This window comes from Abrus precatorius, unplaced genomic scaffold, assembly GCF_003935025.1.
Source record: "Abrus precatorius isolate BTA unplaced genomic scaffold, Abrus_2018 Scaffold8, whole genome shotgun sequence".
Lineage (NCBI taxonomy): Eukaryota > Viridiplantae > Streptophyta > Magnoliopsida > Fabales > Fabaceae > Abrus > Abrus precatorius.
The window spans coordinates 37,374,745-37,512,997 of record NW_020874428.1 but is presented as its reverse complement, the minus strand read 5'-3'; the positions used below and the strand labels follow the sequence as shown (position 1 = coordinate 37,512,997).

At 31.2% G+C, this 138,253-nt stretch overlaps 13 protein-coding genes across 18 annotated transcripts; 6 read left to right on the top strand and 7 right to left on the bottom strand.

Moving 5' to 3' along the window:
• Nucleotides 1-2,356: 2,356 nt before the first annotated feature.
• Nucleotides 2,357-5,540, bottom strand: LOC113847915 (putative DNA glycosylase At3g47830). The gene is made up of 4 exons (XM_027477245.1): nt 5,153-5,540; nt 4,857-5,057; nt 2,677-2,733; nt 2,357-2,602 (listed from the first exon to the last, which is right to left on the bottom strand). The coding sequence occupies exons 1-4, from the start codon at nt 5,498-5,500 to the stop codon at nt 2,366-2,368; spliced, it is 843 nt and encodes a 280-aa protein (XP_027333046.1). The 5' UTR covers nt 5,501-5,540; the 3' UTR covers nt 2,357-2,365.
• An 11,069-nt stretch (nt 5,541-16,609) lies between these two features.
• LOC113847496 (ribosomal RNA small subunit methyltransferase G) lies at nt 16,610-26,078 on the top strand. 3 transcript variants are annotated; one of them, XM_027476647.1, is made up of 8 exons: nt 16,610-16,889; nt 16,971-17,163; nt 17,249-17,358; nt 17,675-17,753; nt 17,847-17,914; nt 22,464-22,530; nt 25,426-25,541; nt 25,944-26,078. In XM_027476647.1, the coding sequence occupies exons 1-7, from the start codon at nt 16,707-16,709 to the stop codon at nt 25,536-25,538; spliced, it is 813 nt and encodes a 270-aa protein (XP_027332448.1). In that variant the 5' UTR covers nt 16,610-16,706; the 3' UTR covers nt 25,539-25,541; nt 25,944-26,078. The 3 variants fall into 3 exon arrangements, with proteins under 3 accessions (XP_027332448.1, XP_027332449.1, XP_027332447.1); XM_027476648.1 differs by having other exon boundaries at nt 25,375-26,078; XM_027476646.1 differs by lacking the exon at nt 25,944-26,078 and having other exon boundaries at nt 25,426-25,855.
• Nucleotides 26,079-29,066: 2,988 nt separating this feature from the next.
• Nucleotides 29,067-30,440, bottom strand: LOC113847624 (protein JINGUBANG-like). Its single transcript, XM_027476844.1, has one exon. It carries the CDS (start codon nt 30,355-30,357, stop codon nt 29,185-29,187), a length of 1,173 nt encoding a protein of 390 aa, XP_027332645.1. The 5' UTR covers nt 30,358-30,440; the 3' UTR covers nt 29,067-29,184.
• A 10,976-nt stretch (nt 30,441-41,416) lies between these two features.
• LOC113848147 lies at nt 41,417-41,842 on the top strand. Its single transcript, XM_027477540.1, has one exon. The coding sequence runs from the start codon at nt 41,481-41,483 to the stop codon at nt 41,736-41,738; it is 258 nt and encodes an 85-aa protein (XP_027333341.1). The 5' UTR covers nt 41,417-41,480; the 3' UTR covers nt 41,739-41,842.
• Nucleotides 41,843-50,418: 8,576 nt separating this feature from the next.
• On the top strand, nt 50,419-54,824 carry LOC113874962 (betaine aldehyde dehydrogenase 1, chloroplastic). Of its 2 annotated transcripts, none has more exons than XM_027513303.1 (14): nt 50,419-50,626; nt 50,720-50,943; nt 51,023-51,171; nt 51,253-51,345; nt 51,423-51,546; nt 51,675-51,740; nt 51,922-51,988; nt 52,146-52,222; nt 52,418-52,531; nt 52,924-53,001; nt 53,095-53,246; nt 53,349-53,409; nt 53,496-53,602; nt 54,128-54,824. In XM_027513303.1, exons 1-14 carry the CDS (start codon nt 50,518-50,520, stop codon nt 54,216-54,218), a joined length of 1,512 nt encoding a protein of 503 aa, XP_027369104.1. In that variant the 5' UTR covers nt 50,419-50,517; the 3' UTR covers nt 54,219-54,824. The 2 variants fall into 2 exon arrangements, with proteins under 2 accessions (XP_027369104.1, XP_027369105.1); XM_027513304.1 differs by having other exon boundaries at nt 50,473-50,626; nt 50,732-50,943.
• A 4,883-nt stretch (nt 54,825-59,707) lies between these two features.
• Nucleotides 59,708-63,146, bottom strand: LOC113874823 (E2F transcription factor-like E2FE). The gene is made up of 10 exons (XM_027513032.1): nt 63,055-63,146; nt 62,861-62,981; nt 62,691-62,768; nt 62,533-62,589; nt 62,306-62,411; nt 60,749-60,816; nt 60,587-60,659; nt 60,431-60,492; nt 59,915-60,323; nt 59,708-59,778 (listed from the first exon to the last, which is right to left on the bottom strand). The coding sequence occupies exons 1-10, from the start codon at nt 63,144-63,146 to the stop codon at nt 59,708-59,710; spliced, it is 1,137 nt and encodes a 378-aa protein (XP_027368833.1).
• Nucleotides 63,147-72,452: 9,306 nt separating this feature from the next.
• On the bottom strand, nt 72,453-74,134 carry LOC113848151. The gene is made up of 3 exons (XM_027477545.1): nt 74,108-74,134; nt 73,891-73,979; nt 72,453-72,606 (listed from the first exon to the last, which is right to left on the bottom strand). The coding sequence occupies exons 1-3, from the start codon at nt 74,132-74,134 to the stop codon at nt 72,453-72,455; spliced, it is 270 nt and encodes an 89-aa protein (XP_027333346.1).
• Nucleotides 74,135-75,635: 1,501 nt separating this feature from the next.
• LOC113847045 (probable ATP-dependent RNA helicase DDX46) lies at nt 75,636-78,882 on the bottom strand. Its single transcript, XM_027475887.1, has 6 exons — nt 78,151-78,882; nt 77,445-77,496; nt 76,919-77,005; nt 76,393-76,457; nt 76,139-76,291; nt 75,636-76,059 (listed from the first exon to the last, which is right to left on the bottom strand). Exons 1-6 carry the CDS (start codon nt 78,757-78,759, stop codon nt 76,009-76,011), a joined length of 1,017 nt encoding a protein of 338 aa, XP_027331688.1. The 5' UTR covers nt 78,760-78,882; the 3' UTR covers nt 75,636-76,008.
• Nucleotides 78,883-87,140: 8,258 nt separating this feature from the next.
• On the bottom strand, nt 87,141-89,349 carry LOC113874822. The gene is made up of 2 exons (XM_027513031.1): nt 88,869-89,349; nt 87,141-88,540 (listed from the first exon to the last, which is right to left on the bottom strand). Exons 1-2 carry the CDS (start codon nt 89,347-89,349, stop codon nt 87,141-87,143), a joined length of 1,881 nt encoding a protein of 626 aa, XP_027368832.1.
• A 16,276-nt stretch (nt 89,350-105,625) lies between these two features.
• LOC113845932 (two-component response regulator ARR5-like) lies at nt 105,626-107,908 on the top strand. Of its 2 annotated transcripts, none has more exons than XM_027473658.1 (5): nt 105,626-105,861; nt 105,950-106,026; nt 106,138-106,215; nt 106,395-106,468; nt 107,438-107,908. In XM_027473658.1, exons 1-5 carry the CDS (start codon nt 105,717-105,719, stop codon nt 107,688-107,690), a joined length of 627 nt encoding a protein of 208 aa, XP_027329459.1. In that variant the 5' UTR covers nt 105,626-105,716; the 3' UTR covers nt 107,691-107,908. The 2 variants fall into 2 exon arrangements, with proteins under 2 accessions (XP_027329459.1, XP_027329460.1); XM_027473659.1 differs by having other exon boundaries at nt 105,717-105,861; nt 106,398-106,468; nt 107,438-107,690.
• Nucleotides 107,909-109,250: 1,342 nt separating this feature from the next.
• Nucleotides 109,251-111,533, top strand: LOC113874821 (formin-like protein 4). Its single transcript, XM_027513030.1, has 2 exons — nt 109,251-110,104; nt 110,216-111,533. Exons 1-2 carry the CDS (start codon nt 109,251-109,253, stop codon nt 111,531-111,533), a joined length of 2,172 nt encoding a protein of 723 aa, XP_027368831.1.
• Nucleotides 111,534-116,218: 4,685 nt separating this feature from the next.
• LOC113847115 (lisH domain-containing protein C1711.05-like) lies at nt 116,219-117,996 on the bottom strand. 2 transcript variants are annotated; one of them, XM_027475995.1, is made up of 3 exons: nt 117,756-117,996; nt 117,583-117,649; nt 116,219-117,496 (listed from the first exon to the last, which is right to left on the bottom strand). In XM_027475995.1, exons 1-3 carry the CDS (start codon nt 117,828-117,830, stop codon nt 116,589-116,591), a joined length of 1,050 nt encoding a protein of 349 aa, XP_027331796.1. In that variant the 5' UTR covers nt 117,831-117,996; the 3' UTR covers nt 116,219-116,588. The 2 variants fall into 2 exon arrangements, with proteins under 2 accessions (XP_027331796.1, XP_027331797.1); XM_027475996.1 differs by having other exon boundaries at nt 116,360-117,490; nt 117,756-117,978.
• Nucleotides 117,997-134,448: 16,452 nt separating this feature from the next.
• On the top strand, nt 134,449-137,848 carry LOC113846597 (TORTIFOLIA1-like protein 3). The gene is made up of 5 exons (XM_027475049.1): nt 134,449-135,432; nt 135,525-135,633; nt 135,958-136,529; nt 136,733-137,134; nt 137,268-137,848. Exons 1-4 carry the CDS (start codon nt 134,653-134,655, stop codon nt 137,126-137,128), a joined length of 1,857 nt encoding a protein of 618 aa, XP_027330850.1. The 5' UTR covers nt 134,449-134,652; the 3' UTR covers nt 137,129-137,134; nt 137,268-137,848.
• The last annotated feature ends 405 nt before the right edge of the window (nt 137,849-138,253 follow it).

Here is a 138,253-nt window from a genome sequence, read left to right as displayed (position 1 = left end):
AAAATTAATAAATATTCATAATTTATACTTAATAAATTATCTATAAATTTATAATTTATAACTTATATTTAATTAATTGAATTATAACTGTTAATTAAATAAATTAAAAAATTAACCGAAATGTCTTAACAGACTTAAAAATAATGTGTAATATTATATTATTATAGTATTAAAATTCAATTAAATATCACTAAACTTATTGTTTATTATTAACTATTTATGTTAATATTTTAATATAAATTAAGATATCCATTTAGTTCGTACACTTATTCATAATTTATTTTTTATATTGTTTCTTAGCTACATTGACAATTTTTTTAACGAGACACGAATGTACTGAACATTTAATTATTTAAATAAATTAATTCATAAATCAATATTAATTTTTTAACCTATTTTTTAGTTATTATCAATTAATTAGTTAAATATTTGTTATTTTTATTTAATACAAACTAATTATTTAAATAAAAATGAAATAGTGTGGACAAGATCAATAGTTTTATGTGAAATATATAATTAGCTTTGTATGAATATAAATTATTAGAAAGATTACATATAAAAATAAAAATATTAATAACTAGCTTTCAATAAATTAAAAATCATTTTAAATAATTTTTTATAACTTAACTTTCAAAAGTTATAATTCTTTCTTTCTATTTGCTAAATAATTTTACTAACTTGTTAATACACACAAATTTTTTTTTCCCTAAAAATCATAAATTTATTTTACCAAACATTGAAATCCAGTAACTCTCGAAACACACAGCTGTAGTAGCCTAAGCTGATTCACACACATGTATATAAACCTGGGTTCTGGAGATAACTGTCTTTAGGCTCAGCACTCGGTTAAACTAATTCACACATACACAAATACATATAAATATTACATGTGTTCAAAAATTGATTTAAACTATTAAACTTAACAAAACGAAAAAAAAAATTGAACAGTTTATTAACTAAAAAAGAAAAATTAAAGAATTATATTTATTCAATCTTTTTTTAAAAATTCTCATGCTCAAATAAACTATAAAGCATACTTAAATTTATGTTAACCTTAAATGCATCCTAACCTAAAATGTATTGTATATTGTGCCAATAGACTATCTCAAACAATCTCAACAGCATTTTAAAATAATACTTTTACGATGTTGATATCAACCACAATATTTTAAATGTGTTATTATCTTATAATATCATATCATAAACAATCTCTTATAGTATTTTGTATTAATACAGTATATCTACTCTACCGAAATTTTATTTGTTTGTCAACATAAAGATAGTGTTATTTCTTAAAAAAAAAACAACAACAAAACCTATAAAAGTGATACAATTCAAATTATAAAAGATCTATTTAAATTAGTTTTATATTTAATTTTAACCGAGTTACAAGTTTTTCTATACGAACTAACCTCAAATTGAACCACGAATACTCCTGTTATATTAAAATTTAATTTTAGTTTTGCCTTGACTAAATTCTTATGTAATTAAGTAAACAAAATTAATATTATTAAATTAGAAATTCAAATTTAATTCATTTGTTCTAAAATGAATAAATTAATATAACATTTAATATTAATTCTGTAAACTTAAGCTACACTTTGAAATAAATAAAGCTGGAACGAAAAAATAGGTTTAGATTCTTTTTCAATAAATGTAGCTTGAATTATTTATCCTCTGCACTTTTAGTTTTTTAACTAAAAAACAGACAGCCAATTGGGCCCAATAATATTGAAATACAAAAAGTTTATAATAATAATAGTATTTTTACATCCCATTTTTTGTGATCCAATTTTATCATTTCTCTCTTTTTCACGTTACTTATCACATATTTTACTTTCTTTTTCTTTTCCTTTCTTTCTATATCTCTCTTTTTTACACCCAATCACCCCCTGTAAATATAATTCCTCAATCCTCACTTTGCATTAAATTAGTCATAGAATTTTGGACTATGCTATCAGATATGTAATATCAAATCATTCATGGGTTAACTTAAGCTTTGGGTTGTTGACGCATAACATAGGATCAGATTCAGAACCTCTATGACTTATTGGTCAAGAGTTTTGATCTTTGTTGAGCCCATTCTTCTAATAAAAAGTTGAATTCACTATTAAGTTAGGTGAGACATTACTCAAGCATGAAGTGTAAAAAGCTCTTCCATTAGGGGACATATTAGAGATGTAATATATAATCATTCAGATATGTTCACCTAACTGAATCAAACTATCCCACAAGCTTAAAATGTTAGATGATGACCGCTGAATGGTTTTATATTACATGTGTAATCTATACCATTAGCATTTTATGAAGTTATACAATCAGAAAATCAAGTGATTGAAAGTAATTTGTTCGCAAAATTCAAAGTTCAAACCGACTCTTCATAATAATTCAATAAAGGACACGAGTTATCATTACATTTCTTTCGTTGCTGATTAGCACCCCTTTTACTGGAGCATTTATTACAGAGCTTCCCGTGCGTAAACAGAAGGCAATTCAGGTCAAACTTAAGTTCATTTGGGATCCTTTGGTTTAGATGAAGATACGTCTTGTTTCTGTCTGCAACAGCGGGAACCCAACCGATGGTTTTTGCAATCTCAAATATCTGCATAAATATTCTGTGTTAGAAACAACTAAATGGAGTAAACTGAAATAAAAGAAAGATAGAATCAAGCTTACGTGAGTGTCCACAGGAAAATCATCTCGCTCTAGGTTGAACATCAACACACAAGCCACCTATTATCAATCTTGTAATTTAGCAAAAACCAACACGAAGGGGAAAAGAACATACATATTTATGTTCAATTGATTAATTATATTTAGTGTTTTACAAATTTTTACATGATGTTATTACGAATGCAATGAAATACAATCATCTTTGATACACTATCAACAAAATCTGAATATATAGATTCCATGATGTCCGAAAACAGAGTGTAAAAGTCTTTCCATAATCCAATCTGAAAATGATCCTACTTCTCATCAAAAAGATTTTAAGAGGCTCACAAAACACTCTTCCCATCACACTTTTTACTATTATTTGAAATTCATGGTCTTAACTAAATGAGATGGATCTCCATTCCCTATGTAGTGGGTGCTACACCCTATTTAGTAGGACCCATATTTATTAAAACAGTGTGTCAAAGAATGAATTGCTAGCTTTTCTCAAAAAATTAGAGAATAATGTCTTAAGAAATATTTTTAATATTTCAATAAAATAAGCAATATGGTGACAGAAACGCTTATTATTTTACTCCCTAGGACAAGACAGGTACTGTAAAAGGGAATTCACTATAGGTTACAAGAGTTGAAACCCTATAAGCCCTTGCCCCGGTCACTAATGGCAATCATATAATGTCCAAATTAAGCATATTGTTCATTTGTCCCCTAAAAAACCTATCTGCTAGAAGCATCTCAAAGCACTTGAATTCAGAGGTGTTTGGAGGTGTGTGGGACATATTGCCTTCTCTGTACCACACTGCATTGTGGTAACATATTGTCCGTGTCTCAAACTCTTTTACCCCTGATTTCAAATATACTACATATTTCTAAAACATCGACACGGCGCAGCAACAAAATCTTACTGTGACATACTTGAACTCCACTAGGTATATCCTCTTAACTAAATTAAAAAAATAAAAATAGAAAATCAACATAGTTGATGAAAGCAAATCACCACAATGAATATTAACAATATTCTCACAGTTGCCAACGTGCCACTTTTGTAGATAAATGAATACCGAATCAATTTAAAATCTGGCATAACGGTTGCTTCTGAATGGGAAACAATGTACTAAAGTAGGTATTAAAATTAACAAGAGATCAGGTACATAAAATTGAATGGGAGAGGAACAACATCATGTAGTAGAGTTCACATTTTTATCAAATTCTAACAGATGTATCTCATTTTTCACAATGTTAGCTTGTCAGCCACATTTGAGCGTTGTTGTTTACAAAGAAAAAAGGGAGTCATTTAGAAACTCAGGATAATAAGATCCATACTCTGTGGCATGTTGCAACTACATATTGCAATTTATGAAATAATACAAGCAAAAATAATACATATAGCCACGTAGGAAATATTCTGTGATACTATGATATTAAATGCGGTTCAATCTACAAAAAAAAGGAAAAAAATCACGTATTTTACTTAATCCAATTTTCTAACGACACTATCAAAAGCAATTTGAATTCGTTACAAATAACATCGACAAAGGGTACAGATGACCAAAATGGTAAGTGATAAATTTAGTACAGAACATGAGACATTGAGATCAAATCCCAAATGACATGAGGAAAAATCCTAATGCAGAACTAATCATCAATTGCCATACATCTGGCTATTTGACAAGGCTACAAAGTGGGAGCAGCTGAGATATTTTGCGCTTAAATGTTACTTGGTGAATTGTGGCGATGTGAATAGCAAATAGAACCGTTCAAGAAGGTATACATAAATTTCTCAATGAATTCATATTTGAAAGCTGTAATCAACACCTCAAAATGTTACAAGAATGGAAAGCAAATGATGATCTTTTAGGTGCAAATGGGACAAAGAGGAGTGCTAGGAACACAATCTCTAATCTAATGAAAATCAATAAATTATGAGTGAGACTCGTTTAGCTTTTATGATTTTCAATAAATTTTAACTAAGAGTGTCAAAAAGCAACCAACACAAGACAATACAATAGCAGAGTTTATCATTAATTACCCAAATGATGCTTAGCAAATTTGGATACCAGAAAGTCATGGACACTAAGAAACTTACAATGCCACAAAGAACAGAACAAGTTCTTCTAAATTTCGTCAATTTCCCCAATCAATACGCTAAAAAAAAGAGAGACGAGGAAAGGAAGATTTACTGTTTTGGGACCAATTCCTTTGAAAAGAGACAGCTCAGCCTTAATTTCATCGACGGACAAGTCTCGTAAATACTCCAAGCACAATTTACCTCTTCTCTCGAGCAAACAACGAAGCACATTCTTAATACAAGAAGCCTTAGTAGGGGCTAGACCTCCACATCGAATAGCATTCTCCACGTCCTTGGACTCGGCACCAAGAACCTTCAACACACAATGCAAAAACGGCACCGTTTCAAACCCAACAGCATAATAAGACAAAGATAGTGATTAAAAACGTAGCTGTTAGTGTTGCGTACGTGTTCCCAAGTGGGAAAGGAGGATTTGAGGGAAGCGAAAGCCCTTTGGGAATTGGCGTCAGTGGTGTTCTGGGAGAGGACGGTTCGGACCAAACCGTCGAGAACGGTTTCGGGTGTGTCGGTGTGATTGGTTAGTTGTGCTTTGCGGTACTTGGCAAGTTCCGGGGGAATAGCGTGTAGGGCTAAGAGAGTGTCTCGCACGCCTTGGCATTCTTGTGGGGTGGGTCGAGTGTGAGATGGGAATGGGGCTTTGACGTTCTCGGTTTCGGTTGGACCCACGCGAACGGACTTGGACTTTCGCTCTGCTTCAGGGTCCACCTTCTGCTTCCTTTTGCGCCTCTTTTCCATTCTATTCTTCTCCTTCGCTCATCGACATCGATCTCCTTTGTTTGTTTGCGTATTTTTCAGGTGATATTTTATTCATATTTTAAGTATTTACTGTCGTCTGCTGCCACTGCGAGGTTGTTGCAACTTGCAAAGGATTATTGATTGGATTACAAATGTAAGCTTTGGAGATTAATATTAGGATAGGAATAGGATGCTCACATTTTTCATTTTAACATGTTAATCATTTTTTATTATTTAATTTAATAATTTTTTTAAAAGATAATCAATTATTACAAAATTATTTTTTAAATTAAATTATATATTTAATCTTTATGTTTTTACAAATACTTTTAAATTAATTTTAATATTTTAAATAAATCATATTTTAATCCTTCTTTTTGTGAGAAATTACAAAATAGTGAATATCTTACTTATGTCATCTTGTCATTTGAAAAATGACACATTGAATGATATGCTTATTTTAGAAATTTGAGTCTTATATGTAGATTATATCTCATATTACATGTTAGTAGTAGAAGTTATAGATCTCTTTTTCAAACCTAAAGTGCTAGATCTTATAACATTGGTATAGTAGCAAAAGATTGTTAATAAGAAACTTATAGTGTAATATAATTGTTAGGTTGAGAAGGGGAAGATGAAATTACTTATGCTACTTCTTTCCCTTATTAAGTTTTTTTTTTTGAGCTAGCGGATGTAGTGGCTGTATCAAAATTTGACAAACATTTTTGTTATGGTTGTAGATTATACACTTGTTACATGTGATGGAGATATTTATCATCTTTAATTTATATGTTTTAAGTGTTTCATCTTTCTTTTTTAGAAATTTTTTAGATCTTTTAATCGAAATTTTGTTATGTGGAGGCAAGTGTTAGTGAAGGTAATTACATTTGTTCTTCACTTATAAGATGAATGATTGTAAAATAACATCTATTATATATAGGGGTGTGCAAAAAATTCAGATTTAATAATCTAATTCATAACTAAAATAAATTAAATTTAAAAATTTAGTTTTTTTTAATAAGACATTTAATTCTTTTTTTTTTTGGGTTAAGATAAATTTTAAATTTCATATAATAAAATCGGTTTTCATGCTTAGCAGTTAATTCCTACAAGCTCCCCTATACAAGCTTTGGTACACTCTAAACTCTAAACTCTAAAGCCTTACTATGTTCAAATATATGCTTTTCATTTTTACATGTGATAGAAATATTTATCACTTTTAATTTGTATGTTTTAGGTGTTTCATTTTTCTTTTTTTATAAAATTTTTAGATCTTTTAATCAAAATTTTATTGTGTGGAAACAAGTGACAGTGAAGGTAAATACATTTGATCTTCACTTATAAGATGAATGGTTGTAAAATAACATATATTATATAAGTCTTGTTGAGATAATATGGATGAACAAATTCTACTTGATATAACTTATTAAAATGTATAATTGCTACAAGATATTTCCACGAAAAGAAAGTTATTATTGTTAAATAACACGTAAATAAGTAGCAAAACATTGAGGTTATACACGTAGAGAATGGGTGTTAATTCTTATGATCTCCATAAGCAAATAATTTCACCCAGATAAACTACAAATACATTAGGCAAATTTGCACTTCATAATTTGTCCACTAGACTATATACATGATTATTTAGTAGATAACATTATTTCCTTACTTGAAAAGCAAAGTATAAAAAACACATAAAAAATACTTATGTAGCCAACTAAGAACCTTAATACAAACCCATAATAACAACAGACAATCCTAAATCAAAATTTAACGATCAACATTTCCATTACATTCAAAACAGGAAACACGCAATGATTCAATATTTTTGTTTTAGTACAATATTTTCTTCTATAAATAAATATGTTCACCACGTACACCCAAATCACTTTAACAAATTATGATACCAACGTTTTATGCTACCAATACTTCCAAACAATGACAAAGGAAGTATAAAAGACTCCTAACTATGGTAATTTCCTGTATAAGTGTACATCAAGAATAAATGAAAAAAATCAACTTTTTCTCTTTTAACAGGTTGTGAACTATCTTTATCACGTACTACTAGAGACACTTTCATTCTACTACTCTCCATAGTATACTTCTCCGAACAACATTAATATGGAAAAGATAGTTAGAGACTAATTTGTAATGAAATGTAAAATTTAACTTTTTTACATTGCAAATCAAATTTATATCTTTCTAAAATAAGTTTGTTGTTGGTTAACATAAAATTTTTATTATTGAATTTTTCAAACCATTCAAAATTTTATTTGAAGTGTTATTTTATTTATTTATTTTTAAAAAGTAGCATATTGGATGAAAATATTAAGCTTGGAATGTTATTTTGATTGTTGACTTGAATGTCTATGAATATGATAGCTTCTATGAAAATATAAAGAATATTTTATAACCAACGTTAAACCATTTAATTATATGATACCCCTTTTTACTTTGAAGGAATTTGAAAGATATTTAAAGATATACCAGTATAATTTAGAAGATGAAAAAAAAAAAAGGAAAAAAAAGTAAAAAAATATTATTTTTTATTTTTATCTATTGATTAATTTTTAATTAAATTGAATCGTTCAGATTTATTAATAATGACATGTCATGTTAAAATAATAAAAAAAGACCCCATCCCATCAAAACTTAAGCTTAAATTAAATTAACTTTATTGTTTCTGCCTAATTAATCTAGCTTAGATTAACTTATCATTTTTCTTTAAATTATTCTAAGAGCTAAATTCATTCAAAAGTTTATTTTGAAATCGTTGATCATTTTGTTCACAAAACTAATATTTATTAATTTCTTAAACAGTAAATCGTGGCGAATTAAACAACGCTTGATTGTGATCACTCGAGATGGAAAGGGTGCGTCAAGGTCGTAATAATTGAAAGCTAATGTAGAAAATAAAATATTGATGGCATGGATTAAAATGGACTATTCGATGACAATTTTTTCTTTTTTCGTATTTAGGTACATTTTATTTTTCCAAAGATTGAAAGTAATTAACTATACACATGTAAGTGCAGTAAAATTTTACATTATTGTATCAATACTTGGATTAGGTACATGCATTTATATTTGAATTATAATTTAGAATACGTATATGAAAAATGTAAAAACAAAAATATATAATACATATAATATGAATTTTTAGTAATTAAGATAAGATAACTAATTTGATAAAACGCGAGATAAGATACCACAAAAATGTTAAATGCACACAAGCGAGGCTTAAACATAGACACTATTTTACATAGGAAAAAAATTGACACCAATTTTAAAACTTCTGTACTCGCTGTTCATAGTAGTTCCTGTGACAATCCCGGTCTCATCTACTCCTGCTTCTCAATCTCAATGACATCTCCCCTTGGCTTTTTCTATGATGTAGCCATTGCCACTCATATACTTACTACCGCAGAGATGGTAACGATTTTCTTCACTGTTATTGATTTATTTTTTCTGTCTCTTTATGGTTAGTGTAAATTAATAAAGCTTCTGGAATCTTACGTCAATTTGTACGAATACCAGTTGCGCGTGTTGAACAATGAACAACGCCAGGTCCGCTGATTGTGCTGCCTTACTTCCGACTTTGATATGTATTTGTAAGGTTGATTACTATAGTTTCATTATCTGAAACGTTTTCCTACTTACAAGAGCATTTATATTATAATTTTTTTTATCAAGAAATAAAACAAATATTTTCAAAATAAAGAAAGCTAAACCATCCATTTTCGATTCACCATGTTCTTTGCTGTTGCTCGTTCGCTTTCTCTCTCTCTCTCTCTCTCCTGTGCATATAATTAGGCATATTCAGTTCTCCATTTCTTATGGCTTGATATAGCACAATGCCTTTTTTTTTTCCCCTTCTCTTTTTGGGATGTACGGTAAAAGAACCGACATTCTTTAATCAAACCACGACGTTTTATTTGATTGGGAACTAAAACCAATGAAATACAATGAAGATCGATGCAGCACTGATTCAGCCTTGACAAATTAAGAACAATACTATATCGACGAGGAAAATTATATTTCAGGAACAAGGAACATGAATTAGGTTGCTTACAACCGGGTTTGGCCTGCGAAAGTTTGTTTCGTGCAATTGGATTCAGCTTATTTAAAATGAAAAAGTAATCAAGATGCATTTATCATATAATGAGTGAATTCAATTTACAATTACTCTACTTTCAATCAAGGGTGAACATATATTTTTTTTATATACCTTTTTTAGAAGAAGAACATGATCATTGTACTCTACTTGTTTAGCTGGTATAGAAGAGGATGTGGTTCACCGTTGTGCTTCATCTAAGTTTTTCCATTGAATTGAGATAGAAGAATTCTTACAGTCATAACACTTGTAAACTAGTGAGATATTCACTACATTCAGCTTCTTCTATAATTTGTATCAATGGTAATTAAATAAATATTGAACGAAATAAGAATTTAATGAAAATATATTAAAAGTGTAAATATTTTTTATATTATTATTTAATTATTAATTGCTACATCAATAAAAATTATTGATATTTTATAATAATTATTTTGAAAGACGTATTTATATTATATTCTATTAATTAACAGTATAAAATTTTATACTAACGTTACACAAAAATTAAACTCATGATATAAAATAAAAATCCTTTATTGCTTTTCAGCATATAGGAATTTCTCAAAATTAGTGTATGTCGTCGCGGCTCGACTTTTTTCGCTGGGAATGGAAATCTTTTTTATTTTACCCAAAGTTTGATGAAAAAAAAAAGTGAATTAAATAATATAACATTTAAAAGATACAATATTTTAATAAGTTATCTCTATTTAATTCGTATAATAGAACAGGTTTTGAATCATTTTCGTTTCATATTTTCGAACGTTTCTTATTTAAGGATGAGAATAAATTAAGCTGGTCATAAAGTTTGTAAACCTATTTTATAATCATATATAAATAATAAAAATAAAAATTTAATAAATACTTGTATATTGAATTATAATTAATAAAATATATTAACATATATTTATTATTGTCATTCTTACTTTTTTATAATAATAAATATTTTTATTTAAGTAACTTTCTCTATACAGAACAAAGTCCCTTGGATGTATCTGGCTGTTTCATGTAGTTTCTCTTTCTTGCTTCTGTAAGGTGGCCAACATTACTGGAAAGTAAAGAAAGGGATCGAATTGAAATGGAGCTTGAAGCTCCTCTAAGTAGGATTGTCTGTCCAGATTGTCGTTGTCTTTCGACTGTAAGCAATCCTCGTGGATGTCAACCTGTTGCGTCCAATCCATTCTTTGTTGTTGTTGTTTTTTTATTTTTTTTATTTTTTAAGTCTAACACTTGTGAAGTTAATGTGATGCTTTTAAATAAACATAATTAATGTCTCATGCTTATATATATGTTAATTATATCATTTATGATTAATTTCTAATTCGCTGTTCCATATGTCGTATTGAATAAAAAACATCGATAGAAGGAAAATACCTATAGTATCATTAATTTAGGATATTTCAATTGTCTTTTTTATATTTAGAGTAAAGCTAATAAAATAGCTATCTAACTCATCTGAATTAGGCCATCACAAATAGCGAACTTTATTACGTTAACAAAATTTATATTTAATTTGAATTTATAAAACAATATTTAAGTTAAATAATTTTTTTACAAACTTTTGCAAGCTAAATTCATCAAATTTAATTGAATTGAGTTAAAAATTTCAAATTTTATTCAAACTCAAAATTTAAAGATCAAATTCTAAATTTATCAAATGGGTTCGAATTAACTTCTTATTATCAAATTTGAGAATGTGTGTATTAAAAAAAATTGAAAAATTAATGATGTATCTCGAACAATGTCGATTTTTAGTGGTTGAAATAAGAGATTTGTTATTTATATACATATTATTTTCAGAAACTATTATTTTTAACTTATGAAATAACACTAAAATTATATAGTATTGGAAAGGCTTATCTAATTATCATAAATGTCAAGTTTATTTCACATACAACAGATATTTGTCAAGCTTTCTTCTCACAGATGACTCTTAAATGATCGCATAAAGTTTGTTTGCACCACAAACCAAATTAAGAAAAAAAGTTTTTGTTTTGTAAAGGAGAGAGAGAAGACAAGGACACAACACAACACAAGCAATAATTGCAAGCCTTGCTTAAGGTTTGACATTTAATTTGCCGCGCCGGTAACCGTACTTCGAGCTTTTTATACACAGCGCTGGATTTCTAATTAGTCTTGATACAATGACACTGATATCTGAGAGTATATTAGGAACCATGAAATGAAGTTAATAATCAGATCTACCACATTTTCTTATTTACCAGATATATATTGAAAAAATTTCTTGCTGGTAAATAATAAAAAAATGAAAGAAACGTTTATTTAGTTTCTGATGCTTTTTCTTTCTTTCTTAATGATGATGTATATAGACCGGTGACCAAAATCATGGGCGGAACATCATTACCGATGACACATAGAACTTTACCTGCTACCAATTATTCATTTCTTCATTGACGAATTGCTTCTTATTCTATTTTTCGCATGCGTGTATATATCCAAGGTTAGATAAGTTATATATGAATTATGGAGTCACGAAAAAGAACATTCAAAGCAACGAGTGAAAAGTTCAAAGGGAGATGAGTTCTAGTCAAGAAGTTAAGTTATTTCGATGACTTTATGCTCTTGATTAGGTGTCAAGCAACAATGATTTCAATTATGCTACAACAAACGTCTCTCTCGCTCATCTTAATTTCTTCCGTGAATTCTGAGACACACTCTTGCATCTGTGTATCCGCATATTTTCTTTGCCATCTTTCACAGTCTACACTTATAAGTACAAAGTACAAACTAGTGTAAAAAAAATGTTGCTGGGAAACCCTAGCTAGACCCAGCAAATAGGTGCATCATTAATATTTTACCGAGAATATGGATACAGTGACAAAGTGATCAAATGATATTACTTAATAACAATATCATAGAATAATTAGAAAACCACTCATTACTACTTCCAATAATCATTAAATGATATTACTTAATAACAATATCCCGTTCTCCTTAATTTCTACACCAACGTTTTTTAGCAATGAAAAAAAGTTGAAAGCTAACATAACCCTTTCGATCTGGACAAAGTTTATCAATCAAAATTAAGAAGTAATAACACTTCCACACTGAGAAAGAGAGTAGGAGGAAGGAAGACAGAGATAGAGCAAGCTAACATAAATAATCCTTCTGCAAATCTAACTAAAAATTGGTATAAAATTGGAAGAAAAAAGGCTACTTAGTAACATGGAATTGATATACTTATAGTAAAAACAGAAAATGGATCGGACCGAGACGCTTGATTCCCCTAGAGTTTGAGTTGTTGGATCCTTGAAGCAAAAGCTAGACCCTTCTCTCACTCAATATATATAAGTTGCTGAAGCTAGCTAGCTAGATATATGTGAAGTAGTAGGGTTTTCTCATAAGCATAAGCGAAGCAGCAACTTTTGTTCCTTCTTGGTTGTGTTCGTCGTCTTCTTCTTGGGCTTGTTTTGAGTGGTGCTTGTGATGGTGAAGGCGGTGATCATGATGAGGAAAAGGTTGGTGGATGATGATGATGTTTCTGATAAAGGAAAGGGTGGGAGCCTTGAGGGGGTAATGATGATGATTATGGATGGTAAGAGAGGAGGGGAAGGAGGGTGAGGGCATGATGATTGCTGTTGGCTGAGGCCGTTGAAAGATTGAAGAAAAATCCAAGGTAGTTCGTGCCATCCCTCTGAGAAAGAGAAAGAGACCACTTGATAGCTCTCTATCTCTATTCTCTCTCCTTTTTCTATTGTGGGAAGAAAGAAAGAAAGAAAGAAAAGAATTATCACGAAAACCGTGGTGCCAACTTTTTTATGCCCTCCAGCTCTTGTTCGTGAGGAAAAGGAAAGATGACCCCATTTCATTTTCCATGAGAAATTATCACCTGCCACTGTTCTTCTTGTCCACAGTGTAACATCCAATCACATTTAAGTGCATGTGGGATGTGATCAATATTTTGTTGACAAACAATTACAACTCTAATTGAAAATATTAAGGAGTTCAGAAAAAGTGCAGAATGATTGAGTTGTTTGTTGTAATATTCCTATGGATATAGTAGTGTAGACTGGTAGCTGAATTCTATTTTTTTTTTTAATATTCTTTATATTATTATAGGTTATTATTATATTCAAAAACAGTAAAAGGCTGTTTGTGACTGTATATGAAGTGGATGAAATGCTTATGAGCTTTATAGGGTTTAGTTAAAGATGTAACTTGGCAGAACAGCGAGACAAATATACCCATGAGAATAAAGAATGACAAAGTCATCAAAAGAACTGATTGTGACAGTGCTTGAGAGAATATAAAATGCGAAAAATTAAAAATGTTAAGAGAAGGAGGACACATAGGAAGAACAAGATAGAAATAGAATATGTGGCCTCTTGAATGTAATGGCTGTCCTACTGCAAAAGCAATTGCTTATGGGACAAAAATGTTAGTTACTGTTCACATAACGCAATAATGTTCCCGGCATTCTGAAACTTGAAAGCAATAATTCATTGTTTACAGAGATAGAGAAAAAGATTCCCAGATAAGCATATTTTGAATGTTTGTCCAGTACCATATACCTGGTCTGATGATACTTCTTGATTCTCGCACTACTCAACAGTCTGATATATGTGTGTAAAACATCTTTTACTTAATTCTTTTTGTTTTTATATTGCCTTTCCTTTCTTGCTTTTCAACATTATTTTTGCCGCACGCCCCCCACCCTTGCTTTTTTATTTTTTTTTAGCCTCACTTTATTTTATTTTATAACACAAATTCCTCCTATGTTTTTACCTCAAAACCTATCCTATTTATCTTCCCTTTTTAGACTTCTCTTTTCACAAAATTGGCCAAGTAAGAAAAATCAAGTTAATTTATCTTCATTGGCCCAATTTAGATTGTGAATTGGCTTGATCATCGAAGAGGCCCTTGAAGTTCCAAGAACTCTTGTATGATTGTTTTGTTTGGTTGTGGTTTTGAGCATATATAGAGGACAAAAGTAGTTTTTGGAAAATAACCTATCTAAACCTGCGCTTATGACTTTATGTTTGACCCTGATAAAGTCACGCATTAGCCAGCCTTTTCTTCCACTTTCTCCTCTCATGAATGGAGGAAAATGTGGCAAACCAAATTTGTTTGATGGAAAAGTGAAACTCTTGAACAAAAGTGGAATTCTTTTCCAGAGATTCAAATCTTTTTGGCACAAAACATAGTCTAAACCCAAACATATAAAGTGCACAGTATGCTATGTTCCCTCTGTCCTTGATTTCTTACGGAGAGGTTAATTCGGCTTGTTTGTTTAAAAAACCCATACTCTATAATGAATATTCTATATCTAAATAAAAATATGAAATTCGTACTAATTTAGATAGACATATTTCCAATCAATTTTATTCAGTTTAAACCAAACGCAAATATAGTTAGATCCTTCACCGCATATAGCAACCATCCAATATTTTACCCAACAAGTTAATTTGTATCATTTTATCGATATAAGGGTAATAGAAATATCAACTTTAATTTCTACAATTTTTAAGTATTCAAAGTATGAGGGTCAGTAGTCATTATTGGTGAACTTAGTACCTAAAATCTAAAAATTATTTTAATTAAAGTATATAGTATTTCAGATTATATTTATTTTTAATATATAGGTATATATATATAGTAAATTAACATTATGACACATTTTAAATTATATGTTTGAAAAAAATTCCCTATTTTTAGAAAAAAGGTATTTATTAACAAATTTCAATTTTTAAAAATAAATTAATCCAAGCATATACTAAATCAATGGTACATTAGTACGCACAAAAATTAATGTTAGATATAATCTTGCTCATTTTAATGATAAATTCACTTTAAAAAAGTCTTATCCAGTATATAAAATATATTCAAAACCATTTTTTCTTTCGCGCTTTCAAAATAAAATGTTTTTATTTTCAGCTTAATGATACATTACTATTCAATTTGATCTTGAATACATTTGAAACATTTCAAATGTGGAATTATGGAGGCACTTGAAAAGAGCATTGAAGCGTGGGAGGAGTAGCTTAATACGATTTGCCTTTTTATTAAAATTATGACACATTTCAAATTTACTTACGGTTGCATTGAAAAATAGGATTTGCCTTTTTTTTAAAAGGTGATAGAAGATGTAAAGTAAAAAAGTGTTAATCTATTCACAACATGATTTTAAATAGGTTATGTTTATATTTCGATCAACGGTTTGCTTTTTTTACTTTACACCTTTCTTCCTCTTTAGAGGAGAGCTCGATCCTTAAAAATATCGTACTATTCAATTGAAAATTACTATTCTTAGGGACTAAAATATTCATAGGTAATAATAATTCATTAAAACGAATTTTGTAATAGTTTGATATTTCAGTCTATTTTCACGATGGCTGCACTAAGTTACTGTCGGGATTAGACATCGGTTATGTTTGACATGAATAGTGATAGCTGAAATTATAAAATTAAGTTTTGGTTAAAAGCTAAATTAACTTATTAAATTAGATGTATTTCGTAAAATTATATTATTAAACTTGCTGATAAAAATGAAACAACATAAAAAGGCAAGCTTATATTTATTTTTTTATTTTTTTGTAGGCATTATATTTTTATAACTATAGGCTTTTAATTTAGTTTTAAACTCTTATTTTTTTAAAAGATAAAATATTTTATTGAAAATAAAAAATAAATAGTGTAACCATGTATTAATAAAAATAAACAGGGAAATATTACTGCAAACAATGTTTGCATGAGCTATATATATATATATATATATATATTAAAATAAGTTGAAAAAAGTTATAAACTAATTAAAATATGTTATTAAATACACCCATTAACTATTTTCGTTGACTACCAATGGGTTGGACCTAAACTAATTTTAATTAGGGTATGTAAGTCCTAAGTAGTATGAAAAATATGAATTACATTAGGATTGTAAATTTCATGGTCCATGATATTAACTGGGTTAACGTGGCCTATAATTATGTTAGTTTACAATAAAGTCACCTTCTGGGCCAATTAGTCCAAGACGGAGAAAAATGTTCGGCATGGCTGTAGGGACCTTACTTGATAAGAACTTGTGTTTGGGCCTTTCTTTAGGCTTCGTTGTGTAGTGTGCTGGGGGAACGGGAAATGCTGCTCAGTAGTAACTCGCAGTTTTCTCGGTGGACTTTCTTCAAGCACCTTACGACGCGCAAATTAACGACTTTCTGTCAGCACAAATCCCTAGTCACTCTCTCCCAATTTGGAACCCTAACCTCTCGCCAGAAAGACCAAATTCATCTCTACGTTGACGCTCTTCTTCAATGGAACAAGGTATTCAAATTCTCTCTCTCATCGCATACAGCCCCACGCGCATTCCCCCTTAACACTTGCATGTTGCAATTGCAATTGCAGCGCATGAATCTGACCGCAGTTAAAGAGGTGAATGACGTGATGGAACGGCACGTGGAGGATTCCCTTTCGATTTTGCCTCCTTTGAGCGATTTTTATCGCATGCACTGCGGAACTTCGTGTGACAAGCTTAACCTTGTGGACGTTGGAACTGGCGCGGGCCTTCCCGGAGTAGTTTTAGCCATAGCTCGCCCAGGTGAAGTCTTATGTAATGTATTAGCAATCAAAATTTGTGTTGTTGCTTGATGGAGTGCGTTGTGACTTGTGATTCGGTGGAATAGAGTGGGATGTAACGCTGCTGGAATCTATGAACAAACGATGTGTCTTTTTGGAGCATGTTATCAGTGTTATTGGTTCCTCAAACATTCAAATTGTAAGAGGAAGAGCAGAGGTAACATACACTCCAATTCTTTTAACAGTTATTTCCATTTGAGTATTTCTTGTTTTTGTCAAGATCTCTTATGCTATTTTGAATTGTTTTCCTTAGTGTATTGCATAACAGCTTTCTTATTTAATCCGTTTGAAAGGAGAAAGAAACGGGAGAGAATAACTTGACATGGTTTTCCAAGGAATATTAACCTGGAATAACAAACTGAAACACTCCTAAAAACCTTCACCTTGTTGTTATGTTTTATGTTTCTTCTGACACCATCTTCTGCCATGTCCCTTCTCTTGTGTTAAAATGTTTTATTCTGTGCATAGGGCAGAGTTTAGGTCAGAATCCTTGTTTCAGAGAGCAATTTGACGTAGCAGTGGCCAGGGCAGTTGCTGAAATGAGAATATTAGGTAATAATATTGAGGACTTCCTGATTTGATTCTTCATTTCTTTGACACTCAGTGATTTGTTACTGCTTCAGTGTTTTGTTATTGCATTTCCAGCTGAATATTGTCTTCCCTTGGTTCGTGTCGGTGGATTGTTTATTGCTGCCAAGGGTCATGATCCTGAGGTATGTAACAGCTACTGGAAATTTATTTTGCTGACTCGTATTATATATCTAATATTGCTTGCTTGATAGCTTTCGTACAAGAAATGTCTACAAATCTTAAATAAATTTTGATCGTTTGTCTTTTTTTTTTTACCTCCTGAAATGTGCCTAATTTGTATCTGCCATAAGTCTTACATCTGTCTCTGATTCATATTTCATTGGCATTGATCATATGATCTATGAACTGGGGAGGTTGTGCCTTCTCAGGAGATTACAATTGAATACATTGGAGGATAACTTATGGGCCTTGTGCTGAACCATAGGAAGGGTTCACAAGTCGAACAATTATTATGTCCAGTCGTCCTCAGGTTTGAGTTCATTTACAGGGTGTAGTTCTGATTTGATAATGCCCTAGGAGGATATTTTAGCCTACGAGTAACAGTGAGTTTTCAATTATTAAGATTTCAGCAAATATTATTAAGTTCTTGTAAATAGTTTACTTAGGATATATTATTGAAAAAAGAGACAATGGAGGTGGATTTTAGGATCTTTGTTGTATATTGGATTTTGGGGAGAATTATAGGAATATGGAAAATAAGTAAAAATCATCTATGTTTGCAAGTTAATTAGAATTCAAAAATTGTCAATGGTAATTTTTAGTTCTTCATTTTTTTTAATAATTTTTAACTGCTATACTAGTACAACAAATATGGCTTGTCTATTGAAAAATTGTCAATGGCGATTTTTTATAGTAAAATATTGATATTGGCAGTTTTTGAATCTTTAGCTAAGTAAACTCACTTCCTCCTCATTTTAATCCGTAGAGTTAAATATTCTTTATACATAAATATGGAAAATGATTAAACAACAATAATTTTATAATAAATTAAATGCTAAACTTTTATCTAATTATATTAAAGAATATTGTCTTCTTTTTTCTTCTTGATTTTTGAGGGCCTGTATCTAATAGAAATATGAGTAAAAGGACACAACATGCGTGAAAGAAGTTTCCTTTGTCTTTTTCTTCTTCTACCACCACCATCCTTTTGCGGAGACTAATATAACTTCTCATTCGACTGTGCTAAAAGTGATGACTTCATGGGGAATTGCTAGTGCTAGGCCTGTGGTAGTTATATGGAAAACTACTGCTGCTTGGAGAGTAGTGGCTCCATGAGAAACTACTGCTACTTGAAGAGTCGTGGTTCTATAGGAAACTATTACTGGTAAGTTGGTGGAACTGCAACTGCATACAAAAAAACCTGACTTAAATGATCCTGTATTAAGAGTTAAATTGGCTAAAAGAATGAGTCATAATTATTATGGAGAACTTGCATGGCCTAATGATCTTTTATATATTTGATATATTTTTATTAATGTAGTTTTTATGACAACTATACAGAGATAATACCCACATTTCAAATGATATACAAGAGGTGAACAACTATGGTCCACTATTTAGCTCTTTGATATGCTTTGAGTTATTAAAATAACATGCAGCTAGCCGTATAATATTTTAATTTAGATTTGTTTAACTTGTTATCTCTTGACTCAAAAGTCTTGAGGGATTTTATATTAGAGTTATTAGAATTATGTGAACTAAGTAATTTGAGCACTATATATGATGAGTGGACGATAATGCAAAATTATTGATATCAGAATATTTTACACAAAATTGACAATTATTATCCTTTCGTAAGCATTAGGCATGGTACACATAGTATGAAATATAATAGCTATGGTTCTCCTAACAGGGTTATAGGCCCAACAATAGCCATTTCCCATGGAGTTACCCTCTCCTCAACAGCAGTGGCTTCCTATGGAGCCACTACTCTCCAAGCAGTAACCTCCTTTATACTTGTTAATAGCACGCTCTAGCAGTGCGACAGACACGTTGCGGGGCATTTGTCCTGTTGTGGTGGTTGCAAGAGTTCGTGACCAAAACCTCGAGCAGTTTGCATGCCTTTATGAAACCTATATATCAAATAATTTCATCTTCTCCGCATGCTTCTTCTCTGCATTGCAGCAAAAGTTGAGGCCTCAACAAAGAGATTTCTCCCCGCCTCACCGGCTCACCCATTCGATTTTGCCGGCAAAATTAGCTTTTGCTGGTGGCTTTTTGCCAGAGAAATCAGCTTTTCTTGACACCCCACTTTTTCTACACTGTTTTTCTTCTTCCCCTTCTCTGTTCGGCACTCTCTCCTCCCATCTCTATCTTGTTTCTGCTTTGCGACAATCTCCAATCCAGCAGAGTCACTCATTTAGGATGACTTCTTTGGCAAAAGCCACTTCCTTTCTTCTTCTCTCTATTCTATGATTCTACAGTCCTACCTCTATTCTGTTATACTATTTATGCATATTTGTTTAATATTATTATATACATAATTATTTGCATATTTATATACTTTATATTCATATGAAAAACTTTAAAATAGCGGCAATCCCGCTATATGCTATCCTGCAATAGCGTTTGGAGGGTTGTTCGCTACACCCAACTATCCGAGATTAATAACTATGATCTTCCCTGTTTTTCCGTTCACTGATCACTCATGCTTTAGGCTTTATTTTTCTGTTTATCCTTTGCTTTTTTGTTCAAGGTCTATTCTTTTGTTCATACTTTGTTTTTTATTCCCACTCTCCTTTGTTCTTCATGCTTTCATGCCCTGTTTTGCTGAAAGAGATAAAACTTGGTTTTTTTATTTAATAACATTCATACTGTAGTGTTTTGCACTTTTACTTGAAATAATAATTAAGTGATTAATTTTGAGAATTTTTACTAAAATTTTATGTACATAACATATTATGTATGCATACTACAAATTTTAAATAGCGGTCATCCTGCTGAAGTGTTTTAGGGGTCAGCCGTTATTTGCCACTATCTGATCTGAGATTAACAACTATGGTTTCCCATGAAGTTACCAGTATTAGCAATTTCCTATAAATCTTCGGCGCAACCGAACCAAAAATTATATTGGTTTCCACTAAGAGAACAACGATAGCCATTTTAGTAGGGTGAACAATCCCCATAACAACAACTAACATGAATGACCATAAATGGAAATGATATTTGTTGTGATTCAAGAAGTTGGAAATCATGGGGGAAAAGGTTTTTTGATTTTGCAACAGTGACAATGACATATATTGTGGATTATTGTGCACTTATGATTTTGCCATTAATGATGCTTAATCTACCCAACGAATTCTCCATTGTGATTTTGATTGGAATGAGGAAGCATCTACGGAAGAAACCTGTACATTAGGTGTCTGAATAGTATGTTTCTACACATCAAGCATCCATATAGGAGGATGTGTACCAACCACACTAATGATGACACCAGATTATGAAATTACACCTCTGCCAATATTCTAACGGGGTGATCAATGGTCGTTGTCAATGATGCAATGAGAGATAATGCAACAAAATATGGAAGTCACATCTACATCTATGCATATGGTGAAGTCAAAAGCTGCAGGAGATGGGTCTTCAGAAGCCCAGGGTGCAGGAGATGATGGTGGTAGAGGAGGAAGATCAAGGGGATTTCTTTGACATGTTACGATTATTTACTCATGCTCCTATTAGATACAACTTGTTAAAAATTAAAAAGAAAAAGGGGAAAAGAGGATAACCTTCTTCAATATAATTAGATAAAAATTCATTCTTGAATTTATTGTAATATCAATGTTGTTCAATACAACTTCTTAAAAATCAAAAAGAAAAAGGGGAAAAGAGGATAACGTTCTTCAATATAATTAGATAAAAATTTAGACTTGAATTTATTGTAATATCAATGTTGTTCAATGTTTTTTGATGTTTATGTATAAAAAATATCTAACTCTATAGATTAAGAAGTGAATTTATATAGGTTGCAATTCAAAAACTGCCTGTGGCGTAAAAAATTGTTAATAAGAATTTTTTAGTAGTCAAGTCACATTTTATACTAACATAGGAAATAATTATTAAAAAAAATCTAAAATTGAAATTGACAATTTTTGCATTCTAACTGTCCAACAAACATAAAAAATTGTTTTACTTATTTTTCATAATCTCATTTTTCTTCTCAAAATTCCATATTTTGGTATTAAACAATAATTTTTCCCATATAAAAAAAGAGCCACGGCGTACACATTCAACTTAATCATATATTCAAACTTACTGACTTATCTGTCTATTCACTTAAAAGTTAACAAAATAAAAATTTACTGCCTATAAAATAAATTATTTCTCAATTGTGTTATATTCTTTGATTTTCCATATAATTTACTCTCAGTAAAATGTTTTTTCATTGTCATTTAATATTGTGTTGGCAGTCGTCTCATGATTAAAGAACTTTGACTTCCTAGTTCCTACATAGTGGTTGGGACTTGGGATGGTCAAACCCTTGTGGTAATTTGTCAATGGATTGATTGGATGTAATATAAGAAGTTTTACATTTAAAGTAGACCAAAATTGAACCCATATTATTTTTTATTTGTTTAAATTTACAAGTACATCTCAAATCAAGTGAAAATATTCTGTGGCTTTTCTATACATGTCCCATGGATTTGAAGTTGTTAACAGTATGAATTTTGATAGGATGAAATTAAGAATGCTGGAAGTGCCATCCAGAAGATGGGTGCATCTCTACTGCAAGTGTGCTCAGGTACTGAGCTTTAAGTCTTTAAACTTTGCTCTTGTGATATAGACTTTTGTACTGCGTTAAAAATTTTCAAATTTGTTATGATTTTCCTAGCTGAAACTTTCATTTGTGTTCCTGAGAAAACAAGTTTTTAACGTTTAATATTCTGAATGAAGTGGAGACATTGATAGTTTCCTTGTCAGATGGCTCTTAGCTGGTGTAAATTGATTAGTCTTGTGTCAAGATTAAGCTGTAACACCAATTTTTAAGGATTTAATTCCCCCTTCTCACTTTCTCTTTTGTTGAGTGTTCTGGAGCCTAGCAAGTGATGATTCTTTTTTACTGGGAAAATAGTTGAGAGTTTAAAGTCAATATTAGTGGCCATGGTTGGTGATGCTCCTACGGCTTGTGGAGGCACGTCAGTAAAATGTAAAGGTTGGGCAAGAAGTGTCTGTGTATCAAGGTGCATGTGTGTTTTTACTAGTCGAACTTAGCAGAAAGGTAGAGAAGAAATTTGATAGGAAGATTGGAGTGAATATAAATTTGATAACATAGTGATGTTTAATCGAAATTCTGAAACACATATTTTGTTGTAGTATTTTAAAATAATAGAAGTCCCAGATTGCCTACAATAGGAGTCCGTTGAGCATATATCAGTGTTTTTAAAATAGGACTCACCGTTGAATCGGTGAAGGTACTAATTCATGATTTATTATTTCAAAGAGATTAAATTGTGCTCAAACTGATAATATATGAAAATATTTTTTTAATATTAGATAATATATTAAATAATTAATTAAAATAAAATTATTAAAAATTATGTTAATTGAAATTTTAAATTAACATAAAATGATCATATTGCATATAAGATAAAAGATTATAATAAATAGCTAAATTACAATAATTCATACGTAAATATCATTTATAGGTCTTATTTAATTAAATATTATATTACAATTTTTTAAAAATAATTTTTTTTAACTACCTGGTTTAAACTAATTATTTGCACCAGTTCTTACCTGGCTTTGGCTAATTTTTTTAACCGATTACTTAACTAATTTTTTATTCAACCGCCCAATTGAGTCTGGTTTTGATAATTATGGTGTATATGTATCAATGTTGAAGAGAGTTTGTAAAAGATATAAAAAGAGAGATGGGCGCCTATTCGAGACAACATGGGACTTCTCATTATTTTTAAATAAAACAAAATTAATGGAAGATATATATTGTGCTACCATTTGATTTGAGAGCTTGAAGATAAGGATGTCAAGTACTTGATCTTTTGTCCTTAAACAAAATCCTGACAACCACAAACCTACACAAATTTTACCCTACTCTTACGCCCAAAAGGCCAGAAAATATTTCACAATCTACTGTTCCACCTAGATTAGAGCATCAATCTTTGTTCCTTCCCTTGGTCCTTTTAGGGCTTATTTGACACCTTGTATTAGGCATGATAGGATAAGCTTGTACAATGCTTTATGACTTTATTGGTTATTTGGTGCAAGTACTGTATTGCACAGGCTTATCTATCGAACTCCTCTTATACCTTCAAATGATAGATAGTAGGGGTGGGCATAAAACTTTCCCACAAACATGAAGACAATCTATTTTAGGTAACAATTAATTTTAAAATTTTAAATGTTATGCAGGTTAATTATATCTTCAAAAGTTAGACTAATTGAATAATTATGTTAAGGAAATTTAAGCCAGCTCGAATGGCTCACAACTTGTATTGAATTGGGCCAATAATTTGTTAATTTAAACTATCCTGAACCTAGGCACAAACAACCCACATCAAAGTCTGAATTATCCGGGCCTTATTGACAACCTTGAGTGGTGTTGAGTTGGTAGTAAGAAATGATAGAACAGAAAGATAAATAAAGTTAGAATATAATAAAAAATATAAGTTATTATTATTTTTATGTATCAGGATATTAAAATAGATAATATTATGTCATTTTTTTTAATGTTTGAGATAAACAAAAAATAATAGAGCACATATAAATTATATTTAAAACAAAATTACTCTTTTATCAAAATTAATATAATTTAAATTTAAATTTAAATTTTTTACATTTCAATATATATATATATATATTAAAAATATTTTTGTGTACATACAGTATTAAAATTCGACATTCAATTTTCTTACAATTAAAATTTATTTTTAGCAAGAAATTATAATTGGAAAATTATTAAAGAATAAAATATATTTTATAAAATGATTAAAATATTTTTTTACAAATTTTTTTAAATATATTTTTCTTAAAAAATTATTTATTTTTTAAAACAAATGTGTACTTTTAAAAAAATACTTTTAATACTTTTTTGAAACACTATTAAAAAACGCTAATATATATATTTTTTTGTAAAAAATATAAAAATATATTTTTTAAATAAATTATTTCTTTATAAAATATTAAAAAGGTATAAAGTATGAATGAGAATATAATAGAAAAAAAAATTATCATGATGTTTTTAACCCACTAGTTCATTTGACAACTTCAAAAACATATTCAACACATAATATAAGTTTGACATAATTATTTAGATAAATTTAATTCTATAAATATATTTTAAGTGAAAGATATTTTTTTCCAAGAACTGTTTTATCCTATCTAAATGTTACACTCTCTGTCCCTAAGATAATATTATCTTATCCAGCAATATCTTATACGATGTGAGGCCAAACACTGTATAATGTTAAATTTTTGTTAGGCTTATTAGTATGTTCTTTCCGATATTTCAGAAACAGTTAATTTTGGCAATGTCCTTGTATTCTTAATTTTTGTTTTGTTTGGGTACATGTATTTTTTTTTTTTTTCGGAAGAGACTGTATCTCATTTCAATTTACTGTTTCGTCAGTGGATTAGCTAGCTTATAGGAGTAAATTTACATTGCTGTTGTTATGTCTAGTGGAATCGCAAAGCCCGCATGGTCAGCGAACTGCTGTCATATGTTCAAAGGATCGTCCTACACCATTGAAATATCCCCGTGATCCAGGTACACCAGCTAAAGAGCCATTGTAACTAAGGTAAGGTAGATGCTCATTCTGTGGGCTGTGTTGTGTTAATTTTTCTAGCCAATATTCTGTCACTCATCTTGAACCAACGTGGAGCATTTTGTTCCCAAGAGTGGCCTGTTGTTTACAACATAATGTGCACCAGTGGCTAGTTTTTTAGTTCATATAGAGTAAGCTTTTATAATTATTGCTGTTACCGACGTCGTTCGGAATAGATCTACCTGTGGTGCGACTTTACTTGCATATGTGGATTATATGCAAAGCCTTACAATATTTTTGCCTTTATGTCGATAACGACATGGAAATTGCAATCTGTCTTTATCTCTCTCCTCGCCTGTCTTGTATTCATTGCACATTTACTCTGATCGGAATCAGGAGGCAAATGGCTTTAGGCGACTAACCCCCATGACTATGACTATGATGGTTTGTAGATGGTGTGTGCATAATATCTACATCTGAGCGAAAACATTTTTCAGTTTAGAAATGTCGAACATTTTTAGTTTGTAGCATTCCTACTTCCAGGATCCAAGTTTGTCTATTGATGTTTTATCACGACACAAGAGTGAGTGTTCAGAAATGACTCAGGTTTGAAATACTGGCATTGAAAAAATGTCTGCCATGTTACCTAATACCTAATCCTCTTATGCGTACTTAAATTGGGAAAATCCTTAAAAATCTCATAAAGCAGGAATTAATAAGATTCTGGACTGGGACCGGCGTTGTATAAAACTGGTTTTTGAAAGATAAACACACACTGACGAGAGACTAATCCTTTTAAATGATAATGAAGCGGTTAAATTATATTTTTCATCTTCTAAATTTAAGTAAAATTTTAATTGATCTTCCAATTTTATTTTTATGCAATTCAGTCTTCTATATTTAATTTAAGTTTTACTTCACTCTTGTAGTTTTTTTTATTCAATTTAGTCCTAATTTTTTTTAATGTTAAATTGATTTAAGAGATGTATTGGTATTTGATATAGATACGAGTTTGTAATGAAAATAATTAATAATAAAATTCATTGATATTTATGATTTGATTGATAATTATGGATTGACATTAAGTTTCATGTATTTACAATGGAAAAAAAAGTTGAATATGTACTTAGTCAGAAATAATTTGCAAAAAATTTAAGGTTTTAATAGTGATTAATTTTTTTATATGATGATTTAACAGTAAAATGCATATAAAATATAAAATAAGAAATTTTTTTATTTAAAGTGTTATTTTTAAAACTTTGGTTAAGTTAAAAATAGAACAAAGTTAAATGATTTAAGTAAAATTTAAAATGCTAAATTAAATAAAAAAATAAAATCAGATCTATATTTTATTTAAACAAGTATTTTTTAGCCTAACGAAGCAATAAAGTAACTTCTTTAACCATCCAGTTCAAGTTCACATGCTACTTTTTAAGCCATGTGTTAAATGCATCAAATCAATTCTTATGGTTTACAATTTAGTAAGAAAAATGCTTCTTAGATTCTTAAACGTATGGAACAAGGATGAGATTCCTTGGCAGCTCTATGAGATCCCAATCCTTGAAAACTTGATTCTATGATGAAACATTCGTTCATATAAAAGAAAATCCATCCCTCAACCTACAGCATATGCAGCGTGATCATTGTAAGTGCATATAAAGTACTCCATCATTTCAAAATTGTTATTTTAATAAAAATTATATTTTTTCATATTAAATGTTGTTTTAAGTTTTTAATGAAACATTAATTTTTCTATTTCAATTTTACTTCAAATTAATAATAAAAGTGATAGTTTTTCAGTTATGTGAGTCTATTTTTTTTCAGTAAACAAGAAAAATAAATTATAAAGATAATTTAATAAAATTATTTTACTGATAAAAATATTTATTGTTTTCTTATTTTTGTACAAAAAAAATTAAAAATAAAATTATATAAATTATCCTAAACTTTTCACTAGTTTAGATTATTTGCACTCAATCTCACGCCAACAAATAAATATTTCACTGGCTCCTGCCTGGCTTTAATATATACTTTTTCTCCGGTAACTTGAAGAATAGCAATTAGCTTTCCCAATACAAATAAATGTCTTTTTATTACATAAATGGTCAATTTATAGAAATTAGAATGTATTTATATACTTGCATTTTTAAAAGAAAAATATTACACTTACACTCTTTAAGTTTAATGAAATTATACTTAATTGATAATTTTTTTTTAACATAAATCTCTCTGTATACTCATTTTATGATGCCAATCTCCTTGATTTGTTATAGTTATATAAATTGAGGGAAATTAAAATAATATAAAAATAGAAAATATTTGGTGAAATTTTTGTTAAACTTTAGGTGTGTAAATATAATTTATCTTTAATAGTTTTTTTTTTTTTGGTGGGGGAGGGGGCGGTGTTTTGGAAAAATATATATTTTTTAAAAATTAAAAGAAAATGAACATGCTACTAATATTACTAAAATTTGAGAAATTAGTTTCATTTGAAAACACTAGTCAATATAACTTGTAATCTAAAGAAACTTAATCTTGACGTGAAGAATGTTTTGACGTGATAGTGTTCTTCAAGATATAAAATATAGCAACTTGAATATAATCTTAAAAAATAGATTATCATGCCACTTGTAGACCACACACAATAGTAAACAATAGTTCACGAGTATATTTTGCTGTTGGTGCGCTTTTCTCCTCCATCCCAGCTCCCTTTTTAACCATCGATGATTTAAGAATATTTTTATCTCTACAATTAGAGAAGAGTTAATCATATTTTTTATTTTAAATTTATATAATTGTTCGCATAAGTTTTATTTTTAATATGTAATATTTACTTCTAAAAATAAATTTTTCCCTTTTAATGTAACCTATTACTCAATTTTAATTTTATAATTCATAACTAACAGTAACTTATTTTTAAGCAAGTCCCATTGAAGTTGCTTCAGAGCAACTTTATTCGTGCACTCTGTTAGTATCAGGATAGGTAAAAGAAAAACAATCTTAAAACATTAAAATCTCTTCTTTCTAATTCAGGAAACGTTACTAATATAAGTAACTATTCTTATACATTGACAAACTTAATTTATTTAAGGAACTGTGGCATGTAACTGTTGATATTCTTACTCTTAGTTTGTGTACTACAAATTTGGATCAAGTAACACATAAATAACTTTTCTTTTAGTTTGAGATTCTAATTTAAAAAATGAAAAAAAAAAAAAAGGTCTCGATCTAGCCTTGATCCTCTCTTCCCTCCCTGTGGACTAAGCCTAATAATAGATTTCTTTCTCTCCTTAGGAAAAGGAAAATAGTTCTTTGAAATAAAAAAAGATATAAAGAAGAAGATAATGAAACATGGATATAAAAATAAATTTTTAAAAAAATCATCACCACTTTTTTCATAAAAAAAGGTGATATGAAACAGAGAAAGACATAAACAACATGCTAACCTTTATACAAATTAATATTAATGTATTCACCAAACAAACAAAAATTACAAATAATATAAATGAAGTATTTCTTAATGAAATTTGTATCTTTCTTTTGACAGTTCTCCGCGAAGAATCCTGGCCTAGGTTTCAAGATTACTTACATAAAGAGGTAGGAGGGGTAGGTTCTTTCCTTTTACGTTCTAAAATGAGAAAAAAGTATAATAAAATTACAAAAAAAGCACGAGTTTAAAGAACAGTAATAAAAACCTGCCAAACCTTAATGTCACAGTCCAAACTACCACTATAGACAAGAAAAGATGCTTCGGAGGTGTCATCACTATGATCAACTATTGCAGTTAAGCTCTTAATTGGACTTCTATGCCCTTCTAAAACACCCAAACAACAATAATCCTTCTCAACACCTCTCCAAATTCGAATGGTTTTATCCTCAGACCCACTGAACACCAAATCCGCGACCACAGCCAAGCATAGAATTGACCTAGTGTGTCCCCTAAGCGCACCCACCACAACCAATTTACCATTTTCACTCTTCTCCGAAACCAATATAGATCTATCACATGCACCCGAATATAGCAAAGACCCATCACCACGTAGAGCCAACGCATTAATCCCAGAGTTATGTTTCTCCAACGTATCCACCAAAGAGTGTTTCTTTTCCCCTTCCCTTTTGTTCCAAACCTTAATTCTCTTATCCGCTGATCCAGTGTAAACAAACCCATCGTAAGAAACTGCAACCGCGTTTATAGCATCGTCGTGTGCGTTACGCACTGATTCCAAACAAGCGAAATCTTTGGTTCTCCAAATCTTAATTGTTCTATCCCATGAAACCGAATACAAGAAGGTACCGTCTTTGGACAAAGCCAAGGAAGAAACTGTGTCAACGTGGTGAACCCAGGTGCACTTTTTGTGCCTTCGAATCTGAACGTGGTTTTTGGGGATCAACATCTTTGAGACACGGTCACCAAGGGTTGGGAGCGTGGCCACACGTGTGTACTTGTGTTGGCCATGTTCGTGGTTGGTGATCTTCCAAACGCGGATTTTGTGATCTTGATGAGCGCTGAAGAGTTTGTCTGAGTGAACTACGATGGATTTCACAGCACCCTTTCCAGCAATAACAGTGTTAGTGGGTGGTGGTGGTTGTTGAGAGTGAAAAAGTGCATGGTTCCAGGACTTGATTTCTCTGTCTGATGAAGCTGTGTAGAGGAATTTCCCTGCGAGGGTGAGCGAGGATGTGTAGGATGCGTGGGGTTTGAGGGTTGTGAGACACGTGTGAGAGATGGTTGAAGGGTTGAAGAGATGAGAGTGTGAATTAAGGGAAGGCACTGATGCGAGGCTTGGTTGTGAGGTTAACCTTGTTTGGAGGTGAATAGGGTCGTTGAATGATGTTGTGCGTTCCATGTTTCACGTGAACACAAATGGTATAGCTGAAGAAAGTGAAGTGAAGTGAAGTGATGTTACATATAAATGGAGAAGAAAAATGATTTGGCTGTATTTGGTATCGTATATAGTATGTGAGGAGTAAGTTGCCTTCAATTATGTCAGAGCTCGTTAAGTGGGGCCTTAAGGTTATGCTTCGTCATTGGCTACATTCAAATATCTGTATCTTCCTTTTCTCTTCTCTTTTTCGTCTTTTTAATTCAATCATATATATGATGATTTAGTAAGATGGTTTCTCTTCTTAAAGTGTAAGCGTTTTCTGTATTATTATTGACTTCACCATTTTCTTTCTATGGCGGCTCAAGGTTTATGTAAGTTTATTTTAACATTATTGCTTTTAAATTATTGTAATTTAAAAAAAAATTATTTATTAATAAATTGATTTAATTAAAAGTGTTTAAAAGAGTGTGTAGAAAATTATAAAGATAATTATATTTTTTTACCATTTATTTTAATAATTTTTTATGTAATTTATTAAAAAAAATTAATTGATTGTAATTATTTTTATAATCAAATTTATGTCGTATACTCTCGTATGATAATAATTTATTGAATAAATATTTAATTAAATGATTTAATATTTATTCAAAGTATATTTAGTTTTTAAAATATTGTTAAGTTTTAATAAATGTTGTTAATTTATCTTTAAAAAAATTTAACTAATAGTATATAATATAAATATTTAATCATCATTTAATATATTTTATTTCAACAAAAATTTTGATACAAAATATTTTCTAATTACTAAAGATATTATATTTAATACACAATAAATATATATTATTAATTTCTATATTTAAACATAATTACACATAAATCTAGATTCTAAATTAATACGAAAATAATAAGAAAAGTCAACAAAAGAAAACAAGGAGTTTCGAAAAGATTTCTAATAAAAATATTTACTTTTTTTAGTTAATATTATGACAAAACTAATGAAAAGAAAGAAAACTAGTTTCACATAAAATTAATTAAGCTCGACCACATAAATTAAACAAAAAAATTAATTATATTTTAATAACTTTATGTTATAAACTTATAACATGAAATAAATCTTCTTTACTTTTTTTCACTATAGAAAAATTTTAAAAAAATTATACGTTTTTGAAAGTTATATTTTAAAAATAAAATAAAAAGTTAGTGTCTTTAACTAAAAATTTAATTGTTAAAAGTTATATAATTATATAGTTTATTATATGTTTGCATGCCATTGATTATAATTTTAATTATTGATTGTATTCAATGATTAAAAATTTTCGGTTTAGAGAAATTAAATCATAAAATAAAATATTTTAGTAAAAATATGTAATACTTTTAATATATTAATATTATTTTTTAAATATTTATTTTTATTTTTAAAATTTATTTTAAATGAGTTAAATTACTTTTTAAAAGCTTTGCCTTAACTTGGCCTATACATTATTCAAACGAAGACAATAAATTTATCCTATATGTGCATGGATTTAAGTTAAAACATGTAAAGTCGATAAATGTCGCTTATTTAAGTTAAACGCATAAACTCAATAAACTGTTGAAAAATGTATACAAATTAATTAATATATTTGACGGATGAATAACTATTGTGATTAGTTATGTGTTAATTATATTTTGAGTACATATTCTTCTTTGTTGTCGGTAACATATTAGCATACCTAATTTGAGTAAGCAAAGTTAAAGCTGGAATTTTCATGATTAACAATCTTTGGCTGTGTTAAATGAGAACCTATGATTCACAAATATGTTATGGGTATTAGATACAACAAACTTTGACATTTCTTAGAAAGTATGGATAGAGTATATGAAAGACACAACGTGCAAATTTTTTAGGTAATAAAATAAGTTTTTAATTAATTAAAATATCTCGGAGGATATCCAATATAAATTTGTATGTATGATAATAATACTGTAAAATACTTTGAAGTTCGTAAATGAGAAATCACAACAACGTATTGAAAAACAGGAAAGGAACTCTCAAGTTATTGAGGGACCTCATATTGGTAGGGAAGTAAGCCATATCTTTCGTAATTAAAGCTGGGGTCACTCCTAAATAGGCTTTTCTGTTCAACCACAGTCTAAAATTGGCTTTGTCTGTGATTAGAAAATGCGCAAAATATGATAAATCAAGGAATTTTCAAATATATATTAAGATAAATATTTTTAAAAATCACATGATTTTTTAAGTTTTAAATTTTATAATCATAATTATTCATCGACTTTTATTCCTTATATATAAAAATGCTCCTCTCATTCGTGTGTAGCTAAGATGTGTGAAGTTGGGGAAGGATATGTGATTTGTAACTGGCTGCCAAAAATCGCATAAAACAATGTGTGTGCAGATGCGTCAGTGACGATGTGGATAGATAAAGAGATTGTGCACCACCTTCAGGTGCTCATTACTATCATCTCTTTTACCATTGCCCCAATCAATTGTGCGGATCAATTTTAGCTTTAAAGTTTCAAAGTTTTTGTGGTTAAATTTAAGTAGTTAATAATAATAATTTTGTATTGAAAATAAAGTAGTTTTATATTTTTGTATTTTAAAAAATAAATAAAATAAAAAATTATTATTTTTATATGTTTAAACTTAATTCTAAAAATTAAAGTTAACAAGTAGTTATAAAATTAGCCTTGCACGGATTAGCGAGTGTGAATGAAAGAAACCTGTAACAGAGGCATTAAATAAATTTGTCGATTGTCACAGACAGAGACTGATCAATATGTTTGAGGATAACTTGGCTAACGACTATAGAGGCCCAGCCAACATGATAAAGAATTAAAAAATTACAAAGAATGCTATGAAAGCCCCTCTTAATTGTTTCATGATGCCCAAAGTTAAGTAGGCATTAGTTTGGAAAAACCCAACTTTATTAAGCATTTTTATCTTAAAAGACTTAGCATAAAAATTGATGTCAACGTAAAAATTGATGGACCACGTTACAAGGGAATAAAGCATATCTGCAGCGGAAAAGATGGGGGAAAGAACAGCATAGACCTCTGGTTTTAAGGGCTGCACCAATAGTGGAGACTTTCCAGACTACTTGTCTTTGTGTCTCTTCCAGTGTTACATAATTTATTTTACTCATGGTCCAGGTTCTGGTCCCCTATATTTTTGCACCGCGGATTTCAGCAAGATATGGATACCGTTTTCAAATCAAATTTTCACACATAAAAAGTGACTCAAAAAAGAAAAGCTCTTTTTGTTATTTTCTTTCTTGTTTTTTTTTGTTGATTTTGGGGTGGGATGTACGGTTAACTCTCTGCTAAATACTTTCTCTGCTATTACTTATCCATATCCAGCACACCGCAAAGGAAAGGTGTAGGCATGTTTATAACGATATGTTTCATATAGAAAAGGAGTGAGTATGGTCCAAAATAGTTCACAATTCGTAGAAATAAGAAAGTTAAGACATATATAAGTGATAAAATCTTATAATTTAATAGCTTTAAATTTTTAGATTATATATTTGATAATTATATCTAACTTGTTTAATTTGTATGTGATCCATTGATATATGTTTTATATTTCGCTAGTGTGAGAAGTTGATACTATTTCGGTGAAGATATCTTTCAGTATATTGGAATGAATAGGTGAAATTCCTCTAGGAAAATACTCCAAGTTCGTGTTCGAAAAAAGTTTTAAGACAGTGTAACGTGTGTAATTCAAGAATTATGTAAGATACTTGAGGCTTCAATTCCATTTCTTATAAGTGTTGTTTTACCTTATAGTTTGGATTTTTATCATTGTACTAACATGAGCTACTAATTAAGTAGAAGTTGCGTAGCAGATTTTTATGGTAAGTTTCGAATAATTTTGACCATTTTTCAATGGCATCTATGCCTTTTTATTTGCTAAAAAATTTAATATATAAATTATGCATTGATGGAACAGGTATCGTAAATCTTCATCCGTGGTTTAAGATACTTGTTTGATCATAATAAACAAAGGAATAAATAGATATATCAGCTTTAGTAATGATTTGACTGTAACTATCTTCTAGCCCAATATTAATTGGCATTACCCCATATTAGTAGTATAAATCTTTCTAATACTTAAGTTCTTGCCTAACCTAATAAAGAGATTATAAAATATAAGTAGAGGGGAAAATGCAATTAAAAAAATCAGAAACCTAACCCTGGATAAGTCAACTTGAACCATTTGGCTTGGCTATGACTATTTAGCATTTGGTCCCATTTGCATCAATGCATGCGCTGCTTGTCTACTTGTCTTCATTTATGTCTCACTCAGTTGTTCACAAGTGCCTTTTCTTTGTGAAAGAAGAAGAAATCGCACGTTCTAGTTTCTTACAAACTAGTGATATCTTAATAATAATAGCAGGGGCCACCGATGTGAACCTATATGGACCCCGTTGATCAGTGCTAGTTCCTGTTTGAGCCTTTCATTGAATTTTTCTTGCCCCATATTATCTGTAGTTGATGACTTGATGGTTAGCTTCTTCATAACCACTCGACACTCGTTTAATTTGAACAATCCTACGGGTTTCCGCTTTCCACGCCCTTTGCTTCCATTGGAACAGTTCCAATATTGATTTGGATTGTCCATATTTTTTGTTGATAGCGTAGGTTCAATCAATTTGCATGTCCCACTATTTATAAGCAAAGGTCAATTTTTCGACTGACACGTTAAATCTTCCTTTTAACTTCTGTAAAACTTATGAGTGATTTGTCCTAATTACAGTACTGCACAACATACTATACGGATCAATAAATTTGAGACAAAACGGGGAAGAGATGTGTGTCGGTGTGTTCCTATTTGATTTTATTCTGTATGCGTTATTTTGCTTCTATTCTCATGTAATTGTATGTATATTCTTGTAGTAATATTTTTGGATAATTAAAAATTCGCATCATTGAAAACTCTATCGAGTTGGAACATAAATAAATCATTAACCCACCCCTTCTCGCACACACACGGGGGCCAGCCCGATAAATATTTAAACTTAAAGAAAGTTTTTAAATACCTTTTTATAAATTAATATAATTTATTAAAGTTATGTTATTTTTAAATTTATCTATAAAATATAAAAATTATTTATCATATTATCACAATAAGCATATAATAACTATAATTTTTAACATTTTGCTAAATTTGATCTATTTAAGTATTAAATTATAATATATATATATATATATTAATTAGGATTATATGATACAAAAATATTATTAAAAATTATAATTAAAAATTACATAATAACATTGCATTTATTATTTAAAAAATATTTTTAATATTATTCATTGATAAATTAATCATTGTACTCCATATTCATTTTAAAATTTATAATATTAACAGTTTTTTTAAATAATTATTAATCATTCATTTAATAATTCTTAATCTTTTTTTTAAAAAAAAAGTACTGATTGTTAGTAATATTTTACACTTAAAAAAATATTAGAGCTAAGCACAAACTTTTAGGCTCAAATTCAAATCAAAATAACAATTTCTATGTTACCTTATAAACTAAGGTATTATCCTGTTTCGTATGTAAAATAATTATTATTGTTAATTTTATAATAATAATAAAATTAATAATTTTTAAAAATATATAAATATTTTTTCATTTTAAAATATTAAAATAATTACTACTGTTAGTTTAAAGAATAAAACTTTTCAAGTTTGTGAATATGGTACCAAACCAACAAAAATATCAAAGGAAGAAATGAAGTGAATGAGTGGGTTTACGCCAGTAGACGGGTTAGAAAATTGTTGATGAACGATTCGATGCAGTCGATACTGGGTGGAGAAATTCGATGTTCTCGGTGGTCGAACTGACCAAGGGAACCTCAACACTCGTCTTTCACTCCTAGCAGCATGGAACATGTCCTTCACCAGATACTCTTTTTTCTCATCGATCTCGGTTGAAGAAAAAATCCAGCACCACATCGACTCTTCTGTACACCACGCTGACTTCGCTATTCATTACTTTCAACATCTTTCTCTCCCCTTCAATTCCTTCATATTTATCCCTCATTCTTTATTTTCGATGATAGTTCTCACACTAGGCTAGGGTTGTGCTTTTTAGAGATTAGATGAGGATTGAGGAGTGATAACCCACATGCAATCGTCTTGTGCTTCTTATGAAGACAATGGACTCACTCTGCGATAATGTGCTTGACAGGTAGAGCTGTGATGGTGGAAGATGGGAGTGAATGACACAGTGATTGAGAGAAAATCGCACCTAGTCGACCAAACCGCAATCTCAATCGGGAATGAATCACAATACTGAAAAAAGAGAAAAATATAAATGAAAAATAGATGTAGTGATTATGTAAAACAAAATAAAGATACAAATGGATTAAAAATTATAATGGAAAAGATTAGAATTAATGACAATAGTAAGTTAACTTTTATTGACGCTTTTGGGGACCAGTTGTCATTCAAAGATATTAACGAAAATATTATTTGTTTATGCACAAACAAACAGAAATAAATCCTCTTTTTGCCACTTTTTGATACTGTGTAATCCCATCGAGAGTAATGAGGTATAGCAGTCACTGAAAAAGCAACTAGATAGAAAAGAAGCTTACACTTTTTACCACTTGCAATAATCTAGCTACCCTTTTTTCGTTTTTCTTTGTCGGTGGTCCCCTGGATGACGATTGTCGATAGGTCAGCAGACTCATGGATGATTTTGATGCCAATCCTTCATTTTAACAGGGATGGTTTTTTCACACTAATTTTCACTATAATTTTTACTATTCTTACATTTCTATTTTACAAACAAAACAAATACTATTGATGAAGGGCACAAGTACACTCATGTCCACCAGTAGAGTTCAATACAACATGCAGCCTAAAACATAAGCAAAAGCATGCCTTCTCACACGAGTACTATTCTTCTTAATTGCTAATATTCAACCCAAATTAATGCAATAATCTTATTTGGATGTTCTTTTCTAGAATCAATGAAAAGGCTTTCTATCTCAGTTTTCTGAATCAAATATATACTAATAATAAGTTTAGTCCTTTTATGTACATCATGAGTGTATCTCTGACCTACATGAATTCAACCACGTTCTTTGTGTAAGTTAATCATATGATCTAACGGGTTATAGAATAGTTTTTATCTCTCTCTATATACTCTCTCTTTTTATCAAATAATTTGACACGTTACTATTTATCTATTTGATAATTATTTTAGTAAAAACATGTAGTTATTGTGAAAAATAAAATAATAAATGTAAACCATTACTCATGTGACAAAATTTATCAACATGTGGTGCAAAGGCTTGACTCACCCTTAGTGCTTTATTTAATTTTAAGATAAGGGGACATTAAAAAAAATACAAGAAACTCGTAAAAATAATATGACTTTTCATAGTTTTATTAATTTATTTTTAAAAAATGTATAATTTATTAAAAAATTAAATTATTATAATAAATTTTATGATCAAGTTTATATTATTAGTCTTTGTATGATAAAAGTTTATTGAAAGTGTTTAATTAAATTTTTTATCCAAATATATCTTAAATTGATTATTGAAATATTGTGGTCTTCTTATTTAATATTTTAATTTTTTTCTTATTACATTAAATTTTAAAAAATTAAAATGTTGATTATTTTACTATTTGAGGAAGATTAAAATAACCATACGAAAAAATAAATTTAACTCATAAACAATGAAAAATATTTTTTATAAAAATGATATAGTATAGATATTAGTAATCCTTATGAGATGAAACTGGCGTTATATAAATTGATGTAAATTATGATATATTCCACAAATTAAAAAAAAAAGTGATTTTTCTGAAAACACTTGTGCCTGTTATGTTAGACCACCCAAAAGGAAACGCAAGTGATTTTTTGTTGTTGTAAGTAAACAAATGAAAAGGCCGGAAACAAAACCCCAAGAGCAGCAAGCAAAATAATAATCCACTGGAGTAGATTAGTTCTACATTTGACAAAAATAAATAAAAAATTAGTGCTGCCTTAAGGTGAGTTGAGGGGGAAAAAAAAGGGCAAAATTTAGATTAAATTTGTTATTATTTTGCTATTCCTTTATCTAATCAAATGATGATATACGAATTATATTTAAAATTTTGTAAAACATATTTAATAAATTATTTTTTCATAAATAAATATTTACATATCATTATTTGATTGAAAAACTTGATTGTAAAGATATAAGAATATTGATTTAAACTTTTATACAACATGTAAATTATAAATAAAATGAGCAAAATAAAAGTGATTACATTTGCTGTTAGGGACGAGTTTGATCTGTATTCTATATTTATTTCCTTACTCCCAATTGTCTCACTTGACAAAAATAAAAATAAAAAATAGATTTGACAAGTTTTATAAGTTTACGTTTGTGAATATTACCAAATTCATCTATCTCCAGCTACAAGGACAGTAAGGAATTAAATAAAATAAACTCAAATAAGTTTTAAATTTCTATAATTATTTTAAAAGTTATCTTAGTTTCTACCTTTTTTTTCTTTTACGTTTTAGTCTCTAACTTTTTTAAGTGAATATTTTTAGTCCTTACCCGTAAATAATTTAGGTTATGTTTTGAGTTAGCTAAAAAAAATATATCATAGCACTATCATGTGTATTATGATCAGTGCCTAAATTATTTTTAGTCCTCAAATATGTCTCCAAATTATATTTTAGTTTCTAAAAATATTTTTGTTTAATTTTGATCTATATTTTTAAAAAGTGATTAATTTTGTCCCTTTTCCGTTGAGTAACTTTTGTAAATGTTGATCTGACAAACTACAATCCAAATCATCTTGATTTGTGTATTTTAGTCATTACGGCATCAATTTACTGTGATGAGATCACGTATGAGAAACATTAAAATGAAGTAAATGTAGAAGTTAGTTCATCATGATCATGAATAGAAATTTATTAACAATAGAAATCATCTTACTTAAGGCGGGGACTGGAGTTCACGTACGAGGGTGATTAGAGCCGCAAACGGCGGCGGCGGCGGAAGGTGACGGTGTTGTTGTTGTTTGGGTTTTGGGGGCAAGATTTGGCAATGCATGGTGGTCTCAATGGATTCGTGGCGATTCCGATTTGAATGGCGATTTGCATGTGGCGATGAAGTTGGTGGCAGCTGTCAATTCTAGTTTTGTGGGATAGTGGAGGTGCTGGCTTCGTGGAGGAGACTCGCGATGGTAGAGAAGACGTAGTGGAAAGTGACAATGAAGACACATGACACACATCGACAATGGAAGTACACTGACAATACTACACAATCAATTTAGATCCCTTTGCAAATGTTAAACTGAGAACTGGAATCGATGGAGGCACACGACAATATCCATGTTCTTCTACAGTTGGGTGGATTCTTGAACTTCTTGTGAGATTTTTTGTAATTTAAAAAAAAAAAAAAAAAACACGACACCATTAAAAGAAACTTTCAGCTCATTTATAATATGATTATATTTTATACACGTTATTAATACAATAGACCAGACTAAGGAGTAGTTATTCTAACCTCCTAAATTATGAGGGTATCAGAGTAATGGCCTCGTATAAATTAAAAATATATTTGCATTTAAAAATTAAAACTTTGCAATCACTCAAACAAGAACTAATTTTGCCAAGTCTGAAATCAAAAGTAATTGACCAAACACCTGCCTAATGAGTTGGCCTGGCCCTTTTATAAGAGGTTGAATTCGATTATTAACTGGATTCAATTAATCAACTTAGCTCGAAATTATACCTCATGCCACGTCACTGGTGAATTGTAAAACATGTCGCAGATTTTTTTTTCATTAAACAGCACCAAATGAATAGTATCAAATCGTTAATTTTTTTTTGTAAAGTCTGCGCAGGTGAATTTGCATAAATAATTTAACTGAATATTTTTTAATATTTTTTTACGGATAAAAAATTAATCATTAAAATTATTAAACTAAATTTATTTTTAAAGAAACTTATAAAGTTAATGTTTGGCTCATTAGTCTATGTGGATTGTTAATGTTTGGCACATTTCGATAGTCGAGACTTTATGCGGAAGCAATATGATTCATAATGGAGAGGGTGAGATATAAATCTATCACATCTTACAAACTCTAAAAGCCCCTCAACTAGTGTTCAATCTTAATTAAATTCAGAGCTCGCTAATTCTTCACAATGGACGTGTTTCTGACACACTTTCTTTCCCTTTCTCACAATCCATAAGGCACCATATGATAAGCATTTCTAGCTACCACCAAATTCAACTCAGCTAATCCATTCTGGTGGGAACAGTTGAGGAATTAAACTAATTAAATCATTACAAACCCGTAAGATTTGGGAGTTTTCTCTGATTTGGGTGTTGCATTTTGACTTCTTTTCTTGAATTTGACCATGGAAATTAATTCAATCCCGAAATGAGCCATGGAAGCTTCTGGGAGAGACCGTGGAATTTTCTACACAGAATTTGGAGCGTAAGCGCAACCGTGGACGGATTGGCCTATGTTGGTCAATACTTCCAGAAAACAAAATTGTATTAACAAAGTCAAATAAATTTCTGTAGGAATAGAAGGTTCCACCCAGACGTCTTTGTTGAACATGGTCGCGTGATATTATCCTGTTGCCCTTGTTATGGATTATAAACTATTTAGTTTTGAAACTTTATTGCCCTCCCTTTAATTTTATAAGATCTTTTAATTAAATTACATAAATTAAAAAAAACTGAAAGTAGTTAATGTATTAATTTTTTAAAACTTAATTACAGTATTCGAAGTTTATTTTTAATTAAAATCAAGCGTTAATATCTATTAATTGTAAGAATAATAATAAATGTTCTTAAAAATATTTTAAAAAATCATATTAAGGACTAAGAATTTTTCTAAGCAAGCCTTTTTAAAAAGAATAAAAACGAGTAACCAATTAATATAATAAATGAAGGCTGTTCCACGAATCCACGCCCTAAAGTCCTTAACTTAACCCATGCATTTGGATATGGTTGATTGCTTGATCAACTACTAGTAAAAGCGCCTATTGCTATAAAAGGCATTGAATTGGTCCCGTGCTTGAAACACCCATACATCATATCCCTCAATTTCAATAATCAATTCCATATTCTAAAGCGATTATTCTGGTGGAGCTCGTTGAACCTCAGAAGAAATGGATGGAAACAACTACTCCTATGGAACATCTTGGGCTGATCAGTGGGATGATGGGCCTGACCCTGTGATGGTTGGGTCCAATTCCTCTAACAAAAAGAGCAATGGCACAACGGCAAAATACAAGCAAAAACTTGGGGAGGGTTTTGGGAAGACCAAAGCAGTGGCCTCCACCGGCGTGAAGAAGTTGAAGGATGGTACCTCCGTTGGCATCCACTGGATCAAGACCAAGTATTCCAAAACCACCCAGAAGCATTAATTATATCTGTTCAAACGTCTTTTTGTAGATTATTGAAATCTGCTATGTACAATTTTTTATTTTCTTTTTGTTTTTACTTTGTTGGAATCTATGTCTAGCTTCTTTTTGCCTTCGTATGTTTATTCTTGGTACTATGTAAGTATGATTCATGCGGTTGCTTCTGTATTAGTTTCCATGTTAATTTGTTATGTTAATATTTTCACGTAGACATTTTCTACGCGTGTTATATTATGCATACATCCATCCTTCAGTACCAGAGATCGCGATTTGCTTGAGTTTTACCCAGCATCGTGCTTGAAAATCATAAAAGATTTATGAACCAAACTATACATAGCAAAAACGACTGGTTTGAAATTTTCAAAGTTAACTTCACCCTGATTAGTCTGTCGTAGTCGTTTAACATTAAATTAATAACCTACGCGATTGAACCAATGCAAGTTTTTAAACGATCAAGACAAGAAATGCCCTAGTAAATTTGTCCTGGTCAATGTTAAGGAGGTGTTAGCTAGATAAGAATTTTTTAGAAGTTTTTCAAGAGTTTTTAAGTTGAATCTTAAGTTGATAATGATGGTTTTTCATATTTGATATGAAATTTAAACAAAAATTATGAATAATTTTTAAATATATTTTTAACAGAAAAAAATTATTGAGAAGGGTGATAGTCTAAGATTCTTAAAGTGAAAATGTTAGTCATATTTATGAAATGTGGGTGGGAGAAGGGTAAAGAAGTTGTGAGAGACTAGGGAGAAAGGGAAATTCCATTCTTACTTCAAGAGTTAAACAAAAATAAATTTCCACCGTTTAGTTCTCAAAACTGAAATAGATCCGTATTTATTGAATATGTTGAATTTGATGCATAATGTGATTAAACTTATTCGTAGTTTATTTAACAACTAATTGATCCATAATCAACAATGTTTCAGAATAAAAAATGTTAAGATATTTATTAAGTGTAAATGAGGTATTAATTAAGTTAATTTACAATATGATTTGTTATATTACACGCACTGAATTAAGACCTGTTTAACCAATTAAAATACCAAAAGTTTGGTTTATTTCTCCTCCTCAGCTGTTTTCTTATTATTTTGGTTTTCCCCTGCAGCATATTTGGAACTGCAGGATTACTCTCACGGCAGCTCTTGCTGTTATCACTCACTTATTTATTTTCTTGGGAGTTAGAGGGATACAGAAATATACTTTAAGAGGATCCCGATATAATCTCTAAGTTGCAATATAGTTTATATTAGCATATGTGAAACAATGTGTTTAATCGTCAATAAACTTTGGGCAAAGAACATAATTTTCTTTCAATATTATTTTTTTCAAAATGTATAGTATAGTTGTTTTTCTTTTATTATTTATTATATTATAAAAATATGTCTTTATAGTTGAGACTTATTTATTATTAACTAGTCCTAATAAAATATAAGAAAATACTTGTATAATGACTAAAGTATAAAAATTTTAAATATAAAAGTTAAGTTATAAATAAGTGTCACTTATAGGATTATAATATATATATATATATATATATATATATATATATATATATAAATTAATTATGATTTTTAAAAGATGCAAAACAGTATACTGTATTTAAAAAAATACTATATCTCAATATTATCTTTAAAATATATTTAATTATTGATTGATAAAAAAATAATTAATTATTAATATTAATATTATCATTATAATTTTTTAATATATAATATATTTTGTGTATATTAATATGTTATTTTTTACAAAATATTTTTAAAAAATGTTATCTTAAGCTATACCTTTAACTAATTAAAATTTAAAATAATTAAATTTATTAGATGAGTAAATATATATATAGTATCTTTTCATCGTAAGTAGTTTTTAGCGTATCGATTTGAAACATTATTGATAGATCATGTTTTTTCTGTCAAATATTTTTTTATTAATTAAAGAATATTTAAATATATTTAATATTTAAAACTACATATCAAAATATAATAAAATATTTATATATAATTTTTTAATGATTCGTAAATCGTAAACGATTGTCAACGGTAAGAAATATATGTATATTTTAATTTTAATATAAAAGATACTACTGTAAAACAATAAATAAACGAAGTAATGGTTTTTCCTTTAGTTAACCTTCCAACCTGGAACAGCGCGAGCAACTTTGTGATTTTGCGAATAAAGTAAGTCTAAATATCCTGAGTAGACCTTGAATTTAGACTTTTAAAATTTTAAAATGAGTTTATTAATTTTTATTTTGTCAAAAGTTAGACCCTCCAATTATAAATTTCTATCATAATGCTATTAATATTTGTCGTCCGTAAAGTGTTACTTAAAATATGATGTCATTTTATGCAATCTCAAAACTGATTTATGGTATACTTTTGTTATGGTCGTCCGAAACTCTCTTTCTTCTTCACTCGTAAATCTTAGATTAACTTGTTTGTCACTCTATACGATCTCTTATATACTTTCATCTACCACTCTCTACTTCAAGAACCTTTTTTCCTTCTCCTTCACCGGTGTTCTCTTTCCTCCATTAAAGTCTTAACTTGCTGTAAAAATCACTGAATGTGCTTGCATTGTCAACATTGCTCAAACTTAAAATCTCCCTTTACAATTATAACAACCACCAGCTTCGTAGTAACGATAATAATTATAGTTAAATTGAAAAGTTTGTGAACGAAATGAAGAATGTATTAAAGGAGGATAGAAAATTAAGTGGAAGAGAAAAATAATGTAACGACAGTAATGTATATTATATAAAATAGTCTTTGAAATTGTATAAAATGATATTATTTTAATATTTATAAATCATCTAACGATAAAAATTAATATTGTTACGAAAAATGTTAAATTAAAATATTTAATGTTTATGAAAATTAAAAGCTAATGAAATCATTGACCAAATTACCTTGTGCTTAAATATGAGAGAATAAAATAGTTTATTCATAAAGTTAGCCTATTAGCATGTGTAGGTTGGATTCAAGGTAGATGGATCATGGATGATAGACACGTGCCGTCCACCATTAAAGAACTTATAATATATATATATATATATATATATATATATATATATATATAAAAGGTTAGTACTATTCTATAGCTCAACAAATTTTTAAAAATATCTACAAAAATTCTAATAAAAAGTTGAATATTGTTATCCTGTAACAAGATTTAAAATTATATGACAGAAAAAATACAATAACTCAACATAACCAACTCTTTCTAGAAAACATGAGTTGTACACAAAAATAAGAAAGGAAGTATATCATAAATTCATCAAATAAGACCCTAATGGTATGCAACACATATTGGGTTTCAAGGTGGTCTGGTCATTCATCCTTGCTATTGGTTTCATTTGTGTTGGGTTGCTTTTTTAATATCCCTCCACAAGTTGGAGGTGGTTGAAAAATGTCAATTAACCCCAGCTTGGAAAGAATATCACCAAAAGGCTTTGGTAAGAGGGCCTTTGTAAACACATCAGCAAATTTCCCTTTAGAAGAGATTGGTAGCAGTTTCATAACTCATGCTTGAACCTTCTCCCGAACCAAATAGTAATCAATATCAAGATGCTTTGTATGCTCATGAAAAACTGGATTCGCTGCTATGTGTAAAGCACTCCGGTTGTCGCAATACAAAGCAGCAGGCTTAGAACAAGAAATCTTCAAGTCTTGCAGCAGATAGGTGAGCCACTGTAGTTCAAATGCAGTTGAGGCAAGGACCCTATATTCGACCTCAGAAGAAGATCAAGAAATTGTAGTTTGTTTCTTTGTTTTTCAAGAAATAAGAGATTTTTCAAGAAAAAAGCAATATCCTGTGACTGATTTTCTAGAATTAAGGTAGCCCCTTAAGTCAGCATCACTAAAGTCAAGGAGCTGAATGGGAGAATTTTTGGGAAAATGTAATTCCTTACCAGATCAGTCTTTGAGATATTTCAAAACACGTGTTATTGCTTTGAAGTGAACCTGGGTTGGAGTATCTATGAATTGACTTAATTGTTAGGTTGCAAATGCAATGTTAGGCCTAGTATTCATAAGATACAGTAAATGTCCAATTAATCACTGATAAGCCAAAGTCTTAGGATAAACAGCACACGAGTCATGATGGAGTCGGAGAACATAGTCCATAGGTGTGGAAACTGGTTTACAACCCAACAAGCCAAAATCTTGCAACAAGTCAAGGCAATACTTTATGTTTACATAGAGAAATGCCTTGCTTAGAGTATGCTACTTCGATACCTAGAAAATATTTAAGAATCCCAAGATCCTTAATTCAAAAATTAGAATGAAGAATGCCTTTAATGATGTTCATCTTCGCGGGAGAATTTCCAGTGAGGACAATATCATCAACATAAATAATCAGAACAATAAAATTTCACCAACAAATTTGATAAAAAGATTATGATCATAGTGAGCTTGTTGATACCCACATGACAAGAGTAAGATAGATAACTTCTCATACCACTTACGACTAGCCTGTTTGAGGCCATACAACATTGGTTAGGATGTGAAGTAGACATACTGAGAGGGAGCGTCATATAAACATCTTCATCTAAATTATCATGTAGGAAAGCATTGTTGACATCAAGTTGTTGCATTGGCCATCGCTTGATTGAGGCCAGAGTAAGAACCACTCTGATTGTAGTCATCTTGATCACCAAGAAAAATGTGTCAAAATAGTCAATGCCTTCAGTTTGTACATATCCCCTGGCAACGAGGTGTGCTTTGTAACACTCAATTGTTCCATCAAGAAATCTCTTGATCTTGTAAACTCATTTACATCCAATGGATTTGATGTGTTGAGGAATATCAATGATAGCCCAGGCTTGATTTAATTATAGAGCCTCTACCTCAGCCTTCATGACTTGTTGCCAGTAGGGGATGGTGATGGCCTCCTCATACCCACACAGATCAACTTCAGTGGAGGGAGACAAGACGAAACAATGATGAGAAGGTGACAAATGTAAAAAATCAACAAACGTAGAGAACGGATATAAGCATGTCAATGATGATGGTGTTGACAAATTAGAAGAGGTGTTACAATAATAATTAGTAAGTTTGGGTGAAGAGTGGGAAACATAAGGTTGAACGACGAGGTTTAGGTGAATTGGGCACAATTAGGGATTCGAGAGGAGGGGTAATCGAAGTTGTAGGGATAAAGTAGGGTGAGAACGTGGGTGGAGTAACCTAAGGAGGGTGTATGGTTAGACTGAGGAGTTTGGGGTGGACAATGCATCCTGATCAAGGTCATTGGTTGACTCATGGAAAATGGGCTGAAGATGTGTTGGTGGTCCAATAGGACGAGAAAAGGGAGAGGTAATCGGTTGTTTTTGTTTATGAAAGAGAAATTGCATTTCATTAAATAGGACATTTCTAGATGTAAAAATTTCTTTGTTATTAAGATCTAATATTATATTTTCTTTTACCATGGATTAAACTTATTTCTATGAGTAATGGAAGATGGTGCATAGCATAAACATCCAAAAACTTTGATTATTGAAAAATTTGGTGGTTTGTTAAACAAAAGTTGAAAAGGGGATTTATTATTTATAATGGGAGATGGAACTCTATTTATTAAATAAACAGCATGACGTATGGCATAAAATCAAAAATTGCTTGGAATATTAGGTTGAAACATTAGAGCTCTAGCCACATTCAATATGTGTTGATGCTTTCTTTCTACTCTCCTCTTTTGTTGGAGAGTTTTCACGCAACTTCGTTGATGTAAAATTCCTTTAGATTCATAAAACTTGTCATAAAAAATTCAGGACCATTATTTGATCGAATGATTTTAATTCTTGTATCAAATTGGTTTTCAACAAAATTGACAAAATTTTGAACACTATTTTGGACACTAGTTTTTAGTAATATAACCCAAATATAGTGACTATAGTCATCAATAATAGTTAGAAAGTATATATGACCATGTATAAAAAATTTTGAAAAAGGACCCCAAATGTCCAAATGCAATAACTCAAAAATTTTGGATACTTTGCTCGTACTTGTGGAATAAGATAATTTCTTTTCTTTGGCCAAATGGCAAACATCACACGGTTCCATGGTGTGTTTAGAGATGAAAGAAAAATCTTGATTTAATATATTTAAATATTTTCGAGACAAATGTCCTAAACGAAGATGTTAAATATTGGTCAAGACCCTCTTCTAACTTAGTTAAACCATTCATCTTTAACAAGCTTAGATCCTAAATTTCACAAAGATCATGTAAAAGATTAGTTCACAAGAAAGAGTGGAAATTAATTTGGAAAAGGAAATTAAATTAAAGCTGAAATTAGGAACATAAAATGAGAGAAGATGAAAGTCTAATTGTACCTAAAAATTTAGACATGCTGATGACCTATTTGGAAATTTAATAGTGATAGGATAAATTTGAGAATATTTTTCAAATTGATTAAAAGATGAAGTGATATGATCAGTTGCCCAGAATTTGATATCCAAGAGCTACTGCATGGAATGGAAGACGTTGTGTGTGTTGTGTGGTGATTATGATGGGATAAGGATGCATGCTTACTTTGGGTCATGTAGAAAGCAAAATGGTTACCTAACATTGGGTCACCAGAAACGGTGTTATATGGCTCAATAGCTTGAGTGACATTGGCGAGACTGGGCTGAGGGACATCCACTGAGCCTGAACCCGTAATTGGTTAGAGGAGAGCCAATAGACTTTGATATTGGTCTGGGGAGGAGATGAAACCTGACCCGTTCTGAATCATCCTTGAGAGCTCCTTCTGTAGAAGATTGCCCTGCATCAGACACAGTGTTATTGATGGCAACACTACCAGAGCTATGGAAGCGGGAACGCCTTGGGTAACGTGGGTGGCCTGGTGGATAACTGTGCTTAGCGTAACAAATCTCAATTGTGTGGCCGCTTCATCCATAATAGGTGCATATCTTTTGTGATGTTCCGCGTTCTCCATTAGCTAACCCTTGCCCGCGGCTAGCTAATGGCAATACTTCTCAGTGGAGTTGAAGAGAACCTGGTGGTCAATAAGGACACTTACAAGGTTGAGGAGTTGACGTTCGTGCTGGATAACCATAGAGAAAGTTTAATTAACTGAGGGCAATGGGTCCATGAGAAGAATTTGGGAATGAGTAACAGAGAAACGCTCATCAAGCCCTTTTAAAAATCGAATGATAAAGTCTTGATGATGGTAGGTTTTTTCTGGGCAATTACATGGAATGAAAGATCGATAATTATCAAACTCTTCCCATAAGGATTTTAGGCTGGTGAAATAATCAGTGACAGATTGATGCCCTTGTTTTAAAGCATAAACTTCTTCTTGGAGTTCAGCAATGCGGAGTAAATCACTTTGGGAGAAACGCAACTTTAAATCTTTCCATATCTCAAAGGCATGATCAAGGTAAATCACACTCTGAACTATGGACTGAAAGATAGAATTAAGAATCCAAGACATGATCAATGTGTTGCAGCGCTCCTAAGCTGAATATAGGAGATCTGTAGTAGCATGAACAACAATGGAGCCATCTAAGAAACCTATTTTGTTTTTAGAGACGAGCCATTTGGATTTTGGGTTGAAGAATGAGAGGTAATAACGGTATAAATTGAGAGAATTGATAGATGAGGAGATAGGATTACACAAAATTTGAATTTTTTATTTAATTTATATATATATATATAGGCTAGTATTTTTTATAGTTCAGTAAATTTTTACAAAAATTTATAAAAATTCTAACAGAAAAATAGATATTACTATCCTAAACAAGCTCGAAAATTATATGAAAGAAAGAACACAATGATTCAACATAACTGACTCTTTCTAAAAAACATGAACTATATGCAAAAATAAGAAAAAAAATATATCATAAATTCTTCATATAAGATGTAAGGATATACAACACATATTAAACTTTAACGTGGCCATTCATCTTTGCTGTTAGTTTCATTTGTGTTGAGTTGCCTTTCCAATACACCATGTGCCTTTGCCAGACAAAACTGCCACGTTGCTGTATCTTATTTCACTCGAATCAAGTGGCATATATCAAATATTAGCTATTTAATTAAAATTTACACTAATGGTAAGTATTAAACTGCAATAAAAGCATTAGCTTTATTGATGATTATATCACATATCCCGGACCATGTGCTCAGAATAATAAATAATTTTGAATCGTAGAAATGTCAGAATCGTCATCGCAAGAGGTTCCCCGGTTAAAGCCCCATCACAGTCGGTTCATATGATTTTCCGGTAGAGAATTAAGTGAAGTGATTTCCCGGTTAATTTTCATTTATTATGTCAATTTTAACGTCTTTAAAAATTTATTAAAGTGATTGACCAATTATTAATTTTAAAAACTAAAATTTTAATTTTAAAAAATTAACTTTAGCCAACTTATATATCTTTTACTGACTAAAGTAGAGTTTACTTGAAAAAAAAAATTGCAACCAGGAATTATTACAAAGAGATAATTGATATTCTAGATAGAAATACTTTTACATTTCAGTTGATTTCTCCACTTAAAATATATATAAATTTAAAAACAGAGTTATTATTATCATTCATATTAAATATATATATATATACAACAATCAACAAGTGTGATAACATTAAATACAGGTAAAATTATATTTTCAATTAATAAACAAGGGAAGAGAATGAAAGAGACTACTGAAGTAGGAGAAAATAAAAGAAGAAAAGACAAAGAAGATAGGTAACGTAAGTAGTTGCTGAGCTGAGTGACTCACCTCCGTAGCGTAGCATTTGGCACCGTCGTCTCTCCTAAAGAAAAAAGCAGCGAGAAGAGAAGAGAAGATGAGCATCCCAATTCCCAATCGACAATTATTCATAAACGGAGAATGGAAAGCTCCCGCACTCAACAAACGGATTCCCATCATCAACCCCTCCACCCAACAAATCATCGGTTTCTTCTCTTTCTCTTTCTCTCTCTCTCTCTCTCTTTTTACCATCTCACGAGATCTCAATTTCTCAATCTCAAACTATTTTGTGAATGCAGGGGATATCCCAGCGGCTACGAAGGAAGATGTGGACCTCGCTGTGGTTGCTGCCAGAGCAGCCCTCTCTCATAACAAGGGCGCTGATTGGGCCTCAGCTTCGGGCTCGGTTCGGGCCCGCTATCTCCGCGCCATCGCTGCCAAGATTACCGAGAAAAAGTCTGAGCTGGCAAAACTGGAAGCCATCGATTGTGGAAAACCCCTCGATGAAGCCGCATGGGACATGGTACTGACCTTTCACATCCCTAAATAAACAAAAACAGTAACACTTAATGATCCATTGTGGTATGGACTATGGTGTGTAGGATGATGTTGCTGGTTGCTTTGAATTCTATGCTGATCTTGCTGAGAAACTGGATGCAAAGCAAAAAGCTCCAGTGTCTCTTCCCATGGACACATTCAAGAGTTATGTCCTTAAGGAGCCCATTGGGGTTGTTGGCTTAATAACTCCCTGGTACCTCTTCCTTCTTCTTCCTCTTTAGTCATTGTGTGTCATCAATGCTGATCTGATTCGATGTTGTTGGTCATATTTTAGGAATTATCCTCTGTTGATGGCTACGTGGAAGGTTGCTCCCTCTCTCGCTGCTGGTTGTGCTGCAATATTGAAGCCTTCTGAACTGGCCTCTGTGTATGTTCTCGTCGAATTTTGCAATGTTGCTTCTTTGTTTTCAATGTTTCTCATGGTGTGTGTTGTGTTATTTTTAGGACCTGTTTGGAGTTGGGTGAAATATGCAGAGAAGTGGGTCTTCCACCCGGTGTATTGAACATCCTCACTGGATTAGGTCCTGAAGCTGGTGCTCCTTTAGCAGCCCATCCTGATGTTGACAAGGTTCAATTTCCTTTGGTTTTTAATAAGAATTCAAGTTACGTGGGGTTATATCTTGTTTTTTGTGGTCGGTGTCTTTAAGTTTGCAAAGCTAGTATAGCGTCATGCCCAACTATTAACTTTTTCTACAGATTGCCTTTACGGGAAGCTCTGCAACTGGGAGCAAGATTATGACGGCTGCAGCTCAGCTGGTCAAGGTATTTTTAAGCAATTATCCATAAGTTATGTGCAGTTCATATTTCCATGTTTTGATAGGATGAAAAACGTGGACGCGGGCACATTTAGAAAGAGATTGGAACCCCTTTTTTCTACTAACATGGTTTAATTGAATGTTCTTCGTGAATTCGTGTAATCTCAAATTTGTGGTTTTTTGGGCAGCCTGTTTCGCTAGAGCTTGGTGGAAAAAGCCCAATCATTGTTTTTGAGGATGTTGACCTTGATAAAGGTCAGTACGTTCTCGGTTATAGCTACTTAGTAATGAGCAGCGCTTCTCTTCTCGTGTAGTGAAATCATATTTTCTCAAATACTGATTGAGGATGAGTATTTTCTTTTTATCTCTTACCTGTTGCATGATTTAGATCCATTTTCCATGATTTAAACAGCTGCTGAATGGACCATCTTTGGCTGCTTCTGGACAAATGGTCAGATATGCAGTGCAACTTCCCGACTTATTGTACATGTAAGTTTAAAATATATCCCACTCCCTCTATAACACATGTGCATGCTCAAAAACAAGCATTTGTCTTATTATATGGGAAATGGGAATGATCATATTAACTTCAGTTGTGGTAGAATCCTTTTAGACAAATGGATAGAAAATCTGTTGGCATTTATATTTGAAAATTGGTAAAGTAAGATACACTTGTTGTTTCAGGAAAGTATAGCAACAGAATTTTTGAATAGGATGGTGAAATGGATAAAAAACATCAAAATTTCTGATCCCTTCGAAGAAGGCTGCAGGCTGGGCCCTATTGTTAGTGAAGGACAGGTATACTTGTCATTTCTCATTTCTGTGTAAGTTATATATTTAATTACCTCCTACTCTCTTTCTAATGTAAAAGACAGGTGTGCTTTGGTATGTTCAAACACTTTATTCAATATTCAAAATTAGAATGCACAGATAATATGATATCATCATTAATTATGAATTGTGATCTAGCTGCATGTAGTATGGAATAATACAGAAGTTTCCTTGGATGAATTATTGGTTGGCTATTTATACTATGATGCAGTGTCAGGGAAGAATCAACCTTCTCTTGATTATTATATATGTGCCCCATTTTAGCATTCTTGCTGGTCTTGTAACTTAAAACGGCTTACTCATATATCTGTCTTGAACAAAGGTTATGTGATATCTAATATTTATATTTTATGGTTCAGTATGAAAAAGTAATGAAATTTATCGCAAATGCTAAGAGTGAGGGTGCAACCATTTTGACTGGTGGGTCTCGCCCAGAGGTATGTTTATACTTGATTTGAAAATGTGTTTGATTATGTATTTCTGCAATTGTCAAGAGAATTTTTATTTTTATTTTTCAAATTCAATGCCAGCATCTAAAGAAGGGATTCTTTGTTGAACCAACTCTCATAACTGATGTGACTACCTCCATGCAAATTTGGAGAGAAGAAGTATTTGGACCTGTTCTCTGTGTCAAAACATTTAGCACTGAGGAAGAAGCTATTGATCTTGCAAATGACACCATGTGAGTTGATGGTTTTCTGTAGACTGACATCATCATTTTTTAAACTGTTTTTTTCTTTATTTGTGGATTGATATCTAAGTTATGTACTTTGATCTTCCACAGATATGGCTTAGGTTCTGCTGTAATATCAAATGATCTAGAAAGATGTGAACGCATTACCAAGGTGAAACTGAACCTACCTTACCACAGAAAATAATAAAATAATTTGATTGTTTATGCAACTAAATAGTTTATCTTGCTTCAATCCAGGCTTTTAAGGCTGGAATTGTATGGATTAATTGCTCTCAACCGTGCTTCACTCAAGCCCCATGGGGAGGCATTAAACGTAGCGGTTTTGGTCGTGAATTAGGAGAATGGTATGGCCCTTATTTCACCTTGAATACCTTTCTTCTTTTTCCTGGATAAGTGATTCACCTCTGAATATGCAAAAGAAACTCTCGATTATATGGTGAAGTCCGTGGATTGTTGAATGTTTTAGTACCTTGCAATGTTGACAGTTTATTGACCATCAATTTTGTACAGCCAAATTCAATCTAACAGTCTATAAAGCTACGAATAGATCATGGCACTCGAGGGACCATTGCAATGTCTTGAAACATTTAATATTAATAATAAATACACGCCTTGTATATGATAAACAAGAATAAAATGCAATGCTATTTCCTATTTTCCGCTAGCAGCTTGCTGGTTTGAGCAAGTTAATCCCAATTTGGCATGTTCCTTTGGTTTGAAGCTAGCATAAAGAGAATAGGGCTGTGGAGACAATTCACTAAACTCTTGCACGATTGCAACATAGAAAATATACATTCATCTCCATCAGATCTGAATTGGAAAATAAAAACATTTGTTAAGTCTTATTTCTTTTCTATTACTTTTTTCAGGGGACTTGATAATTACTTAAGCGTGAAGCAAGTGACTCAGTATATCTCTGATGAACCATGGGGCTGGTACCAGTCTCCTTCAAAGCTGTGATAGGTATCTAAACACTGACAATGAATAAGGTGTGGGAATATCAAATATATCATCACGATCCCAAAGTCGAGAAGACATACAATGTCTATGTATAACACCAGAACTGGTTTGCGGTCAAGTTTATGCTGGTAGTGTTTTTATTTGATTTGGTTATGGTTGGTCCCACCATCATGCTTACAATATTTGAACTTCATCATGCCACATTTTCTCTGAGCTCTGGTTCACTCATACTGAAATACCATTCCCACACTTAGGGGTTGGACAGTGCAACCTTATTCACATACAGACTATGGTGTGACATTTCTGAAGAGAAGCTTAAAGTAATAATAATACGTGAATATATTAATATTCTCACATTCTTCACTTCTTCATGGAAGTCATTAGATATCACTTTGGAACATCAAACATTTTTTCTGGATGGCCCTGATAGGTTCAGCGTTCAGAGCTGTGAATATGCCCCTTTGTGTGCGTTTCATTTTCAGCTTCTTACTTCTTGACATGCGCACAAAAATATGAAGTGTTGAGCAGTGTAATCATATTCATACATTGTAGCGACATATTCATACACGAGCAAATGCATATGCAAGTCATTAGGTTTTACTTTGGTTCTACTGAAATTTTGCTCAATGTCCCACACAAGTCCATCGTTGGGGTCGAGGGTTAGAGGTGTGGGGGTGAGAAACTATTCATGTGGGACCCATGAGAATTTTCTCTGCCACCACATGGAAACAAAACAACTATACGACTGACTTTTTTCTTCCAAAATTACTCTAAAATTGATGCATCTAATCAAAGCGCAAGTATGCTTGTCAAATAGTCACGCTGAAGTATCAAACGTGAGCATTATGTATCATACAGAAAATTTATTATGGTAGTTTAGTTAACAAAAGTCACTGTATTTTTTAGTATAATACAAGTGTTTGAGCAATCATAATACACAAATTGTTGCAAAAGTTTATAGTTCTTGTTAATACGGTAATTCATAACTAATTTTTTTAATAAAATCAATGCATTTAAAACTAGTTACTCCTGTTATGATAATTTGTGATTAAAAATATAAAATATATACTATTAATATATTTTAATAAAAATCTTGCTTTAATTTGTAACAATTTTGAAAAATGTCAACTGATTTTTTTTTAGATACTGTTTGGGGGGATATTCCAAACCGGGGGAAATTATTTTCCAACCTTTAAGACCTCAAATGAATCAATTCCTAGGGAATTCCAAAATTCTAAATTGACATCCCTAATCGTGACAGCTTCTTAAATTTCCCTAAACTTATCGTGAAACCCGTCTGGCAGCAAACCATCTCTACCAGGCAGCAGCTGCTATTTTTTACCGTTAAAAATAAGAAAGAAAGAAAAAGGGCATCTAAGAATATTGACTAGAATCCATGTGGTTTTACTTCCTTTACAATCTTATCTAATAAAGAACTGAAAATGCCATCTTGAAAGAATATTTGAAATACTGTTGCCTATGCTTTTATCATTAACTCGCTTCGTCGATGATAATAAAGCTTCAACGAAGTGCGCCCTTTAACCTTCTGATGATCAATCGAAACCTTGCTCAAAAGAATATAATTTCACAAATGTTCTTTTACTAATTTGACGCAATTAATATCTACTAATTCTTCTATTTTTGGATTGTTACTGTCCCCTTCAAACCTTTTGGTCCAACTTTACCACTCGTCACTCTCGGGGACTAGTTAATGATCCGAGTTATCATGTTCTTGCCACTTAATTCTGTCCATTAGTCACTTGCGTTTTATGAAATCTATGGTTTTGATTGGACAGTATATTTATCCTATTCTCGAGTCACAAATATAAAACTAGCCAAAAACAATTTCTGACTAGGTATTGAGATATGGTACACTGGTGATACTACCTAAATATATTCAAATTGGGAATGTCAAATGCACACTAAATACCCATTCAAGATTTAATTACTAAAGTAAGAATTTGGAATTGCAAAAATATTAAAATATATATGTTACTATCCCCTTATGCCCTAACTTAAACATATACAGTATAAGAATAAAGTTTGCATAATAATTTTCTTTTAAAAAAATTGCATGGATACATACGCATGAACATTTATTTGTACGAAACATCAAGCCGATATACAAGGAGTTATTTACCTGTTAACTTCACTTCTGCCTGGCCTCAGCATCATTGGATGTTTTCTCAAGTTCATTTTCTTGTCTGCAGCTCATGTCATTATGATTTCACTTCTGATTTGTCTTCGTGAAGTGTTTGTAGCTGTAAAATTTTCTCGGTGTCACCTTTGACAATTGCAGAAGTGGGCAATGTTGACTGGAATTCTGTAAGAATAAATTGAGTTGAATCTAATTATATGAATTTAGAATATCAATTGTGAAACAGTGATAAAGTTACTTACTTGTTGTATACATTATAAAATATATCATAAATGATCTATGTGACGTGCCAATTCTTTCGTGAGTAAAAAGTCAAGATCTTCTTTTGTCTAATCGCTCTTCTAATCTTAAGTTCTCAATGGGGCAAACTTAGAGAGCAGTGGAATGTGTTTCTGTGACGGTAAAGGGGACTTAGCTATCGTATTTATTAACTCTAGGTACTTCCCATCATGGACTTAAAGGTTAGGCCCACACTTTATTCTATATAGATCAGTATTAAGGTCCAAAGCTCATAAATAATTGATCACATTATTAATGGGCTTAAACATTATCAAATGGATCACAATATTAGCCCATTTTTAACAAAATAAAAATAACAATTGATTGTAGCCCATAAATAAATTTTAATGAAAAATTCTAACATTCTCCCACTTGGGTAAAATCAATTGTGTAGTTCATGGGTTTTGAAAACTTGAAAAAAATAAAAATAAAAATTCTTAAGCAAATAACATGTTGTAGCCACAAACATATGATCCCAAGATACAACACTTAACTAAGACTTCATCCAATAAAATCATACAAATATCGAATCATGACAGCAATTACATCTCTTATTGACGTAACATCTTCCATGGTTACAAATACTATCAACTTTATCAACTAGTCATCAATGAGGAGTGCAACGAGAAAATGACATGCCAATATAATCAAACAGTTATACTATCATTTTTCACATCAGTCCTTAATTTCTCTCGAGTGCTTAAAAGTCAAAGAAATTACATAGTTCATTACGAAAGCAATGCAAATAAGGATTTTAGAATAAGAGGCTTTGCTATATTTCTTTCGTTAGTACACACATAAAATACTTAATAATTTAATCACAAACTTACTAAATATTTCAAATAAAGCAACCAAATAGCACTGCAGATGCACAACTTTTTATCTTATAATTGTACAGCTCACATTTCAATCCATGTAATTTTATATTCATCTCAATGCACAAAGTCATACTCAAACATATAGAATCATATAGGTCAAATAATTACAACACAGATTAAAATGAATTAAAAGTATTAACATTGACAAATTCTGCCACTTCCAAATCCTTAATAATAAGATGAGAATGAAAAAGGAAAAAAAGAAGGAAAATAAAAAAAGAAAATAAGGAAGACAAAGAAAGAGGAGGAACATGAACATATACATGAAATTATTAATGTATCATTTTATAAATTTAACTTATAACATTGATTTCATGTTTTTCATTTTTAACTATTTGATAGGACATTTTTACCTTCCTTCTTTCAACAAATGAAAGGATATTAGAATCACTCATTACAAAGATTATTTAGTTTTAAAACTCAATAAGAGTTTAAGAATAATTTATAAAAATAGTTTATCACTTTCAACTTATTTTTAATAAAAATTTTTATATGATTTACTAAATAAGTTTTTTCAACTTATTCACGTAAGTTTATTATTAAATTATAATATAAATCATCACTTAAAAATAGATTATTAAATAAATGTTTAAGAAAATCATATATTTAAATGTGCTCTTAGAAATGAGAACTCTAAATTCTTTAAAGATTAATATTTTATAATCTTTTGTAAAATAAGTTATTATAATTTTTTTAAGTTGGGGATGCTTTCCTTGCAAGGAATAGTAAGTTTAATTGTTCTTAGGTTTTTTTATAAAACGCTAATTGTAATTTTGACCATTATATTTTAATTTATATGTATTTTTGTTTATTTTTTTAATTTAAATTATTTACATTTATTTTTTTTATTTTTGAAATTTTATTCTTCATTCTAAAGTTTTATTTAGTAATTCACAAAAATATAATAAAGACGTAACATATTTATTTAAAATGATATATAATATTTAAATAAAAATACTATATAAAATATAAATTCCATTTTCATTTTATTTGACTTATTTTATAAACATTTTTAAAATATAAATAAACTAATATATTACGTGTTTATTATGTTTTTGTCAATTGTTAAATAAAATTTTTAAGTTAAAAATATTTAAATAATTAAAAATTTAGAAAATATAAATATTAATAATTATAATTAAAAAACTAAAATATAAAGATTAAAAGTGCATTATTGGCAAACTTCAGGCATGATGCCTAGCTTACTTTTCATCTGCTAAACTGAGTCGAAAATTTTTTCCTATTTTCTTATCTTCGCAGACCTACCTGACTTTCTTCCTACCCAGCTTGCATCATAATACCATTGCATTTCCTTGAGTGGAAAGACATAAACGCAAATAAAAGTGTTGTCTGGCTAGTAAATCCAGACCCAGTTGCCACTGTGAAACCACGAGTGCTGTGTTGGGTTCCCTCAGCGTTGTGTTTTCTAAAAGGCGAATTCAAAAATGGTGGGAAGGATCATATCTTCGTTGTTTCTGTCCCTGAATTTCAAAAACTAGATATGCATCGATCTCTGGGGCATTCTTTACGAAGTTAATGGGACAGAAAACTTATCATATTTCAGAATGGCATAGATTGCCTTTTCTCCTCTAGTAATTGGCCTCTCCAGTAGAGCGCCTTTTAACGGTGGCAACGGGAAGGAAATGAGGACCGCACAAGACGCGCTCTGTCGATGATCTAAGTGGATGCATCCAAAGTCGAGAGATGTCAGCCAATGCCAACAATGAACATGAACTTGAAACTCCCGCCCCTTAGTGCTATTTTTCAGGATGTTTTTCCCACCTTGTTTGTAAAACGATTTTGCAGGTGCTTTTATAATCAAGAAGAAAAAAAAACACAATATTGAAATTTCGGGGGGAGAAAAAAAGTAAATTTGCTCAAGGCCAATGTTAAATGCAATAAAGAATTTGCTCTCACACCTCTGCTAATACTTCATTAAAATTGAAAATTACAAATTTTGAAACATTGTTTAAAATTTACTTTTCTTAAATTAACAGCTGTAGAACAGCAGCGCACAATGATAAATGCAATAAAGAATTTGCAAGAACCGCCTCAGCTGTTCATAGGGAAGCATCACGGTTAAAAAATCCGTAAATGACATCCCTTTGCAAGCGCATCGAGAAAATACATCCGAAAAGAATTCTTTTTAGCCGAAGGACTTTCGTGGGCACAAGTTACTTCCCAGCAATCTCAGAGTACCACGATTTCCATGCTTCCATGTAATGGGAGAAGAGCTCTTTTAAAGCTGCATCAAAACCAATCAACCCACTATAAATAAGGTTAAATGAGGCTCGTAATTAATCTACCTACCACATGAAGCTGTATGAATAAACTACCAGACAATCATTTTAGACAAATTGCTTATTTGACAGTGTTATTACCTTTGTTTTGATACTGAGGACAATGTGCAGTTGCGAGACTCTCCCAGTCACGCGCCTGTTTCATATTATTATTCTCAGAGGTCCCAACTTTTGGCACAGAAGATGGAGCAAAAGGTCCAAATTGATAGTTCCTTAAAGTCTGTTTTGAGCCTTGCTTTAAATTGCTTTTGTCTGCCTGACCGAAGCCACTATCATTTTCCAAGTTTTTTTGCTTCTTAGGATTGCGATTTAAGTCTCCATTTATTAATAAATCCGATTTGTTCCTCTCAAAACTGATGTTTGTTATATCATTTCCAAAAGCCCTTTTCCTAGACTCGTTCAAAATTGAATTGTTAAGTGACTCATTCCATGTCTTCCCTTTCAAGCCCAGCCATTTGAATGCTGGTTTTCTTGAATCTGCTGTGTGAGTCTGCACAATTTATAGAATAATGGTAAGCCTATGGCGAGAATACGCCAAGTTACACACCTGTACTAAACAAATCTACACAAAGACGAGAATATCAGAACACATATCACCTTCTCAATAAGATTCATGGAGGATAACACATTTGCAATATCATATAGGCGCCTGACTTTTGCTGAAAAGGCCAAATGGGAGTACAACGTAAAGTTACAAGCTTTTTCTTCGTTAAAAGACAACTAAAAATTTACGTAAATCATCGTACAACTTACTTCTCATTATTGATGAATTATGGGCATCCCCAAGCAATAATTTTGCGGCCTCATCCAGAGAGATCATTTCCAACTGTCGAGTGGAGTGATCATGGTTAATTTTAATCATATCAGCTTGTTACATTGCTAACGAAAATATACACCAACATATGATAACCTTACATTAGAGCACACAAAGAGCTTGACAAAATTTTGAGTAAGCAACGCCAGAGATTTTTCCCTTCTATTATCTGCAAAACATGTAAACCACATGCTAAACGAGGTAAACCAGCAACGAAACTTCGTAGTATCAGAGGAGACATGCCTCCCGCCACTAATTTTTTAAAAAATATATCTTAATAAGCATCTATTTCTCTTATTACACAACAGTTTATATTATACATTGAAATAAATAATAATTTTAATAAGCTATAATAAACAATTTATTAAAATAAACTAAAAAACTTATAAATGACAAGCTATTTATAAAAAAGCTTCTAAACAACAACCATATCCAGAGATTAATTTTTTCGGTCCAAACCAATTTTACCTTACATCGTGTGCAACCAACAAGTCATGAAACCTAATCATCAAAACATAATTATTCTTGCTTACAAGAGAAGGATAGGATGCCTCTACCTCCACTTTTACAGTGTTGGTCACCCATTTTTACCAATAATTAATATGTGAGTACTTTTATGTTAATGATATTATGCTAGTAAATTTTAATATATGCATACATATATTCATAAATGTATATATTTACAAGCATACATATATGTAATATATACAGTAATCTATCCATCAACAGATATACCAATCAACTAGTGATAATGGCATTAGAAAAATAGTATTTTATGTATTTATTAACTGTCTGAGACTAACTTTATGTTATATCACTTAATTACTTAGGCCCAACAAAAGAATCAATGAAGTACCCCCACCGTTAACTACCATAATTACACATTCCGAAGTCCTTGTATTTATATAAGGTCACAAGCACGAATTATTATCACCCACGCTTGATTCCTAATTTATATTTTCACCGAGTGCCGAAGTTTCTAAAAAAAATTGTATAAGAAACCAAAATTAACATAAAAATTATTATAAAATAACTTACACTTTATTGAAAAACTTTTCAAGAATGAGCCTTAATAATTTTCTTAAATTTTTTTCAAAAAATTATTCAAATATAGAAAAAATATAGATCACCTTAATTAAATCAAAGATAACATCATAACTTTTAATATCAATTTTCTATTTGATTATGTCTAAATTTTTTATGCCATGTTGTTGCGGGGTGTATGAATATATGTAGCATTCCGTTGTTTCTTAATTTCCCAACCCAAAAAAACGAAACTACTCAAATCTAAAAACAAACCGATAATTTTTGTTTAATTTACCTTCAACTGCATAAATTAAGTATTTTAGTTTCTGAAGCTTTTAAACCATCCCATTATCACCAACATTGCAAAAGTTATACATTTCAATCTTTATCTTATTTTTCAAGATCATTTTACAATGGAAAAAAAAATAAAATAGATATTCTGAAGTTGGGAAGAATAAGCGAAGAAATTTTACTGTTTCATAAATGAAAACGTTCAATATATACAATCTCCGTTATTAACTTAGGATTTATTTTTTCAAAACTAAAATCTTAACTGGCTCAGCGAGCGGTATACAAGACATCATCACGATAAAAGGCTTAACGTTCTTTTAGAAGAAAGACAACCAATTTACCGTTTTTCAGAGGTTTGGGAAGAGCAGGATCAGAGTTCAACTTGTCATTTTGGCTTCCAGTAGCGAGATTGGACGATGTTTCATCTTCGTCCTCGTCATCGGACACCTAAAACAGAGTCAACAACAAATCGATTTAGCGCACTTAATTAATCTATCAATTATCCAGAATTTTCGAGAAAGGAATAAAAAAACGAGGCAGTTTGAGGAATTGCGTCATCATAACTCACTTTTCCATTGTCACTGCCGCCGTCCAAGACATTAGGGTTCTCCTTCAACCCCTCTTCCTACCGAGAAAAAAAAAATCACAAAACAGTAATTACGGTCAAACTAAACAAAAATCGCGCAAAATTACAACGAAAAAAGACTGAACAAAAAATAAAATTACCTTGAGCTCCTGAAGTGCGACGGGAATTGCGTCAAACCCCTTCCACGTATACTGATTTTTAGCTTTTCTGGAAAGCACCTGAAACGCACGGGAATGAGAATGAATAAACTGAAGGCAAAAGTGAAACGAATAGAAAATAAGTGGAAGGTAAAAGAAAACGAGATGCCAACCCCGATGCTCTCTAAAACGTTGACTATGTCGTAGATCCGTCTTCTCTCAACACCTAACCGGGATGCGGCATCGTCGAGGCCAATCAAGTGAACAGAGTCTCGATTGTACAGAGCCAAGAAACTGCGAAGAAGAGAAAAGAGTGTTAGTGAAAAGAATAGAGAAGGGAAAGGGAAGAAATAGGAGAGATAGATACTTAGTGCACAAGAGGCCTAGGGATTTTTGTTTTCGGTTGTAAGTGTGGTGTCTGGAAGGAGGAGGATCTGAGAACGCGGAAGAGGAAGCCATGGTGTGAGCGGCGAAGAAAGTGCGAAGAGCGTTTTTAAGGAATGTGTTATGGCGGGTTGAGTATTTTGAAAATTGGAGTTGAGGATTGGATCTGTTTTGGAGAGGGAGAAGGAGAAGGAGAGGGAGAGAGAGAGAAAGGGAGGGCTTTTCCCTTCTTTTTTTTCAAAAAACAACCAATTAAGCGGGAATCTGTCTTCTACCCAACAAGATTCGTTCCTTTTCGATTTACCGCTCACCACGCGCTCCACTCCTTTTGTTTTCATTTCATGTTTAATATTTCCTTCAAATTTTATTTTACAGTCAAGTTATAGATATTATTTGTATACTGTTTCAATTTAAAAAATCATTTTATTGTTGATATTCATTTTGTCAAGTTAATATTATTTTTTGTAATATATTTTTCAAAATCTTATTATACTTTTCATCTTATTTTAAAATTTAAAAATTTTAACCAATTATTATATGACTGTAGAGAGAGACACACAATAATAAAATGAAACTTAAAATTTTTTAACCAAAACACCATTTTAAATATTTTATTATCAATTTATGTAAATAATAATAATAATTGTTATCGTATAGTTATATTTTATTATGTTTTCATTCTTTGTAATAATAATTAAGTTTATATATTGAATTATCACATGTTTTAGTATTATTGTTATTTGTTTTTAATTAACAGCATATTTTATTTTTTAACACTAGAAAATTGTTTGTAATGTTTATTATTTTGTTGGTGGTTTTGTATATATAATTATAATATTTAAATTTTTTATGATATAATTGATATTTTTCATTTTTTAAATATATTATATATCTAATATCATTTGTATCTTATTTCCAATTTATGTTGTTAATATTTAATACGGGAGATGTTGTCTTTTTTACTATTATGAATTTATATAAACATTACGTAAACAACTAAAACATATATCTACTTTGAGTTTTTTAAAGTTTAAATTGTATTTTGAGTTTGAATTAATATATTATTCAAATGTATATTTTTAATTTACTTTAATTTGGATATTTTAGTTATTTTTTTATAATTATTTATCTTTTATAAAATATAAAAATGTTACTGACTTGAAATTTTTTACAATAATACATTGTCTACAATTTCTAGTAATTATTTTCATTCTTTGTATAATTTAGCAATTATATCTTTATATCATGCCCTAAATTTATAATAATTTTACATTAGAGACGGTAGAATATAAAATAAGAAGTTTAGAGAAAAAGATGAATAAAACTTTGTGTATATCATTGATTATATATGATGTCCTTTTATACAACATAATGAATAGTAAAAATTAAAAATGTTCTCAAGAACTTAATAAAAAATAATAGAATCAGCTCCTTTCTACCTTTCTACCTGCTAATTCTAATTGTCACATCAACAAACTTTTAAAAATATAATTTTCAAGAACTATATTTATAAGCATACACCAATATTCCTCCTCAAATCTAGTTCTTTATCTTTACAACTCCAAGCTTTTATCTTTGTTGGTAAAATCTTTCTCCTCAAAGTGACTTTGTCAACATGTCAGCTTCTTGTACTTCTGTTATACGATAAACCAGATTCAACTTTCTTTTATTGACTTCATCTTTCAGATAATGATACCTTGTCTCAATATACTTTGTCCTCCCATGTATTATCGAGTTATTGGCAAGACAAATTGTAGATTTGTTATCAACATTAAGCAACACTACAGCATCAAGCTTTATCTTCAATTATTTCAGCAATGACTTCAACCATGCTGCTTGACATGCTGCTGAAGTAGTAGCAATATATTTAGACTCACACGTTGATAGCCCAATTGATTCCTACTTCTTTGATATCCAACAAATTGTTAATCCAAACAATTTGAAGATGTAACCAGTAGTACTTTTACTATGTTCAATGTCTCTACTCCAATCTACATCTGAAAAACCAATTAGCTTCACATTTTGATTAGGTTCTGGTCTTAGTGATACAAAAGCCCATAATCTAGTGTTCCTTTTAACATATCAGAATTCTCTTTGCTGCAGTCATGTGAAATACTCTAGGATTACTCATGTATCTGTTTATAATGCCAACTCCATATGCTATGTCAGGCCTGCTATGACATAGATATCTCAAACTTCCAACTATCTACTGGTAAATAGTTAAATTCACTAACCTTTCCCCTAAGCAAGCATCTAACTTTAGTCCAAATTTAAAAGGACATTTTGCTGGATTGCATTCTTTCATTTTGAACCTTTCTAACATATTAGAAGCATATTTCCTCTTATGCAAGATTAGATCTCCATTACTATGACAAAACTCTATCCCTAGGAAGTATGACATGATACTAAGATTAGTCATGTCAAACTTCTTCTTCAACTGCTCTTTGAAGTGATTAATTTTAGACTCATCATACCATGTGATCAAGAGATCATCCATATACAAACACATCATGATGATACTTTTCACTTCTTCTTTAACATACACACCATATTCAACTTTGCATTTTACAAATCTTAGCTACTGAAAGAATACTTCTTTTCTTTTATTTCAAACCCTTGGTGTCTGCTTTAGTCCATATAATGCTATATTCAGCTTGTAGACCAGATTCCTCCCATCTTCCTTTTCAAAACTAAGAGGTTGAGTGACATATACTTCCTCTTCAAGCAAGCCATTAAGAAAAGTTGATTTTACATATAATTACCATATTTTCCAGCTTGTAAAATGTGCCAATGCAACAACAACTCTCACTATTTCAATCCTACAATAGGTGCAAATACTTCAGTGTAATCCAGGCCTTTCTTTTGCAAGAAACCTCTTACTACCAGTCTTGCTTTATGCTTTGCTATAGATCCATCTAGCCTTCTTTTCAACTTAAAAATCCATCTGACACCTATAGGTTGCTTTCCTCTAGGCAACTGGACAAGTTTCTAGGTTTGATTCCTCTTTATAAATGCTAATTCTTCTTTCATTGCATCTCTCTATACATTTTCCTTCAAAGATTGCATATGATTCACAAATTTTGTATCAACAAATAGTACATAATGGACAAGTTCACTTTCTTCATTAACAGTATCATTAGAATACACTTCATAACCACTTAGCTGTACTGAAGCTTGAATTACTTTTTGTGGTTGTCCAGTCATGCTACTGTTTCCTCCTGCCTTAATGACATTATTATCAATATTATCTTCTATAAATACTGGAATTTCTCTATGTTGGTGCTTTTCAATCTTGTTCATCTCAAACTTGCTTTGCTTATCTATCATTAAATCCCTACCGAACACAATTTTCTTTGTAACTAGATCATACAACTTGTAGGCACTTGTGGGATGGCAACCAACAAGTATCACCTATGTGCTTTTGTCATCCATCTTCTTTCTCCTTTCGTCAGGGATATGTTTTCAGCACACAGAACCAAACACCCTCAAGTGTCAAACCTAAAGTTTTCTTCCTGTCCAAGCTTCCTCAGGTGTCATTTTATGCAGTTTCTTTGTTGGAGATCTATTTAGAATGTAAGTTGATGTAGTGATAACTTCACCCCATAACTCCTTTGGAAGGTCTTTTCCTTTCAACATGCCTCTCAGTATATTCATGATAGTTCTATTTCTTCTCTCAGCTAAGCCATTATGTTGTGGTGTGTATAGTGCAGTAACTTCATGTACTATGTCATTCCTTTCATAGAGGCTTCAAATTCACTTGAGGTGTATTCTCCACCACCATCTCTTCTCAAGATTTTAATGCATTTGCTGCTTTGTTTCTACACAAAAGCCTTAAACTTCAGAAACACAACAAACACATTACTTTTTCTCTTAATCAAGTAAACCCACAACTTCCTTGTAAATTCATCCATAAACAATACAAAATAACTATTTCCTCCAAGAGTGCTAGACTTTACTGGTCCACACACATCTGAAAGCATAACTTCAATTAGATTTGTAGCTCTACATGGTGTTGATTGCTTGAAAGAGTTTTTTGGGTTATTTACCAACTATACTCCTTTTCAAGCAGTTATCCCAAACTCAACAAGTTACTTTTCATGTTTGGAACATAAAGGACATCACTAATTATGACATTCCTCTCATCCTTCATATTGATCACAACATTTCTAATTCTTTCACACTTTATGCTTATGCCTATGTTATCTACAAATATAACCATATTACTCTTTAAGGTGTCTAGATCTACAAGCCAGTGCTTGTTCCCTGTCATGTGGATTGAACAACCCGTGTCAAGATACAATGTCTCACATCCTCTTGTGTTTGATTTTTCTGTCACCATCAACAATATTTGTTCTAAGTCTAAATCAACATCATCTTCTGCTAGATTAGCTTCATCAACTTTCTTTACTTTTCCATTTTTTCTGTTTGTCACGATACTCACTTGCAAAGTGTCTATATCTACTATAATTATAGCATTGCACCCCTTTCTCTTCCATTCCTTCTATTTATAACTACCTGAAGATTCTGCATGTTCTTTTTTATTGTCTTTAATATTCTTATTATATTGCTTTTGTTGTTCCTTTTCTTTCATGAAATTCCATTTTTCTTTTCACTTTGGCTTTGTAGAATGTGCTTACAAAGCTTGAATTGAGGCTCTCTTAAAGTTTTGTTCATTCAATCTTTGCTCAGGAGCCTCGAAAGATCCTTGAAGCTCTTCTACTTTCAAAGTTTCAAGATTCTTGGACTCCTCAATTACAACTACTATGTAGTCAAACTGAGAAGAAAGGGATCTCAAGATTTTCTCAACTATCATTTGATCTGTAAAGTTCTCTCCACAACCTTAATTGAATTTGTAATTGTAAGAACACGAGTAAAATAGTCTATTACTTTTTTTGAATTTTTCATCTGGAGCAATTCATATTGCCACCTCAATATCTGCAACTTTATTTTCTTTAGCTTGACATCACCAAAATAAGGTTTCTCTAAAATGCATCAGGCTTCCATGGCTGTTTTGGCAGTGACAATCTTCTCAAAGTGGGCTTCATCTTACTTTGATGAATAAAAAATAATGCCTTACAATTTTTCTTTCTACATTCCTTATACAAAAGTTTCTAAGATTTAAAAGTTGTTTTCTCCAATTAAACATATCTTTACTCGATATTTTTAGCTACTTCTTAAAACTCAAAGAGAGTCTTCATTTAAACCCTCCATCTTGCCTAGTTTTTTCCATCAAGAATTAGAAGATTTCCCTGAAGTTATCGTTTGAACCCGTCATAATCGTTGCTGATGATCAAGAACAATTTTCTTTGAACAAACATCTCTCACTCACTTGTGTTTTTAATCAAAACTCACAATGAAAATAATGGTGGATCATGAACCTAAGGCTTTGATACCAGATGTTGGAATATAAGAATCAGAAGGTTAGAGAGAAAGACGAATAAAACTCTCTGTGTATATCATTAATTATGTATGATATGCTTTTATACAACACAATGAATAGCAAAAACTAAAAATGATTGTTACTAGGGACCTAACTGAAAATAATAGAATCAATTCCTTCTTATCCACCAATTCTAATAGCCACATTAATAAAGTTTTAAAAACATAATTTCCTAGAACTAGATTTACAAGCATACACCAATAGAAACAATTAATACTAGAATACACATTTTAATATAATATATTAAAATAAATCTTTTAAAATTAGATTGAAATAGATTAATAATGTACAAACATTTTAATAAAATAAAAAAATTACTTTATAACATATACATTGGTTATTTCCTATTTGCATTAACAGTATAAAAAATATATAATTTTTAATAAAACAAAACACACATATGCTAATGTAAATTTATATTTGAGATTATACACACTTCAATTATGTTTATTGATTCAAAATTAATTTTACTAAAATTGATTTTACTTAATTTGAAACCATATATTAAAAAAATTACATTATTATCTAATTCTAAATTGACATATAATTAAAAATTGTTGACTTTTATACTATTAATAAATTAAAAAATAAGTGTGTATACTAACAATTCATTCTAGGCAATATCATAAACATCATTAAAAAAAAAAAAGCTTAAGAGGAGAAGCAAAAAAGTATTGCATCTATTATTTTTCAGATATATCATATTTATAGAAATACTATCATATTTATTTACTTTTTAAAATACATGATAAACACATATAAAACTACAAAAAAATGAAAATTATAAATAACTTTTTAAGAATTTACTGACATTTAAATGTTATAAACAGATTTAGAGTTGTCTATAATTTTATTGTCAGTAAATGAATACAAACAAATTTTTGAATCCATCTGTAACTTATAAATAAAATTTTTCATTTATAGTTTATAAATGAATATTTCTGTATCTCATTGGTCAAATGAGCTTTGACTTTGATTGCATTATGACTTAATGCTAAATATTTTCACTATTAACGATAACTTTGAATGTACATGCCCATCCTAAAAAAAGTTTATTTGTTGCCTTTAAAAAATATGAAACCTTACAATTTCTCCATTAAGTTTTTGTTCAGCTTCAAAATCATGAAAAGTTATAAATTTGGGACTAATACCATAATAAACCATTTATTGATAACGATCATTATTTTCTTCCAACTCACGTCACCTACATCCTCGTTTAATTGCCATATCCTTGAATTGCTTTTAACATACCCCAGTCTTAACTGATTTTTCAAATTAACTACTTTCTCATGTTTGGTTCATATCCAATATTCAAGTTTAAATCAAAATTTATATAGATCATACCTAATTGAATCAATATCCAAAAACTGTATACAATTACACTTATAACATAGATACCTAACTTTGGTATCAGTAATGAATTGCTAAGAATTACGATAAAAATGTATGAATTCTTCAATACCTTCATAGAATTTAGGTTTTACTTTCCTGAGTCTGAGTAGAACATATCATACATCCATGAATGGTTTTCAAGGTACATCTCGATCATGGACTATATAAATATAACACAAGTACACAATAATGTATTAAAATGTTTTATTTTACATTACATGAGATTCTATTGTAAATTTCAGTAGAATCTTCTCCTAATTATTATAATTTCCTTATGTGTGTTAATACTAATACAAAATATACATTTCCTTCACACATAATCTATATATTATATAAAAATATATTAATAAATAAACTATAAACATACACATCACAATCCTAAGTTGTTCGAGAGTGCATATTCTTGTAACTCCACAATATGCATATTTTACAATCTTTACGAGCACAGACAATCTCACAACAAATAGTAATTAGGTTCGGAGAAGAACCTTTACGCCTATCCCCCAATCATATAATTTCTAGTCCTACAACTCTATCTTAAAAATCATAAGTCTCTATTATGCATCAAAAATTAAAAAATTAAACCAATTAAAGTTAGAGTATTGTACCACTAGGTACACAACGATACAAATTATTTTTCAAATTAATGTTCTAACCACTCACAATGGCCAAAGAATTGAAGATATTAGAGAGAGGGAGAGATGAGAGAAAGACAATAAAATATGAAAAGTGAAAAAGAAGAAGAAGAAGAAAGAGGAGATACAGTTTTCATTTGTTTCACACATTATAGACAGAATTTCATCTGTAATTAATAACGTTTTGCACATTCATACAGAGTTATCTGTCTATAAATTCATTAAATGTAGCTATAAAAATTCTCATCTATACTGTTATGCGTCAAATAGTTGTTTCACATATTATAGACAAAATTTCATTTGTAACTAATAACATTTTGCTCATTCAATTACAAATGAATTTATATGTTTATAAATTCATTAAATATAGTTATAGAAATTCTCATCTACACTATTATGGGTTTAATGACAAACTGTTTATAGATGAATTTTTTATGTTTGTTTTACAAATAAATTTATTCAAAAATAACTTTTTTTATTTATTATCTATAAATTCGTCTATAGTATAAATAGATTTTTTATATTATAAAATTCGTTTATATTTTGCGTTTTTACTTATTTGAATGTATAAGTTATTTAAATTCTATAACTAAAGGAAATAGATGGTGACAATTCTATAAATTATAATAGATAAGTTGAATTTTCCTTTCAGAGAACATGCGAAGAGAACTATAGTCCTACTTAAAAAAGCTTCAAACATAGATGGAGACTATTTTAGCATCATTAGCTTTGTTACGGAAGATAAGATTATTTACATCATTTCATAACATCTACATTGTAGTTCCAAATAGAATATTCAGTCATTTATCCCGTTATCATTTTTGTTTTCCAACTTATATAACAGTCAATTATTTAAATTTAATTTAAAGGAAAAACTCAAGTTTATATTATGAATAACGGAATTTCCAGAATTCAGTAGGAGGAAGATAATATCTTAAAATATACATTATAGGCTCAAAACATATTACAAATATAGCAAGCAGGAAATACTCCTTTTCTATCTTTCTTCATTTGTCATTAATTAGGCAACCTTCCAAAAAATTCATTTTTATTTTTTGAGAGATTGGACAAGATCATATTTCTTATAAGTGGGGTTATCAGCATTATTAACTTTCTTCATCTTTGTTATCATGTTATAAGTTATTTTAAACATATTATTAAATATCTTCGTATTTATATTAATTATCATAGAGACGTGTCTAACAAATTTGTTATATACATATTTATTCTATAAAAAATTTGATTATCAAAAAATAAAATAAAATTGAGACGTGTCTAACGAATTCAAATTTTGCACGATCTCGACCACCTTTTTCTTTTGGCAAAATAAAACAAGTGAGAAACAAAATAGATGTTTGTTGCTGCAAGAGCGTGTTCAAAGTCTGAACTTAATTTGTCATTTAAATTATCACAACCTTAACGACACATGTAATTGTCATTTCTTCTTAGGGTTTAGACAAGCATGTGTGCAACAACTATAAATCATTATTATTACTACTGAAAATAAAAAGTTCCATGGAAAGAGAATATAAGAAGAAAAAAAAAATTTAACTACCTAAAGTATTTTGGACATAGCTATAATTTCAAATATAAATATTTAACAAGATAAACTACCCTCTCCCTATAGTATAAAGAATGAACTTAGCTTTCATAAAAGTCATTATTTATACATGTTATCATCATTCTGCCCTCAACAAGATTTAGCCTTATAGATCATGACATTTTATTTAAGACAAATACTAATTAATGTTTTACCAAAGCATCAATAATATGTTAAAATTTACAGCAAGAGTACGTTAATAACATTAATATAGCAATATCACTTAATCAAAATCACATAAAACTTTTTTTAACAAAACAATGCATTATATGTCGTTTTCAAATTGCCGCGTGCTAATTTAGAGTAACTGAACTTTAGTTGCGACTTTGGTCAGTGAAGAAGCTATTGATGGAGGGCATAATCTCTGGTTCTTTGTTTCGTACAAACTTCCTCAAAGCATGTTCCGCGTACCTTTCTCCCTCAGCAGAGTTATCCAAAACCCCTGCGGCTCTGTTTTCCTTGCTCACCCTATTTCATTTTTGGGGACCAATTAATAATACATCGAAACAAAAATCAAATGTCTCTGTCAGTGACCCTTTAATATCCAAAAGCAAATACAAACATACTTATATTGAATGAAAATATATCAATGTTTTTATATTAACTTATTAATTTACCTGATATCTCTTGATGCTATGAGGATATCTAGGATACACCTAATAGGCTTTGCTTAGAAAATGTTAATATAAAACTTTTAATAAATGCATATTTATATTTACACGTGTTTAGCTAAATATTACAAAAGCAAAATGTATAATTTGGATCAAAATTTGATCCTTGTACATTAAAATTCTGTGAATCCCACGAATATAAATCTTATCGAAAAAAGACATACACGAGACTAAGAGTATGTTTGTTTTCTATCTTGAAAAGAGTTTTTAGTTTTTAAAAATATAATATAATACAATATACTAACTTTTATTTTTAAAAACTAAAAACTCTTTAACATACTCTAAGTTTCTTCTCTGAGAGTGTGACTATTCACTTTTCACATTCATTATGTCGTATAATACTAAAAATTTAATTTAACGACATATGCTCGTGTGAATACCATGTTATTGTTTTCATGAATTATATTATTCATATAACATTACTTTTTTCCCCTTTAACTCTTTATATCAAATTACTCATTTTATTATATACCTTTTTCTCTTATTTTTTTATTCTAATGTAAAATTGCATGAATTTATTGGACAAATACAATTTTATTTTTTGAATTACTCTCGTAATAACAGATAACTAAACAAACATTAATCTAGTGTTTGTAACCCTTCCCGTGCATAACCATCTGCCACATCTCTGAAGTACTTGAGTAGATAGAAGCTAATAATTTCTTCTCCTCTTCCCTACTAGCGTCAATGACCAGGGTCGAAGTAACTAGTCAGATTTTCCCTAAAATCAGTAAAATCATGGTTTTAGAGCTGCTTATAACTTAATGCTAATTATATTTATGTTTGACTGGTCATGAATTTACATATTGTTTAAAGTTATTAGTTACATCTTCTATATTCGACACATATTTGTATAATTTTTAACATGTTTCTAAACAAAGCTACCTTCCATACACCGAATCACCATTGGAGTGTTGTAGTCATGTAAGCGACTGGTTCTTATGCTAAAAAAAGGAACCCATATTGTACTAATTTAGTTAATTTGTATTAAAAGCACACCTAAAATGCATCGACATACAAAATAAAGACCGAGAATCAAGATTAGCGAGAGAGAGATAGAGAGAGAGAGAGAGAGAGAGACCTGACATCAGGATTGATGCAGATATTACGAACCAACTGCAAACCACATATTCCGACGGCAACTCCAACAGCCGCGAACAATGGGTATACCTACAATGCAATGAATTCACACATAATTGAAGAGCGAGAATCAATATCAGTGAAAGTGAAACCCAAGAAAGGATAGCTGAAGTAACAAGGGAATGTGCAAAATCATGAAATATCAACTGGGAACGTACCTCAGGCCTAAGCCATCGATTGGCCATATCTACAGCAACGTTACAAATGGAAGAGAGAGAGAGAGAAGACGGGTTACAGTTAAACAGAGCTTGCAAACATGCAATGGAAGGAGACAGTGGGTTGGTAAGAGTAGACTCACAGCACCAATTACTTTATGTGAATCTGTGATACCATGGGAAATTTTATTTATTATTATTATTTATATGCTTTGCTTTAAATGAAAGAAAAGATGCACAAGCACAACTGTGAGTAGACATGGTATTCCACCCAATCGCCCATGGTAATAGACTATATAGACTTATGGTACGTATGATTCAATTTTGTTTCGGAACCAATATAATTTATTCAACGATTTTTATTTCACCTTTATTTTGGAACAAAGACATTAATATGTTTAATTATTTATTTTCATTTTTTCTAATAATTTATGAGACTAGTATTAACAATTACTTTAAAAGTACTAGATAACGAATTATAACTTTTTTTTTTATTATTAAAAACAATTCTTAATACTATCACACCATGATCGTTAATGTATTCTTAACATAATTTTTAATAAAAAATTTATTATTTTTAAATTAGTGTCAATAGTTAACAAGTATTTATGTACTCATTATCATTCATCTTTATCTGCTCATATTCCAGAATGCTCATATTAACCTTTATATCAAAGTCAATAGTTAATAAGTATATTAACCTTTATCTACTCATATCCAGAATGTGAGTTATATAATTTTTATTTTTGTACTCCAACCCATTGGTTAATCTTTATTAGTTAAGTCGTAGCAATACGTGCTACCAAAACAGTAACAGGATAAGGTTTTTAAACCAATAAATTAATTTTCCAATAATATGAGACATATCATGATAATACTACAGTGATGTTTTACAAAGTATAAATTATTGTGAAACAAATTTTGAGGAATAAAAGATCATTTCTTAAACGTCATTTTTTATCTAATTTAACTCTTCATTGATTTCGCTCATTCATTATTCTCTCTCTATATCTATGTTTCTCTATTATTGAAAATTTACCCTTTTTTCACACACACAAAAAAAAACCTTCTGTTACACTCTAGATTTAAAGCGGGAGAGAGAGAGAGAGAGAGAGCCAATTTCAATGTTGTACATTCACCTGCGATCCTTTCCATATACAGTAGCACGACGTATGAAAACTCTACTCTTGATTTGTTTAAGAAAGGGTTGAGTGTCTATAAATTTCCAACAATATTATAATTAACTTACTTTATCTTCGAAACTTCCCGCGAGCTTGTTATTATCTAAATATGTGCGCAATGACAGTAGCGCATAATTTTGTTGTTTTCTTTGCCTTTCAATACCATGTTCAATAAAATTTGTATCGCTTGCTGTGATCTAAACGCACTTTGAATGAAAGCAAATAATTCTTACTTGCCTAAACGTGCTTAACGCGATAGCTATAGCATCCCATCACAGGATTAACCGCAGCATTATTAGACCAAAAAAGACAAATTTTGATACTAATTTCTTCCAAGATTTTTTTTTTCAGTCACGGATAATGCTTGATGCACATGCACTGAAGTCACAGCACCTCACATCTACGTAAGGTGACGTAACTAGAATGTGAAATGTACAAAAAATGAGACAGACCAACGGTCATCAGGTGGTGAAAACTGTGCCGACGTGACGCGTGTTGCGTATTAACATTATTCTATGAGCAAGCTTTCCCTGTAAAATTTAACTCTGAATACAAAGACATTGCATAGGAACTATATATATATATATAAAGCCCACCTCATACCAGGTATAAACCAAGCAAATTTGCACTGTAATTCCAGCAGCAAAATTGAAAAGTTATGCTTTAAACTCCATGTGTCATTTGGCCAACTTTCCTACTAGCTTTAAACTCCACGTGCAAATTCTAAGCCTGACGAACCCGATCACGCCAAGACCCTTTTTGCTTGGCCAGCACCTGAAATCAAATACAAGGGAGTTAATTGAATTATTTGTTATGCTTATTCATGCGTACTGTGGCATAGAAAACCGCTTACTGTTTCACTTAAGAGGCTTGTAACCACTTGTTTTTTATCAACCTCCTCATTCTCCCTTTCAGGCTCACTGTCTGTACTGATAGGAGGCGGATGTGTTGTAGCACCAAACATAGCTTCCTCATGAGCAGCTTGGATTTGTTCCTCCCTTCTGGCCTATGTAACAAAATGAGAGATTCACTCTTCCAAACATAGATCAGGCAGGTATTCAAAAAGAAACTAAGTTGCCTATTGAGCATAAGGGATGAGGAAGATACCTCAACTGCAGAAAACCGGAAACTCTGGCCAACGTGCTTCACTAAGGATGCATCATCTTCAGCAGCTGAATATAGGAAGCATGTAAACGAATCAGTTATATTATGTTCAACCGAAATCCACCACTACAAACTGTGTCAATTACAAGCAAATATAGCTGGAAAGACTATCGTTCAATGATGCAAAAAACTATGAACTATTAATAAACGTTCAAATAAATAATTTAAAAAAAGTATAATGATTGGCAACCATATAATTAAAGTACTCAATATTGATAATGGCATTACTTTAATGTACACTCAACAAAATGCACGAAACATTTACACTAACATGAGAAATATGTTAATTACATTAACAGGAAAACCACAGGGAGACAAAAAAAATGTCTAGATAGAAATGACAAATGCAAGAAAGACATAAGAGTATTTTAAAAACTTTCGCCAAGAATGGAGAACAATGAGCAATCAAAGCAAGGAATGAAATCCCAGGAATTTATTTAGAATAACAATATTGAAAATCAAGTCTGACCTTCAATTTCTTCGTCGTCATCAAGAGGGGCATCTTTGTTAAACTCAAATCTCTCCCAGCCCACACCTTTTTCTGAATCCTGTGCAGCTGCATTAAAAGTATCCGAGAAAATAAATTAATACAATATGGATCAACCTTCACAGTTGGCAAGCTATGGGTATAATATGTCTATCCACACTTCAAGAATGAAATATTAAAATTTTGATTCATAATACCTAGCCTCATGTATATCACTAGATAGAAGCAGCCTAAACCAGCTTCTAATACCAATGAATATTATACTACAAGAAGATCAGAGAACACAACCATTAAAGACAATAATCAAGTTTTCCATGTAGATTAACATGTTAATTTCTTGGAAATCATTCTTAAACTAGTTCACTGCGGAAAAGATGTTCAGAACATTGAATATCAGTGCTACTGAATTCAGTGTTACATAGAGCAGAAAAAGTTATTTATTACAAAACATGGCATAAATGGTATGTATGAAGTATGAACAAGCACTGCCCCTAAACTATTGACTTACCAGTTTTAGAAAGCTGAAGCTTCATCTTGGCTTTGACTCTTTCAGCAGATGACTGTAGATAATAACAAAGATAAATGCCCATGAATTAACTTAGGATATTTGCGGATAGGGCATTGGATGGAAAGGGAAAGGAAAGGAAATTTTTATTTTTAAAATTACGAGAGCTATATAATACTTGTTGAACAAAAGATTAGGATATTCCGTTTATGGTAAAATATCACTTTTTTATTTTGAAAAAATGAAAAAATAGAGAATATTTATTAGAGAATAGAGTTTATCCTTGCTTTCCGTTGCCTTCAAAATCCTTCTCCCAAACATACCCTTAAGTGTAACATCTCAAGGTGAGAAATCTTACAGAATTGACATCCTCCAGGGGGTTATGATAATCATAGTGGGGTTTCAACTTTAAGACACTACTTTCATTGCATGGTTCAGACAATTACTTGGATGACATTATCATTCGAATTAAAATATACTAATAAAATGTATCAGGTATACCAATTCCTATATTCAGTAACAAGTATTATCTTGAAGGAATGCAGCTTCAACAGAATTTCCTCTAATCACCTAAACCCAACGTAAATCATGCACCAACTAGCCATATGCCATTAAGCAAAAACACATTAATTTTATCTGTCCAAAGAACTAATTCCACACACACAAAAAAATAAAAGAAAGAAATTAAAAGGCTTGAACTAGAACACACCATATCTTGATAACCTTGAATTAGCTTGGAATAATCGACCTCGGCATTTTTCCCCTTTCTCATTTCACTCACTTTCCCTCTTTTCCGAACATCACTGGCATCATTCTCCGACCTCCGTTGTTTGCGAGGAGAAACGCTTCTACTCCTCCGTCTCCCTCTCTCTCTTTCCCTTTGACGCTTATCCCTATCCCTATCTCCATCCGAATCTCTATGCCTGTATCTATCTCTACTCCTGCTACGCCTCCTCGATTCCTTTTCCCTGTACCTCTCTCTGCTTCTGCTTCTACTTCTGCTTCGTCTTCTACTCGAAGAAGAACCGTGATTAGGTTTGTCCGAAACCCTAGACTCGGAAGAGGGATTTTTCCTGAGCTTGTTCTGAATGGATTGGAGCTGCGCTTGCTTCTCCGATTCGGAGGTGTTGGAAGGGGTTGAGGCTTTTACGAATTTGGAGAGGAAGGAAGAGGAAGAGGTGAGAAGAGCCGAGCCGGGTTTGGGAACGTCGTCATTTGGCGCGGAAGCCGAAAATCCAAGGCCTTGCTTGAATCTGGCGGCTCCCTCGCCCTTTCGAGTGAGCTCGTCGTAGTATGCTGCGGCCTTTTCTTCTTCCATCGCTACTATTCACTGTTCATTCTTCGCCGATCTGAATATGGCCACTGCACACTTCTACACTACCTTCGCCAAAACTATATAACTTGAAAGGAAGCAAAATGAAAAAAACCAAACCTTTTTCTTGATTAAAGAAAGCATGCCGCCTTACTTTTTAATGTTATTTGCATAGAGTGAAATAGTAAAAGATTTTTTAAATCTAAAAGTGAAAGGTATAAATATTATTTTTTATATTTTATTGTGAATGTTCAAAATAAACAGTTTCTAATCTTAACATTTATATAGAATTATTTAATAAAAAATCATTTCTCTTACTTTTTCTTCTAAACGATCCTTTCACTAAATTCTTCTCTTGTATATAAAAGAGATGGAGTGTAAGTGTATAAAATATTTATCTGGTGGTTTTTTTTATACGAAAACAAAATTAAAATATGAGTTTAAAAAAAGTAACGAAAATATGAAAATTTTTAAAACTTACCTAAAAAATTATTATTGGTGATTTTTTGTAGTTTAACTTTTTTTAAAAATTATTACCGAGGATTTTTTAATTTTTTTACTTTTTTTATTTTTAAATATCATTGATATTTTTTTATATTTTATAATATTTAGTTGTTACATATCTTAACTTTTGTAGCTATATCAAAAATCATTATTAATAAAATTTAATTTATATTTTTGTATTTAAAAAAAAATATTTTAAATACCATAGTATATTTACAAAATCTTATATAAAATAAATTTTGTATCAATTTGTATAATTAATTATAATTATTTATTATGGAAATTGTTTGTGTCAAAACTTATAAAAAATAAATAAATATAATTAAATTATTTTTGTTTTTATATATGTCAAGTATATAAATAACATTAATTTTAGAATATGTTAAGAACAAAAATAAATGATTTTATTGTTTAAAAGTGTGTGCGTGAGAGAAAGAAATGACTATATCATTTGAATTGTTTGAAGAAAATATATATTTTCTTTCTTGTTTGTTTCAATAAGCACACCCTTTACATATTCACTTTAAAATGAGCGTATGATAGAGTTATTAACTTAACTGTGGTCAACTGTAGTCAAGTAGAAAATAATAAATGTATTCTAAATTTTATACAATGATAAGAAGAAGAAAGCGACTTGTTTATTCAAAAAATAATAATAAAGTACAAAGCATCTTATATTTTAACTCCATAACAGGCCCTCACAATAGAAAGGCCACACAAACCCGACAAATCACAAACTGTATTGATTACAAGTTTTTTTTAACTGAAACTTGTTAAGACTTTAACGGAATTAATGGCCCGTGGGCTATAAAAAAACCCAGTTCAGTATGCGAAGTACGATGGGCAAGTTCAGTATTGATAATATTAACTATTGTGATTTTTTATAAAATAAATTATTTAGTAATTTATCACTGTATGTCTCTAAACAACATAAAAATATTAAATACTTAGAGTAAATGCACATTAGTTCTAAAATATAAAGTGAATTGTAAAAGATACAGTGTGAAATAATTATTGATAAAAAAACTGATAATTAATAATTTTATACTTTTATATTTTTGTATGTGTATATATATTTTATCACAAGATAATTTCGTTGATGTTTTATTGTTTACGGTGAAAAATGACAGTTGTAAACAAATAATCTAAAGATCAATCTGGGGACTGAATTTAGGTTCTCTTTGGGTTCTTTTAAGTGTGTCGTTAACGTGATGCTCAGATTAACGGCGTAAAAGAGTATTAAGCAGGAATAGTGAATACTAAATGTGCACAATTAAATCAAACGTAGATGCTTTTACAAAAATGTAGCAAGCCGGAACTAAACAACGTACGAAGACATAAGTAACAAGAACTGAAATTAAAATGCAGAAAGGTAAATGTAGGAATGTAAAGGTACTGGAATGTAAACGTACAACTCCTCACAATGGCGAACAACGGCCACCGTAGGTCTCCTTGTAGCTGGTGTCTGGCGCGGTGCAGAGTTTCAGCGTCTCAGAGTGTTTAGGTGTGGTGTCTGGGTGCAAAAAGTCGTCCTTTGTGAAATGGTGCTTTGGAGTATTTATAGACATGAAGATCATCACCGTTTTCCTCCTTTTGCGGGCACTTCTTAGTAACTGCCTTCAACTGTTGATGTTCACTATCCACGATTGCTTGTGATCGTGCTGTTCGTTGGGGCTTCTTTTGTAACCGCTATCGCCCATGATCTCCTTTTGCGTAGTGGTGAATATTGATAACTATTGGTAACCGCTTTTGAATTTTCCAAGACTCCTATCTTTCGAGTATTTCTGAGAGAAATCTAGGAGACTCCTTAAATGTTATGGCCTTAGAATAGTTTCTTTTTTACTTCTCTTTTCGAGCCATTATTGAGTTTTGAGAACCTGTCTTGGTCTTGTGAACTTGGAACATTTTCTTTGCTCATTTCTGTTTTTCGAGCAATTCTGGAGGGATTCTGGAGCTCGACCAGGTTTGTGGACTTAGAATATTTTTTGACCACTTCTTATTTTTCGAGCAATTCTGGAGGAAATCTGGAGCTCAGCTAGGTTTTTGGACTTAGAATATTTTCTGACCACTTCTTGTTTTTCAAGCAGTTTTGGATGTCGGGGACTTGAAAACTCCTCAAAAACTTCTCGAAAAGTCATCAGTTTTTGTGGACTTAGAATATCTTCTTGTCAGTCCTGTTTTTTGAGCAGTTTTAGATGTAAGTGACTTGGAAACCCCTCAAAACTCCTCGAAAAAGCCATCAGTTTTGTGGACTTAGAATATCTTCTTGTCAGTCTTATTTTTCGAGCATTTTTAGAGAAAAATCAACAAGATGACAAAAACCTCTAAAATAGCTTGAAATGTATCTTTTTTTATATGAAACTAAAAAGTCTTGGACAACTTTCTGATACTTCTCAAGTTTGGACCTATTTTTAGGCTCCTTCCTGACCCTTAAAATTTTGTCGAAATGTAGCTTCCTTCAACATGATTTTTAACTTAGAAAATTTTCCTTATCCCAAACAGATGCCCCCCAAAATATTAATATCTCAGGTTGATGAGATTTTAATATTTTTTATTTTGATATTTAATTGGAAAATTTTCATTTTCTACTTTTCCCGCCATTTCTTATGGCGTCTCTGCCACTTACCTGCTTTATGTCAGGCACATCGTCCAAAGTCGGCGCAATAAATGCAGGTATTGCTTGGCAGTTACCGAAAATGTCCCATTATTGAGACGTGCTCCGTTCTATTGGGGATTTAAGGCCATTTTTGATCAAAAAGACACCCCACTATCTCTTCATCTTCCCACTAAGTGCCAAAATACTCTGGACTTGGGCTCTTGTATGGGCCTTGCACGAGGTTGGGGACTAGTATAAAAAGCGAAGTTACCTTCTCATTTTTAACGCTTTCATTTTTACTCTCCTTCTTAAGAGCTCTGTTCTCTCTCTTCTGCTTCTTTTGTATCGAAATTTCTTCTGGTTAGTCCTTAACTTCTCTATTTCTCGTCGAAATGGCCTCCAAGTCTAGGGTTCCCTCTGCCTTCTCCAATGCTGAGCTCGTTCCTTTGGGTCATTCGAGCTACCTTCCTGAGCCACCTCTCGAGGAAGAGAAACTGGCTATTTGGAAATCCCAGGTACTCATTCCCTTTTCATTAGGCTCGAAACCTCATGCATTTTTAGGTCCTTTTGTTCCTCAGTCATCTGTCGAGTCTTCTTTTTCCGCTGGTGGAGTCTTGGCATTCTCTTCCAAATATAACTTGGATTCTCTCGAGAATGCCCAAAAAATATTTAGAACTATGCCTCCTGTAACCAAAGACTTATATTTGCCTTGGTTAGATAGAGTTGAGGGTGAAAAACAAGATAGTTGGAGGGCCATAGGAATCTATGATATCATTCAATTGTCTAGGTACAATTTGTCTTACAACTTCCCTATGATCATGAGTTCTCTTTTCTTCTGGGATCGAGCAACTAGCTCTTTCCACGTGCCTTGTGGTATGATTACCCCAACTCTTTTCGATGTGGCTGCCATTCTTGGTCTTAGGCCAACTGGTCCTTCATTTCGACCAGATTCTCACCCGAAAAATCCTGATGTAACCCCCAACTTCCAAAAGCTTTCTTACCAACTCTTCATAACCTTGAATATGAATCGAGATGGTCCTATTACTGATGAGGAGCATGTTTCTTTTCTGATGTTTTGGCTTTCCGCATATGTTTTTTGCTCGAGATCGCTCCAAGTACCAAAGACACTGCTTACTTTGGCCCAATTACTGCACGAAGAATCTTCAATATGCCTTGGGAAGCTTATCCTAGGGAATTTGTATGAGAATTTAAATGAGGCCGTAGCTTCATTTGGGTCTAATGACTTTCCTTCAGTCATTAGTGGCCCCTTTTGGCTGCTTCATCTCTGGCTGAATGCTATTTTTGAAGAAAAATTACAAAGCTCTGAACCACCCAATACTTCTCGAGAGATTGAAGGTTTTCGTCTGACTTTCTTGACTACTAACATAGCCAAAAAACACTATTGTAATGCTTTTCGACAATATTTCAATTTTTTCTTATCTCTTCAATCTTTTACTCCTCAACTTGCTCCTTTTTCTGCTCGAAAGGTAGGGCCAGTATGGTTTAAACGCCCTTTTCCTTCGAGAACTCCAAGTGCCCAGTCTGAAGTTTTAATGACATGGAGACAATTTCTTTCGTGTCAACTTCTTTTTTGTAGTTTCACCCATAGGCCTTATCAAGTGGTTGCTTATCAACCAAATTTGGTAGCTCGACAATTTGGGTTGGGCCAGTTAAAACCCTCTTTCATGCTGGAGGGGTCCAATCTCGATATTCTTGAAAACGCTCGAAAGAGTATTGATGATTTGAATGAGGCTATTAGTTTCTTTCGAAAACGTAGGCCAGAAATTTCCCCTCTTGAGTTCGAGCCTATTTTCTACTATACCAGCACTTTTCAAAGTTGGTGGTCTACTTATTATCATCACCCTGAGATATCTATCGAAGCGTGCAACCAGAAGATGAATTCTGCTTTTTCTCTATTTCAGAAGGGAGATCCAAAGGCCAAGACAAGAGGTACGCATATTCGAGAAATCCAATCTTTTGAACGATTTTTTAAAGTACTTTACTTACCACAAAGAATATCCCAAACTATTTTTGAAGCTGCTCTTTCCTTGAGAGAAAAAACAAAAGAAAGAGTAAATAGGTATAGGGATTTTCACCCTTTTGAGAAGTTTATAGAAGAAATCCTTTTTAAAAAATTTCGACCAACTTTTCCACCTTTGCCAAACTGTAACTTTGCTCTGGCTTTACCCATAATTTCACCTAAATGGGTCGATCTACCTTCGACTCTTTTGAACGAATTATCCCCTCCTCGAAGTAGAATAACATCTTCGAGATTTTCTTTTAAAACTTATCCTTACCCTCTTCACCTTGATATTCAAGATGTGAGAATCCTTACAAAGTTTAAAGATGGTAAGATTTGCCCTGTTTTTTTCTCGAAATTCCCCCCCTTTTTTATTATTATTAGATTTTAACATCTCGAGAAATTTTGCAGCTCTGCCAACAGAACCTTTTGTTGGTCGATATGACCAAGAGGATTGGGAAGAGGATGAGCCTCCTAAGAAAAAACAAAAATCTACTCGAAAAGGTTCTTCTTCGACAACCCTTAAAAAAGGTTCTTCGTCTACATCCCAAGCTGCCTCTGGGGTATCTAAGGTAACTATTTTGACTTGGGTTTAATTAATTCTCGACATAGGTTTCAATTGTAAGCCTGCTTCTTCTTTTTTTTTCCTAGGCTAAGGCCATTCCTAAGACCAAGATTCCTACCAAGCCCCAAATTTCTATCGAAATGACTGCTTCAACTCCTGTGCAGCAGACACCTGATCAACCTTCAGCTCCATCAGTGGAGGTAAATTTTATCTTTTTGAGTACTATTCTGTCTTTTCGAGCATTTTTTAATTCTTTTCTTTGTGGCAGGTTTCGACTGATGACACTCCAAGTGTCAATTCACCTCCTAGGGTCCCAAAAGACCCTAAAAAGCGTTTGACTCCAATCCCTGAGGAGTCTCAAAAAATCTCGAGAAAAGAACCTACAGCTACTGTCCAACAAGGGGATAAGGCAGCTTCTTCCTCGAGTTCTAGATCTTCGAGCTCTTCGGATACTTCTTCAAGTTCTTCTAGCTCGAGTTCTGAAGATCGAGCTCAAACAGAACCAGCTCCTGAGGTAAGGCATTCTTTTACTCGAAATTTGGTCTTCATACTTGTGAATTTTCTCACTTCTTTTTCTCTAGGTACCCCCTATATCTCGACAAACATCGCCTCTGGGTTCTCCCGAGGTTGATGTTGTTACATATCAATCAGAAGAGGAGGGGCCCTTGCATGAAATTGAGGAGAATGTAGCTGAAGAGGGAAACCAAATTCCTGAAAATCTCCAAATTTCTGTCGAAGGTCCTCCCAACATTGAAGTTGTGCCACCATCATCATCCATTAACTCAGAAATGAACTTGGATGATTTTAATGCCATGGTGGAGGAAGATCTAGAGGGGGCCATCGACAAAATTTTGGCTGGTACCTTCACCTTTTCTTCTTCATCTCATACTCCTTCAGGGTCGCACTCAGAAGTCTCCAAGCCTGCTGAATCAACTGAAAAAATGCTCGAAGAGCTTAGGTCCTTGGTCTTTGATGCGCCAATGATGAAGAATCTTCCAACTGACAAGGACTTGGTTGTCAAGATCAAAGACTTACTTTCTTCGTTGAAAGCTCAGCTCTTGACATTTCCTGAAGGGCTCCAACGTTTTGAGTCTCTTTTCATCGATTCTTTAGCAATTATAGACCAAACCACTGTAGTGGGTTCTAAACAAGATCAAGCTCGAGTAAAGCAAGACTCTGCTTCTAATAAATTGAAAGAGGCTCGAACTGGGTTAGTCAAGCTAAAGGAATTGGCTACCAATGCCGATATGAAGCAGAAAGAAGTTGATGCTAGAATCGTTGATTTAGAGAAACAACTCGAAAGAGCTCGAAAGGAGTCGGAGATGCTGAAGAAAGCTAGTGCGGCTTGTGAGAAGAAAAGAAAAAACTTTATAGAAAATGTGAAGACCCTGACTATTGAGAGAGCTCTAGCTATGGAGGATATTTCGAGTCTGGATGCACAATGTACAGCTCTTGAAACCAGATATCAAAATTTGAAAGCTGTTTATACTGAAATGCGCTCGAAGCCTCCTTTTTTATTTTTCCTTGTATTTTCCTTTGACTTCTTGTAGTTAGGCCTTTTTGTCAATACTCAAATTTTACTTTAAATGAAATTTACTTATTTGTCCTCTTATTGTTTGAATTACCTGTTTATTTGCCTTAATTCAAGTTATTTTTACTTCATATGTTTCTGGTTTGTATGGTTTCAAGTACTTACCGTTAATCGACATTATTCGACTATTAGTTCCAATTTCTCGAATTGAATACGCGTTATTTGAAAACACATTTTCAATCTCGAATGGGCCTTCCCAATTGGGTGACCATTTTCCAAGTTTTCTTGATTTTTTGTCGAACGGTAAAATTACTTTCCACACTAATTCACCAGGATTAAAATGCTTGTTTCGTACCTTTTTGTTATATGACCTCGAAATTCTTTCTTTTTGTCGAATCATCTTTTCTAAGGCACTTAAACGAATTTCATCCAAAGCATTTAATTCATCAAACATTAAGGCCCAATAATCTTCACTTGGTAATTCAAATTGCCGTTGTAAACTAACTGATTGTAGATTCACATCCACAGGTAGGACGGCTTTATGGCCATAAACGAGTCAAAATGGAGTTGTCCCTGTAGCTTCTTTTGGGGAATTCCTATATGCCCACAATACTTGATTTAAGGTTTCATGCCAATTTCTTGGTTTTGATCCAATGTGTTTTTTAATCAATTTGATTAAAATTTTATTTACTGCCTCCACTTGTCCATTGGCCTGGGCATAGTATGGGGTTGAAGTTATCATTTTTATATTCAAGGACTTTGCATATTGAGTTACTTTTCGACCTACAAAAACAGTTCCTTGGTCTGTTGTTAAAGTTTCTGGTATGCCGAATCGATGAATTATGTATTCGTCGATAAAATTAACAACATCACTTTGAGTAACTTCTTTCAACGGAACTGCCTCAGCTCACTTTGAAAAATAGTCGACAGCTACAATGATATACTTATGGCCTTTTGTTGAAGGAGGATGAATTTGGCCAATTAAATCCAGAGCCCAACCTCGAAAAGGCCATGGCTTAATTATTGAATGTAATTCTGAGGCTGGAACGTGTTGAATATTACCATGCTTTTGACATTCTTCACAGGATTTTGCATATTCAAAGCAATCTTTAATCATCGAGGGCCAGTACAATCCTTCTCGAAGTAACATCCATTTCATTCTTTCTCCAGCTTAATGAGCTCCGCAAATCCCTTCATGGATTTCTGCCAGGGCAATATAAGCCTCATGTTCGCTGAGACAGCGAAGTAAAGTGCCATCAACACCCCTTTTATACAATTCATTAACCACAATTATATACTTAACTGCTCGAAATTTTGTTTTTCGATCAGTTGGAATGTTGGGGTCCTTGAGATAATTGACTAAAGGTTTCCTCCAATCTTGGTCAGTTAAGTCATTTATGTTTAAGATCTCAAGGTTTGTTGACCCTAACTTCTCCCTTATCTCTGTTAATTTTGTCAGGTTTTCACTCGAAATTCTATATTTCGAAGCAATTAGGGCTAATTCATTGGCCTCTTGATTTTTGTCTCGAGGAATATGTTCTAGAATGACTTCCTCAAATTTTTGTAATAACTTATTCACTTTTACCCAATATTCGACGAGGTTTTTACTTAAACATTTATACTCTTTGGTTAGCTGCTTTATTACTAACTCAGAGTCTCCTCGAATGATTACATTTCTTGCCCCGAAATTTAACAGTATTTCAAGTCCAGCTAATAATGCTTCGTACTCAGCTTCATTGTTTGAACAAGTTGTTTTTATCTCGAAGCGTAATTTCGTTGGGATTTCATCTGGTGAAATTATCAGTATTCCGATTCCAACTCCATTTCTATGACTAGATCCATCGAAGTATAATTTCGATGACTTTAGACTTATAAAATCTATTTCTTTGATTGGAATTGAGTGATCAACAACGAAATCAGCAACAACTTGGCCTTTTACAAATTTTAGTGGTTTATAAATTAAAGAATACTTTGTTAAAGCCAACGCCCATTTTCCAACTCTACCGTGAAGGATAGGTTTCGACAAGAAATATTTTATTATATCATGATGTGAATAAACATGTACATCAAAAGGCCTAATATAATATTTCAATTTCTCACAAGAAAAATATAGACACAAACATAATTTCTCGATTGGACTATATCGAGATTCTGCACCTATCAACATTCGACTAAGATAATAAATAGCTCTTTCGACACCATTTTCATCTTCTTGAGCTAGCATGCTCCCAATAGTATGTTCTGATGTTGAGATATATAACTTCAAGGGAAAACCTTTCTTTGGCGGAACCATTACTGGTGGTTTTGTTAGATATTGCTTTATCTCCTCGAAAACAGCTTGATGTTCTACCTCCCATCGAAACTCTTCTTCTTTCTTTAACTTCAATAGGGGTGAGAAGATTTTAACCTTGCCAGAAAGGTTGGAAATAAATCTTCGTAGAAAATTTATTTTCCCTAGCAACGATTGCAGTTGTTTTTTAGTCGAAGGGGCTTGTGTCTCAGATATTGCTTTGGCCTTATTCTTGTCGATTTCAATTCCTTTTTTGTGAACAATAAAGCCAAGGAACTCTCCTGCAATAACACCAAAAGCACACTTTAGAGGATTCATCTTCAAGCCATAACATTCTTTCAAATGTTTGTCGAAGATGACCAACATGATCACTTTTATACTTAGATTTCACAACAATATCATCGATGTAAACTTGCAAAAATTCGCCTATTATGTCATGAAAAATAGTGTTCATTGCCCTTTGGTATGTAGCTCCAGCATTTTTTAATCCGAATGGCATTACTACCCATTCATAAGTTCCTAGAGCCCCAGGGCATCGAAAAGCTGTTTTCGATATATCCTCTTCAGCGATAAAAATTTGGTTATACCCTGAATATCCATCTAATAAACTTAAAATTTCATTCCCTGCTGCCGAATCTACTAACATATCGGCTATTGGCATAGGGTATTCATCTTTTGGTGTAGCAGTATTTAGATTTCGAAAATCAATGCAAACTCTAAGAGATCCATTTTTCTTAATCACAGGTACTATGTTCGAGATCCAGTCAACATACCTGGCAGTACGAATAAACTTTGCTCTAAGAAGCCTTTCGATCTCTTCCTTGATTTTTGGCAAAATCTCTGGCGCAAATCTCCTAGGTGGTTGCTTTACTGGCCTCTTTTCTGGTCGAATTGGGAGTCGATGTTCGACTAATTCCCTCGAAAGGCCTGGCATTTGATCATAATCCCAGGCGAAGCAATCCTTAAATTCCCTTAGTAGCTTGATTAATTGGTCTTTCACTTCTTCTTCGACCAATTTACTGATGAAAGTTAACCTCGGCTCCTTTTCATCTCCCAGGTTCACTTCTTCTAAGGGATCTTGTGCCTCCATTTTTGGCCCTTTTCGAGCTGAATCTTCCTCGAAGCTAATTGGTGCATCATCGTAGATGCAATCAAGCCGGACATCGTTGCCTTCGGTCTCTAGAACCGATTCTTCTTGAATCACACATGTTTCGAGTTCTGTGTGCCTTTGTTCGGCTAGATAAGCCGAATTTGTCGTAATGGCCGAATATGGTGAATCGGCCTCCAATCCTTCAGCCACTTTTAGGACCGCTTCTCTTCATTCGGCTAGATGAACCGAACTTTCAACCATATTGATATCTGCATGGCCTTGGATTGGGTCTACGGCTTCATGGGCCGAGATTTCTTCTATTTTTTGTGATTTTATGGCCGAACTAAATTTATCGACCTCTGAAGTATCCCCGGCTTCGAGAACCGTTTTTATTTTATTTTCGGCTACGTAAGCCGAAATTCGAGCCAAAAGGCTCTTTTCAAGGCTCTTCATTTTCATTCTTTTCGGCCTTCACTATTTCTTGGAAGCCGTAAAAACCCACCGAAGGGTCTAGGCGAATCTGGTGTCGAATTTCATGAGCATTTGGCAGAAGAGGATTTCGACCAAAATGAGGGCCGCCTATATCTTCTATACGGAGTGGCGCAATGTTGGCAAAAGATTTGTCGAATGTCTTGCTATCGAGACTGCTTACATGAACTTCAGCCTTAAAATAGCTCTGATATCCATCGACGTATTCCAGCACTCCGTTGTTATTCCAAAAACATAGTTTCTAATGCAGTGACGAAGGTACTGCCCCAACCCCATGAATCCATTCTCTCCCGAGCAATAGATTATAACTTGCCTTAGAAGCTACCACTACGAAGATGGTTGCTTGAGAAACAGATCCAACCCTCAAGTTGACGATTAGGGCCCCTTTGGAACTTGAAGATTTCCCTTCATAGTCCGTTAGTACCAAGTTGTGTGGGAGTAAATCCTCTTCAAATTTCCCAATCTTTTTCAGTAAAAAACTGGGCATAATATTGATAGCTGCCCCAGAATCCACGAGGACTTTGTTCACTCGAAATTTTTCGTCAATTCGAGCCGCAATGTATAGCAGCTTCATATGACTCTTCATTTCACGTGTCGGCTTCTCAAAAACAGCCGACGATTTAGCAAGTGAACCGTCCTCTGCCAAATAACAATAACCCCATAGGTTATTATCGGGTTCGTCATCGGCATAGAAATCTTCTTCATCTCCTTCGCCGATTCCTTCGGCGTATTCAGCAGGCAGCATGGATACAACCCCAAGTATGTCCTCGAGGTCATCTTCAAAGCCTGATTCGAATACATCGGTGATCAATTCATCATCCGCATCGTACTCGATTTCTGGACTCTTCATCTTCAAGTCTTTCTTCATTGCTGGTGCCCTCTCTTTAGTCGTTTTGACTTCGACACTAACCGGGGTACACCGCATCTTTCTGGCGGCATTTCCCTGAGCTTGTTGGACTTGATTTTGAGCTCGAATTTGGGCTTGGATTCGAGCTTGAGCTTGTGCCTGGACTTGAGCTTGAGCTTGGGCCAAGGCTTGTGCTTCATGCTCAGCCTTCCTGATTCTTTGAGCTCTTCTCCACTGAGTTTTAGTCATAGGAGCCTTAAAATAGGGCTTTTTCGACTGAAAATGGCTCCCGGATGGATTCTGGAACCCAATTTGAGTGAAAAACTTGGGTTGTGAGAAAACTTGTTGTGGCATGACCGTCGAATGTGACGGTCCGCCCTTTTTGACCATCTGCAGTTTTGGTCGAATTAGTGATGGGTGCAACACATTTCGAACCCATGTGTTGCTCGGAACATTTTGAGCAGGTACGAAGGTCCTGCTTTGAACAGTCTGGGGATCACGTATGGTGATAGAAGCATTCTGAGTCTGGATCCCTTTGTTCTTGGTAATCACCTGGTTGGTGGTCACCTGATAGTGTTTCTTCATCTCTGATTGCTCGAAGGCTTTGGCCGCCGCTTTATCGAAAACGGCGCTACACCTCGGGCACAACATGACCTCACTGTCTGCTTCCTTCTTTCGAGTTAGAAAGTCCAGCAGCGAGTCACCAGCCTTTGGGAAGATTTCAGCTTCTTCCTTCTCGAAGGCTTCGAGGGTGTCATTCAAAGAGCCTTTCCCTTCTAGCTCTTCTACAGCTCGATCGAATGACCCCTGTTGTTCAGCAACATCGACCATCAGTATGTCGATAGGTTCCACGAAGTTAGCTTCTATTTGCATGGGATCAGAATCGATTTTCATCGGCATTTTGGTTTTTTGCTCGAATTTTAATCGTCCTTGCTTAATGGCGTCCTGGATAAGATCCCTGAAACGAACACAGTTATTAGTCCAATGTCCATAAACATGATGAAACTTACAATATTTTCGACCCTTTCTTTGTTCTAGAGTAGGGATTTTTTGATCATCAGATAATATAATTTGCCCATCTTTCAATAAAATGTCGAAAATATGATCAGCTTTAGATACATCAAAGGCATAACTCTTATTAGGTCGAGTTTTGTCCTTAGTTTCGAGTGGTTTTAAAGATTGGCAAACATAAGGGGGTCCTGGTTTTAATTCAGCTACATTTACCTCATTTACCCCTAAATCAACATCTTCTTCGTCGAGATCATTCTCGCTTCCTATTTCTCCTTCAGCGAGACCTATATAAGCCACTTTGTCTTTTCGAGGAAATTTCTCTATTTTCTTAGGGACAAATTTTTCAACCTTAAGTTGCTCGATTTGCCTCACTCTCGTCGCTAACTGCGACATGTCTCTTAACTGCTGATTAATCAATTTCTTTCTAATCGAGTACTCCAATCCGCCTATAGCCATTTGAACTAGTTCATATTCTGGAATTTGAGTAAAACATCTCGACCTCATTTGTCTAAATCTACTTAGATAATCGTCAATGGATTCATTATGTATTCTTTTTATATTAACCAAATCCATTAAGCTAACTTTCGCTTCACCACGAAAGAATTGTTCATGAAACCTTCTTTCTAATTGATTCCAATTATGAATTGAATTCGGGGGTAAGGTTGTGAACCAGGTAAAGGCCCCCTTAGTCAAAGAACTAGGAAAGTACTTTAACTTTAAATCTTCATTTCGAGCTAAATCTCCACATTCTATGGCGTATCTAGCTATATGTTCTACTGTAGATTCACCGGAATCTCCGGCAAATTTAGTGAATTTTGGGACTTTCCAGCCCCGAGGCAGTTCAGCCTGCAAAATTGCCTCAGAGAATGCTGAGACAAAGTAGGGTCTATTAGCATACCCTACGTCGAACCCATGTTGATTCAAGACTTGTTCGACTACATTGGCAATGTTTTGAGGATTCGGGTTGTTTGGATATTGAATTTGATGCCCCCCTACATTATTTTGCCTAACTTGCTCAAGTATTTCATCAGCATTCTGATTTCGAGCAATAATAAAGGGTTGATTTCCCTGGAAATCACCCTCATTTTGTCTCAGAAGGTTTTGGTCGAGATTTCGACCAATTTGCTCAAACGGAGCATTTGGATTTCGAGCAAAAACTAGGGGTTGGTCTACCTGAAAATTTCCCTCATTCTGTCTCGGAAGGTTTGGACCAAAATTTGGTCTATTTTGCTCAAAAATTTGACCATTTCGACCAAGATGTGTAGCATCTTGATTAGTTGTTTGGGCAACATTTTGCCCTTGCCTTATAGGAACTCGAGGTGGCCCAAAAACGTCAGCAATTCGACGCATTTGTTCAGCCAAAATTTGATAGCTGGTATTAGTCGTTTCCACTATGGGATTCAACACAGTGGTCATTTGATGAGTCAGCATATTGACCATCTCGTGATTGCTTTCATCCATTTGTTGCCTCATGGAATGTAAGGCAACATTCGAAAACGAGCTAGTAGGAAGTGAATCCCCACTCGAAGCTCCAAACGCAAATTGCGTTTCAGGTACTCCACCAATCGTACCCATTCCCGGTGGAATAGTATGGAGTACACCCATTCCTGGTGGAATGGTGTGACTCTGGGGTGACACGGTTGTCACCACAGGGTTAGAGTAGGTTGGTACTCCAAAGATAGGAGGCATACACACGGGAGGTAAGCCAAATGGGTGATCGCCCAGCCTTGGCCTTGGGCCAGGATTTATGCTGGGATTGGTTGGCAGCATAGTAGCCATAAATTGGCTAACTACGGGAGATGACGGCGTAGGTAACGCCGTCGTTGGTGTGGGTTGTGCGGCAGTAGTAGTACTGCCGCTTACATCTGGGTTAGTATCACTACCATCACTTCTGGAATTGCCATTCCCAGAACTAGAATCACTATTTCTTCCTCTATTAGCCATAATACAACGTCCGTTACGTAATATCATGCAACAAAGCAAGCAATCATTCAAAACACACAATATTGTCCCACCGGGCGTGCCAATTTGTTTACGGTGAAAAATGACAGTTGTAAACAAATAATCCAAAGATCAATCTGGGGACTGAATTTAGGTCCTCTTTGGGTTCTTTTAAGTGTGTCGTTAACGTGATGCTCAGATTAACGGCGTAAAAGAGTATTAAGCAGGAATAGTGAATACTAAATGTGCACAATTAAATCAAACGTAGATGCTTTTACAGAAATGTAGCAAGCCGGAACTAAACAACGTACGAAGACATAAGTAACAAGAACTGAAATTAAAATGCAGAAAGGTAAATGTAGGAATGTAAAGGTGCTGGAATGTAAACGTACGACTCCTCACAATGGCGAACAACGGCCACCGTAGGTCTCCTTGTAGCTGGTGTCTGGCGCGGTGCAGAGTTTCAGCGTCTCAGAGTGTTTAGGTGTGGTGTCTGGGTGCAAAAAGTCGTCCTTTGTGAAATGGTGCTTTGGAGTATTTATAGACATGAAGATCATCACCGTTTTCCTCCTTTTGCGGGCACTTCTTAGTAACTGCCTTCAACTGTTGATGTTCACTATCCACAATTGCTTGTGATCGTGCTGTTCGTTGGGGCTTCTTTTGTAACCGCTATCGCCCATGATCTCCTTTTGCGTAGTGGTGAATATTGATAACTATTGGTAACCGCTTTTGAATTTTCCAAGACTCCTATCTTTCGAGTATTTCTGAGAGAAATCTAGGAGACTCCTTAAATGTTATGGCCTTAGAATAGTTTCTTTTTTACTTCTCTTTTCGAGCCATTATTGAGTTTTGAGAACCTGTCTTGGTCTTGTGAACTTGGAACATTTTCTTTGCTCATTTCTGTTTTTCGAGCAATTCTGGAGGGATTCTGGAGCTCGACCAGGTTTGTGGACTTAGAATATTTTTTGACCACTTCTTATTTTTCGAGCAATTCTGGAGGAAATCTGGAGCTCAGCTAGGTTTTTGGACTTAGAATATTTTCTGACCACTTCTTGTTTTTCAAGCAGTTTTGGATGTCGGGGACTTGAAAACTCCTCAAAAACTTCTCGAAAAGTCATCAGTTTTTGTGGACTTAGAATATCTTCTTGTCAGTCCTGTTTTTTGAACAGTTTTAGATGTAAGTGACTTAGAAACCCCTCAAAACTCCTCGAAAAAACCATCAGTTTTATGGACTTAGAATATCTTCTTGTCAGTCTTATTTTTCGAGCATTTTTAGAGAAAAATCAACAAGGTGACAAAAACCTCTAAAATAGCTTGAAATGTATCTTTTTTTATATGAAACTAAAAAGTTTTGGACAACTTTCTGATACTTCTCAAGTTTGGACCTATTTTTAAGCTCCTTCCTGACCCTTAAAATTTTGTCGAAATGTAGCTTCCTTCAACATGATTTTTAACTTAGAAAATTTTCCTTATCCCAAACATTTATATAACAATTACTGTTGTATTTTTTGTTATAATGTATACTTAGAGATTAGGTGAACCATAATGGGTTTTATTTTATTTGCCTCATCCATAGGTAGGAACACCTTTCCTCCTTCAAGTGCAGTAATTAGTAAATCGAGTGAGTATAACTTAATGCAGTTAGAAATTGCGTATTGTTGGATCTTCTTATAATCTAATATTAAATTAAACCTATTTATTTTGTAAATGTAAAATACTTTATACGTGACTGTATAACTACAATTTTTTTTAATGCACCAAAACAAGATTTCGAATCCTCGTTATGAAACAGGGTCTTTGATTAACAAAAATAAACTGTTGAACAACTGATTTTTAGTATTTATTCACTTTTTTTAATCGATTCATCCGAGGTTGATCTTTTTTTTTGGAAGCTCTGATTTTGTGAGATATTCAAGTTAGTGACTTGACCGGTGTATCAAAATTTTGATTGAATTGTCTGATCCGATCCTATATTAACACTTGTCATCAATAATTGATATTTGAAAAATATAATCGACTGTCAACTGAATAACATGTTTGAATACTTTGACAATAGCAACTACACGGTTCAAAAGAATTCATCAACCATTAAATTACTTAAACGGGTTATTCCATGCATGAGAAAGTTTAATTATATCAGATAATTAAATATTTTTTAAAATAATCAATAATCTACTAGAAAAACAAAACAGATGGCATAAGAGATGCCCTCCTTATTCAATAAGGCACATCCACGATCCAGTCTAAATATCGTAACCACCGTGTATTATATATATATATATATATATATTTTAACTTTCTTTTCTTTATAAATAAACATTTTAACTCTTAATTGATCTTATATTCTTTTCGCAATTAAATTTTGATTTTATTTTAATTAGTTTATGAATTTTATCAATTTTATAAATAAACATCTTACTCAAACTTTAATTTTGTTCAAATTAATCCTTAAACTTTTCAATTTTTGTAAATAGCTATTTTTTAAAATAAATCGCTAATAGTTTTTTTTTAACTCTTTATTTTTATCTTAGTTCTTCATTATTTGTTATTATTTTTTTATTATACTTTATTCTTTTAAATAAGGATAAAAATAAGTCAGAATATCCAACAAGAACATTAAACTTAGTCCAGCCTAACTTATTTAATTAATAGACTTATTTTAAATTTTTTAAAAAGTTTTATTAATTAAATAAGTCTAACTTAAACTTTAAAAAAAAATCTATTAGGCTTATTAGAATAATTTATTTAAAATTTATAATAATATATTAAATAATTTTATATAAAAATTATAATATAACGATATATTAAATCAATTAAATTTTAAAATATTTTAAAAACTCTAATTTTTTTCATTAGAGTTGAAAAAAGTCTCTATTACATACCCTCTAAGAGATAATTCTACTTGCTGGAGTCTTTTACATAAATTATATGTATAATACTGATATATATTGCATTGTTTCGATTACGTTTATGTGATTTGAAAGTGATAAATAGAAATATGTAATTTTATTATATATATATATTTAAGGTATTAAATTATTTTTTTAATAGTTTATTTAGATATAAGATTTATAACTTTTAAAAATACATACTTGTTTAAATAATTTAATAGTTTATTTATAAAAAAATTTAATAATTTATTAAATATTTTAATATAAAATAAATTGTTAAAAATATTAACAAGTCAAATTAAACTTTTTAAAAATTCAGACTAAGTTTAATAAAAAGTTTATGAAAAGTAATAGGTTAAGTTAGGCTCAAGCTTCAAAATTATTAAATAAATTATGCTTATTTATACAAAGTCTAACTTAATTTAACCTATTTTTATCCTTACTTTCAAACAAAAATAAAAACATTCTAACTTTTTAAAAGTTAAGAAACCATTTGCAAGTAATAAAAATTAACAAAATAAATATATGCATTATTATAATAATAGTGGCGTAATAACAATGATAATATTATTAATTTAGGGACAAAATTAATAGAAACATGTGTAGAAGAATATTTTTTTAATTATATAATATATTTGTAATTTTTTTCTAAATTTATAAACTTTATTATGTTATGATATTTCGAAGAAAAAGGAATTACAACGCAAAAAGTTGATGACTGGTTGAGTTTAAGGTTATAAATATTTTTTTATTAATAATTTATTTTTTTCATGATTTAGACTAAATATCAATTTCAATCTTTTGAATTATAAGTGCGGATCAATTTAAATTTTCACTTTAAATATTTTTATTTTGATTCATAACTTTGTAAGACAGCACTCCTTTTAGTCTTTCCATATATATAACAATAATAAAAGTTGAAGTAAAAAGTATTAAAACCAGCAATTTTAACAAATATTAGAGATAAAAATAAAAAATATTAAATTGTGTTTTAAATTGATGAATACCTATATTTTAAAGATTAAAATAAGTATTTGTTTTAAAATATTAAAAAGGGTTATTGGAAAAAGGAGAAGTTTTTAACGACTAGTTAAAACAATATTAAAGTTTAGAATGTACATATGTAAAGTTATAAAAGTTTAAAGATTAGTTAAACTAAAACTAAGTTCAAGATGTTTAATTAAAGAAAAAACAATAAGATTTAATAAATAATTAAGATAAAATTAATATTTAAGGTGTGTCTTTACGAAGAAGGTAGATTTTAGGTGGTTGAATATTATTTGCTCTATTTTTTTTAAATGATTAATAATACAATTTTAAATGTGTTATTTAACGTATTTCATGTCGTCGGTAAAAAAAAATTATTAATTTATAGACTAAGTACTTTAAATTTTAAAAAATTTTACATAAAAAATGTATTGAATTATCTTTTAAAAATGTGTTGTTATTTGTTATATTTTTATAATTATATTTAATTACACTTTTAATTTATATACCAATTTTTTTATCTTTTTAATTGTTTAAATTAAAATTTTTATCTTAAAATTTTATTTAATAATTTATAAACTTATAACAGAGACGTAGTATATTATTTATTAAATTTACAAACAAAAATGTTGAAAACAATTAAAAATTATTTGTATTATATTTTATATACTATTTTTATTTAAATATTTAAACATTTTGTATTAATTAATATAAATTAATACTGTGTTGTATTTTTATTATATTATTATTAATTAATGAATAAAATTTTAAAATAAAAGACATAATTTGAATAAAATAATTAAAATTTTAAAAATAAAATAGCACAAATAATTGAAATAGGGATAAAAATGTTATAATTAGTTATAATAGACAATTTGTACAGTTAATACATGAAATATTATTATAATTGAAAATTAACTAAACCAAAAGTACATTTGAGTAATCGTTTCAAGAAAGAAAAAATGTTTTTCAAGGCAGTATTGACATAACTTGGTTGAACTGAGAAAACTCTCTGACAGAGAAACTGAAGTTGCAAAGCAAATCAGTCTATCTTGAACGCTATTAGGAATAACAGTGACTGAAACGTGCACATTGCGAGTTAGGAGTTACGACGAGTAATCAGAGACACTTCAAAACGACGAATTTCCTTTCACTATTTAACTTTACGGTGATTACCAGAAACAATTATTAACAAAGACAATTATTCCTTAAAGCAGAATGTGAGCCCAAATCGGGGAAAATAATCAAAAGGTTACCCCTTGCATTTGTCTAAACTCTAAACTAAACATTCACAGTTGACGATATTAGATTCCGCTTTGGGAGTTACCAAGGAGATTTCCACGAGGTTAACATAATCTTCTTTTCTATTATTTTAACCAGGGCTGCACACGGGATCGGTGAATCGTGCTTTATTTTTCCTTTTCAAGATGATAAACTTCAAATCTATTTAGGTCTAGGTTGGATTTGATTAGGATTGTAAAATACTTTAAATAATTATAAATAGTACGAGTCGTGATTTGACTAAAGTCACCCATCTTGATTTCTATGAAACTATTACTTTTGTTTTCATTGTTGTATGTAATATTTAATGACTCACTTTAAATTACCGTAATTATTCTTTATAACATTAATAAATTAAATCATATATAAGTAAAAGAATTTTAATTTTAAATTTTCCTTAAAATATAAGCTTAATCTATTCCCTTTTCTGGTTCAATTTTAACTTAATTCACGTACTAAAATAGTGAATTTGAATTAAAAAGTAAAGGTTTATTTTTAAAAAAAGTCAAACATCTAAAAATATATGAATAAACTTGAGACATAAAATAAAAATCCAAACATTTTTTTTTAAAGTAAGACTCAAAATTCAACAAAAGTTTTGTCATTGGATTGTATTATTTTTTGTAATAAAACGTGCACAAAAAGTTTAAAAAATTGATGGGGTTGTTATGGTAACTAACCAACAGAGCACAAATCTTAAACGACAATAAACGTTTCTAAAAATTATACTAATTCTAAAATTAAAATATATATTGAGGGATACTCCGTTGAATCTATGATTGTTCTTAGTATTTTATATAACCAGACCATGCATGTCATTGTCAAAGAACAAGGAAGAAACCTTCACCTTGCTGCTGTTGCATTATTTCCCTTCACGTTTTAATCTATCCAAACACAAATGTATATGTTCATTCTTATTTTCATTAATTCAAACACCACTTATTTTACTTAAAATTGACTTTAAATTTTATTTATTCTATTCTATTTCGATATCCAAACACAGCGTCAGAGAAGGAAACAATATGCAGGCATTTATGTTATCCTTTCAGGTGTTTGAAGAGTAAGGACACTTCGTGGCCGTGCGATGCTATCGCAAGCCTTCCCATTAGCTTACGTCATGCATGTTTGCTTAAGACTGTAGCTTTTTTGTGTTTTACTTTTCTTTTTCCCCTTTTCTTTTGCGTGATTTTGCATTTTGCTGACGTTAAAAATGTTTAGTTATGGTACTTTTAGGTTATTGGAATTTTATGAAAAATTAGTAACATAAAAACACTGATTTATAAAATTAATAGAAGTAACAAAAATGTTTACTCTCAGAAAAAAAGGTTAAAAATGTTTTAGTAAATTAGCAGGACGGATATTGTGATATAAATTAGTTTAATGGAATTATATATTACATATGTCATTTTAACCATCATCCATATTGTTTTTTCCAACAAATTATTCTCTGAAAGATTAATCTTTCATCAATTGGTATTATATATGAATAATACTTTTTACACTGTTAATACCTAATATGTTATTATATTTATTCTGTATTTGAAGCTAAGTATTTCTAGAAAGTAAAATTGCATAAAATTCGTTATCTTACAAAAATGAATTGCTAAATATACATTCAATATATAAAATGTAAAACTAAATATATTGTGAACAATGTTAAAGTTTAAAGTTGCAAATGAACAAGTACAATTATTTTTTTCTGTAAAACAATCCATTTTGCTTTTCTTATATTATCATATAATAAACATTTAAATAATCTACATATATGTTTTTCATTATTTTTGTCGTCATTAGCTTTGTAATATTATGCTAAAGACAACAATAACTTTCCGCAGGATTATGGAGTTATACACTTAAAAAGGTGGTATAAAGTTCAAAAAGAGGGAATTTTATCTTGTTTTACAAAAATTAATAAATCTAGAAAATATCAATCTACAAGTTAACTTTTACTTTGACGATTAAGTTCTACTTACTTGAATTTGTGGATAATAATACTAATAATAAATAAGTTTCAAAAATAAAATAAACACAAGATAAATTAAACCTGTAAAAGGTATTTAATTTATTTTACTACTTAAATTTGTTACTTTTACAATCAAAGTGAACTCGATAATTATTATATTAAAGAAAGCAAGTAAAAAATATATATACTTTTTTATATAAAAAAAAAATGTACCACGTTTGTTATATGTATTGATTTTATTTGTTATATAAATTTCAAATTTTGACAGAAATTACATTTTTTATGAAAAAATTTATTTAGAATAATCTTATAAGTTAAAAAATAAAATAAATTAAAAAATTTAATGACTAATCTATTAATTTTAAAAGATATATGTTATAGATTTTAATAAAAAAAATTAAAAAATTGTTATATAATCTTAAACACTGATTTAAAAAAATAATTATGTGTTATGGTGTTTAAGAATTAAAATTGATGAGATTGGATGGAGCGTGAAAAGGTGGAGCATAAAGCTGAAAGCAGGGAATCCGATGAGGAAACGGATGAATGAGATAAAAGAAAAATAGTTAAGAGTAAGAGAGATATTGGTTGACGTAAAGAAGGGAGAAAATCAGCTGTGGGCTCTACCTGTCACCGTATCATCCTCACTGTACGCTCCCACTACCCCCATTTTTCTCTTCTTTTTCAATTTAGTTCAGATTATTAGTCAAATTCAAGTAATTACGTGTCAATTAATTTACACATTATCTAATATTTAATTTTAGACTTTCAAAAATATTTTTTTTAAAATGCTATATATATTTTATTAAAGTCTAAAGATATAGTAAAATAATTTTTAATGCATTTATTTTTAATTATACCTTAAATAGATTTTCGAAAAGGCATAACACATTAATTCTCGAACTAATATATTTATACTTACCTCATTTTTTTGTTAGCTTGTTGTATGATACAGGTAAATGAGACTTTTTAAAAAAAAATAAAATATTTCATTGTTTTAGTCGTTAATTTTACAAAACAATGTTAACTTAGATTTTAAAATTATGAAAAAAAAACTCTTAAATTAGTAAAAACAAATATTTTAGTCTTTAAAATCATACACATTTATCAATTTGATTTTTTAAATTATAAAAATCCTAAAATTATTAAAAACAAGTTATTTTTCATAATCTCCATTAAAAAAAAATCTGTAAACAGACAAAGAGTAATAAGACATAAACCTAAAAACGAGTAATTTCGATATTTTAAGATAAAACTAATAAAGAAATTACAAAATCACCACGGACCCTTTTATATCTTCTGCTTTGTGAGTTGGTCTAGGTAGAACACGTAAATTTAAACGTAATGATAATGAAATAGGAATAAGTGAATAAAAAATAAAACATAATAATGTGTCATTTAGATTGATAAAAATAAAATTATTTTTGCTTATTTAGACGCGTGAAAATAAGAGTAGCAGTAATTAAATAAGTCATATTAAAAAATTATAATGTTCGGAAAAATAAATTTAACTTTAGAATTTTAAAATTTATTTATTGTATTTTTTTGTGTTATAAAATTATTGATTTCTAATAATTCCTTGCTAACTTTTTAAAATTTTTTAAACAATTAAATAAAAAAATGCATTTGAACACCCACTACATTTCATGCTTAAATGGAAGAGAAATGCTTTTGTATGAGAAAAAAAAAAATCTTATCTAAACTAAACTAGTGAAATAACATAAATTCACTCCATTCCAACCTTTTATGATTTTAATCCTCTTAATTTCCGTTAAAACAAACGAAACGTAAGAGTCTAGATACGCATTTTCACTCGACTGCCATTAATTACTTCAAACATTATTTTTTAACTTTAGTTCTTTTGTAATTTACACTTTAGAGATGTTTTAACGTATTATGATATTTATTTATTTTTTTGCTATTAACATATTGTGAACTTATATCACAAATTTGAATAATAATTTAAAAATATCCTTATATATTATTTACAAAACTGTCATTTAACAATCTAAGAGCAATCTGAAGACTAGATTAGGTTCTTTTTTTGTTATTTTAAGTGTGTTGTTAACGTAACAGTAAAATTAACACTATAAAGTAGAGGATTAAACGAAAATAGCAACTAATAGTCAAGAAGAATTTAATCAGAATTAGATGTTTTTACATAAATGTGCTAAATAGGAACTAAATTACAAAAAAAAATAAGCAACAAACTGGAATTAAAATACAGAAAAGTAAATGTGCAGGAATGTAAACGTACGACTCCTCACCACAGCGAACAACGGCCACCGTGAGTCTACTTGTAGCTAGTATCTGGCGCGGTGTAGGGTTTCAGCGTGCAGAAGTTTTAGATGCGATGTCAAGGTGCAAAAACCTGTCATTTGTAAAATGACTCTTTTGAGTATTTATTGGCAAGAGAACCACTAGCGTTCTCCTCATTTTGTGGGCACTTTTTAGTAACTACCTTCAAATGTTATGCCCATTGTCCACAATTGCTTGTGATCGTGCTATCGGTAACTACTGGTAACTGTTCTTACCCATGATCTTTCTTTGCGTAGTTGAACCTTTGCCCAATGTTGACAACTGTTGGTAACCGCTTTTGAATTTTGCAATAACTTAACATATCAAGTCATTTTTTCTATCTTTCGAGAATTTTTGGGAGAAATCTAAGAGGTTCACTTAGTGTTATGGCCTTAGAATAATTTCTCTTTAACTTCTCTTTTCGACTTATTATGGAATTTTGAGAGCTTGTTTTGGTCTCATGGACTTAGAATCTTTTTTTTGCTCATTATTGTTTTTCGAGCAACTCTAGAGAGACTTTAAAGTTCAACCAAGTTTGTGGATTTAGAATATTTTTCAGCCACTTCCTATTTTTTGAGCAGTTTTGGGTGTCAGAAACTTGAAAACTCCTCAAAAACACTTTGAGTTTTGTGAACTTAGAATATTTTCTTGTCAGTCCTATTTTTCGAGCAATTTTGGATGTCAGAAACTTGAAAACTCCTCAAAAACCCCTCAAAAAAACCTTCAGTTTTGTCGACTTAGAATATTTTCTTGTCTTTCAAGCAGTTAAGAAGAAAATCAACGATTTGACAAAAAACCTATAAAATAGCTTGAAAATGTGTCCCTTCTGATAGGGTTTTGGACAATCTTCCAATATTTCTTAGGTTCAAGCATATTTTTTAGCTCCTTCCTGACCCTCTAAAACTTATCGAAATGTAGCTTCTTTCAATATAATTTTTAGTTTAGAAAATTTTTCTTATTCCAAACAAATATATATTGACAGTAAAAATTAATGTGATAATATAAATTTTAAGACAAACTGAATATCACAAAAATAAGCGTTTTATATGTGTAAGATGTTTTGTCTATGCAAACATTATCTATAATTTTAAAAGTTTAATTTTAACACGTGATTTGTATAAAAGTGTTTACATTATTAATTAATGTTAAATATTGACGTAAAATATAAACAGTATGATAATATTAATTAATTGATAATGGATGTTTTTATAATATCAATATGCTATATTTAAATTGAAGTTTTAACATACAACTGCCTCTTACGTGTTAGATAGTGCGGTTTTTATCCATGGAATTTACTCAAAATGTATACATTATTATTTTAGTTACAGTACAATCGAAAATGACATGGTATGCAATATTTTGTTTTTTAAAATTCAGTGTTAATTTTAGAGGAGAAAGTAGTATCCCACTTACAAAACATGGCAACTTAAGTTCATTTTACATGAACTCAGCTGAAAGACACGCGACAAATTTGTCGGCCTCATAATGTAAATGTCACATTGTACGTATTTATTTAATGAAATGGACTATAATACATTTCATAATGTTTTAAATATTTTTAACTAATATTAATTAATCTGAAATTCATTTTATACCGACAATTCAGCACCATTTTATCTGCAAAGTACTTTTCATCTTATTCCTTCTCCCCTGTTCTTTATAATGTGTATATTATATGTCATAAGGTGCCATCACAAATTTATTTCTCTAATATTATCCATGATACATTTTCTGTGGTTTTTTTAATGTAATAATTAACATTATATCATCTTTGTTTTAGTTTTTTCACTGTTTTTTCGTACTTTAAATTATTATGTTAATATTAAAAAAGGGAAAATATTCAAAATATCAAAAATATGAAAACTCAAAAAAAAAAAACCTAAAATGTATATTTATATTTTTAATAATAATACGTTATACTTTAAATACTATAAATTTACATATGCACGTTACTGGCATAACTTAAAAATGAATGAATTGGCGGCGTAAGCTAAACGTTGAAAGAAAAAGAAAAGGAAAAGTTGAATGTAAGGAAGGTGTGAATGGAAAATGAGAAAATATTGCAATAGTTGGTTTGAAATATTGTTGGTTTGCATTAAAATTAAAGATGAAATCCTAACAGTGGAAAGAAGGCCACATAAATGGAAGAATTGAAGGAGGAAAAGGATGGTTGAACCGTTGATTTGTCATAGGGTCGTGAAACTCAGAAACAAGTGGCAATGGCATTGCCAAGTCAAAACCCGGCATTCGGAAGGGGTAACTGGCCCCAAGCAAGATACGTTTGGCCTCCTCTGACTGTGACCAACGTTGCTATTAATTCAATTAAATCAATAATAATATTTTAAAAAATGCATAATAATAAAAGTAAGATTTTGATTTTGACAGAAGAAGGGACAAGTGGAGGTGGGATAATCGCTTGTGCTGGATTTGCAAAGATCTCTCAGATTTGGATACTCCGAATCTCTCGCCTTTATTATTTTACTTTTTCATTTTCCCATTTCTTTTATTATCATTACGCGTCGTTTTCTCTCTCCTTTCCGCATGTAAATAAAAACCCATCCATTTCCGTTCACTTGTCTTCCGTCAACTTTCCATTCTTTTCTTTCTCACATTTCACAAACAATAACAGCCAAAGACCCTTTTCTGTTCAGTTTTCATGGCTGTCGTCGGCGAAGTTTTCCGGCACAACTTGACGGAGGAGTCGCCTTCTGGTGCTCCCGAACTTCATGTTCTGGCTGTTGATGACAGCCTCGTTGATCGCAAGGTTATTGAGCGTTTGCTGAAGATTTCTTCTTGCAAAGGTAACTTAAGTGTTGCTTTTAGCCTATTGGGTTTCTTTGATTTTGTGTGGGGTTCATTCTGAAGCTGTGTGTGTGTTTTGTTTTGCAGTGACGGTTGTGGAGAGCGGAACGCGAGCGCTTCAGTATTTGGGGCTGGATGGAGAGAACGGTTCTCTCGGGTTTGATGTAAGAAAATTGTGCTTTTGGAATGTTGAATGTGTTTGGAAAGGTTAGTTTCGTGGAATTGGTTGGTTGGGTTGCTTACGTTGTCGTTTGGTTGATTGGTTGTGGTGACAGAGTGTTAAGGTTAATCTGATAATGACGGATTATTCCATGCCGGGGATGACGGGATACGAATTACTCAAGAAAATTAAGGTGGGTGTTGGCTTTTAAATTTTTCTCGCGTTTGTTTATTTTGTGAGAGCAGGTCATTGGGCGCAGAATTCTATGTTGTATTTTTATGGTTTTGTGTTATGTTTTAAGTTACTTTTTGAAATTGTGTACAGGGTGGAAGTTGTTTCTTAACTCTACTACTCCCTTTGTGTTAATTTCAGCAGGAATCTTCTGTGTTTAGAGAGATCCCTGTGGTGATCATGTCGTCGGAGAATATTTTGACTCGAATTGATAGGTAAGCTCTTTATTAATTTACCCCCCGTTTGGTTCTTGTGGAGTTTTAGCCAGATTGTATTCATATATTAATGAATTCTTAGAATAGTGTCTTAATTTTCTAGTGACATTTAGTTATTTACTATTTTGATTCTGACCAAAATACTCCCCTGTAAACTTTTGTATAACCAGCCACTGAATCAGGATATAAACCCCACATGTGGATCCTAATTATTCAACTGATGGTAAAGTGGCTAGTGTGTTGAGTTCCCTAGAAATCTTTGATAGTTGCTTAGGCGTAAGCAGACACTGTGATTGGCCTTGCCATGATTATCACTGATTATGCAGGAAGCCACGGGACCATTATGATAATTATAGGGATTTGGGGGTTTGTTGATTGCTACTTAGGCCTAGGTTTTGAAGTGGGAACGTAGTGGATAGACAGGCTACTTTGAACCTCACGTTTTTTATTAAATGATTCTGATCATTTGTCGAGTATTTAGCAAACAATGAAACACAGTTAAACTTTCTTTGCTTTTACAATAGGTGTGTGACATCATTTCTTTAATGTTAGTATTTGTTTAGTTAGCAAATTCATGTTTTAGCATTTAATCAGTAGACAGAATTGATACGTATTCTTACAATATAATATACTTGAATTTAAGCATTGGAGAACTTGTCTTGCAAATTGAATAAGCTTGTTAAAACCCAGATTCCAATTTATCTAATGATCTACCCCATTTGGCATGACAACAACTTCTTTCGTTATAATTACTATATAGTTGTACATTTATCAACGACTATACAACACAATGCATGCATTTGTATTCCTGGTATCATATTGATCACTTTCGGTGATATAAACATATTGGTAATTTAACAACTCTTTAATGACATATTACATTAATATTATATCATATTCTATGCCTAGCAATCGTGGCCAATGTTTGTAGGCATGCTTCTTAGGACCTTAATGTTTAATGATTAGCAGGTGCCTGGAGGAAGGAGCAGAGGATTTTCTGTTGAAGCCCGTCAAGTTGTCTGACGTAAAACGTCTAAAAGATTTCATCATGAGAGGTAAAGTGAATGAAGGAGAGAAAAGATCTCACAAAAGAAGGAGATCAATTGATTGCAGTCAGTCTGTGTCAACGACATGCTCAGCAATGTCTCATCCATGCGATCCATCATCAATACTGTCACCATTATCACCATCCACATTATCCTCAAAGAAGTCTAGATTGTGATCAGAGATCGAGTATAGCGTGCTAGTGCCATGTCTCCATTTTTGCTACACTAATGTTCATATTCAAGATTGAGTAGTGTATCTTGCATCTGTTCACCGGTCTCTCTATATACACATTAGGAATGAGAAAAAGCATATGTCAGAATTACCACTGATTTTTTGGCCTCTTATTTGTTTGCACATTTTGCTTTCTGTACATATAATTTTATTTTTTTAAATAGAGCGTTATTTTGACAAACCTTTTATTTTTTCTAATTACAACTTCATAAATTAATTTTCCCAGAATGTCGGAATCTTGTAAAATTTGAATAATAAATCCAAAATCGGAGAATGGGATGCCTGATACTTCAAAAAGTTGATGGATCAATGAAATCTTGGGAAAATCAAAAAGAAATTGATCGAATTTTGAATATAAAAGAATGGTGGCTGCTACATCTATTAATCATTAATTTAAATTCAAATATTTAAAAAATATGATTAATTTAAATTAATGGTTAATATGTTTTTATTTTAGAGAATTTAACTCTTAATTTCTCGAGTTTTAACATGTTTTTATGAAGTTTTTATTTAACAAGTTCCACGAAGCTTATAGTCAACTCCAATGAAGAGTTAGACATTAATTTTCCTGCCTCCTTCCTCTTTATTAATTTTGATTTCGTGTTAACGCGTGGCGGCAAGATCTCCTTGTATTTATGGTGTTTTCTATCTGTGTAGGCTAAAATTTTCACAACACGTTTGCTTCCAGGATTAACTAAATATGGCAATTTAAATACTCAAAAGAGTCTTTGCAAGTGAGTCCAACTTGGATGGCATTTTCATTGATCTTATTAATCAATCCCATTAATATTTTGCAACCTACCAAAAAAGACTAGGACAATAGTCACGATACTCTGAAGCAAGATGAGCCTTTCCAAATCATTTTCTGTGAACTTAACAGACATCATCACAATAAATAAATAGCGTAAAGCCCATCACCTTTGATATGCCAATAACTTTTCAGCCGAAGCAGCTGGAGCAAGATTGTGGCCTTCCACGTAAAATTTTTGAGAAATAGCATCATTTAGACCAACAAAGCACAACAAATATTTTCATCCAGAGGAGCATTGCACCAACAGAAAGGTCATCAATTAAACCTAATTAACAATGGCATTAGATCTTGAGGTGGGACAGTTGAACCATTTCATCCACCATAAACAAGAGGGCAATTATAACTCACCATCCAAAAATTGTCTGACTTATGTTATAATTTCATTGGCCACCAATTTGGAATTGTCATTTGAGGGCAATTTACGCAGCTCCTGACATGGCATAAGCTCTCAGACAGAATAATACAAATCATACCTATGACAACTACCACATTGAAATTGTCAGCAGCAGTAGTTAGACACATTGAAATGAAAGACATTTTACTGCTTATTTTCATTTCTTTTAAATTTCTATTATGTTTTATTTTTTTATCTTTCTGTTTCACGGTATCCTGGTATTTCTGGCCTCTGATCTTCGAAGATCCATTAGAATATCACCACAAATCACTTGAATCTTTCCACCGCAAAGTTAATCCATGTCAGCCCCTAGTCAAGCAATTGTAGTGGCAGTAGTAGCTACAGCAGCAACTATGCTACTTCTTGCTTTGATGTCCTTCTACTTCTTCCAAAAATTTGCCCTTGATCGATACCACCTTAGACACAAAATTGCAGCTAGTCTTTTTAGAGAAGCGGGAATGGACCATGAGGATATAAAGAAAGTTAGTGGTAACATGAAAGGGTTACTTGTTGAAGAAAATGGTATTGATATTCTGTATATGATGGAAACTGAAGGTAGGATATTCAAAACTAGATTCCCAAATAGAAGATATAATCCTAGTTATGAAGATGATGAAGAAAAGAGAACAGATATGATGGTCCAAAGATCCAAACGAATTAAGCCTCAGGTGGTTACAGTTCCACTGCTATGTGACTCTTCAGGTCCAGGTTTGATTTATCATGAGAATCAAGATACATCACTATCACAAGTATCTTCTCTACCTTACTCAACGTCGTTATCATTAACTTCAGCTCAACACCTTCCACAATCACCTCGGCCACCACCTCCACTTCCATCAATTCCACAAACTTCACCAATGATTATGGAGAAGAAAACTATACCATTTTCACCACCAGCTCCTCCTCCTCCTCCTCCACCACCACCACCACCACCACCTTCCCCTCCAAGAAAGGAGGTTCCAAATGCACCACCTCTTCCTTCATTACCACCTAAAGGGAAAGCAAACACAAACACCACAGAGGCTATGGTAGGGAAGAGCTCAAGAGGGAAGGGTGCTGTTCAAACAAGGCTGAAGCCTCTGTATTGGGATAAGGTGGTAACTAATGTTGATCATTCAACTGTGTGGGATCAAATCAATAATGGCTCTTTCCAGTAAATCTTCCTTGACTCTATCCCAATTTTATTTTGTTATTTTTCCTTTATCTTTGGCGCATTGTCAACTTCACAATATATGGCTTTCTTTTTTTTGAACTTCATCTACAGGTTTGATTATGAACTCATGGAAACACTCTTTGGATATTCAACTAACAGACAAACCCATGAAAGAAATAGGTGTCTTTCAACTTCAGCTAAGTCCAACTCCAACACACCAACTCAAGTATTCATTCTGGACCCTCGAAAATCCCAAAACACTGCCATAGTCCTAAGATCTCTTTCAATGTCTCACAAGGGTATCCTAGATGCACTCCTCGATGGTCAAGGACTCAGTGCTGAGACACTTGAAAGACTCACTAACATAGCTCCTATCCAAGAAGAAGAAACAAAAATCATTCAATTCAGTGGAAACCCAGATAAACTTGCTGATGCTGAGTCATTCCTCTACTACATTCTGAGAGCAGTTCCAACAGCTTTCGTTCGTTTAAAAGCACTGCTTTTCAGCTCAAGTTATGATTGTGAAGTTATTCAGCTTAAAGAACACCTAAAAACTCTTGAAATCGGTTGTGAAGAGGTGAAGACTAGTGGTCTGCTTTTGAAATTCCTTGAAGCCATTCTCAAAGCTGGAAACCAAATGAATGCAGGAACTTCAAGAGGCAGCGCCTATGGTTTCAACTTAAGTGCTCTTAAAAAGCTTTCTGATGTAAAAAGCACAGATGGGAAAACTAGTTTGCTTCACTTTATTGTGGAGCAGGTAGCTTATTCTGAAGGAAAACAACAAGCTATCAATCAAAAGCACAACCTTCACAAAAGCATTGGTGAAATAAGCAACACCAGTGGGCCTTATTCAGGTAGCCTGATAGAACAAGAAACAGAAAGAGAGTATCTAAAGCATGGTTTAATAGTGTTAGGAGGGCTAAGGGATGAGTTATCTGAAGTAAAGAAAGCAGCAAGTATTGAACACCATAATTTTATTAGTATGTACTCTACTCTCAATGCTTATGTTACTGAAATTCGACAGATTATAACATGCTGTGGCAACAGTGAAAGAGGTGGATTTATTAAGGCAATGAAAGGATTTGTAGAGGAATGTGAAGAGGAGCTTAATGTGGTGAGAGAGGAACAGACACGGATCACGGAACTGGTCAAGAAAACCAATGAGTATTTTCTAACAGGAGATTCCATAGATAACATGTCAAACCCCTTTCAACTGTTTGCTACTGTAAAAGAATTTGTTGACATGGTAGATGATGTTTGCATAGAACTTAGAAGGAAACTAGAAAAGAATAATGTAGGAGAATCTGTATCAACACCGCCTCTTTCACCATCAAATAGGGTGCCACTCAGATTACCAAACTTTGATTTACATTTCCAGTCAAGTAGGTCAGTAGCTTCATCTTCCAGCCAATCAGATGATAATTTCTGAAGCAATATTTTATGCATTTGTATCAATTTCGGTTCATGCAAATTGTTGATTGGAGGGATTTGCTTCTGGATCTAAAAATTGCTATATAAGATCTTTCACTTTAATTAACTTTGAACGTACCAAATAAAATAGAAAAAATAGAACATACATAACTTCAAGCAAAGTAGGTGTAACAAAATAAAGAACGAAACTGAATGATTTTGTCTATGTTCATTTTATAGCCGGTGACAATATGATTGTCAATAACTCGAAAAAAATATGATTGTGAAAGGTTGGAACATTATTATATATCCAACGACCCACGTAGTTAATAACTTCTAACATGATTACGAATACAATTTTGGGGCGTACAATAGGCAAAAGAAAATCCCATGCAAATCTACAACTTGGGAAACACGACATGTTAAACTGTCTGCCACCATGAAGTAGGTTTGTTTCACTAAAAACACCACGCAAAAAAAAATCTTTCAGAGGTAATATTACGTCCTTAAGGGACCAAGTTTTTCAATCCTTCTATAGTAACCAAACCATAGTAGAGAATAAAACACCACCCTTATCCATCGTGTTAGAATTGTTAACACTGGACCAAAGGCTGCTGAAGATAAGGTGAGACACCATCTAGTTCCATAAAGAGCAAGAGAAGAAGCGATGTTGGTGTTGGGAAGCAACAAAATGAACCCATGCGCTTGAGGCTCGAGGGCAATCACGAAGCGCATGAAGTAGTGTCTCCTGTCTATGGCAAAAGGGGGAAGATGAATATGCAAAATCTGTATGAGGAGCTGCTATGGGAGCCTATAATTCAAGCGCCAAAGTCACCTCCATTGTATATGTACAAGGACGCAACGAAGCAGTTTAAGCTCGAAACCAACTTCATCAGTAAATGCCTCAATTCAATGCAAATAACCATGACTTTTATCGCTTGTAATTATGGAACCCAGTAAATTCCCACATTTGTTTTCCAGGACAGCATTTCAGGTGAAAATACATTCGTTTGAGTAAAAGTTATGGATGTCCCTGACCTCCCAATTAAAACTCAGCTGAAACGTTTCTAGCTAAATTCAGGTTTAAATGACCATACATCTACGTTTATTTCTAACGTTACTAGCTGTAATTTTTATATTATATTGACATTAACTTAATTTTTATGTAATCATGCACTAAAAAGATCAAAGTGCAGCTTCATTTAACAAGAAAAAATCGGTTTGTTTCATTTCTAGTTGATTAATTCTGATTGATAACAAAGTAGTCCCTTTCTTTTTCCTCATTCTTTTAATACTCGAAGGGGTAAGACGCGGCCTAACAGAAACTAATCCAATCAGGAAATGAAGTACATCTGACAAAACCTCACGAGAAAGGCACCGCACAACTAGATACTATCACTTTAATACAAACAGCTGGAAGCTTTGAAATTGAATCCTATATTAGAGCGCATATCAATACTTAATAAAGGCTCGATTTTGACGCAATGTGACAGCAAGAAGAAAATAAGCTACAAACTACTCCAGTGTTATTCCTGGGGCTGGGGCAATTTCTCATACCCAAAAAGAGACATAATGTCCAACAAAGAACAGACTCGTTACGAAAGCTAGGGTGCCATGAACCTAAATTTCCACATACGAATAGCAGTAAGTTGGCAAGAACAACAATTGGTAATGCTCTTGCTGGTTGGGCCTACCCAACAACCAATTGATCGTCAATTACAGTCAGCAACTGAAAATATCGTTGACCCAGAAATAAGGCAAAAACAAGAATATTTAAAACAGAAACTGAAATATTTATGTTAAGATGAAGGGAATTAAAACAGATCATGAGATATCTCCTCCACGAGGATAGGAAGGATATTTGAAAACTCTTCAACATCTTTATAAACAACTCATTTCAATAATAAATGCAAGTTTAAATTCAAGTTTTCACACCCCGAACCTAAATTAGGAGAATATAAATTGAATTTCTTATATAAATAACATGTTCGCAAAATCAGGGTTGAGTTGTGTTCAAACATGATTTTGGGTTCCAATTCCAAACCATGGTTTGAATGTAAAGTGTAAAAATTGTTACTTAACCGTCGTGCCAAACCATGCTTTTACAAACTACATACACAACCTAGGAACAGGAACAGCATAATTGCTACAAAATTATCTACCATGACATAAGTTGGCTGTGCAAAATAATCTTCTATTAAAAAACATATCTTTTTGTCCTAAACACACACTCCAAACCACAGTAAAACCAGCCAGCTTCTTTAAATCTTACCCACCTTACTATTTCCAAAACTGAGCAAACTTAACACAAATACAGATAACTAGCACCAATAATAAACAAAAGAAATATTGTGGCATTCTTAGTACAACGTGCACATTTAAGGAGATAAAAAGCCTCGTGTCATTTCCTTGCACATAAAAAGAGATGAATAATCCAGAACAACCAGGCAACCAGAAAAGTAGCATTTCCCATGTCCAAATTTAATCCACATGGAAGGCATGGGCATGTCTAATTACTGTCCTTAAGAGTTAGCTTTCTTGTGCCCGTTTCCACTCCCAATAGTCCAAAGGTCTGTCTTTGCTAAGCGAAATTTCAACAACTGCTGTTACTTATCACACTGATTAAATAATCATCAGTAACATTCTAAACAATATTTGTCTTAGTTTCCAAGGGTTTCTCACTCTTCAGCTCGTTTTAAAACATCATCAAACAAAATTTATTTAAATGATAGACCTACCACTAGCATAGCAACCTGATTAAGGTATGCATACAAATGTCTCACCACAGCTCTATATCTCAAAAGTTTTGAAAACTTGCGTCAACTGTTTGGTAGAAAATTTGCTGGAAAAACACAACCAAAGGAGTATAGCCCATAAATGAAAGGAAATAATAATAGTTTTTCTTCTTTAAATGTTAATCTCATATCTTTACAACTATGTTTAAGTAACTCATAATAGTAAAATTTTATTAAAAAATGTATTACATCTTTATATCTTCTATAATAAATATTTTTTGTTTCAATAAAAATTTGAAAGATGAGAGTTAAAGGTTTACATTTCTCATTCAAAATCTTGTTCAAATGAGCATGAACATAATGCAACTATAGATTGTGCAACCCAAAACACACAACGCAGAGATAAATAATTATTGGTACCTTTCATGTGATCACTTCCATTGTCTATACTACAACCAACCCCAAAGGCCCAAACTAAGAACTGCATGAGAGACACAGAAAAGCTTGTGAAAAGCAAATGTGTTACCAAGTATGGAATATGCCCACAGATAAGAATATGATAAACAATGTAAGAGGCAGAAAATATGCCATTGTCAACGAATTAAATCATCAATCTTCTCATATTTCATTATACCAAGCAAGTGAATGTGATATCCATCTTAATTGTCTTTTCATTCAGTTTCATACAAGTAGCCTACTGATTTGTATGAAAAAAAAAATTGATTACTTTAAGTAACTAACTTGCATTTTTTAGATTAATGAACCAAATGAATCCTGTAGAGAGAATTTTTACAAGTCAGTTTTATAATTATTTAAATTATTTTTTGAGTCTCTTGATCACGAGCAGAAATGGAAGAAAGAGCAAACTGCACATGAACTATTAACAATGTACACAAAATTTAAAAGATGTACCAATTTGAATTACAAGGAATCAAGATGGTGACCTGATGCAGGTTGAGTGAAATCAAAGGTAACCAGTCAAGTACCCATTATCAGAATCCCGAGAAAGCAGGAAGGGCAAATTATTCATTGACTGTGACTGAATCAAACCAACAAGGTTCATGTACAACAATGCCATAAAGATATTCCCATACCTTCAAAAACTCGAAACCCTATTTACCTGCCTTCAAACTTATATTTACAAAGTACATTGTGGTTCCTAGAAGAGAATCAACAAGAAATGAAAAACCATGTTCAATAGTCATTAGAATATTAATAGAAGCTACATTTACATTGTTAATTCACATTAAAACAGCAAATCACCATATCCCCATCCAGTATGGGAGATGGCAATATAGGGAAAAGAAGGACCAAGCTTTAATAATGACATATATATGATTTAGGCAAGATGATTGTCCAGCAACCAAAAGATGCATCCATGTCGAACAAATTTAGTCAAACGCAATGAAAGACTAGAAGCAAACAGAACAATAATTTTCTACCACCCTTGATACTCAAAAACAGTGCACAGGCCAATTGAATGATTAAACATTTGTCTTTGCAAAATTTTATTTACCTGTCAGTACATCAACTCTTAAGAGCTTTGATAACATTGCCAACACGGCTCTTAAATTAAATAGGAACTGATTTTAAGAGAAAATATTTCCATGATTGCTCCATCCTTCAGAGACAGTGAAACATTAATAAACTGTTTGGTTGGAGGACAATGGAGAGAAGGAAAATGAGGGGCCAACATCCCTCTCCAACTTCTGCCTCCCCTCTTGGATTAGTTCCGGCCCCCACCCCCACCCCCCCCAAATCCCTCCCCCTACAAAAACAGAGAAAAACCATATAGATTTTAACTGATGATCATTATAATCATATAACCTCAATTCATTAATACAGAGTTACAAATATCTGAAACAGAGAGTTGAGGAAATAGGACAGCATCGTAGATAGCCTCAGAATGCAATAAATGCAAAGGTGTGTAAAAATTGAATTTGGACAATCAGAAATATGAGCATGTTCAGTTAAACGTGATGTTCAACATAGAATTATTAGAATTTGGAGTACAGAAACTGTACATACAACATGAAGTCAATGGAAGCATAAAGTAAACAAGGCACATGACGATCTAACCATTTTCAACGTATTCAATTTCTATACCACCTTATGTATTCACATACCGAAATGAGTATTCTACATTATCACATGCACCATAAGACCAAATGAGAAACAACTTGATTTACCGGTGCTCAAAAACTCATAGCCCTAAAACCAACTACGCCATCCTAGAAAATTAGATATTTCGACCTAAAATACAGACAATGCGACAATGCAAAAGAAAAAAAAAAAAGGAGAGACCGCGGCATACACAGCTCACGAAAACAGAGAATCTCTCAAGACCTGTCGATCATGCTACACGAACGAGCCAACCGAAGAGTGAGGCTTCCCCCATGCACACTAGCCTCTGTCTCAACGACAGATTCACACTCATAAGGCTTCCTACACCCCGGACAACGACCATCCTCCTCAAGAATCCTCTTGTGGCAAAAGAGGCAAAGCCGAAACCCACAAAGGCAAGGCAAAAAACTTGAGTCCGTCAAATCGAGATCCTCACAGCATATGGGACACGAGGATGGCGTGGAAGTGTGAGTCCAAGGGACCCCTCCTCCGCCACGCCGATCAGGGTTCGGCAAACTGTGCTGCTTAGACAAATTAGGTAAACTCTGAGGGCGAAAAGCATCATCGGCCCTCCAAGCTCGGCTATTACCAGAAGCCCAAGGAACTAATCTACCACTCTCAGGTTTAGAATTAGGAGATTCTAAACTCGACCCGCTATTCACTTCACATGGCAAAATAGTTTCCACCACTGGAGGCGAATCCGAACAAGGGCTTTGATGGTTGTCATCAGCGGCTAAAGCATCTGCCACAGCCTCCCAATCATCCAAGCATCCATCATCACCTTCTTCTTCTTCTTCCCCTTCTTCTTCTTCTTCTTCTTCTTCAGTGATATTCCCCGAACAGCACCCGCCGCTGCTAGAGCTACTGCTGCTGCTGCTGCTACTGCCACCACTGCTGCTGCCGGTGAAATTTGTGCCGGAATCGTTACCGCATAAAACGCCAGTGGTACGGTTAGACGGCGATTCCGAATCGCTGTCATGATGGATCGACACATCGTCTTCTTCGCCTCTACGCCTCGTGTTTAGTGGCTCCAACGAGCGTTTGCTGTGTTTCAAGGCTGGCGATGGCGGCGCTTGGCCGTCATCATCCACTCCGTCCTTGCATCCCTTGCTCTTCACTACACCTGAAACTCACCGACACAAATAGATGAAGGGAACAAAATCAGCGAAAGAACGGATCAACGGAAACACTGGCGTGCACGTCACATACCTTGAGATAACCATTGCTCGCGACGAGCGTCAATCTTATACTGCTTCAATTTCGCGGACCTGTTGGTCTGAAATTTGCAGAGGATTACGGTGAGGTAGAGAAGAACAGGGAACCAAATGCATGTAACACAGAAAAATCGAAACGAAAATCAAAATAAAAATAAAAATCCGTACCCTCTTCTTCTTCCCAGGGTTCTTAGTGTTTGCGGCAGAAGGAATTAGAGCGGCGGCGATTGAATCGGAAACCATGGCTGAAACGTTGGATTCGATTTCAGAGAATAGGAGATTCGCAAAAACCCTAATTTGTGAGGGAGAATAAGAAGATAGAAAATTCTAGAGAGAGAGCCGAAACAAAACTTAGAGAGAGAACAACAATGGATCACGGTAACTCCTCTGATCCTCTTGCCCTTTTTGCATCAGAAAGAGGGTCCAGGTTTGAATTTTATAGCATACTCAATTACCTAATTGCCCCTTGATTTTATTAATTTCAACCGATTCGGCAGGACGGTTTGTGGAGATTCATAGCTGAACGAGGTTATATGTGTAAAAAGGACAATGAGAACCGCAAGACGACGTCGTTAATTTTGCCGATATGTGTAAGCATATTTTAACTCAATTTTATCATTAAACTAAACAGTCGCTTTAGTTATTACTATAAGGATTGTGGCTAGTTTCGTCCCTCCAAAGATAAAAGGATTTTTTGTGTATTTTTACTCTCTCACTGGTAAAAGGTAAAATATTAAGATCAATTTTTTTGACATTTCCCTTTCCTATTTATGCTGCCTGGACAAATAAGAATTTTAATTAGGGTTAACTAATATTTTTAATTTTTATATATTGCACCTTATTTTTAAGAATTCTGTTTTAATATATAGATAGGAGATTTTTTATATTATTATTTAATTATATGTTAATAATATTATTAATTTTATAATAATAATCTAAAAACTGTATGAATTATTTCGGTTGATATAAGAAAACATCAATTTATTCATTATGCAACAATTATTTTTAAAACTGTATCCAGGTCTGTCATTGCTGCAGAATGATAAAATTAACACAATTTTGTTCAAATATAAATATTAAATTAAAAAAATCTAAACACCGCTTTGAGTTTAAAAAATTAAACATTTTTAATTTTATAATTTTCAGTAATATTATAATCTTTTAGTTTCTAAATTTTTACACTATGTTTTAAATTTAAATATATAATTTTTTTATTTTTAAACTAGATTTATTTAATGACATAATAATAAAAATAAAAACAAAAAAATGTATAATATATTTTTTTAGTTTCTAAACTATTATAACTCAAATTTGACTCTAGATCTAAATATGATAATTAAGTTTATTATTAAAAAAAAATTATATATAAAAATTTAGATTTAAAATATTATTTAAAAAATATTGTGCCGTTTATCATTTGGACTAATTTTTATTAATAAAAATATAATATTTTAAATTTACAGTAAAAAAAATAAAATACATAAAAGTAAATGTGACTAATAATTAATATATTAATGATAATAATAAATAATAATTATTATTATAATATTATCACTTTAATAATATTTTCAGTAATAATAATAAATATAATTACAACAGTGATAATATTATAATAATTGTCAAAATAATAATAATAATAATTATTATTATAATAATAACATAAATTATAGCGATAATAACTAAAATAAATATGGTAACAAAAATAATAATAATAATAATAATTAGAAGTATTAATTATGATAATAATAAAAATATAATTTTAATATCGATAATACAATGATATTATATGTATTTTTTATTGTATAAATATTATTGAATTAAAATTTTCAAATAATTATTAAAAATATATTATATGGTAATATTTAAATTCAACAAGTGTTATAAATAAAAAAATATATCATAATTGTTAATAATAAATATTATGTTATGTTAAATTATAATAAATAAAAATTAAATTATAAAAAAATAATATTAAAAAATTATTTATAATATTAAATAATATTAAGAGTATACTTTTTTTTAATATGTAATATAAATTTATATTATATTATGTTTATAAAAAAATATTTAAAAAAATACATACTCTAGTACTTTTTATTCTAAGTATTCCTCTCGTTTAATTATATGTCTATCAAATGTGAAAATAATAGGTTGCTGCGATTATTAAATTTAAATAATTTATCATTTGGTCAATGATTGATGTATACAGTAACCATAGATATCCACATATCACTTTCTTCTAACCAGAAGTTTTGTGCATTACGTGCACATGTACGAGTATTTTTTATTTTTTTTCAAAACTATAAACATAATTTTATAATTATTAAATTTTGTTACTTTATATTTAATTTTAATTTAAAATTTTAATATGTTGTATTAAGTCAATTATTTTTTTGATAAAATAAACATTAAAATCATCATAATTAAATAACTAATTTTAATTTAACTTATAAATTTTAAATATTAACAAGACTGGTGTATATTGATTCAACTAATTATTTAAATTTTTTTTTATTTTTATCTAATTAAATCAAAAACTGATTATTAATATTAAAATACATACTGTTTCTTTAACTTGCTTTTATTTATAAAGTTTACTTAAATTTAAAAATATATGCTTAATACAACAAAAGGCTTATTAATAGTTAACTTAATTAATCCAGCAATACCACACAAAAATGAGATTTTATTTTATGTAAATTAGCACATATGAAACTAATAACAGAAACTCAAACTCACACAAAACTGATCAATGAAATAAAATTTTTCGTCTTTTAAGAATATCACGCTTGGTCCATTAAATACATGAATAGCATAATCATGTGTGTAGTTGACTTTTATTTAAATTATTATATAGTTTATAACATATAAAATACCAATACACAGAGTATTATCCTCTTTAAAGCAACAATGTAGGCTATTCTATTAATACCAGTGAAAGTGCCCGTAACGTTTAAAATTCTGAAGAGCAAGCAAAGTTGAAGTTAAAAAATAGCTAAGAAAGAGATGATAAATTTTTTATGTTTATTATTATTGAAGAGTTTGTTTTATGTATATATATATATTATATTTTTTAAAATTTCTGTAAGTATAAAAATTATTACATTTAATTTAAGTTCTTTATTAATTTAATTTTAATAAGTTATAATTTATTATTGAGATGTAAGTTAAATAAAATGTTCAAATTAAATATAAAAGTTTTTTAAATATATATATATATATATCAATTTAACAATTAAAAATCAATTTTAATCTTTAGTGTGTGTTAAATAATTTTTTTATTTAAACTTCAATTATTTTTTATAAAAAATAATTATGTTCAAGGCAAATAACAATGAAAATATTCTTCTAAATATTAATATAATCTGTATTTATTAAAAATTAAATTTAATATTACATGTTAAAATAAAATAATTACTTACTAATTAATCTACATGCTAGTATATGATTAGTAATTTGATCCATGCATCAGTGTGTAACAGGAACTAAATTACCTATAAGCTATAATTAGTTAAGAAATAAAATTATTTTTAAATAATATTAAAAATTAAAATAAATAATAATTATTAAAGTCAGGAAATAATTTTATTTTATTATAATACTAAAAACTAAAATAAAAACTAAGATATGTGTAGGCTTTGACATACACATTATTCTTATAAATTATATCTTTTGAATAAAATTAAATTCAATAGATAATTTAAACAGAAAAAAAAAATGACGAGGGAAGTTTAGGGCCACCGCTCTTTTTCATCACTAAATCCATCTTTGATGGTACCCACTCAAAATAATTCTTTAACACAGAGACAGCTTCATAGCTGAATATTAGTGAATAATAAATTGAATATTTTAAACCAGTAGAGTCGGTCTTCATTTAAATTGAAAAATTTTTATTTTGTAATTATTCTTCTATATCAAAGTAAAATAGTTTATGAAAAATATAAAAAAAAAAGTTTATGAGAAGAAAGAAATATAAATAAAAAACTATAAAATACTTGTGTTGTTGTTGGCCATAAATGGGAATACCAGTAGTTTACACATCATTATATTCTAAATCTGAACATTTTGCATTTATTTTCTAAACAATAATCGGAATGGAGTTTTCTTTTAAAAATTAAAATCTATTCTGTATAAGACTATGGATTATAGACTTTAATTTTCCATTTCCCTAACTTGTCATCGTCGTGCAAGTTTTAGTAGCATCTCATAAATTCTCATTCTAATCTAAAAAATAAAGTGCCAACCCTATTCCTTCAATACACCTAACAGCAAATAGAAAGAAAATCATGGTACATGCATTTAACTTTAAAGAATAGAATATATGCACTAGACAAACATGTTGTGAAAGTTTTTGAGTGACCGATTATTTCAAAAATTATTGTATCATCCATTTTTAATTATTTTTTATATTCATCTAAAAAATTTATTCTATATCCAATTTGACTGAAATATGACTTTATATATATGTTATTATTGGTTCTAGTCTAATCCAACTCCTAAGCACTAAGTAACAGCAAAGTCCTTTATTTTTCATTCTTACACTATCACTAAAATTTTAAGGTTTCAATTCTCGTCAATCTTTCATCATTTTTCTATTTTTCTCTTCCCTCTGTTCTTTTCTTCACCCTTTCTAAATTATAAGGGTTTTCGTTTTTAGATTTTCACTTCTCACTTTTGTCTTTGGGTTGTTATTCTTTTCTCTCATAGTATTAATTACCATTTGATGGTTTTTAATAATAAACGTGATAGTGTTTTTTTTTTCACTTCTTTTTTTTATCGTCTCTTATCTTTTCGTTGATTTTAAAACCAATGAAACTCCTTAATTGTTAATGGGAAGGTTTTAAAGAAGACAAATACAGAGGCAAGCATGTTTATTTATTTATTTATTTATTTAGATCTTAAATTCTTTTAGATTTTATTTCTGCAATTACTATTTTGTAGTGATATTTTGGTTTTTTTAATATATTTTGCTAATTTTTTAAAAGTATAGATGTTATTTCTTTAAGGAGAGTAGTAAGAGAAGGTAAATAATAATAATAATAATAATAATAATAATAATAATAAGATGAATGAATAATTTGTTTTCTTGATTTTTCATTTTCTCCTTTTCTCTGACTTTATTTCTAATTAAAAAAAGACAGGAATATATAATTTTGGGTTTCCTATATTTGTTTTAGATTAAAAGTTTATTGGTTAAAAGTTATTATCATAATTTGATCAGTGGCACGATAGAGATAGATTATTGGAATTATTTATGCTTTACTATTATTATTTGTTTTCTCTAACTTTTTAAAAAAATTAATTAATTTTTTTCTAAAAATGGTTAATAATTAAAAAAAAACATTTTCAAAAGTGTAAAATCTTAATTTTGAAAACCTTATTTTTGAAAGTATAAAATATTAATTTTATAAACTTATTAAATAAATGGTTAATAATTCTGAAAATTAATTTTTAAAAGTATAAAAATTGAATTTTATAATTTAATTTATGTAATTATAAAATTCGAATTTTAAGAACCTTTTTTAGAAATAATAATTTCAAAAATTAATTTATAAAAAAGTAACTCGTTAATAATTTTATATATTAATTTCTGAAAACTTATTTTTGGAAGAGTACCAATATTAATAGGTTGATGAAGGCTAATGAAAATTTCACTTTTTATGATAAATTGTTTTTTATAGCATGATTAAAATAATAGAAGTGTTTTGAGAGTAATAATACTTAAAATGTATTTTACAAAGGTGGAACAGAATGATCAACAAAATCTAGAACAATGAAAGAAAATAAAATAGTGATAAAAATAAAGAGTGAAATTTCAAAAGAGATCATTTCAGAAAAAAAATAAAGAGTTCAAAAGAGACTAAATTCATTCTAAAACTTAAAACAAAAATAAAAAAATTAATAATTAATTATTTTTTACGAATATTATAAAATTTCATAAAAAATTAATAAGTATTAAAAAAAAAGCCAAAAACAATCCCCTATACTCAAACAAGAACGTTAGACCAAAATAAAATACAGGACTGTTGCTAATGATACAGATTTTGTTATGGGCTTGTAGCCCATCTCGAACACTGCTTTTGTCTAAAGATCTCGTATAAGTGGAAAGAGAGCATTGCGCTGATTGAATACATTTAAAGGAATGTAAATTAGAGAGCATTGGGCTCCTTTTTACCAAAAAGAAACAAAATGAGTGTTTTTAAATAGGGAGGATAGTTTGACTCACAACCCAAAAAAAAAGGAAAGAACAATCCTATCACGTTTTGTTTGTTGACAAAAGAAAAAAGCTTTCATGTCTTTTGTTTTTTATGGTCATGTATTTGTTTACACAAGTATTTATGGTTCGACCAAAAAATAAATAAAAGACAAGTATTTATGGAATTGCTTTTGAAATTTTTTTATAAAAGTAATTCAAGTTAACATTAAGTGAAAGTGAAGTGGTATATTTTAAACTTTTATTGCAAAAAATAAAATAAAAAATTCTCGTGTAAAGTTGTATTTTTTAAATATTTTAATCAAATGTGTTTTAAAGAACACATTCAGCTGTGAAAAACTGCAGTCAAACAACATCATCTTGCTATATAATCAAGCTTGTGATTTACAGATGTGACATCGAAGAGCATAAAGATGCCAGAAATTTGTTTTTAGGACAGCGTTGTTTTAAGTAATGTTTGAATATATTTGTTTTTAAATTTTATAAGCAATCAAGTTAAAAAATAATAGGCTTAAATAAGGTTTCAGTCTCTTACAAATTTATAAATTTTTTATTTAGTTTATCATTTTAAAAATAAAAAAATAATCTAATCCTTCAAAATTTATTTTTGATTTTTATTTAGTCTTTCTACCAGTAATTTGTTAATTTATTTTGTTATTTACTTCTATAATATTTGATTTTGCTTGTATAATATGATTGAAACATAACTTGAATAATAATATCACATCTTTCATGTTTTTAAATAAATTTTTAAGTTATAAAATTATAACTTCTAAAATTGATATTACATATATAAAGGAAATGTAAGTGTGAATGTTACATCCCATGCACAAATTACTAATAGAAGGACTATATAAAAAACAATTGAAGGACTAAATTGAGAAAAATAAAAAAGAAAAAATCAGATAAAAAACTTTATTTTTTAAGAAATTAAAACTTTATTTAAACTAAAATATAATATAAATTAAAAAATTGATATTATAATTTGTTTATATTAAACAAAATTCATTGATTAAGGGGTTGAGGTTTGTATAATATCAGTAAATCCCTCACAAATTTCACCAATAAAAGAGAGTTCATTAAATAATATGTTATCAGTATATTTTTTTTCATAAATTTGTAGTCACTCAAGTGGTAGTTGAGAAGGACAATCTATTTTAGTGTTTTCTACATTTTTGAAGTCATTACCTTCTATTACTAATTAAAATATTTTACTTAATAGATAAAAAAAAAGTTAGATAAATATAGGTTTAAATTAGGGATGGCAATGGGTAGGGTATGGGTAAGGTACTACAATACCCATCCCCATACCCGGCCCCATACCCGCATGGGTATGAACATTAATCCCCGTACCCGTACCTTCTGGGTACCCGCATACCCGTCTTGTACCTATTACCCACGCTTGTTTAAGAAAAAATATTTATAAAGAAAAATATGTTTATATAACTTCACATAAGTAGCATAATAATATAAAAATTCAATATGTAGTTGCCGAACAAGGTACAAATATAGATAAAAAACAAATATTCAAAGATCATAAATGTTAAATGTATCTTAATATAATAATTTTTTAAACTAAAATTCTTAGAAACAATAAACAAAACTAAATACACAAGTTATTTGTCAGTGATAATCCTATCTTGTGTGAGATTTGATTATTGGTAATGTCAGAACGACAACGAAATAGATTTGTACAATGGTTGTCCCTTCGTGTGGGATCACTTAGTAACCTCTTGTGACGACATTAACAACTAACTCTAATGAATAACATTTCATAGTTTTATTAAATTTTAGCGAGACAGACATTGAGAATGAGAATAGAGTTAGAGTAGAGAAGTTCAATACTAACAACAGAAAGTTGATACATAAAATATTTTTTTTAACTTTTGAATTTGAAATTGTAAGAAAAATAATAGATTTAATTAAAATAATATAATATAATTAATATATATATATATATATATATATATTAATACTAGTATTTTTTAACTCATATACTATATGAAAATATTTTATCAAAAATATAAATTTTTGAAAAATTATTTTAGTGAATTAAATATTTATAATGTATATAAATTTAAAAAAAAAGAATTTGAATAAAAGATAAATAGTTACAATAAAATTTTATAATAAAGAAATATACGTGTATATTAAAAAAATTATATTTTTTTATCTTAAGAAAATTAACAAATAAAAATTAATAATAATTTTTTATATTTATATCTTTTCAAAAACTTCTTTGAATGTGAATAAATAGTAAGAATAATATTATTTAGATTCAATAGATTATAGTTGTGCTTGTAATACATATGTTACATAGAAAAATATTATTTTAAATTAAAATATAAAAATAAAATTTAAATATTATTAATAAATAATAAGTTTACGGTAATAGTAGGTGATTGTAAAATTTATAAAATATTTATAATATATTTATTATTTATCATTCACTTTATGATTTAAACATCAATATGATTTTATTAACAAAAATATTTGTGTAAAAAATATTTTATGTGTGTCATATATAAATAATATTTTAAAAAAAGTCAATCTTATATTAACTATGTAATAATTAAATTGTGTTAGCCTAATTAAATGATATAAAATAGTAAATAAATTTTTCTATTAAAAATATAAACCAAAATAAATTTTTTGGTTTACTTTATTATTAAATATATTTTTATATTAATCTTATATAACTTCACATAAGTAATATAATAATACAAAAATTCAATGCATAATTGTAAAATAAAGTTCAAGCATATATATATATATATATATATATATATATATATATTTGCGAGTATGGGGCGGGGTGGGTACTTAGATACCCATACCCGCACCCATCCCCATTAAAATTTGCGGGTTTTTACCCACACCCATACCCGTATCCGTATAGCGGGTAAATACCCTACCCATTGTGAGTAAATTTTGCGGGTGCCCATCGGGTACTTTACCCATTGCCATCCTAGTTTAAATAGAAAAACTCTTTTAAAAATTAGAAACAAATCCTCAGAATAATTACATTGTTTTCTCCTTTAAAACATAGAGAGAAGAAAAGGGGCAAGTTTCTTGTCAATATGAGTTATAGGTAACTAAGTATTTGATTAATTAACTACATTTAAAAAAAATACCATTTCTTAAAGAACATAAAAATTCTTGAATGAATAAAGCTTTACTAGTTTTGATAAAAATTAATAATAAGAAAAAAAAGACTTCATCGGCTTCAATTGTCTTATCTTCAGGAGTGATTTCACATTCTTCTAGTTTATAAATTAGAATATTTCTAGGGTTTGGAAAAAATATTAGAATATTTAAAGAAAAAAGAAGAATATTTACAGGAGTTAATTATATATGACGATCTGGGTCCCATGGGAGACAAAACCGTGACTGACATGAAGAATGTCTAAGTCAGTTAAAGGATGGAAATGCAGATTCTGGTTCCCACTTCATGTTACGCGTTCTTTGGCTTCTTGGGAAATTGCACGTGGCTTGATGGGTTCGAGATTGGAATATATGAAAATAGGGTAGAGGGAGAGGGGTTTATCACTTTTTTGTTTGTTTCTTATCTCTGTCTTTGTTTTCTTTTTCAAATTCAGTCATTCATTTCATTCCCATGTGAATGGGACACTGTTTCCTTGGGATCAACCTACTCATCTTTATAAATTTGTGTAGGTTACAAATTTGAAGAGTAAAAGATACACTAATATTAAAAATAAACATAGATGTTAACTTTATTTTAAAATGATGTAGAAGACAAAATAAAATAATTTCTTTTTCACTTTTAAATAAATTTTAAATTTTATAAAAACCAAATTATCCAATCTAACCCAAACTGCTTTCAATTCAACCATGTTAGATTGGATTTAATTGTTTCTGCAAACTAATCAAAATTAAATCATACTATAATTTTATAATTGAATTAAATGACTTTTTTTTCAAAAATCCATTTAATTCAATCTGCAAACATCCTTGATAAACTTTTGTAAATTCTAGCAGAAAAAAACGTGATTTAAACATAACTAAAAGACGTGTAACTGTTCAAAATTTTCACATAAAGTATTTTATATAATAGATTAAGTGTGATAAATTTCATAAACATAAACATTTTATGAAAATTTTAAAACTTATATAAGGTAACGAGGAAAAATTTATGAATGGAAATATATGTATTTAAAAGTTAATATAAAATAAGTTAAATTAGTAAATTGATCCATTAATATTTGATATTGCTTTGGTACGATCTTTTATCTTTTATTGTTATTTTTTATTTGATTTTCTTGACTTATAAAAGTGTATATTTTTTTCTTATGAATTTTGGAAAAAAAAAAACACTTGATATTGTAATAAGATTTATAATTGTTTCTTTTACTTCTCATTTGTCTTTATCTTCTTATCTTTCATTTATATATTTTTACTCATTTTTCTTTTTTTTCAAACTCCAACAAAAAAAATTATTATCTTTATTTCTTTTTATTCTTCTTTTTACCCACGATCTACACCTTTTTTTCCTTCAAACTCCAGCAATTTTTTTTTTCTTTTACTTTTTTTCTCAAAAAAAAAAAAAAAACAATGAAACATTATTTAACCCAAAATCTTGAACTCCTTTATATCCTCATTTTAAAAACTTAGTTTCTTATAAAGATAACTCAATACCTTTTTTTTGAAGTCTCAATTTTCTGATAATGACATCTATTTGAGTTCATTAGATTGAATTATTTATTATACATTTTGTGAAAGGTTTAATCTCTTTTCTTCTCTTTATATACACACATTTGCAGTGTAAAACTTATCAATCAAAATGGCTATTTTTGTTAAAAAAATAAATTTCTTTTGTTAAAGTTTAAAAAAGATAGATAAGATGAAGAAAAAAAAAAAAAAGAAAAAAATTTTGTTGAAGTTTAGAAAAGGATAAAAATAAGTTATGAATAAGAGTGTCAAAATAGATTAACACACCTTACCATGTCAAAAACCTGCCATAAAATGAGTTGATTTGCATCATCCTATTTAAAAAATTAACTAGATTTTATAGCCTAATTTGTTTAAGGATGGACTCATGGGCTAATGGATGAACCTACCTAAAATTAACACAAAATTGAAAAAAAATATTAAAAATAATTAAAATTTAATTAATAAATTATTATTATTTTAAATAAAAAAATAGATTTGATAGACACTCTATTCTCGCAAGCCAATAAGTACAAAATATTTAATTCAACTTGCCATTTTTAGTAAGTTAGGCACCTAGTCTGTTTTGACATCCTTAGTTGTGGAAACATCAATATAACATATAAAGAAAGAAAAAAATTAAAAGAAAATAAGACAATAGAAAAAAATAATCAAAATATATTGAATTGTGGTTAGGGTTTACAAAAAAGAAAACTATAAATAATAAATTTTCAATGAAGTTAACATATTTCTGTGTTGAAATACTTTTGTAAGTTAAGAGATTGAAATAAAAAAAAAATTAGAGGATCAAATCAAAACAAAGATAAGAAAGCAATATATGAATTTAGTGTATAAAATAATATATTTTTTATAAATTTAAAAAATAAATATTTATAAAAATCTAAAAAATTATATAAAGCAAGGAAAGTGTATGTTTAAGAGAAGAAGGAAGGGGAAAACATAATTTTAATGTTAAATTAAAAAATTATATATTATTTAAGATGATAAATACATATATTTAAAAAAAAAATTAATTTATATAATTTATTTTAAAAAAATATTAATTTTAAACATAAAATTTGTTTTTCTTTTTGCTTTTCCTACTTCTAAATTTGTTTTTCAAACAACTCTTTAATCTCTAAAATTTAGAATATAATTAATAAATATGAGTAAAAAGTAAAATTATTATAATAAGAGATAATATAATTCATACATCATTTTCAATAATTTTAATTTTAAAACATATATGTAAGGAAATATAAAAAAAAATTTCCAAGTATTACACTTCCTTAGAGTCTTATTTATAATATAGAAGTTAATTTATTTATATCATAAAAATTTTACATTAACAGTACATTTAAATTAAAACTTTATCAATAACAATTTTAGAATTGATAGCAAGTACATAAAGTAGTAAATATTTATTGACAAAATAAAATATTTATTATAATGAAATATATTTCGTCAAAACAAAACCCACGTACAAGTGGTCCATAAAATTTATTGCAAATCTTATTAAGGGTACTATAATTGTTACAAGTGTCCAGTATTAATATAATAAATAGTTAGCAAAGCCCCCTTTTCCCCGGTTGCTAAGAAACACAAAAGCTGTATGTGTGGATGAGGTTTGTATAATTATAGAGCGCATCGAAATATTGGACCATGACAAACTTGCAACACTGTGCATAGATCAATTATAGGCACAAATTATAAAGACAAAAATCGACCAAATCATTTTCTGCTGTTTTTTTTAGTACGATATAATATAGATGTACCTGTAGAGACAATAATGCAAACCATGACTACTCACCAATTCAAGAGTCTAGTCCTTTTCCTTCCATTTTGTATGCATCATTCTAAATAACACCGTCAAACTTATAGCCTAGCCAAAGATTGCTCGTACCAAGATCTTTGCTGTGAATGGACCTTAATACGTTCTTTTATTTGAAAGTTAGACGAGCGTATCCATCATACGGTAGAACATAGCTTTCAGAGAAGAAAACAAATTTGTCAAATGCTTTGAGAATCAGGTGGTTTGTTCTAATGATTATAAACCTGTGTTTTCACGCCACTAAATATATTTCACAAAGTATATTATATTACTGATATTTAGTTTATTGATGCGTTTAATTTTCATCATCATTCATACCCAAATTAAAACTAGGAGACTAATTTCATATGATTCACCAACTGGATTCCAGTCAATGATTTTTTCTTATCTAGCTTCATGATCATCTTAAGCTAAGGCAAGTAATGATTTCTTGAATTTGTCTATCCAACTTCTCTATTTTTTGTTCCACAGAGCCCAATTAAATTGTCACACATATAATTAGTACTAATGGTGCGTTTAGGTAATAACTTAGTTATTTACTTATTTAACGATTAGAATATGTTTGGATACACAATTTTATTAAGATCCAATTAATCAGGTAATTTTTTTTAAAAAAAAATCCTCATTAGAGAAATAAATTAGTAAAAATAAATAAATAAAAATTTTTCTTTTATAAATTAAAAACAACATATGATTCTTTATTTTTTAAGAAACTTTTTTATCTAACTTTTCTAAATTTGGAAATGACAAGTTGTCTTTAACTAATAAAAAAAGCTTTATTAAAATTTTTATATTAATTTTTTAATAATTTTTTTTCCTAAAAGTTATCCAAACTAGACCTTATTTATTTTTTGTACTTTTTTTTTATCTTATAATAATTTTTCTGAATGTTTATCTAAAGTTGATCTAAATCATCTAATTACATAGTTAATAATTTTTTAAATAATAATTTAAGTAAAAAAAATCAATCATAAAATTCATTAAAATAAAATAAAAATAACTTAGTTTGATAAGTTATACTAATAAACTTATCAAAATAAATTTATTTCTATAAAAAAAAATCATAAGAGTCATAGATTATTTTTATAAATTATTTATGGGCTCTTCTAATTAGATCTACTACATAAAAGATTTATACTTTAAAATTGATTATAAATTTATTATTGTAAACTAAAAAAACTATTTTAATAAGTTATTTAAAAAAGGAACAATAATAAATTATAATATATTAAATATAAGTTAAATAAAATGTTTAAATTAAATATAAGAATTCTTTTACACCAGTGTTACAAAATCCTTCACCTTTTTAAAAATATTTACAAATTTTTGGCATCCAATACGAAACTGAAAGGAGGAATTCCTGTAACGTAGATCGTTAATTCCATTTTTTATCGAAGAAGATGACGAATAGCATATGATAGTTCCCAACTAACGCAAACGGGGCTAATCTTTTTCAGAGATGGGTCTGTTTTTTCTGTCAATGAATTAGGCCGAAGTTCTTGACAACTGTTGTATCCACGAAGAAGATAGGTAGGTGTGGAGGTTGAGACCCACGATGTGAGTAGGTTCAGCATTGAATCATCTTTGCACCTTGATAACTATGTAATGCTTAATTAAGCACAAAATATAGTATAATGTTTCCCTGCAATTGTGATTAGATATGGTTAATTCGACCTACTTATGACAGTGGTTATGCTAACAAAGGACATGGGTCCTAACATCTGCCACTTCTCACAATCCGTACCGAAAATGAGTAATGGCCACGACCTTCATGACTAAATTGGTTTAACCAGATTTCCCTCTTTTGTTTTAGTTGTGATACGTACAAATTCATAAATATATTTTTACAGGCTTGATTAGTGTGATATTGAAATTAAGATCACTAACCCTAATCTGAATTCTACTATGGTGCTATATCGATCCCAATTTCATGCCACCAACGATATTCACATTCTATTCAATATTGATATCTGCAGAAAATTTATGTGTTTAGATTCGAATTTGGATTCTCAGTAGCCTTCCTGCCCCTTCTGCGAAAAAATTAGCGTGTCACGATATCTCTGTCTGCTGGATATAACTATAAAATATTATAATCTTTTATTAACGGCTGAATTTTTGCTGTAAAAATCGAATCCGTTTAGATTCTCGTTAAAATATCTATAAAATTATAATTATTTTAATATTACTAATTATAGTTTATATATTAATTTTATTTTTAATTTTTTAGGTATTTTTATCATATATATATATATATATATATAATACACAATATATAACTTATAACATTTAAGTGTGTTAATAAAATATTGTAAATTAACTTTTTTTTTAATATTAAGAAACTAAACAAATAGAAGAAAAACCAACCAACTATGAGAATAATCTAAGATTAATTTTTAAAGGTACTAAAACAAAATTTGGAAGATTCCTCCATACTATATTTGTACTTAAATGATTAGTCCTCAAAGTAACCAAATTATGCACTGAATTGGATTTCCTAGAAATGCATATAAAGTTTATATTCCAATCCTAAATTTTTATATCTTTATTCTTTGACTAATATTCTTATTCTTATGCTTATGAGTATTATTTTTGTTTATCTAAAAATCTTGAATTACTTTCACCGCTCTTAGACAGTCTGATTTACAAATAACTCTGTGAAACTTTTCTTGTCAACAAAGATGTAATCTTTTTCAATAGCTAATAACTCAGTCCATAAAGAGTCACCAGACTTACCACTACTAGAAAAACTACACTTTTAGCGCCCAACTTCATTACAGACTACTCCACTCATATCCTTACATTCAAATTATAAATACAACTCCCATTAACATTCACTTTCACCTTAGGAGACTATGGAGAACACCATTGTACATTAGTCAACTAAATCTTTCTCTTTTCATGATACACTTTTTGTTAGGCATTATTCACCACTATCATCATGCGAACATAATGAAGAAACAATCTCTCATTTAAAAAGACCATATAATTCCTTAATCTCCATGTCCATCATAGGATTATTGCCAGACGTCTAGCTTTCTGATAAAATACAATGTAAATTAACGTTTATTTCTTGTCATGTTTTATGGATGGATTCATGGTTCAAAATTTCATGTTATATCTCAAGACTAGCATACAATTAGATAAAGTCAATTATTTTTTTAATTCTTCAAAATATAAATATCAATTATTTTAATTATTAATTTTATGAAAAAATATTCATTTTAATTTTTTGGTATAAAATGATAATAAAAAATAAAAAACATTTTAAAAAATATTTCATAGAAAAAGAATGATCTTTAATTTAAAGATAATTATTTTCAATAAAAAATACTTATAATGAAAAAAAAAAGAGCATAATAACTGTTGAATGATAATGCCCTGACATCTTCAGCTGACAATCTGACACCTCAATAACAATGTTAGACCTGAACGTCATCACTCATAAGGCATGATTGATTATTCCCTGCAACACAAAAACACTCTTCACACTCACAGAGCAGGCCCTCCTTCAAGTCTCATTAATTTCCTCTCATGTGCCTTTTCTGCAGGAATACACAATCCTGATTATAACACTCTTCCCTTTACGCCATTGACGTTTTTCGTGAATCCATTTTATTGGGGTGTTAGGTCACTATAATCATAGTGAGAGCATTTAAGATGTACATGTGGAAGACTTTTCAAATCGCCTTTTTTAATGGTCTGTTGAGTAAAAATCGGATGCCTTCAACGCTACATTAGCTACGATGCACATTTTAATTATGACATTGGAATTTTATTTATTTTTCTCTCTTCCAGTTTAAAAACAAGTGTATTCGACAAGCATTGGCAAAAAAATACTAAAAACATATAATAATTTTATTTATCAAATTAATGAATTTGGCAGACTTTTTGATCTGATATATCCTACTTTACGTAAATACCATGACTTGACCAAAAATTAAGACAAGATTGGGAATTCCCAATTCCAGTTATGTCTCGATATCTTATTCGGTAATCATAAGTCAGCACCACGAAAGCGAACCCAACCTGATCTTGAGTAGAGTGAAAAAAAGGAGAAGTTAAATAATAAAAGAAAACTAAAAAACAAAAACACCTCACTAAACCAAACCACGTCCCGATCATCTATACGACACTCTGGTTCCGCAGCTCTTCTCGCACAAATAACAAGAAAACGACACGCCGTTTCTCTCTTCATCTTCACTCCCTGCAACTGCACATAAAACCGCTTCCCTCGTTTCAGTCCCACGCAAAACCCAATGAACTAGACTCACCGGCGATGTCGCCGGAAGTAACACCGCGACCATAAGCACTCCGCCACCGCAGCTGCCAACTCCGGCATCATCAGAAACACAATGTCGTCACCGCAGGACATAAAGCAGAGAGTCTTCACGTGCCTGACCAAACTCTCCGACCGCGACACGCAATCCCTCGCCGCCACGGAGCTCGAGTCCATCGCTCGGAACCTCGACGCAACCGCCGTGCCGGTGTTCCTCTCCTGCATGTACTCCACCGATGCATCAGACAAATCACCGGTTCGGAAGCAATGCGTTCAACTCCTAGGGTTACTCTCCGAGACGCACGGCAATGCTCTCTCTCCCTACCTTTCGAAAATTCTAGCTAGCATTGTTCGGCGACTCCGTGACCCGGACTCGTCGGTGCGATCCGCATGCGTGAGTTCGGTTTCGGCATTGTCGTGCCACGTCACCAAGCAACCGTTTCCTTCGTTTTTGAAGCCGTTGACGGAGGCGCTGTTCACGGAGCAGGACCAGAATGCTCAGATTGGCGCGGCGCTTTGTCTGGTTTTAGCGATTGACGGAGCTCCGGATCCGGACCCGGCCAGGCTGGCGAAACTCTTGCCAAGGTTCGAGAAGCTTCTGAAGCGCGACGGGTTCAAGGCGAAGCCGGCGCTGTTGACGCTCATCGGAAGCGTCATCGAGGCCGGCGGCGCGTCGAGCCACGCGGCTTTGAGGGGTTTGGTTCCTCGCTTGGTGGAGTCGTTGAGCAGCGATGACTGGGCGACAAGGAAGGCTGCGGCGGAGACGCTATTGGTGCTTGCCAACGTGGAGAGGAATTTCTTGTCGGAATTCAAGGCTGAGTGTATGAAAGTTTTCGAGAATCGACGATTTGATAAGGTTAGAAGATGTTTAGATTTATCTTAATTGTTTTCTGAAATTGTTGGTGTTTATATGTAGTAATTTGAAAGTGGTGGTGTTATTTGCTTTAGGTAAAGTTAGTTCGGGACGTTATGAATCAGATGTTGGAAGCGTGGAAGCAGATTCCTGATGTTTCGGACGAAGTTTCGCCACCTCCTAAATCGCAATCTTCTTCGAAAGGTATTTGATTTTGCCATTTTGGTTGTATAGTGTTTAATTGAAGAATCTGAGATTGCAAGTGTTAGATCTCTTTACAGTAATAGAAACATTGATCGTGTTATGTTCTTTATTGAGCCTTAAAATGGAAAACATGATAGATAAAGCTAAAACAAGAAGAGATGATGGTCGACCTGGGATTGTTCGATCTTAAATAAATCCAGTATTATGGTCAAATAAAGTTTATTTGGGCTATCTTGCAGTTTCTCTGTTTGGTTGTATATGATTAATCTGTTAAGTCTTCGATTGGTTTTCATACGTCTCTTTGGGTTTGTGCATTTGGCTCAGAGAATGCCAGTGATGGGCGCTATCCCCCAGTTTCTAAAAATTTATGTAGTCCTGGTTCAGTAATGGCCAATTTTCGGAAGAAATCCACTCCTTTTAGCAGATTCAGTCCAGCAGATAGTTCTTCTGCTAGCAATGCTAAGAATATAAGTGCTTCAAGTAGTAACAAGAGAATGAGTTCGTTTGTTTCCAGAAAATTAAACCATAAGAATTGGGATGTTCAAATTGCCATGTCTAATGCATCCTCCGCGGCCATGGCTGATAAGGGGGATCTTCAGGAGAGAGAGGGAACTGTTTTGGGAAGAAGCAAAATGGATAAAAGCAGATTTTTAAAGCCAGAAATGAAACGGGCACCGCTAAATAAAAACTCTGATGTTAAAATACAGAAGTATGGTGGGTCCAAAGCTGGATCTCGTGTGGTTCCATATCATGAAGAGAGTCAAGACACGGGTCCCGTCAGTATAGTCACTAAAGATCTCCATAGGAGTGACAAAGAGAGTGAAGATTTATCGCTGATCCGTAATCAGCTACATCAGATTGAGAAGCAACAGTCAAGTCTACTTGATCTTCTGCAGGTTTGTTCCTAATGCTCAACGCCAAGTACCTTCAATCAATATCTCTTTTATCTGAGCTGCTTAAGTTTGCAAACTTTCGGAAGGAAGGCTGGTTAATAGTGTCATTGTGTTTAAACTTCATCCTTTCTTTTTATGTACATGTAGCATTTGTGCCAGTTATTTAATGTCAAACATCTCCAACGTACTCCTCCAAATTGTTACAGAAATTCATGGGAAGCTCGCAAAATGGAATGCGTTCTTTAGAGACCCGTGTACATGGTCTCGAGTTGGCATTGGATGAGATCTCTTATGATTTGGCTATAACAAGTGGAAGGATGACCAAATCCGATGCTCCCGGTAACAACACATGTTGCTTGCTACCTGGAGCAGAATTTTTGAGCTCCAAATTCTGGAGAAAAACACAGGGCCGGCATTCAATCTCGCGGTTCTCTAGATCTGGCGGTTCCCCGTCATTTGCAGCCATACACTACCAAGCTGACAGGAACGCTGAAACTAGGTTGTCAAAAAACAGATATGGGCCTGATGGTGGCTTCATCACTAATCCACTGGCAGAGATTCATGCTGATTCGAGGGATTTTGCTACATCGGAGCTAGTTTAAAAGCAGGTTAGCTTTCTAAATGCGTCTAGATAAGGCATTCACTCATTAGCATGCAATTTGGAGATAAATGATACCAATTGATGCAACTCTAACCCGTATGCCCTTTTATTTATTTCCCGTTTTTCTTATTCTCTTGCAGATATGCTGCATGATGATCTAGAATGTAAGTTTGATCTTTCGATTCTCAATCAGCGATGAAGGAAGGACCCCTTGACCGGGGAAATGTGACTAGGATTTAATCAGAATATATAAATTTGTTGTGTTACTCGAAGATATTCCACGTAATCTTGTTACTGGTGAAGAAGGCGAGAAGCTGGCTATAGACCATACATTCTACGTTTTAGCGCAGAATTTAATTTGCATTTTCATGATAAATCTTGGACACGAGCAGCAGATTGGAGTGAGTTTGCTGCTAAATACCTCACTATTCTCAAAACGGGTGAATTTGTATATGTATAGAGGAGTGACAAGCTGCTTACTTTATAAATTTATGATCAAGTATCGCGTTGTATAATGTTTTCCATTTATGTAAAGGGGTCACTAGACTCGCTACACTGGCCTTCGCTCCCGGCATTTCATCGCTGGATAACAATGCTTATATTCTATGTTATTCTTCCTGTGCCCTCTCACCCGTGCCTCTTGTTAGCTTCTTTACCCAGTCAAGATTCGGCTTCTAAAATATTTCGAAGGAAAATGATACAATATGATTATTATGTACAAACCCCATCTCCAGTGCTTTCTAGGCTGTCGCTTTGATAGTTGGATTTGCAAATGAATAATAATTTAATAAATTATGCTCCTTTTTGTGAATGCCAACGGTAATCTATTTTTAAAAGTTCACTTTTGAGGAAAATTTTCATTTTGCTGTACTAATTAATGATTAGACACTCTCAATTGATAGAAGTTTCTATATATTATACTAAGTAATGAAAGATATGTAATCTTATGCTGCTGCTTTTTTCTTTTTTCTTTTTTAAATAAAACACAGATTTGAAGTTGACAAAGATGTAACTTAAAAAATATTACAAAAATGTGGTGAAATCATACACGTATTTACTTTTATAAAGAGAAAATGAATTTATTATATTTTTTGTTATTTGTTTCGCTTATGTCGGGCATTTTGCT

Coding starts and splice junctions, on each gene's coding strand:
- LOC113874821 (XM_027513030.1), top strand. CDS start 109,251: ATGTCAGCCCCTAGTCAAGCAATTGTAGTGGCAGTAGTAGCTACAGCA. Junction 110,105..110,215: donor ATCAATAATGGCTCTTTCCA/GTAAATCTTCCT, acceptor CTTCATCTACAG/GTTTGATTATGAACTCATGG.
- LOC113845932 (XM_027473658.1), top strand. CDS start 105,717: ATGGCTGTCGTCGGCGAAGTTTTCCGGCACAACTTGACGGAGGAGTCG. Junction 105,862..105,949: donor GAAGATTTCTTCTTGCAAAG/GTAACTTAAGTG, acceptor TTTGTTTTGCAG/TGACGGTTGTGGAGAGCGGA. Junction 106,216..106,394: donor AATTACTCAAGAAAATTAAG/GTGGGTGTTGGC, acceptor TGTTAATTTCAG/CAGGAATCTTCTGTGTTTAG.
- LOC113874962 (XM_027513303.1), top strand. CDS start 50,518: ATGAGCATCCCAATTCCCAATCGACAATTATTCATAAACGGAGAATGG. Junction 51,547..51,674: donor CCCATCCTGATGTTGACAAG/GTTCAATTTCCT, acceptor CTTTTTCTACAG/ATTGCCTTTACGGGAAGCTC. Junction 53,410..53,495: donor GATGTGAACGCATTACCAAG/GTGAAACTGAAC, acceptor GCTTCAATCCAG/GCTTTTAAGGCTGGAATTGT.
- LOC113847045 (XM_027475887.1), bottom strand. CDS start 78,759: ATGGAAGAAGAAAAGGCCGCAGCATACTACGACGAGCTCACTCGAAAG. Junction 77,006..77,444: donor GCTTCAGCTTTCTAAAACTG/GTAAGTCAATAG, acceptor CTTTTAATGCAG/CTGCACAGGATTCAGAAAAA. Junction 76,458..76,918: donor TGACGACGAAGAAATTGAAG/GTCAGACTTGAT, acceptor TCCTATATTCAG/CTGCTGAAGATGATGCATCC.
- LOC113874823 (XM_027513032.1), bottom strand. CDS start 63,146: ATGGCTTCCTCTTCCGCGTTCTCAGATCCTCCTCCTTCCAGACACCAC. Junction 62,590..62,690: donor TCGCACTTCAGGAGCTCAAG/GTAATTTTATTT, acceptor TTTTCTCGGTAG/GAAGAGGGGTTGAAGGAGAA. Junction 60,660..60,748: donor AGCTCTTTGTGTGCTCTAAT/GTAAGGTTATCA, acceptor TCCACTCGACAG/TTGGAAATGATCTCTCTGGA.
- LOC113874822 (XM_027513031.1), bottom strand. CDS start 89,349: ATGGAGGCACAAGATCCCTTAGAAGAAGTGAACCTGGGAGATGAAAAG. Junction 88,541..88,868: donor AGCAGGGAATGAAATTTTAA/GTTTATTAGATG, acceptor GTGTTATTGCAG/GAGAGTTCCTTGGCTTTATT.
- LOC113847624 (XM_027476844.1), bottom strand. CDS start 30,357: ATGGAACGCACAACATCATTCAACGACCCTATTCACCTCCAAACAAGG.
- LOC113847496 (XM_027476647.1), top strand. CDS start 16,707: ATGCTGCTCAGTAGTAACTCGCAGTTTTCTCGGTGGACTTTCTTCAAG. Junction 16,890..16,970: donor CTCTTCTTCAATGGAACAAG/GTATTCAAATTC, acceptor TTGCAATTGCAG/CGCATGAATCTGACCGCAGT. Junction 17,754..17,846: donor TGCTGAAATGAGAATATTAG/GTAATAATATTG, acceptor TTGCATTTCCAG/CTGAATATTGTCTTCCCTTG.
- LOC113846597 (XM_027475049.1), top strand. CDS start 134,653: ATGTCGTCACCGCAGGACATAAAGCAGAGAGTCTTCACGTGCCTGACC. Junction 135,433..135,524: donor AGAATCGACGATTTGATAAG/GTTAGAAGATGT, acceptor TATTTGCTTTAG/GTAAAGTTAGTTCGGGACGT. Junction 135,634..135,957: donor ATCGCAATCTTCTTCGAAAG/GTATTTGATTTT, acceptor CATTTGGCTCAG/AGAATGCCAGTGATGGGCGC.
- LOC113847915 (XM_027477245.1), bottom strand. CDS start 5,500: ATGGAAAAGAGGCGCAAAAGGAAGCAGAAGGTGGACCCTGAAGCAGAG. Junction 5,058..5,152: donor CCTTTCCCACTTGGGAACAC/GTACGCAACACT, acceptor TGTGTGTTGAAG/GTTCTTGGTGCCGAGTCCAA. Junction 2,734..4,856: donor AAGGAATTGGTCCCAAAACA/GTAAATCTTCCT, acceptor GATTGATAATAG/GTGGCTTGTGTGTTGATGTT.
- LOC113848147 (XM_027477540.1), top strand. CDS start 41,481: ATGGATGGAAACAACTACTCCTATGGAACATCTTGGGCTGATCAGTGG.
- LOC113847115 (XM_027475995.1), bottom strand. CDS start 117,830: ATGGTTTCCGATTCAATCGCCGCCGCTCTAATTCCTTCTGCCGCAAAC. Junction 117,650..117,755: donor ACCCTGGGAAGAAGAAGAGG/GTACGGATTTTT, acceptor TGCAAATTTCAG/ACCAACAGGTCCGCGAAATT. Junction 117,497..117,582: donor CGAGCAATGGTTATCTCAAG/GTATGTGACGTG, acceptor GGTGAGTTTCAG/GTGTAGTGAAGAGCAAGGGA.
- LOC113848151 (XM_027477545.1), bottom strand. CDS start 74,134: ATGGCCAATCGATGGCTTAGGCCTGAG. Junction 73,980..74,107: donor ATCGATGGCTTAGGCCTGAG/GTACGTTCCCAG, acceptor ATTGCATTGTAG/GTATACCCATTGTTCGCGGC. Junction 72,607..73,890: donor TGCATCAATCCTGATGTCAG/GTCTCTCTCTCT, acceptor AAAATGAAATAG/GGTGAGCAAGGAAAACAGAG.